This window comes from Hyperoodon ampullatus, assembly GCF_949752795.1.
Source record: "Hyperoodon ampullatus genome assembly, chromosome: 12".
Classification (NCBI taxonomy): domain Eukaryota; kingdom Metazoa; phylum Chordata; class Mammalia; order Artiodactyla; family Ziphiidae; genus Hyperoodon; species Hyperoodon ampullatus.
In genome coordinates this window covers 31,251,706-31,395,884 of record NC_136925.1, presented here as the reverse complement: position 1 = coordinate 31,395,884, position 144,179 = coordinate 31,251,706, and the positions used below count along the sequence as shown (strand labels likewise).

General features: G+C 42.8%; 2 protein-coding genes and 1 pseudogene across 3 annotated transcripts in view; 2 read left to right on the top strand and 1 right to left on the bottom strand.

Moving 5' to 3' along the window:
- COQ3 (coenzyme Q3, methyltransferase) overlaps positions 1–13,547 on the top strand; it is a gene marked incomplete at its 5' end in the record, with an annotated part of 23,197 nt that extends 9,650 nt beyond the window's left edge. Inside the window, 6 exons of the mRNA XM_079716582.1 lie at positions 143–269; positions 2,781–2,933; positions 5,744–5,843; positions 8,847–9,089; positions 11,585–11,744; positions 12,966–13,547. Of these exons, the coding sequence (XP_079572708.1) occupies positions 143–269; positions 2,781–2,933; positions 5,744–5,843; positions 8,847–9,089; positions 11,585–11,744; positions 12,966–13,186 (1,004 nt within the window). The 3' untranslated portion in view covers positions 13,187–13,547. The remainder of the gene's footprint in view (positions 1–142; positions 270–2,780; positions 2,934–5,743; positions 5,844–8,846; positions 9,090–11,584; positions 11,745–12,965) is intronic.
- A 12,384-nt stretch (positions 13,548–25,931) lies between these two features.
- On the top strand, positions 25,932–96,401 carry FAXC (failed axon connections homolog, metaxin like GST domain containing; the record flags this gene model as incomplete). The annotated part of the gene is made up of 6 exons (XM_079716462.1): positions 25,932–26,197; positions 31,465–31,600; positions 48,229–48,425; positions 57,646–57,869; positions 85,752–85,868; positions 95,594–96,401. The coding sequence occupies 6 exons, from the start codon at positions 25,932–25,934 to the stop codon at positions 95,881–95,883; spliced, it is 1,230 nt and encodes a 409-aa protein (XP_079572588.1). The 3' UTR covers positions 95,884–96,401.
- Positions 70,763–71,175, bottom strand: LOC307061276 (small ribosomal subunit protein eS12-like; annotated as a pseudogene). The gene has a single exon. The product of its transcript is annotated as a small ribosomal subunit protein eS12-like (transcript).
- Positions 96,402–144,179: the final 47,778 nt, after the last annotated feature.

The window sequence follows — 144,179 nt, the reverse complement described above, 5'->3', positions numbered from 1 at the left end:
AATCCAAAATTAAGGGGAAAAACCCTTTTGTTTATCAACTGTAATATAAGATTGCTGTATAAAATAGTTTCTTCAACTACATGCATATCAGGGATTCATACTGTGCAATGCTTTCTCTAGACATTTAATTTTCTTTTTTCAGCTTATTCAAAAAATCAGCTCAGTTGGACTCTACAAATTAAACCATCGGTTTTCAGTGAATACAGAATCATGTGTTTCAAATCCTATAGCATGACTTTTGCCTGCCTGAATAGGATGAAAAGTTACAGGTAAGTTTATTCATTACTGTGGCAAATATTCACATAATTATGTGCAATAATAGTTTAGTATTGATTGTGTTTAATAAACTTTGTCAGTATAGCTCATGTGGTTTGATTAAGGTAGCTTTTATTTATTTAAATATTCTTATTTTTCCAACAACTTTTAAATTTGGGAAACCCACAGAAAATTTGTAATATAGTATACATTTAGTGCATGCCTTTCATCCATATTTAGCGATAGCTTTTATTTTTAATGCAAGACTATATTACTCAGAGAACTACTTTTTACTTCCTCATAATATCCTTATGATAGGACACAAATAACTCAGTGCTTAAATCATAAACGATTTGGGTGTAACATAAATATAAGGTGGCTAAGTATACATTCTAGATAGTAAGATTGAATCAAAGTAATATCTTTATGTATTCATATATTAGAAACCAATTTCTAACTTTGTGAAAAATATTGCATTGGGTTAAGGTATGAGCTCTGTTTTCCAAGTGCATGCTCCACTTCTCATAGATGAACTGGCTCTTTTAAGATTGGCTGTCTGTAAAATAATTCTTAGTCAACTGAGCAACCACCTACTGTTAACTATTGTAAGTTAGTCCTTTTTAAAAAATTTTTATTTTATTTATTTTTGGCTTCGTTGGGTCTTAGTTGTGGCATGCGGGATCTTTCATTGCGGCACACAGGCTTCTCTCTGGTTGTGGCGTGCAGGTTTTTTTTTTCTCTCTAGTTGCGGCGTGCAGGCTCCAAAGCACGTGGCTCTCTAGTTGAGTTGCGTGGGCTCAGTAGTTGTGGTGAGGGGGCTTAGTTGCCCCATGGCATGTGGGATCTTAGTTCCCCGACCAGGGATTGAACCCATGTCCCCTGCGTTGGAAGGCAGATTCTTTACCACTGGACCACCAGGGAAGTCCCTGTTAGTTAGTCCTTGATTACTGAGGCTTTGCATGAAGCATGAAAAAGAGGGTAATATTCATAAAATAATATTAAAGAAGAGTGATATTTAACTCTTAAAAGGATATTAAGTAATCAATATAGAATGTACTCTATGTAGCTTAGAAAAACATAGTAAAAATTTAAATGGCATTACCTATGCTAATGTAACAACCTATTCTCTTTTACCCAAGAGCCTCTGGAGGATTTTCCTATCATGTACTTTGACATGGGACCTGGTGTAGTGTCTGTCTGATCCCCATTTAGTCCCTGTTTGATTCCATTTGATTAAAAAATATATTTACGTGAATTATATACTTTTCTGGGCCTTCTCCTTCAGATTATTTATTTGACAAATATTTCCCGAGCACCAACTGTGTTTTAGGAACTGTGCTTGTCACTAGGAATAAAATGGTAAGCAAGACAGCTTATGTTCTAATGGAGAGACATGATCAACTAATCACATAGGCTCACAAAGAAGTACAGAGTTGTATAGGAGTTAAAATAGGACAGTATTAGATGACATTCCATTTAAACTAAGGTCTAAAGGATGAGAAGAAATTAATTAGGTGTGTAGAGGAGGGAAGGGAGAATGTGAGAACAATGTTCCAGGCAGAGGGAATGACATGTCCAAAGTATCTGGGGAATGAACAAGCATGGCCAATTCAAACAACTTAAAGAAGGCCTATGTGGCTGGAGTAGGGAGGACGAGGAGAGTAGTGGGAAGTGACTTTGGAGAGGGAAGAAACTGGGGACCAAATAATTCAGAATATTGTATGCTATGCTAAGGATTTTGGTCTTTCTCCCAATGTCACTGGAAAGCCATGGAAGCATTTCAAGTGAGAAAATAGCATAATCATATTTATATTTCAGAACACTCACTCTGGGTATTGTGGGGAACAGATTAGAGGGGGATGAAGTCCTAAGCAGGCCAACTAATTAGAAGGCTAGGACAATAGTTCAGGCAAGAGATGACAGGAGCATGGATTAGTATGATCAAGCAGTAGAAATGGAGAGAAGGCTGAGGCATCTGAGTTCAAATCCTGGCTCCACCACTTAATCTCTCTGAGCCTTCCTTTTCTTGTCTGTGCACTAGAGATAATAATAGTACCTACCTTATGGAGTTGCTGAGGATTAAATAAGATGACATATGACATATAGGGATTTCTTAAACAAGCAGTACCTGGCATTTAGTAAGTATTCAGTAAATAGTTACTACTTCTACTACTACTACTACTACTACTACTACTACTACTACTACTACTACTACTACTACGTGACCCAAAAGGCCAAGTTTTATAAAGTTTCATTTTTGTTGTAACTTACTTCGAAAGCAAATTAATTTGTTTCATCTGTGACTATATATATATATATGTATATATACACACATATATACATATATATATTTATTTATAAGCAATGTGATTATAAGAAAACTTGTTTTGAAGCATCAAAAATGAGTGATACATGTATTTAGAATCTAATAAATTTCAAATTAGAATATCTTTCTACTTAATATATCCCATGTTGCATTTTTTTAAATGGCAGTTTTTGCCTGGCTCTTCCTTCTGACCTCTTAGACTCCCTTGGACAAGACTGTACAGTACTTCCCGGACCACTGTAGACAGCAGTGAGGTGAAGACCTTCCTGGCCTTGGCGCACAGGTGGTGGGACGAGCAAGGAGTATATGCACCTCTTCACTCTATGAACGACCTGAGGGTGCCGTTCATTAGGTAACATTACAGAAATTCTAGGCCTTTTAAAATACAACTCTTTTCAATAATTCATTTTCTTTCGAGTTCATTTTTCTCTCGGTTTATGCCTAGGTTCAAAATGCTGCATTTTAACTTTGCTTTAGAAATTAGGGAGATTCTCTTCAATGTCCATTGTTTGACACTATTTATTTTATTTTATTTTATTTTATTTTATTTTATTTTATTTTATTTTTTGCGGTATGCGGGCCTCTCACTGTTGTGGCCTCTCCCGTTGTGGAGCACAGGCTCCAGACGTGCAGGCCCAGCGGCCATGGCTAATGGGCCTAGCCACTCCGCGGCATGTGGGATCTTCCCGGACCGGGGCACGAACCCGTGTCCCCTGTATCAGCAGGTGGACTCTCAACCACTGCGTCACCAGGGAAGCCCTAAATATTTTTTTAAATTTGTTTTACATATTTATTTTTGGCTGCGTTGGGTCTTCATTGCTGCACACAGGATTTCTCCAGTTGTGACGAGCAGGGGCTACTCTTCATTGCAGTGCACAGGCTTCTCATTGTGGTGGCCTCTCTTGTTGCAGAGCACAGGCTCTAGGCGTGTGGGCTCAGTAGTTGTGGCTCACCGGCTCTAGAGCGCAGGCTCAGTAGTTGTGGCACACAGTTTTATTTGCTCCACGGCATGTGAGATCTTCCCGGACCAGGGCTCGAACCCATATTCCCTGCACTGGCAGGTGAATTCATAACCACTGTCCCACCAGGGAAGTCCCGAAACTATTAATTTTTTAATAGCATCACTCGAATTCTACACCGTTTCATAAATTGAAGTATTTTTGGATATTATCGAGTTAATTAAAATTAAATCCATATGAAAAGGAATTAGGGTCCTATGGCATCAAGGTCATTTTATAGCATCTTTGGCCTTTAGGCAGTTCTGATAAAGAGAATAGTACTGAGAAAGTTCAATTCAACAAATATATATATATATATTTTTTTTTTTTTTTTTTTTTTTTTTTTTGCGTTACGGGGGCCTCTCACTGTTGTGGCCTCTCCCATTGCGGAGCACAGGCTCCGGACGCGCAGGCTCAGCGGCCATGGCTCACGGGCCCAGCCGCTCCGCGGCATGTGGGATTTTCCCAGACCGGGGCACGAACCCGCGTCCCCTGCATCGGCAGGCGGACTTGCAACCACTGCGCCACCAGGGAAGCCCCCAACAAATATATTTTTGAGAACTTAACTTGTACAGAGCTTGGGGGCTAGAATTTGTAAAAGCTACTGAGATATTCATCATTCAAAACACAGTCCGTGTGCTTCAGGAACTTAGAGTTTGCCATGGGAGATAAAGGCAAGGGTTCATCAGACTCCACTTATCAAGACTCCACTTATCAATTGTTCATTCGTTCTTCTGTCCATTTATTTATTTATTTATTAAACATTTTTGAGCAGCCGACATGGGCAAGGCACTGTGATAGACACAGAATATCAGATTCAGACTGCCCTCGAGGAACTTCCTGACTGGTTTTTGCTGGTTTTATCAGTGCAGCAAAAAGGAAAATATTGGCACATTCTTATTACCACTGAATTAGTGGATCATTGAAACACTAAGGCAGAGAAAAGCAGAAATGTCATTCTGTTAGGCTAGATCAGTGGTTCTCAAGGTTAGCCCTGGACTAGCAACATCAGTATCACCTGTGATCTTGATAGAAATACAAAATTCTCAGGTCTCACACTGGACTTACTGCTTTGGGGAGTCAGCAGTCTGTGTTTTCCTTCCAGGTGATTCTGATGCACGCTCAGCTTGAGAACTACTCTGTTCCAACTAATGTGACATTACTAGTTAGACATCACACTAAAAAAGACCATCCAGGGCAGTACAAATTATGGTTAGAAGCTTAGATTTTATTCTGATCATAATTAAAACCATTGAAAGGAAGCAATGTGATCTAAACTATGATATAAAGAAGTCATTTTGGCCATTGTGTGAAGAATGGATTGGATTTCATTTGAAATGGGTCCTTTCTGTATATTATAACGTCCTGAAATTAACTACTTAACCACTATCTAGGTTTTTCTTAGAAGTCAATTAATTTGAATAGCAATAAAAGATTTCCTAAGATGTCCTTATTATATGACATTTATTTTAATATAAGTATAATTAGAATTTGTATGTAGTCCAACTTAAAAGTTTAGTTTACGATACTGTTAGCTATATATATCTGTGTGTGTATATGGGTGTGTATGTGTGTGTGCTTACATTTGTGTATGTGGTAAAATATTGCTATGATTATCTTAGAATTAAGTTTACTTGATTTGGATGCCTGTTTACATGATCATGAAAACACCACTAAGAAGATGAAAAGTGACTCAATTTAGAAGGGAATATAGGCAAATTCTGAAAATATAGATCTCCAGTCTGCTTCTGCTAAACCCTGTAAAATAACCTATTTGTTGCTGATATGAAATGGGTCTAGCAAGTACTAGCAACATAGCTAATAATACCTCAGGTGACATGATATCTCAAGTGAATAAAATTAGGTTAATCTAAAGTAGATTGTTTTTAAAGTTTTTCTTTAGATTATTACTAAAGTAATAGTTGTCATAATTATTACTAGATTATTTCAAGAACTTTACTTTAAACCTCCTGCTTCTGATTACTAAAAATATCTTATAAATTAAGCATAATGTCATTTTATGCTGAAAATAAAAGTTTTTTTACCCCCCAAATCAATAGTCTATTTCAAAAGAGAGTTTAATATTTCTTTGAAAATTATGCACTTTTAAGACTTAAGATAAAATTAATAATTTGTTTTTATATATTTTGAATTTTTTTAAAAGAGACAATCTTTTAAAAACAGTTGCTGATCACCAGCCAGGAAAACCTTTGTCTGGGATGAAGATTCTTGATGTTGGCTGTGGTGGTGGATTGTTAACGGAGGTAAGTGATTTACAACTTTCCTGCCATTTTTCTTTTTTTTTTTTAAAGGGAACTTTATTTTTATTTATTTATTTATTTATGGCTGTGTTGGGTCTTCCTTGCTGTGCGGGCTTTCTCTTGTTGCGGAGCATGGCCTCTAGGTGCGCAGGCTTCAGTAGTTGTGGCACGCAGACTCAGTAGCTGTGGCTCTCGGGCTCTAGAGCGCAGGCTCAGTCGTTGTGGCGCACGGGTTTAGTTGCTCTGCGACATGTGGGATCTTCCCGGACCTGGGCTCAAACCTGTGTCCCCTGCATTGGCAGGCAGATTCTTAACCACTGCGCCACCAGGAAAGCCCAACTTTCCTGGCATTTTTAACTGGGAAAAAAAAAAATTGAGAAAAAGTGGGCTTATGCCTCTTTTATCCTTTTAACAATATTGTTCATTTTAAAAACAGGAAGTGTATAATGTTTTTAATATTTTTATGATTATAAACTAGTACATGCTTTTTACTTTCTTAAAAATATATAAGTATTTCAGAAAATTATAGTGAGGAATTCTTTTTTTTACACAAAAATGGGGCACTGGTAAAAATAAATAAATGGGACCTAATTAAACTTAAAAGCTTTTTCACAACAAAGGAAGCCATCATCAGACAAAAAGGTAACCTACTAAATGGGAGAAAGTATTTGCAAATGATATGCTTGATAAGGGGTTAATATCCAAAATATATAAACAGCTCATACAACTCAACATCAAAAAACAAACAACCAGGTCAAAAAACAAACAACCAGGTTAAAAAACGAGCAGAAGACCTGAATAGACATTCTTCCAAAGAAGATATACAGATGGCCAATAGGCACATGAAAAGATGCTCAACATTGCTAATCATCAGAGAAAGGCATATCAAAACCACAATTAGATACCACCTCACACCAGTCAGAATGGCTATCATTAAAAAGTCTACAAATAACAAATGCTGATGACGATGTGGAGAAAACAGAACTGTAGTACACTGTTGGTGGGAATGTAAATTGGTGCAGCCACTACAGGGAACAGTATGGAGGTTCCTCAAAAAACTAAAAATAGACCATATGACTGAGCAGTTCCACTCCTGGGTATACATCTGAAGAAAACAAAAAAACTAATTCGAAAAGATACACGCACCCCAATGTTCATAGCAGCACTATTTACAAGAGCCAAGATATGGAAGCAACCTAAGTGTCCATCAACAGATGAATGGATAAAGAAGATGTGTCTCTCACACACACACACACACACACACACACACACACACACACACACACACACACACACACACACACACACACACACACACACACACACACACACACACTGGAATAATAGCCATAAAAAAGAATGAAACTTTTGCCATTTGCAACAATGTGGATGGACCTTGAGGGTATTACACTTAGCAAAATAAGTCAGACAAAGACAAATACTGTATGTTATCACTTATGTATGGGATCTTAAAAATAAAGCAAACAAATGAATATAACAAAACAGAAACAGATTCACAGATACAGAGAACAAACCAGTGGTTGCCAGTGGGGAGAAGGAAGGGGACAGGGACAAGATATGGGCAGGAGGATTAAGAGGTACAAACTACTATGCATAAAATAAATAAGCAACAAGGATATATTGTACAGCACAGGGAAATATAGCCATTATTTTATAATAACTTTAAATGGAGTATAATCTATAAAAGTATTGAATTACTATGTTGTACACCTGAAACTAATATAATATTGTAAATCAACTATACTTCAATTTAAAAAAAAAGCACTGGTCATTTGGATAGTTTTGGAAATTTTATTGTCTCCTCTCTCCCAAGATATTAGACAATTTCTGCTGGTTTAAATGCACTGATAAGCTGTCCTTTTGCACTTGCTTCCGTATCAAAACGTAACAGAATTTTGCCTGCTTTGGGGGCTCTCCCCTTCTTAGGTGCTCTAGAGTACTTCTCCCTGTGAACAATACTTGCTTTAGCTGACAGAATATTTATGCCCTACAGTTCTATTTTGTAATCTCCTATCAACACAATAACTTTTTGTTTAAATGCTGCATCATAATCTTTGCTTGAAATATATTTTAAGCAAACAGTGCAGGATACAAATGTAAGTGAAGATACAATGGTGTGTGTTACTGTCAAGGTCATAACAGCCAAGTTGACAGTGAGGTTAACAGAGGCCTTTGATACATAGCTAAGTTTCCATATGCACAGAAAATGTGTTCTTCATATGGCAGTGCGCTGGTTTCTCTTGACATCAATTATAAAATTTCAAGAAATGTAAAATATGTGAAAATACATCTCTTAGAATCAAGAATATGAGGTGTATCAAATTGTAAATTAGTACAATTTTACTGTATGTGTTCTATGATCTTCTCCGTGGATTATTACAGATTTATGTCTCTAACGTTAAGATAATTTGTTTTATACTTTTAACTTATTAACTAAAGAATTATAAAATAAATGCTATGCAGTTTTGATCAAAACAAAGGCTGTGTTTAAAAACCTGGGCAAGTCATGGGAAGTGACTGAATATAAAGGCTGAAAGAAGAATTAGCTACGAAGAATCGTTTTTAGTCAGTCACAAGAGAAACTATGGAGAAAAAAATGTGCTTTAGAGAATTTGAGTATTAGAAAATTTTGCTCTTTTTACAATGACATGTTACATTTATTGCACTTTAAATATGTTAATACTGTACTGTGTGCCTATAAATATATCTAGAGAATGTAGACAAAAATTTCCTCACTATTCTTAAGCAGTTCTTGATAAGTTTTGTTGTTGTTGTGATTATTGTTCTCAGTTTTAAGCTTTTTATTATGGAAATTATCAAACATGTACAAACTAGAGAAAATGGTATATTGAACTTTCGTGTACCCATAAATGATCTCCAACAGTTATTACCTCGTGCCTAATCTTGTCTCCTTTTTGAGAAGCTTTTTCTTGCTAACGTGTGTTCTATTTTCTTCCTGAGGGTAATGTTTTTTTATGCCATTAGCCTCTAGGGCGGCTTGGGGCTTCAGTTATTGGAATTGATCCTGTGGATGAGAACATTAAAACAGCACAGCACCATAAATCATTTGACCCAGTCCTGGATAAGAGGATAGAGTACAGAGCGTGTTCCCTGGAAAAGATTGTGGAAGAAACTGCAGAAACATTTGATGCTGTCGTAGCTTCTGAAGTTGTAGAACATGTGATTGATCTAGAAATGTTTATACAGTGCTGCTGTCAAGTGTTAAAAGTAAGACTTACAGAGTTTACTTATTTGTTTTTTCTTTTGAGTTTGTGTATGTATCCATAGCAATAAATGTTTTATAATATTTGAAACCAGAAAGACAGGATGAGGGGACCGCATCTCTACTGGAGATTACTTCTGCCTCTCAGCCTGCCCTCAATATCTGGGGTTTTACAGATCCAGTATCTTGATGTCCAGGGATCTTGAAAAATGTTGGTGCTAAACACTGCAATACAAACAATAGATTTATAGTGGTATTTTTCTTTGGTATAGTCTGGATTAATTACCTAATAGGCATTGAATGACAATTACTAAGAAATTGACTTGGATTAATACTTAAAAATAAAAAACCATTATTAGCATAAATTGGTTAGCCAGCATTTGTTAAGTTGCTCTGTATATGTGATATGTGTAACAGTTATCAGCTTATAACAGAATACTTCATACAAATGATTTCATCAGATCTTACCTACAACCAGATGAGGAATGTAAGGCAGGCATTGTGACCTCCTTTGACCCAATGAAGATCAGAATCTGAGAAGTGTCAGAGGTCACATGGTCTTCAAGTCAAAGGTCACTAGGCACTTAAGTAGGGTTTAAGGCTACATCTTTTTATCTGCTCAGCAGCATGTGGGACCTTCCTGGACCAGGGCTCGAACGTGTGTCCCCTGCATTGGCAGGCGGATTCTTAACCACTGCGCCACCAGGGAAGTCCCTACATTATTACGCTTATATAATTTGACACAGTCCTCTGAAGGTGGTTCCAAATTTTCTTTTAATAAATATTTCCAAAGTAGTAGTAGTATTATTACTATATCAACTCTGTTGTTTATGTATTCAAGAGGTAACTCCCTAAGGTCAAGAGCTAAAAGAATTAAATGCTTAGCCTTTATCTAAATAGAGCTTTTAAAAAATACTTTTTGTTTTAAAATAATTTTAGATTTATAGAAGGGTTGGAAAGATAGTACACAGTTTTCCCACTGTGAAGGGTGGTGAAGGGTGCCCTTCACCCAGTCTCCCCTACTGTTAACATTCTACATAATAAAGGTAGGAACTGGGGAGAGGCAGGTGTGGCAGAAAGTCAAAGGCGGCACTCGCTTTTCTGCGGCAGTCCTGCACTTGCATGCCCCAGAGAGTGAGCGCCTCCTTGGATTTTGTGCCCTCAGTACCTCACTTGCCCCACCATACTCCTAGCCCTGTATGTAGCCCAGTGTAGTGTCTCAGTCAGTGTGTACGGATGGAAGTTCTCACATATATTAGGGATACTGGCATCGTGGAATTTAAAACTAATTTTTGCTTTAATGGAAAGCCTATTTTTAAAAAAATGACCAATGCTCATCACTATTTCCTTAGAGTAAGATTTTATGAAACACAGATTAGATATTTATAAGTAATTTTTCCCTTAGCTCTACTGAGATATAATTGACACGTAAGTGATTTTTAATGAGATATTTTAGAATACTAGAGTTTTACAGAGAAAAGTTATAATGTGTAATGAAGTAGTGTCTGATATTTTAGTTTTAAGGGCACATCCCAATATTTCAGGGCCTTCTCATCATTTTTATTTTTGGTTTAGAGTGGTATTTGAGATATTTTCATACATATATATCTTAATATGATTATTTTGGAAGGGGTCTTTGGCATTTCATCTCCATCAGGTGCTAAGGAGAAGGTGTGGAAGAGACATTAATGTTCTTGCCATTTGTGGGAGTAGATACAGGAAACACTATAAATATAGTCACTGAAAAATGGCAGACTAAACAATCCTGTAAGTGGTTTGCCTTCACTGAAGTTCTTATCTTGATCTCTTTATATTCTTTATACTAATGAAATCAAAACAAAACAAAACACTTTCGTACCTTAATCATTAAGGCTTTTGTAAGAGAACACCTATTGGCCTTGCCAGCCTGCACAAACCATGGGGCAGTGTGCACTGTACCAAACAATTTAGGCAGGCTCGGCACCCAAAAAGAAAGCAGTGTTGACACATTAAGACATCAATGTGGACATGTAACAAGGAAGAGCAGCCGATCTCATTTCTATATTTTTATTATAAATTATTTGATATGTACAAAAGAATGTATAAATATAAACATAAATCATAGTAATGTATGATTTTAGGAGTTAGTTGTAAGCACTGTTGCATAAACTCAGTACGCGCATCTATAGTGGACTGCCCATAACAATGAACTTCCCGAGAGAAAAAAAACCTCTATTTTGGTAGATTATATTTTATTCACACTTGTGGGTTTGTGTTTTGTTTTTTTTTTTTGGCCGCGCGGTGTGGGATCTCAGTTCCCCGACCAGGGATCAAACCTGTGCCCTCTGCACTGGGAGCATGGAGTCTTAACCACTGGACCCCCAGGGAAGTCCCCATACTTGTGTATCTTAACTGCACTTAAATTGTTTGGAAGGAAGGAGGAGGGTGGGGGAAGCCAAGCCTTTATCTAACTGATACTCCTAACATTTAAAATTTTACTTCTACACATTTTTATTTTTAGCCCGGTGGTTCTTTATTCATTACTACAATCAACAAAACACAGCTGTCCTATGCCTTGGGAATTGTTTTTTCAGAGCAGATTGCAGGTATTGTACCAAAAGGTACTCATACATGGGAGAAGTTTGTTTCACCTGAAAAGCTAGAGAGCATTCTGGAATCAAGTAAGTATTAAAATTTTTTCCAATTTCCAAGGCCTAACTGAACTTTTAATGTGCCTATAATTATTAATCACATAACCTAGCACTTAATGAAATAGGCCACTATTCTTTGGATGTTGGTTTTCTCTCCTCAACTAGATCATAAATGCCTTGAAGTTAGGATTAAGTATTACATCCACATTTCCCGCACCTATGGACCAAGCAAATCATAGATGATCAATGAATACTTTTTGGCTGTTTAGTCCTCACCTGTTTAAGGATGAGGTACAAATGTCTTTTAGTTACACATCCTCAGTTTGTCCTATTGAGGCCGTGCTTGAATCAGCTTATTCTACGTATTACTTTTCCTGATTCCTTCATAGTCAGATATATTTTGAACTTCCTTGTCACTTTTTTTTTTTTTTTTTGCGATACGCGGGCCTCTCACTGTTGTGGCCTCTCCCGTTGCGGAGCACAGGCTCCAGACGCGCAGGATCAGCGGCCATGGCTCACGGGCCCAGCCGCTCCGCGGCATGTGGGATCTTCCCGGACCGGGGCACGAACCCATGTCCCCTGCATTGGCAGGCAGACTCTCAACCACTGTGCCACCAGGGAAGCCCATCACTTTTTATGTAGCGTTTTATGCTAGTTATAGCATGCCTTATAGTACGGTTATTTAGTTCTTAACCTCTTTCTGGCTTGAAGGCAAGACTCTCCTTTTTGTGCTCCCCACAATGCCTAGCTCTGCTTTACACCTCGTGAGCACTTGATTTACCTGTTGAATTCCTGTCAAGTAATAACACTTGTCAGTTCATTTATTTGGCATTTGGTATTCCTCTTAGGCTCATGTGTGTCTCATGCTTTTTGTTCATATAACGGTATATCAATAAACTTGATTTTACTTTGAATAATATTATCTGTCCAATGAAATGTGGTAATTTCTTCTCTGCAAGTAACTGTTGAAAATAGAGTAGAAAAAATATTTTAAAGATGATTGGAACAGTCAGTTGTTGGCAGGTATTTTCTAAAAACAGCTAGCATTTATTGAGTACTTACCAAATTCCAAATACCATGCTAGAGTTTATGTTCTGCTGCAGTAAAGAATGAGCTGTACATGGCTACAAAGTATTTGCGCCTATTGAGTTAAGAATCCTTTTTTAATTTGGAGAGTTGCATGAGACTCTTGGCATGTGGAAGGTAAATATTTATTAAATATGCTCTGTCTGATTTTTTTTTTTTTCTCAGACGGTCTGTCAGTTCAAACTGTGGCAGGAATGCTCTACAACCCCTTCTCAGGTTACTGGCATTGGAGTAAAAATACCAGCCTTAATTATGCAGCTCATGCCGTGAAATCCAGCATTCAGGAACACCCAGCTCCTGCCGAGTTTGCTTTAAAGGAGGAAACAGAAGAGCTCCGAAATGAAACCTCCACCAACTCAGGTGTGCATGAAGAGCTGAAGAAATGAATTGTTTCTAAGGACAGTAGTAAAATGGCTTGAAAGTCTGATGTTTACAAATACACAAAATATACCATTTGTCTTTTGAGACAGGATCATAAAGAAAAGAAAGTCAATAGAAAGGGCTAAAACCTTAGATAAAAGCTTTTGTTGTTTCATCTAATAGCTACCTTCAAGGGATTAGTCTATGTATTAAAAAAGTTTTCATGAGGTATTATGTGATCTAGGAGTTTAAGTTTCTCAGCCTTTGTTATATAAATAGGGTATACATATTTCACTTCATCTTACAGATTATATGATATTTTTCCCACGTGTATGCACATACATATATACTGTAATGTTTTAATTTAAGTAAATTTGTATCATCTAGGTTCTTCTTTATTTGGTTTTAGTTACAGGCAGTTATGCTTCTGACTGGTTTTATTTTATACCACATATTTAGGAAGATAAAATGTCTTTTTTCCTTTAAATTTTGGTTTTTGGAAAGCAAATTGATTGTTAAATATAAACTGGGTTTGGTCAAACATTAGAATCAAGGAATTCAGATTATGTTGGACATTTTTCTCTGTACAGTTCTATAAATGTTTTGTGGTGCCTTTTTTAAGTAGAAAAGATTTTTGAACTCAATTTAAGAGTTTAGTTATGGAAATTTTCTTTTTCGGCTAACATTTTGTAATTAGAGGGACTCACTTGAAATATACTTTCACGCCTCTTGAAGTATGTGATTTTTTGGCTTTTTCTGAAAGTCCAGAATGTATAAGGACTTTGATAGAGGGTGTTGACCAAATATGAGAAATATAGGTTGAACGCCTGTGACTCATATAGGAAGTCAGCTTTTACTTTCTAGCCTTTCTCACCGTTTTTTGTTTTTGTTTTTGGCTGCACCCCACTGGACCATGGGGAATTCCCTAGGCTTTCTCAATTTTAAGCTCATAAGCTTTCTGTATTTCTTTGTCAGTGCCTGTTGGATTGGGCTCACCACGCAAACAATTCCCAACCATCTTACCTTATCATTTGCTTGTTCTCAGTGGCATTCCAGGGAGGAAACTGAAATTAAAAGGGTTAAAAGAAATTTTAACTTCAGTTGCTAATGTCTAATTAGGACACTAAAAATCAGGAGTTCCCACTGGGTTTCATTTAAAAGTTTGATTCTTAGTCTGAATTCTAGTAGTTTTGTTACCAAAGCAAAGCTTCATCATTCTATCTGTTGGGGAAAAAAAAAAAAGTGTTGGTATTAGAAATTAATCTAAATGGAAAACCAGAAACCGTAAAACTCTTAGAAGAAAACATAGGTGGAATACTCTTTGACATAAATTGTAGCAATGCATTTTTTTTTTTTTTTTTGGTCTCCTAAAGCAAAGGAAACAAAAGCAAAAATAAATGAATGGAACCCAATTAAACTTAAAAACTTTTGCACAGCAAAGAAAACCAACAACAAAACAAAAAGACAACCTACCGAATGGGAAAAAGTATTTGCAAATGATATGGTTGATAAGGGATTAATATCCAAAATATATAAACAGCTCATACAACTCAACATCAAAAAACAACCAGATTAAAAGATAGACAGATGACCTGAATAGACATTTTTCCAAAGAAGATATACAGATGGCCAATAGGCACATGAAAAGATGCTCAACATTGCTAATCACCAGGGAAATGAAAATCAAAACCACAATGAGGTATCAACTCCCATCTGTCAGAATGGCTATCATCAAAAAGTCTACAAATAAGTGTTGGCAAGGATGTGGACAAAAGAGAACCCTTGTACACTGTTGGTGAGAATGTGAATTGGTGCAGCCACTACAGAAAACAGTATAGAGATTCTTCAAAAAACTAAAAATAGAACTACCATATGACCCAGCAATTCCACTCCTGAGTATTTATCCAAACAAAACAAAAACAAAAACACTAATTCAAAAAGATCTGTGCACCCCAACGTTCATAGCAGCACTATTTACAATTGCCAAGATATGGAGGCAACCTAACTGTCCACCAACAAATGAATGGATAAAGAAGATATTATTTATATATATATATTGGGTTGGGCAAAAAGTTCGTTCAGGTTTTTCCAACCGAACAGTTTTTTTTTTGCCACCCTAATACACACACACACACAAACACACACACACACACAATGGAATACTACTCAGCCACAAAAAGAATGAAATTCTGCCATTTGCAACAACATGGATATTGTTGGAGGGTCTTAGATGCTAAGTGAAATAAGACAGAAAGATAAGGTGAAGGGGCAAGATAACAAGAGATACAAACTACTATGAATAAAATAAGATACAAGGATATATTGTACAGGGACTTACCTGGTGGCACAGTGGTTAAGAATCTGCCTGCCAATGCAGGGGAGGTGGGTTCGATCCCTGGTCCAGAAAGATCCCACAGGCCATGGAACAGCTAAGCCCGTGCGCCACAACTACTGAGCCTGCGCTCTAGAGCCTGTGCACCGCAACTACGAAAGCCGGCAAACCTAGAGCCCGTGCTCCGCAGCAAGAGAAGCCATTGAAATGAGAAGCGCGCGCACAGAAACGAAGAGTAGCCCCTCCTCGCCACAACTAGAGAAAGCCTGTGCACAGCAACGAAAACCCAATGCAGCCAAAAATAAATTAAAAAGTTAAAAAAAACGATTAATCTAAGGACTGTGTAATGAAATTGATTAAAAAGCAGCCCCCAAACAAAGGGCATTTATTTTAGAAAGAACACTCTAACTTTCAATTATTAAAAATATACATTGTTAAGTGATGGAAATTCAGTATAATTCAGTAGTAGCCCCATTAGGTAGGGACTACCATCCACTCCATTTCACAGAGATGTTAAATGTATTCAGCCTCACACAAGTAGTAAGATGCAGACCCAGGCAGTCTGATTGCTGAGCTTGTGCACATCACCACTTTGATACTTGTACCTAGTATCTGTGCCATCATATGGTCATCGTGGTAGCATAACCACACACAACTGGATTATTATCACTTATTTGAATTGTCTGTATGCAAGGTAGCACCTTCAAAAGCATTTAAATCAAACAGCATCACAAAATCTAGAGTCTGGGCTATTTGCCTCAGTTCTCTTAGAGCTTCATTGCCTTTCTATGACTAAAACAATTACATGCTACTGATGACAAATTAATAAAATGCTTTAAAGACCCCAAATAAAATTATAGTCTTACTTTCTATTATAGTTACAGGTTTTACTATTGTATTAATTATAAATTGAAGAGAAGTATTGAATTCAAGTACTACACAACAAAAATATCTCAGTCAAGCAAAAAAGTAAAAAACTTTGACATTTGAAATGTCCTTTTGATGTGTGCTAGGGACACCCACGAGGGCTTCCGTGCTACTGTTGACCTGGAATACACAATATTGAGAGGCATCAAGTAAAGATTTAGAGAGACTGCTCGGTAACGAGGCATAGGAGTAAGTCATGCTTACTGGAAATATTTTTTAAACCTGGATTGGCAAGGTCCCTGCAATTCTGTAAAACATATTTGTATAATTACAGGCTTACAGACATTGATCCAAAAATCTACAAATCCTAAGAAAATGTCAATGGAGAAATAAAGATGGAAACGAAACCAAATGAAAGTGTTAGAACAGTCAACACATAATTGCTTTTATTAACTTACAATGTGACTCTATCTCCCTTAGAAGGGAGATTCTTACTTGACTATTACTAATGAGATGCAAATGATATGCAAGTCTTCTCTGTATCAAAAAAAAAAAAAAAAGCGAAAAATCCTGACACTGATGGTTTGCATGAAAATCAAGCAAAAGAATGTATTGTGAGATCAATAAACCTCTTGTATCCCAGCAAGAAAAGGATGCAGCACATATAAATGAGCCACTGTCTAGGAACTAAAAGTCACCAGTTGGAGCCAAAGGAAGAAAATATGTTCTCAAGATGATGTGGACAGAACTGAGAATGGGGGTGGAGAGTTACAAAGTAAATATGGACACCAGATGTTTCCACTCTGATAGATTTCAATCTTTGTTTCCTGTTGACAGATGGGACCCAACGGACATAAATTCACTGACATCATGTAAGATCTGCACTTGTCTTTCTGACTCTAAAACAGCCTCTGTATCTGGGGTCCTGATACAGGCTTCTGAGGTTCTGGGAGCCCCCTGAAATAGGGAACAAAATTTTGCGTGTGTGTGTATTTTTCTGCCGAGAATGTCCCCTAGCTTTCATCAGAGTCTCAAAAGTTTCATGACCCCCAAAAAAGGTTAAAGGTGACTATAGTTAAAATACTGCAGTAGGGAAATATAGTCTTTACTTGACAGAATATGTCAGGAAAAGAAAACTATGGTCACTCTGTCTTCTGCTTATATTTTGTAAAAGTGAACATGAAGGCTGTCAATAGCTGTGGAAGGTGAAAACTGGATCACGATTTAAATTGCCTCTTTTTGGTCATTCTTTTGATATTAAATTGAAGAGACATTCTGGGATTCTGTTTTTAGACTTAGTTTTGTCAGGATGGGATGGTAGAAGGCCAGTCTAGATTAATTAACAATTAGATTTATGCAACGTTTAAAGAATTTCAACTCATTAAAAAAAAAGGATTGATTTATTATTTATGTATTTATTTATTTTTTGGTCGCGCCCTTGGCAGTGAAAGCACAGAGTCCTAACCACTGGACTGCCAGGGAATTCCCAAAAGATTGATTTTAAATAGAGATAAATAGTTGGATTAACCACCTAGGTAGCAGGCTAGGTGGATGGATGGATGAGAAATATGCAACCCAATGTTATCAAGGAGCCTAAGGGAACTGCCTTGTGCGGTGGGATATCCCAGCAGCTCTCCTTCTCATCTTCATCTGCCCCCATCCTCACACACACCACCAGGTAGCACCCAGACTCACCACACAGTAACAAGGGCTTTGCGCTCTCAGGCCTCTGCTTGTTTACCTGAGCACCCACCGACCTGGCAGTTTTGCTCTCGTTTTTCCCTGAGAACCAATCAATGGATGCTGAACCTTAACTCTTCCAGAGGCAAATCTCTTCGTGCTCTTGAGATGACATCTTCCTCTGAGATCAATCAGTTCAGGCCCAGGTGACTGGCACTCCACAGACCTGCTGGGGCCAAATGTTTTTGACACTCTTGTAGCCTGATAAGGATCCCTGCAATCTCTAGTCGTTGCCCAAGATTCAGACACCCACGCTGATTCTTTTCTATGATCTCTCCCTAAGACTGTTTCTTGAATTTGTCTTCCCTGACTCAACCTCCCACTTCTCCCTTCTACATTTTCTGCTGTGACCTCTATAAGCACCAGTTCATGATTTATCAACTACCCTACTTCTCAAGTCTGCATTGAAGTTTCCTTTACTTTCTACCTTAACTGAAACCTGGCTTTCCTCTGAGGGTATGGTTTCACCTGCCGCCATTCTGAGAGGAAGTTTCCTATTGTCTATGAACCTCAGAGTTGCGAGATGGGATGTGAGCCCTTTTCACTCACTGCCATTACACTTTTTTTTTTTTCTGCTTTTTAAAAATTCTTTTACAGAAGTGGACTCCTACTACATATGAGGTTTTATAAATGTACTGTTCAAATTTATTTATTTATTTTAGGCCCCACCATGTGGCATGTGGCACCTGGTTCCCTGACCAGGGATTAAACCTGCACACCCTGCATTGGGAGTGCGGAGTCTTAACCACTGGACCATGAGGGAAATCCCACTGCCATTACTCTTTTTTTTTTTTTTTAATATTTATTCATTTATTTGGCTGTGCCAGGTCTTAGTTGCGGCATGTGGGATCTTTAGTTGCAGCATGCGAACTCTTAGTTGTGCATGTGGGGTGTAGTTCCTTGACAGGGATCAAACATGGGCCCTCTGCATTGGGAGCGAGGAGTCTTAGCCACTGGACCACTGCCATTACTGCCGTTACTCTTGAATAAAAGCTCTCATGTCTCCAAGCCTCAAGTCTAGCTCTCCTAACCGCTACTCCCCGTTTATTGCCAAACTCCACTTCTGGCCACAACCCTCAATCACAGTGTCTTTGTTCTTACCTAAGGCCTCCCAGCTTCCTGAGTAACTCCAACGTCTGTGTGGATGGTTTGTGCATTACCTCATCAGCAACAGAACCTTGTCTCTAGAGGCTTCTACCATACCTTTATGGTCAACACTTGAGGTTACCTAAGAACATCTGAAGCCATAGATTGGAACATCCCACTCAGAGGAGAAGGCCTCTTTGAAACTATGATAGAAAACCAAGAAGCCGTAGAAGAAAAAATTGAAAAATAGCAAGCTGGGGAAAATATTTGCAAACTAATTTACAGAAAAAGAATTCTCTTTCTCAATTAGGACCTCATATAAATCAATGAAAAAGACTAATAACCCAGTGAAAAAAAATGAACAGTTCATAGAAAAGTCAATACAAATGCATCTTTCAAAAAAATGTACTCAACCTCACATGTAATAAGAAACACAAATTTAAAACTACAATGAGACACGGCTTTCTCATTGACAATTAGGAAGGATCAAAATATTTAAGAATATGTGTGGTTAGGCTACGTATGAGAAAAGAGACACTTTCAAAACTATGGAGAGTGTGTATTGCTCTTTATGGAGAACAATATGGCAACATCTATCACAATTACAATGCATGGCTCTTTTGACCCAGAAATTCCACTTCTATATATATATATATATATATATATATATATCTGTGGTATTCTATGAAGAAAGAAAGAAAGGAAGGAAGGAAGGAAGAAAGAAAAAGAGAAAAAGAAAGAAAGAAAGAAAGAAAAGGAAAGAAAAAGAAAAAAAGAAGCTTGGAAGTTCTATGTTTAAGATAAAAAAGAAAGTAAGGTGCAGGACAGGCAGTTAAATGATATAATTTGTGTAAAAATAAATAGAAAATGCTTTTATAATGCATAGAATATCTCTGGGAATAAACACAGAAGCTGATGGTTGTATTTGTCTCTGGGGAGGGGTCTGGGGAACAGTTAGGAGGAGACTATCCTTTAGCGTCCCAGCAGGAAACTGAAGGCACATGCAAACCGGATATTTTGAGGACCATTTAATAAAAGGACTATTTACAAAAATGCAGAACCCCAGCGCTAGCAACAGCAGGAAGCCATTGCCAGCCCTCCGGCTGAAGGAGAAATGTGTGGACTTTGTTCCTGAAACCCACAGAGGGAGCCACGTGAAGAGAGACACAGCATGGGGCAACTCTGCAGGAAAAGATACTAAGGGATTGTCATCCCTTCCTTACTCCCCTCCGGTCCTCTGATCTCCATCACAGGCAAGCTCCACGGCGGCAGCTTGGGTACCCACAACCACTGCTATCCTTCACAAAGGTCAGCATCTGGGGCAAGGTGCAGGGTGCATCCAGACGCGACATTGGTGTGTGTGTGGGGATATCTGGGTAGAAATTGACTTTTCATTGCATTCTCCTCTGTAGCTTTTGAATTTTGTACTGTGTTTATGTATTAATATCAAAAATAATGCATGTGATCCCTTTTTAAAAAGAATGGAGAAATATTTATTCCCCTCTCTGACGATCAACCTTTGCTTCCTCCTTTCACAGCCAAATTCATTGTGGGTGTTTTCTGCACTTACTATCCCACCTTCATTTTTCAAGCCTGGCTTCTGACCCCCTGACACTTGAAAGTGCTCACCTGCCAAGGTCAGTAATGTCTACGTTGCTGGGCTAAATTTATTTTACTTGACTTGTTAGGAGCATATGATGCAATTGATCCCATCTCACACTTTCTTGAGACGCCCTCTTCCCTTGGCTTCTGCGGCCCTACACCTGTCTGGCTTCCCTCCTGGCCTCTCTTTCCTTCTCAGTTTCCTGGGTGGTCCGTCCTCTCTTCCTCTGGCCATCCTCTAACTGTGGTGTTCTCAGGGCTCTGTCCTTGGCCCCTGTCTCTTCTCACTTAGCATTCACCCTCACATTCTCATGTCTACCCTTTAATGACCCCCACCTATCTCGTTCCCAGGCCCAAAGCTCTTTTCTAAACCCACACATTCTGTTGTCATTGGGCATCTCCATTTAGGCATTCAATAGGCTGTTAGGGGTTGAACTGTGTCCCCCTAAAATCCATATGTTGAAGTCCTAATGGTCCAGTACCTAAAAAATGTGACTGTATTTGGAGGTAGTGCCTTCAAAGGTATAATTAAGGTAAAATGAGGTCATTAGGGTGGTTGTAATCTAATATGACTGATGCCCTTTATAAAGAGAAGATTAGGACATAAACGTACAGAGCAAAGACCATGTAAAGACACAGGGAGAAGATGGCCATTAACAAGCTAAGGAGAGAGGCCTTAGAAGAAATCAACCCTGACAACAGCTTGATCTCAGACATCTAGCCTCCAGAACTGTGAGGAAATATATTTCTGTTATTTAAGCCACGCAGTCTGTGGTACTTTGTTAGAGCAGCCGTAGCACACTAATGCACTGCCCAAGCTAAAAATCTTCCAAACCCTTTCATGACCCACCTTCTTAATTGCCCCTCACTTATCTGAGCCTGGTTATTATTTGAATATCTTTTCTCAGCATCAAGTCAATCTTCAGGAAATGTTTTCTGAGTGTTGTATACTGATTAATAAAATGCCCAAGTCCAGTGGATCAGAAAGTAGATAGGCAAAGTCACCTTATGGTGACAACAAGCTTTCAGCTATAACGTTGGGTATCTGGTTAGGGGAATATTAGATCTCTTCTCCACAAGTCAAGCCAAGAAAGCAGAAGCTTTACAGTAAAATTCAGGGTAACATTATCAAGTAAACTGTTTATTTTTTGAATAATACAGAGATATTTTAATAAAATAACATTAAATTTCATTATATAAAACCAGCAATAATGCTAACATCACATCCACCTCTTTTAAAAATATATTTATTTATTTATTTATTTGGTTGCTCTGGGTCTTAGTTATGGGAGGCAGGCTCCTTAGTTGTGGCTCCAGGGCTCCTTAGTTGCAGCTCGCTGGCTCCTTAGTTGCAGCACGTGGGCTCCTTAGTTGTGGCATGTATGTGGGATCTAGTTCCCTGACCAGGGATCGAACCCGGGCCCTCTGCATGGGGAGCATGGAGTCTTATCCACTGCATCACCAGTGAACCCCACATCCACTTATTACTACAAGAGCAGGATCTTAAATCTCTTAAGCTATATTTTGAAGCATGAAGTATAACATTCTTGTGAAAATGCTTTCCAGGATAAAAGAAACTTATAAAATATTTTATTCACTTGTTTATGCTCTTTGTGTTGGTTCCTGAAAAAAGGTGCCATGATGTCACTACTCCCCCAGGATACTCTGTCTTCTCCCTCTTCTCCATCTAACGCCCTACCCCCACCTCTCTTGCCCCGTGGCTTCTGCCCTCAGCTCCTAGAACTCGAGCATCAGATGAACTTCTCATAAGGCATATGCATTATTCTGTGTTCTAATTGCTTTTCTTGAGTCTTGATTCATTTTCTTTCCATTTCTGATTCTACTGCTGCCCCAACCCTTTTATCTGTGTGTCTAGCGTCCAGACTCAGCAAGAATGGTGACTTAATTGGGTTGGTTAGGAACCATCCAACATGGGATTCTGTCTCTTTGGGGCAGAGTTTTTGGGGGTTTTTTCTTTATTTTTTTGTGCTTCATTTTTTTTCTTTTTAAAACATCTTTATTGGATTATAATTGCTTTACAATGGTGTGTTAGTTTCTGCTTTATAACAAAGTGAATCAGCTATATGTATACATATATCCCCATATTTCCTCCCTCCTGCATCTCCCTCCCACCTTCCCTATCCCACCCCTCTGGGTGGACACAAAGCACCGAGCTGAACTCCCTGTGCTATGCGGCTGCTTCCCACTAACGAGCTATTTTACACTGGGTAGTGTATATATGTACATGCCACTCCGGGGCAGTTTTTTTTTTTTTTTTTTTTTTTTTGTGGTACGCGGGCCTCTCCCGTTGCGGAGCACAGGCTCCAGAAGCGCAGGCTCAGCGGCCATGGCTCATGGGCCCAGCTGCTCCGTGGCATGTGGGATCTTCCCGGACCAGGGCACGAACCCGTGTCCCCTGCATCGGCAGGCAGACCCTCAACCACTGCGCCACCAGGGAAGCCCTGGGGCAGAGTTTCTGATGCCTCTCATAAGCTAGTGTTCTAGACCACTGATAATCAAAGTGTGGTGTGGCTTCACCTGGAAGCTTGTTAGAAATGCAGAATCTCAGACCTCACCCCAGAACTCCTGAGTCAGAATTTGCACGTGAACAAGATCTCCAGTGATTCGTATACACAGTAATGTTTGAGAAACACTGATCTAATTGTCCCTTTTGATCATTGTGGCAGATTCTCAGATGATACATATATAAAGTTTGGGAAGCACTGATTTATTTGTCCCTTGTCATATCATTATGGCCAGGCTGCAGAGTGACATGACACAGACATAGCAATATCTGCGTAAAGGAATGGCCTAAATCTACCTTTCTCAAAAGGTGATAGCATAACAGGCAGGTGTTTGAGACTTTGTAGTCATTGGATTTAGACGTGGTTCAGAAGACTGAGCCACAGACCGATGGCCTAAAGAAGAAATACCATGGACAGCACTCCAGCACTGGTACCTGGGATGAGAGCCATTGTAGGTGGTGGAAAGCCCAAAGGGCTGCTGGTGTGGGACACATGGGGTTTGAATCCTGGCTCTATCATTACCTAGCTCTGGGACTTGAGCTTGTTAACTTACCTCTCTGAGCCTCAGTTTTCTTATTTGTAAAATAAGGATGCCAATAGTTAGTTAACACAGATTGTTTTGGTGAGTTACTGAAAAATGTATCATCACTAGACAGACAGGTGTTCAATAAATATTAGCCCCTTTTTTTTTCTCTCTCTCTTGTAATACCTCAATAGTAAAACAAGTTTCTTGAAAAAATAAAAATAACAAGATGCCTCTAGCCTGGAGCTAATGTCATGGTTATGACGCCAAGGCTTTCAGAATTGGCAGTGGTGGTGGGAGGGGTGGAGTAAAGATGCTCACTCTGGCTCCCCAGGTCTTCATACCATCTCACTAGGTCCTCATGGCTGGACCTAGACACTCAGGCCAATAATTAGGTACAAACGGATACTCTTTAAATACTGGCTCAACATTTAAAGAGAGCATAGGCGGGTGCCATGGGGGAAGAACAATGGAGAATCCCTGGTGCCAGTGCTCCTTGCCCCCTCTCTGCACAGAGCCTTTAGTTCGGATCCCAAACCTGTCCACTCTGCTTCCTATGCGGCCTCCTGCTCTCTCTCCCCGGAAGACAGTCTGGTGACCACCTTTGTCTCTCCAGCAGGCCTTTGGGTTCCACTCCTTGCAACCTGCCCGTGGAAGGTTCACTTCCAACCGCACGCTCTGCTTCTTGCTGAGAGGTCCCATAAACGTCTGCAGGGGTGTTTGAGACCCCTTGGTCTGGGCCCTGGCTGGCCCCTGCCCTTATCTGGTGGGGGCTGGCACCACGCCCCACATTATTAGCTGTATGACCGCCCTCACTGCCTGCTCTAAGGGGCTGGGGCGGCAGGGGAAGTCGAAGGGCGTGTCCGCCTTCACTCCAATGTCGGCTCTCTCACGCAAACGCGTGGAGGCTTCCTATATCCATCCTTTCACCTTAAGAGTGATAACCGCCCCCCACCCGCCACTTGAATTTTTTTCAATTCCTTCAAACGATTTTAAACTATCCATGCTCTTGCTAAAATTTGTGTGTACATCATACACTTGTATGAAGCACGGTCCTATTCTTTGTACGTAGGAACTTTTAAAAATGATGTTAAAGGGAAGAAAATTGATCACACACACACACACACACGATTGACAGATTTTCTGCACCGAAAAGGAAAGGAAAAACAACAACACGCCACATTCCCTGAGTTCCCTGATAATGATTTCCAAGGGGAAAGCCTAGGACTTGGGCTGCGTCTGTCGGAGGGGAAATCGCTCTAGAGTACATTTTTGTTGTTATTTATCAAACCAGACATCTCTCCGTGGGCACACTGCCGAGACTTAGGTAACTGTGTAATGTGATAAGTGTTTTTATGAGTTATGCAAAGACACAGCGCTTTCCTGACGGCCGGAGCAACGTAATTCGCGACCTTGTCCGGGCCCGGGTTCCAGGCTTGCGCGGGGCGGTGTCTCTGCCCGAGCTCCGCGCGGCCGCAGGTGAGTCCTGCGCGCGCCTCGCTCTCGCGCCTGCGGGAGGGGCTGGAGCGGAGGCAGAGGACGGGCCGGGAGTGGCGGAGGGGGACGGAGATCCGGGCCCGACTGCAGATTCCTCCGGGGGGAGCCGCATTTCCAGCCACGTCCGCAGCCCTGCCCTCGCGCGCCGAGCCGTTCCCGGCCGTGCCGCCTGGAGGCGCGGAGCCCGCCGGGGTCGCCCAGCCCTGCAGCTCCGGCCGGGGCGGAGGCCGCCGGACCGCGGAGATGCGGGGCGGGGGCAGGGCGCGGGGTAGGTGACTTTATCCCGCCTCTGTTTCCCTGCCCCAGGGAGCAATGACATCACGCGGCCTTCTCCCGGCGCCGACACAAAGAGCGGCGCGGAGAGGCCGCTGCGGGGGGAGCCGGCGGCCGCCGCTGCCGCCCCGGGCCGCTGGGCCCCGCCGGCCAGGCCCGCCGCCCGCGGCCCGCGCCCTCCCTCTTCCTCCGCCGCCGCCTCGGTCGCCGCCGCCCGCGCCGCCCGCACCGCCAGTGCGCCGCTGAGCCCGCGCCCGGCCGCGCCGGCCCCTTCCCATGCGGGCGGCGCGGGCCCTGGGAGGGGCGCCCGCAGCCAGCCGCGCAGCATGCACTGGGGGGTTGGCTTTGCCTCGTCCAGGCCGTGCGTGGTGGATCTGAGCTGGAACCAGAGCGTCTCCTTCTTCGGCTGGTGGGCCGGGTCCGAGGAGCCCTTCTCCTTTTATGGGGACATCATCGCTTTCCCTTTGCAGGATTACAGTGGGATCATGGCAGGGCTGGGCTCCGATCCCTGGTGGAAGAAAACCCTTTACTTGACCGGGGGAGCTTTGCTGGCCGCAGCTGCGTATCTGCTCCACGAACTCCTGGTCATTAGGTGAGCCGGAGAGAGGGCCCCATGCAGGGGCGCAGAGAGGGACACCTGGCCAGGGCAGGGTTGGCGCGAGGGGGGACCCGTGCCAGCCCCTCGGTCACAACGCCCAAACGCCCGAGTCCTGTCCTTCTCTTTCGCCAGAGGCAGTCCGTGGTCACCTGGCCGTGAGGGGCAGTTTGGAGTTGACAGGAGAATTAAACTGGTACTGGGAGGGAAAAACACTTGTCTCCCTATCATTCGGTGCTAAACGCAAAAATTCTCTGGGCTGTTATGGAGCATAATAGTCTGTTATGAAGATCTTAACTGCAGTGTGTTTGCAACAATAGAATTAGGTCCTGCAGAAATACTAAGTTACATTTTTATGCAATGCCCTATTTGTTTATAGATGATAATGCTGGGATATTAACCACTAACCTTATCTTTTACTTAAAGGTTAGTTCTCCACTGTCCCTTCCCCAAGTGTCAACATCATCAAAAGACTGAAATTGCAAAAGCTTCAGAGACCTCCAGGTCCCTGTTAGGGATGCACAGCGGAGTGTGCAATTTTGATGCAGCCTTAACCCGGTTATGTGCTAATCTGGTATCTAAAGCTAAGCACCAGCTTCAGGTTTAAATGCCATTGTTGTGCGAACAGGAGGAGATCCGGGGACTGAACTATCACAGGGGCCTGCATGGGAGTTGCCCCAGGCCCTAAACAGTTGCCTCTGCCGCCTGCCGCAGAATGTTTACAGGATTGACTTGGAAATACCAGAAAATGGAGGCCCTGCTGTTGGTACATCCAGCCGGACACGAGATCTTTGTTTGAGTAGAATAATGCCATAGGCTGCCAGGACCAGTGGTTTGGCTAATTGATACGCCAATTTACGGTTAAAATTTCCATGTGTTTGAGCCCTCTGTCACTGGGGGGAGGACCAGGAAAGAGCAGTTTTCAATAGCTCAGAATGTCCATCTTAGCCAATATTTTCTAAAGAGTGAGAAAATGTGTCTTACATGTCTTCTTCCCGTGGGGGAATCCTACACAATAGGTTTATAAACAAAGACAGTGATAGGTGACCTTTAACAGGCCTGCAGGGATTCCAAGAGGACACTGTAGCAGCCTAACAGGTATTTTGAATATTTTTAGTCTCTGAGAGTGGAAATCATTTAGGTCTGGGGAAATGTATTGTCTTTCATAATTGGGAAGTTTTATTTTAAGCTTATTGAATTCTCTCACTTAGCACAGTGTCTTGAATCTAGTTGAACCAAATTAAAAAAATTAAGTGATTTATTTCTCTAGATTATTGTATATATTTTCCAGTTTTAGAACTCTATTTCAAGCTAGGTTTCAAGCCATGTGGAAAACGAAAACATTTGTGCAGTGCTTGAAATGGTAACCCAGTTGTTCTGAAATTCATATTCCAGTCCAAAGCCTTTGGAGGATTCCGAACCATGTGGCTTCTCACCAGTCTTCCACTTTGAGGAGGGAGTGAGACACAGCTTCACAGGACTGAGTCTCAAACTTGCTTAAATGACCTTGCAGAAATGGGGAGGTGGGTGGGGGAGCTCAGAGTTGACCTTGGGAGCAGGCCACACCCTGGTAGGTGTGGTCTCTGTGCCCAGAAGAGCCCGCTGCCCACTTGGACACTTACTTGAAAAAGTGTTTTTAATCCTTGGTTTATTCACTTTTGTTTCTTGACAGATGTTTACACTGAGTTGGGAAACCCTGTTGTAATGCAAATAATAAACAAATGGCTGCCTGTTTTTGAGCCCTTAATAGGTGGCTCTGCTTAGAAGTGCTTTACCTATGTGATTGCATTTAACCTTCGCAACTGCCAACTGCCGTTGAATGCTTGATCTCCATTTCTTAGATGAGGAAATTTAGGCTGAGAGAGGTTAAGCAATTCACCCAAGATCCCGTAGTAAGAGTAGTAGGATCCAGATTCAAATCTGAGAATGTGTGTCTGCGGAGCCCACACTTCTACTACTTTCTCCTAAGAAGTTTCAATTCTGGAATAAGTTTTGATGGTGGAGAGGAAGAGAACTGGGGCATTGCTCAGGGAAGACAAGTCTGTGGCACAGACCTGAGTTTTTGACAACAGCTAGGGGCACAGAGGGAATAGGGGAAGAAGACCAAGGAAAATGCGGCCCTGGGATTTGGAGGTTACACGATAGAGACCTTCACTTGACGGGAAGTCTAAGTTTCAATTGTCTGTGTAGTTTAGGCAAAACACAAAACAATCTGAAATATGTGGGATGGAAAATCCATCTTGAAATGGCTACGCTGTCTGAGTTCACTGGCAATTATATTCTTCACCACGGTACTTGGATTTCCTGCTGCGTAGACTTAACCTTAATCTATGGGTACATCTCCAGAGTGGAAAGTAAAGTTGACAGGTAAGAATTATTTAGGAAGTTTAATTAATGAGTAAAATAACCAAAGTAGGTATTTTGGATTTTACTCGTATTTTTCCCATCACAGTATTTTTAAAGAAATAGAGTCCCAGCCCTTTACTTTATCCTCCCCTAGTGGAGAGAGCCTTGCAGCTCTCTTCAATTCAGTCCAGCATTTGAAAATGTGTTGTTTGTAAATTGAATGACCCAGGAATGACTTGTTACCCATAGCTTGTTTGTACTTTAGGCACATGGGCTCAGCCTGCCCTAGAAAACTTAGGGAATCAGAGCAGCCCATGAGTCATGTGATCTCTATAAACTAACAGCCCATCCGCCGTACACAGAGGCATGGTCATCTGTGATATCCTTCACCATGGGAGTAGGGGCTAGTCTTGCTGCTTGACAGGTGTTCTCTTAGACAGTCCTCACTGTAAGAGCACTTTATAAAATGTAGCTGTCCAGATTACCTGCTCCTCTGGTCCTAAACTACAGAGAGAGCTTCCTGACCTGGAGGGAGGGCTCTAGAGCCAGATTGGGTTCAAATTCACTCTGCCTTTAACCAACCATGTAACCTTGGACCTGAGAGTAAGCTTGGTTACTCAGTTTTCTCATCTGTGAAATGGAAATAATAATAGTAGCCTTCCTCACAGAGGCGATTGCATGAGTTAACACATGTGAAATGCTTAGCCAGAGTTCGACGTTATAGTGAACATTCAATAAAAGTTGGCCATCATTAATCATTACAGACTTTCATCAGAAAGTTCCAGGCTTGCATGGTCTGAGTCAAACCAGCTACTTTAATAAAATTAACTGAGGTATTGCCCATTTTTGGTGTAGTCGAAGTGCTTGGGAACTAGCGTTATTAACAACTTGATCTTAAATTGGTATTCCTTGGGCAAGTTATTTAACCTCTCTGAGCTTCAGTTTCCTTGTCTACTGTAAAATATAAGTATGATATAATATTCTAAATTTAAACTATAGCAATATCTGCTCTGTAGTGGTACTATCAGAATGAAATAATTTAATATGTATGATGTACACAAAGTCATTGGCATATGCTGGTCACATCCATTCTTATTATGACATGGCCCAAGTTAACCATCAGAATTAGATTGTTCTGGCCAGTGGAACAGGGGATTTTACATTTATCTCCTCTCTTTCAGTTCTTAAATTTTTTGCCTGGCTAATTTACGTGAAATTACCACTCTGAGTTGAATTACTTGACTGTCCAAAGTCAGTTAATTGTCAAAGCTACAGTTTGCCCTTTTTAGAAACATAGTCTAAGTGGCTTCTTAATTTTAGTATCTGACCTCCCAAACATTTCATCTAAGTGAAAACCTTTGTTTTATAGCAAGTATTGTCAGAAGTCAGCAAATATTTTTATTCTTTTGACTAGTATTTTCAAAATTAGTCATTCTTAACTCTTTAAGTGGAAAGGGCACTCTGGTGGTAAACTTCTCCAAAAAGAGTGTGTTTTACTGAACGGAGTTTCTGCAGAAAGTGGGCATCGTTGTGATGATGATATGAAGAGCTTGCCCTTGCTTGCTTGGGTAGAAGGAAGTGTGGGATTACACTAGGAACAGTGTGAAGGAACCAGAGGCTTAGGGAAGGCCAAGGGGGAAGGGTGAGGTTTATCTGACTGGGAAATAGTTGGGGAAAGTGAAAGATGGAAGTTGCAAAAGGTTCCCGAATGTGGTGTATGAGTGCCCCTGTGTGGAATGAGATTTTGTAGTTTAAGGGGATAAGACCATGTCTCTTTGAATGAGAATAAAGTCCACCACTTAATGCTTGATAGCTCACCAAATGTTTACAGATATTCTCTTATTTAGTTCTCACGATAATTGAGGCAGAATTGGTACTGTCCTCACTTTCCAAATGAGAGAGGAGGAGAGCTCTTGGGTGACGTGGCCAATAGGAAGTAGGGCTTGCACTTGACCCCAGGTATCCAGAAGTGGAATCCAGCGTTTGATCTCCTACATGGTGGCTATTGAAAAACTCTACCAGGGAAGTCCTCACCACCCAGAAAAGTAGCCAAAGGAAAAGATAGATATGTGGCTGAGACAGAAGAAAGGGAAAAGGCAGGGGTACTGGGATATATGCTGTGTGGTGAAAGTGGGGAACCTGTGAAGGTGGAGAGGAGGAGAGAGCACCAGAAGCCAGGTTCCTTGGCACCACAGGTGAAAGGTCAGGTGAGGGCATGGAGAGTTTGGAAGAGGGACCAGAATATACAGAGCCTCAGATTCCCTGCAGACTTGAGTCGTGGCAGAGCAAATCTGCACTGTTATTCCAAGGTCCTGTGGATGAATAGACTGTTTCATGGTACAGTCTCGTGGTCAAGAACATAGGCTCTGACTACATGGTTTAGTCCAAGTTCTGCCGTTTACTAGTAATGGGACTTTGGGCAAGTTTATTCTCTGTGCCTCGGTTTCCTTATCTGCAAAACATGGATAACGGTAGTACCTACCTCAAAAGGTTATTGTGAAGATTAAATAATACCCGTGAAGCCCTCAGAACAATGCCTGATGCACAGTAAGCACAGAATATCTTTTTTTATCCATCCAACTTGTCCCTGGCAGGTAGACATAGCCAGCTGGAGAAGAGGTGGACCTATACCAGAAAGTACACATCCTGCCCATAGGCCACAGGTACCAGAAAGAGGTTGACAGGTAGTTACTCTCCTGAGCCCTTGCAATTATGGAAATAGCAGAGTTTGTGAGGTTCTCTTGTGTTTTGACCAAGCTTTCCCCCTCGAAGTGCTTGTTGGTGAGGTAAGCCCCTGTGACAAACAGACCTGCTTGTCCATTGAGGAGCTACAGCCCAGCAGGGGCCTCTAAGGAACTAAGGGAACTGCATGTGTAACACGTGGATTGTTCTTTTTTTTTCTGTTTTGGTTTTGACAGGAAACAGCAAGAGATTGACTCCAAAGATGCTATTATTTTGCATCAGTTTGCAAGACCTAACAATGGTGTCCCCAGTTTATCTCCTTTCTGTTTGAAAATGGAAACTTATTTAAGGATGGCTGACTTACCCTATCAGGTACTTTTGTGCAAATATGTTTTATCCTCGTGGCAGCAATATTGGCTAGGGGGGGAAGTACTTAATCTCACAGGGTGGGAAGGGCTTGCTCTTGGTGCCAGAGGGGTGGGTATGAAAGCAGTGGTGCCCAGTCCTTAGTAGATACTTAGGAGACTTGATCCCAGTCTGTTGATTTTTACATCCAATTTAACGAGTGATCACAAGGGTCTGGACTTTCGTAGTGTTGAAGGCCATGTTATTTTTTCCTGACAGAGTATTCTTTGGTTAATAGTTTGGCCTACTGGGAACCTATAAATAAAGGTGAGCCTGATGTGGTTCTTTCCTTTAGGTTTCTATTTGTTGGAAGCATTATATTTATCTCTTATGAATCCTGGGGACAAACGTCCAGCAGGCCACCAAAGAGATATTTGTAGATTTTGTGAGAGTTTTTCCTACTGATTTGTTGTTCTGTTTGGGTGACTTTCAGGGAAGCACTTGCTCATTTCAGCCTTAGAGAGGGAACAGAGGAATGAATGCGTTTAAAATATAAATTTTTCTCTGAGTAATGCTTGAGCCGTGTCTCACAAATTTGACAGGTTGTGTTTTCATTGTCATTCAATTATATTTTTTAAAAATATTCCCTTATGTTTTTCTTTTTCGCCTAAGTTCTAGTCATAGGCATTAAAAAAAACTTTGATTTTTGTTATTGTTTTTTAATGTTATGGTCAAAGCAGGTAGTCTTTGTGATATTAATTCCTTGGAATTTACTGACATTTTAGCCTAGTGTATGGCTACTTGTTTATAAATGTTGAAAATAGAATCATATTCCCTGGGAATAGAGCTCTCGCTTTATCTACTTGTTTGAGCATGTTTAGTGTATTGTTTAGACCTGTTATATCTCTGTTTTTTTAATTTAGTTTTTTAAATTAAAAAGATTATTTTATTTTATTTATTTATTTTTGGCTGCATTGGGTCTTCGTTGCTGCACGCGGGCTTTCTCTAGTTGTGGCGAGCAGGGGCTACTCTTCGTTGCAGTGTGCGGGCTTCTTATTGCGGTGGTTTCTCTTGTTGTGGAGCACGGGCTCTAGGCATGCAGGCTCAGTAGTTGTGGCGCACAGGCTTAGTTGCTCCACAGCATGTGGGATCTTCCTGAACCAGCGCTTGAACCTGTGTCCCCTGCATTGGCAGGCGGATTCTTAACCACTGTGCCACCAGGGAAGCTCCTCTCTTTATATTTTGTCTGCCTCTTCTAGCATTTTCTGGAAGGATTGGGTTTAAATATTCAAGTGTATTTGTTGATTTCTCTCTTTTCCTGTCATTCTGTCAGTTCTTGCTTTAGGTAAGAGTATGTGTCTATTCGAGGTTATATTGTTAGGTCCATGTAATATGAAAGATCACATCTTTTACTGGTATATAGTACCCATCTCTGTCCCTTATGATTTTTTTTAACCTTGAATTCTATATTATCAGATATTCAGATCGATTCTCCAGCTTTCTTTTGGTTCATATTTGTTTGGGATATCTTTCTTCATCCTCTTTCTCTATTATTATTACTTTTTTTTGTATTTGTCTCTTGTACGCAATGTATTAGTTATAGCCAATCGGAGAGTCCTTAATTGGTGAGTTTAATCCATTTCACTTGCAATGATTATTTTATTAGGACATATTTCTAACATGTTATTTAATATTTTTCTCCTTACTATGTTTTTTATTTTTTCTCATTTCCTGCTTTCTAATAGGTAAAAATTTTTTTCTTGTCATTTAAAAACAAATTCTATTTTTGTTGTTATGGTGGTTGCTCTTAAGATCCAAATTTGTGTTTATTTATCCCCACTCACTTCTTATATGGGTCAAAATCTGTGCTTTCCTTCTAATACTACAAGTCTGTTAGTAGGTTTGCGTGAACCTTGGGTCTCTTTCTTCCCAGGGCTTATCCCAGGTGTGTTGCTGTTATCTGATATTTTGATTCTGGAATTTTGGAAATGCTTTCTCTTTTTATGGTCCTTTTTTAGGCCAGAAAACTTACTAAGTTATTTGACTAGCTTTATTTCCCATATATCTTATCCTACAGGATTTATTTATCTTTTTTATATGAGTACTTCCTTGATGAATATTTTGAATGAGCCTTTATGGGGCAAACTTTCAGTGGCTTTGCATGCCCAAGAACATCTTTATTATGCCGCACATTTGATACTTCTATGTCCAAAGTATGTTTCCTTCAGTGCTTTGAAAATATTACTCCATTGTCTTTTTGGTTTGCTGTTGCTATTGAAAAGTCTGATGTTAATCTGGATCTTTTTCTTTCTCTCTGGAGGCTTTTAGAATTCACATTGAATCTCAACATTCTTTTTTTTTTTTTTAATCTCAACATTCTCAAATGTCATCATAACTGGCTTGGTGTGGGTCTTCACGTATCTTGTTTGGTCCTTTATAAACTCTTTTCACCTGAAGTCTTTAATCTCTTTTTGATTCTAAGAACTTATCAATGTTCTTCACATGTTTCCTTTTTTTAAAAAAAATTATTTTTTATTTATTTTATTTATTTATTTTTGGTTGCATGGGATCTTTGTCGCTCCTCACGGGTTTTCTCTAGTTACAGCGAGCAGGGGCTTCTTATTGCTGTAGCTTCTCTTGTTGCGGAGCACGGGCTCTAGGCACGTGGGCTTCAGTAGTTGTGGCACGTGGGCTCAGTCGTTGTGGCTCGCGGGCTCTAGAGCGCAGGCTCAGTAGTTGTGACGCATGGGCTTAGTTGCTCCGCGGCATGTGGGATCTTCCCGGACCAGGGCTTGAACCCGTGTCCCCTGCATTGGCAGGTGGATTCTTAACCACTGCGCCACCAGGGAAGCCCTCCTTTTCTTTTTTGTTTGTTTGTTTCTCCTTCTTCTTTTCTATTCCTGATTATCTGGATCCTGGAATCTCTGCTATTATTTTCTGTGTTTCTGAATCTATCTCTTTATTCTTTTCTTCTTCCTTCTTGGAGAATTCGTCTTTCTGAGCTTCCATTGCATCCCTCTGTTCTCTTCTTGTATCCATCCTATTATTTATCTCATCCATTGTGTTTAACTTCTACATTTTTCTTCTTAATATTTTCCCTTGGTTTGTATTACAATCTCTTCCTTTATCCCTTGGAGGATATTTCTTACGCTAATTAGATTTTTCGGTCTGTCCCAATCATTCTGCCTCATGTTGTGTATATTATCTGTTGCCCTTCTCTTACAGTAACTGTACCCCTCAGGTGTCTAGTTATTTTGGTTTGAGGTCTCCTTTTACCAGGGATGTCAGCTTCCCTGCCCAGGAATTTGCACTGGGCAAAGGCTAAAGCTTAGGACACAGGTTGTGTACCTCTGAAGGAGTTTAAGAAAAGTAAGGAGGTGAGCCCCAGGCATCCCCGCACCACTGTGATTCCTCCAGTTTGCTGCTACTCCTCCAAATGGCTCCCACTGGTCAGGGGTTCACCTTTAAGCTCTTACAAAGAAGCAGCATAGGGAGGGAGTGGTCTTCTTAGCAGGAAACAGAGCAGCTGGGAGGTTGGAGGGGGAATGTTCCTCACCCAGCCAGGGTTTTGGCGCCCTGCTAATGATATTACCCCCCAAGTCCCGCCTCCCCATGGCCTGTGCTTTCTGAGCTGGTTTCTCTACAGAAGAGGGCATGGGGGTGGCAGTGATGCTCCTAAGGCAGTGCTGGGACAGTGGAATGACATGCTTAGCTTGGTAAGTGGTGCTCTGGGAATATGGCACTGAATCTGGACTTCAGTTAGGGGATCTGACAGGCATGAGGTGTTTGGGGAACAAAAAAAGGGTCTTTATGATGGGGAACTGGAATGCAAGGGGTCAGTCTGGACAGAGAAGCAGGGAGATTATTCAGGACTTTCTAAGCCAGCAATGGAGGAGAAAATAGCAAAAGACCAGACAAGGTTTGAATCATCTACACACATTGGATCGGATCTGAGAGATCCTTGTTCAGCTCGGCGTTGGCTGTCAGCACTTGAAGATGTGTGTCACTGAGGGACTCACGTTGAAGGAAGAGACCGCTCCCTGCGGTTGCCTGTCTCTGGGCCGTTGTCACTCCCCACCAGGTCGCTGCATTTAGCCAGGACAGCTTTGGGGCAATTAGGGCCCCAAACCTGAGTTTCGTGCTCTGCAGCCTCTGGTGGCTTTCTTGATCTCCTGTGCCCCCCACCCTTGATGAAGTCCTCTTGCTGTTGACAGCGGCTGCAGCAGCTGCCAGGCTGTGGTGCCCTTTCCTTTCTTGCCTTCAAGCCATCAAGCACTGATTACCCCAGGCTTGTCTCTGCCAGCAGCCTAACACCTTTGGTCATGTTTCAGAGCATGTTGCTGCACTGTTACGCAGTAACAGTGCATATACTGCTTTTAGTTAGTATAACTGGAACAACTGGATACATGCCTTGCTATGAAGCCTGGAGAGGCTTTCGAGAAGGGGACTGCTTACCCCCTTCCAAAATTAGTATTTCTTGTTAAGTATATTTTTTAGGAAAGGAGTGATATAGGAGTGTTTTTTCTTCTGTGAGGTCTCTATGGAAAATAGATGAAGGGAGTGTTCAGCGGGGTAGGTAACAGGAAAATGGTTCTATGGCTTAGAAAGGGACGCCCTGAGCCCCCGGGGAGGGGAGAGGGCGTGGGGGGGTGGCGTTGGGGTGGGGGGAGGGACGGTGCCTTGAGACCCGTGTGCCGTCAGCGAGGGTTTGTGTGCATGCAGGTGGTTCCTGGGAAGTGCTGGTGGGGCTCATCGCTTGGAGGATCAGCAGAGAGGTGTTCTGTCACAGACCCAGGGAGCTCTCCCCTCTTCCCCTTCTGTGCCCTGTACCTTTTAAAGAAAGATTAAAATGTCATCTTCCTAAGAGCACGACTTTATATTTGAAGCTTTTTTATTTTTTAACAGAAATGAGACGGGGATAAGTATTTGATGACCATTAGTAGGAACTCACAAGGGTTTTCTTAAAAAGCCTGATGTGGGGCTTCCCTGGTGGCGCAGTGGTTGAGAGTCCGCCTGCCGATGCAGGGGACACGGGTTTGTGCCCCGGTCCGGGAAGATCCCACATGCCGCGGAGCGGCTGGGCCCGCGAGCCATGGCCGCTGGGCCTGCGCGTCCGGAGCCTGTGCTCCGCAACGGGAGAGGCCACAACAGCGAGAGGCCCGCGTACCGCAAAAAAAAAAAAAAAAAGCCTGATGTGTTGGTTACAGTTATTATCTTTTAAAAATCAGAATATAAATATTGGTGGGTCAATTTTTAAAACTTTTCATTTTGTTATAATTATAGATTCATAGGAAGTTGCAAAAAGTGTACAAGGAGTCCTGCAGATATGGCTAATTTTTTTTCAAACTAAAAACGGATTTACCGTTTCTTTGTTTTTTGTGTTTTCCTGATTACATATAGATGGCATAAGGTCCTTATAAGAATTTCAAACACCACAGAAAAGTGTAAGGGGAAAATGAAAATCGCCTGACATCCTACTAGCAGGAGATTATCATCACTAATTCTTCTGACCATCTTTCCATACTTGTCTTTAGACATACATATATAAAGACATCGTTTGCCATAACTGGTTGTATAAGAAGCATGTATTTGACACAGTCACTCTTTTAATATACAAGAAAGAAAAAAGAAGGAAAATGGCTCCTTTGGAACTCTCTGCTTTGGCTCTTAGCACTAACTTCTTTTTTAAAAATTTTATTTATTTATTTATTTATTTAATTTTTGAATTTTATTTTATTTATTTTTTTATACAGCGGGTTCTTATTAGTCATCCATTTTATACACATCAGTGTATACATGTCAATCCCAATCGACCAAGTCAGCACACCACCATCCCCACCCCGCCGCGGTTCTCCCCCCTTGGTGTCCATACGTTTGTTCTCTACATCTGTGTCTCAATTTCTGCCCTGCAAACCTGTTCATCTGTACTATTTTTCTAGGTTCCACATATATGCGTTAATATACGATATTTATTTTTCTCTTTCTGACTTACTTTACTCTGTATGGCAGTCTCTAGATCCATCCACGTCTCAACAAATGACCCAGTAACGTTCCTTTTTATGGATGAGTAATATTCCATTGTATATATGTACCACATCTTCTTTATCCATTTGTCGATGGGCATTTACATTCATTCCATGACCTGGCTATTGTTAATAGTGCTGCAGTGAACATTGGGGTGCATGTGTCTTTTTGAATTATGGTTTTCTCAGGGTATATGCCCAGTAGTGGGATTGCTGGGTCATATGGTAGTTCTATTTTTGTTTTTTAAGGAACTTCCATACTGTTCTCCATAGTGGCTGTGTCAATTTACATTCCCACCAACAGTGCAAGAGAGTTCCCTTTTCTCCACACCCTCTCCAGCATTTGTTGTTTGTAGATTTTCTGATGATACCCATTCTAATTGGTGTGAGGTGATACCTCATTGTAGTTTTGATTTGCATTTCTCTAATAATTAGTGATGTTGAGCAGCTTTTCATGTGCTTCTTGGCCATCTGTATGTCTTTTTTGGAGAAATGTCTATTTAGGTCTTCTGCCCATTTTTGGATTGGGTTGTTTGTTCATTTAATATTGAGCTGCATGAGCTGTTTGTATATTTTGGAAATTAATCCTTTGTCCGTTGATTCATTTGCAAATATTTTCTCGCATTCTGAGGGTTGTCTTTTCATCTTGTTTATGGTTTCCTTTGCTGTGCAAAAGCTTTGAAGTTCCATTAGGTCCCATTTGTTTATTTTTGTTTTTATTTCCATTACTCTAGGAGGTGGATCAAAAAAGATCTTGCTGTGGTTTATGTCAAAGAGTGTTCTTCCTATGTTTTCCTCTAAGAGTTTTATAGTGTCCGGTCTTGTATTTAGGTCTCTAATCCATTTTGATTTTATTTTTGTGTATGGTGTTAGGGAGTGTTCTAATTTCATTCTTTTACATGTAGCTGTCCAGTTTTCCCAGCACCACTTACTGAAGAGACTGTCTTTTCTCCATTGTATATCCTTGCCCTCCTTTGTCATAGATTAGTTGACCATATGTGCGTGGGTTTACCTCTGGGCTTTCTATCTTGTTCCATTGATCTATGTTTTTGTTTCTTTGCCAGTACCATATCGTCTTGATTACTGTAGCTTTATAGTATAGTCTGAAGTCAGGGCGTCTGATTCCTCCAGCTCCATTTTCTTCCCTCAAGACTGCTTTGGCTTTTCAGGGACTTTTGTGTCTCCATACAAATTTTAAGATTTTTTGTTCTAGTTCCGTTAAAAAATGCCATTGGTAATTTGATAAGGATTGCACTGAATCTGTAGATTGCTTTGGGTAGTATAGTCATTTTCACAATATTGATTCTTCCAATCCAAGAACATGGTATATCTCTCCATCTGTTGGTATCATCATTAATTTCTTTCATCAGTGTCTTATAGTTTTCTGCATACAGGTCTTTTGTCTCCCTAGGTAGGTTTATTCCTAGGTATTTTATTCTTTTTGTTGCAGTGGTAAATGGGAGTGTTTCCTTAATTTCTCTTTTAGATTTTTCATCATTAGTGTAAAGGAAAGCAAGAGATTTCTGTGCATTAATTTTTTTTTTTTCTTTTTTTTTTTTTTTTTGTGGTACACGGGCCTCTCACTGTTGTGGCCTCTCCCGTTGTGGAGCACAGGCTCCGGACACGCAGGCTCAGCGGCCATGGCTCATGGGCCTAGCCGCTCCGCGGCATGTGGGATCTTCCCGGACTGGGGCACAAACCCGTGTCCCCTGCATCGGCAGGCGGACTCTCAACCACTGCGCCAACAGGGAAGCCCCTGTGCATTAATTTTGTATCCTGCAACTTTAACAGATGCATTGATTAGCTCTAGTCGTTTTCTGGTGGCATCTTTAGGATGCTCTATGTATAGTATCATGTCAAATGCAAACAATGACATTTTTACTTCTTCTTTTCCAATTTATATTCCTTTTATTTCTTTTTCTTCTCTGATTGCCGTGGCTAGGACTTCCAACACTATGTTGAATAATAGTGGCAAGAGTGGACATCCTTGTCTTGTTCCTGATCTTAGAGGAAATGCTTTCAGTTTTTCATCATTGCGAATGATGTTTGCTGTGGTTTTGTCGTATATGGCCTTTAATATGTTGAGGTAGGTTCCCTCTATGCCCACTTTCTGGAGAGTTTTATCATAAATGGGTGTTGAATTTTGTCAAAAACTTTCTGCATCTATTGAGATGATCATATGGTTTTTATTCTTCAATTTGTTAATATGCTGTATCACATTGATTGATTTGCATATATTGAAGAATCCTTGCATCCCTGGGACAAATCCCACTTGATCATGGTGTATGATGCTTTTAATGTGTTGTTGGATTCTGTTTTCTAGTATTTTGTTGAGAATTTTTGCATCTATATTCATCAGTGATATTGGTCTGTAATTTTCTTTTTTTGTAGCATCTTTGTCTGGTTTTGGTATCAGGGTGATGGTGGCCTCATAGAATGAGTTTGGGAGTGTTCCTTCCTCTGCAATTTTTTGGAAGAGTTTCAGAAGGATGGGTGTTAGCTCTTCTCTAAATGTTTGATAGAATTCCCCTGTGAAGTCATCTGGTCCTGGACTTTTGTTTGTTGGAAGATTTTTAATCATGGTTTCAATTTCATTCCTTGTGATTGGTCTGTTCATATTTTCTGTTTCTTCCTGGTTCAGTCTTGGAAGGTTATACCTTTCTAAGAATTTGTCCATTTCTTCCAGGTTGTCCATTTTATTGGCATAGAGTTGCCTGTAGTAGTCTCTTAGGATGCTTTGTATTTCTTTGGTGTCTGTTGTAACTTCTCCTTTTTCATTTCTAATTTTATTGATTTGAGTCCTCTCCCTCTTTTTCTTGATGAGTCTGGCTAATGGTTTATGAATTTTGTTTATCTTCTCAAAGAACCAGCTTTTAGTTTTATTGATCTTTGCTATTGTTTTCTTTGTTTCTATTTCATTTATTTCTGCTCTGATCGTTATGATTTCTTTCCTTCTGCTAACTTTGTGTTTTGTTTGTTCTTCTTTCTCTAGTTCGCTTAAGTGTAAGGTTAGATTATTTATTTGAGATTTTTCTTGTTTCTTGGGGTAGGCTTGTATAGCTATAAACTTCCGTCTTAGAACTGCTTCTGCTGCATCCCATAGGTTTTGGATCATGGTGTTTTCATTGTCATTTGTCTCTAGGTATTTTTTGATTTCTTCTTTGATTTCTTCAGTGATCTCTTGGTTATTTAGTAACGTATTGTTTAGCCTCCATGTGTTTATGTTTTTTTCCCTGTAATTCATTTCTAATTTCATAGCATTGTGGTCAGAAAAGATGCTTGATATGATTTCAATTTTCTTAAATTTACTGAGGCTTGATTTGTGACCGTGACCCAATATGTGATGTATCCTGGAGAATGTTCCGTGTGCACCTGAGAAGAAAGTGTAATCTGCTGTTTTTGGATGGAATGTCCCATAAATATCAATTAAATCTATCTGGTCTATTGTGTCATTTAAAGCTTCTGTTTCCTTATTTATTTTCCTTTTGGATGATCTGTCCATTGGTGTAAGTGAGGTGTTAAAGTCCCCCACTATTATTGTGTTACTGTCGATTTCCTGTTTTATAGCTGTTAGCAGTTACCTTATGTATTGTACCTATGTTGGGTGCAAATATATTTATACTTGTTATATCTTCTTCTTGGATTGATCCCTTGATCATTATGTAGTGTCCTTCCTTGTCTCTTGTAACATTCTTTATTTTAAAGTCTATTTTATCTGATCTGAGTATTGCTACTCCAGCTTTCTTTTGACTTCCATTTGCATGGAATATCTTTTCCCATCCCCTCACTTTCAGTCTGAATGTGTCCCTAGGTCTGAAGTGGGTCTCTTGTAGACAGCGTAGGTATGGGTCTTGTTTTTGTATCCATTCAGTGAGCCTGTGTCTTTTGGTTGGAGCGTTTAATCCATTAACATTTGAGGTAATTATCAATATTTATCTCCCTGTGACCATTTTCTGAATTGTTTTGGGTTTGTTTTTGTAGGTCCTTTCCTTCTCTTGTGTTTCCCACTTAAGAGAAGTTCCTTTAGCAATTGTTGTGGAGCTGGTTTGGTGGTGCTGAATTCTCTTAGCTTTTGCTTGTCTGTAAAGCTTTTGATTTCTCCATCAAATCTGAATGAGATCCTTGCCGAGTAGAGTAATCTTGGTTGTAGGTTCTTCCCTTTCATCACTTTAAGTATATCATGCCACCCCCTTCTGGCTTGTAGAGTTTCTGCTGATAAATCAGCTGTTAACCTTATGGGAGTTCCCTTGTATGTTATTTATCGTTTTTCCCTTGCTGCTTTCAATAATTTTTCTTTGTCTTTAATTTTTGCCAATTTGATTACTATGTGTCTTGGCGTGTTTCTCCTTGGGTGTATCCTGTATGGGTCTCGCTACGCTTCCTGGACTTGGGTGGCTGTTTCCTTTCCCATTTTAGGGAGGTTTTTGACTGTAATCTCTTCAAATATTTTCTTGGGTCCTTTCTCTCTCTCTTCTCCTTCTGGGACCCCTATAATGTGAATGTTGTTGAGTTTCATGTTGCCCCAGAGGTCTCTTAGGCTGTCTTCATTTCTTTTCATTCTTTTTTCTTTATTCTGTTCCGCAGCAGTGAATTCCACCATTCTATCTTCCAGTGCACTTATCTGTTCTTCTGCCTCATTTACTCTATTGATTCCTTCTAGTGTCGTTTTCATTTCAGTTATTGTATTGTTCATATTTGTTTGTCTGTTCTTTAATTCTTCTAGGTCTTTGTTAAACATTTCTTGCATCTTCTTGATCTTTGCCTCCATTGTTTTTCCGAGGTCCTGGATCATCTTCACTATCATTATTCTGAATTCTTTTTGTGGAAGGTTGCCTGTCTCCACTTCATTTAGTTTTTTTTCTGGGGTTTTATCTTGTTCCTTCATCTGCTACATAGCCCTCTGCCTTTTCATCTTGTCTGTCTTTCTGTGAATGTGCTTTTCGTTCTATAGGCTGCAGGATTGTAGTTCTTCTTGCTTCTACTGTCCGCCCTCTGGTGGATGAGGCTATCTAAGAGGCTTGTGCAAGTTTCCTAATGGGAGGGACTGGTGGTGGGTAGAGCTGACTGTTGCTCTGGTGGGCAGAGCTCAGTAAAACGTTAATCCACTTGACTGCTGATGCATGGGGCTGGGTTCCCTCCCTGTTGGTTGTTTGACCTGAGGCAACCCAACACTGGAGCCTACCTGGGCTCCTTGGTGGGGCTATTGGCAGACTCTGGGAGGGCTCATGCCAAGGAGTACTTCCCAGAACTTCTGCTGCCAGTGTTCTTGTCCCCACGGTGAGCCACAGCCACCCCGCCTCTGTAGGAGACCCTCCAACACTAGCAGGTAGGTCTGGTTCAGTCTCCTATGGGGTCACTGCACTTTCCCCTGGGTCCTGATGCTCACACTACTTTGTGTGTGCCCTCCAAGAATGGAGTCTCTGTTTCCCCCAGTCCTGTCAAAGTCCTGCAACAAATCCCACTAGCCTTCAAAGTCTGATTCTCTAGGAATTCCTCCTCCCGTTGCCAGACCCCCAGGTTGGAAAGCCTGATGTGGGGCTCAGAACCCTCACTCCAGTGTGTGGACTTCTGTGGTATAAGTGTTCTCCAGTCTGTGAGTCACCCACCCAGCGGTTATGGGATTTGATTTTGCTGTGATTGTGCCCCTTCTACCGTCTTATTGTGGCTTCTCCTTTGTCTTTGGATGTGGGGTATCTTTTTTGGTGAGTTCCAGTGTCTTCCTGTCGATGATTGTCCAGCAGTTAGTTGTGATTCTGGTGTTCTTGCAAGAGGGAGTGAGAGCACGTCCTTCTACTCCACCATCTTGGTTCCAATCTCGCAATCCTCCCTTTCTTGCGCAAGGATTAAATTAGGCTTTTACATGTTAAGATTGAAAAATCATGATTTATTTAACATTTTGAATATAGAAGCTAAAAATAGGTATTGTGAGGTTACGAGGTTAGGAAACAGAAGCTGGTCTTTCCCCTAACTTCTGATGTTCTATGTATTTGCTGTTTTTGTCTGGGCACTACCTCCACCATCTTTTTGTTTCGGAATTTTTCTAAGCTACAGACAAGTTAAAAGAATAATACAATGAACATCCATATACTCTTCACCTAGATTCGCCAATTGTCAGCATGTTGCCTTCTTTCCTTTATTTCTCTTTATATATACCTTTATGAACAATTTTTTTGATGCAACATTTGAACATAAGCTGTAAGAATCATGACAGTTCTCCCCTCAATTCCTCAGCATGCATCTCCAAAAAAGAAGGACATTCTTCTACAAAACTACTTGTAAAGGGAAGTCCTCAGAGTCTTCCTTCCTGTGTAGGGAAAACCAGTTCCTCCCTACTGTGTGTTTCTCCCCATGAGTATCGTTTACTACTCACATGAAACACTTCATTTCTAACACTTAGGGTCAGATGTGTGGAGGCTTTTCCCCGCACCAAGTGATTCACTGACACCAGCTGGACATCCTACAATTTAATTCAATTCTGACACCACCCACAGATAGTGTCAGATCCCACACGTTAAGGACTCAGTCCCAAAAGACTGCCCCCTCTCCCCGACCCCCAGATGCCAGCTGCAAGCCCAGATTGTCACCTGTGCTTCTGACCAACCGACTGTAGATCAGAGGTTCTAATGACCCCTCCTTAGGTCTGATTAATTTGCTAGAGCAGCTCACAGAACTCATGGAAACAATTACTTACATTTACCAGTTTATTAGAGGATATGATAAAAGATACAGATGAGCAGCCAGATGAAGAGTGAGGTTTGGGAGGGTCCTGATTGTAGGAGCTTCTGTCCCTGTGGAGTTGAGGGTGTCACCTTCCCAGTGTGATGGTGTTCACCAACCTGGTAGCTCTCCAAACCCGATACTTTGGGGATTTTGTGGAGGCTTCCTCATGTAGAGACGATCAGTTGATAACTCCATGTCCAAGCCCTCTCTCCTCTCTGGAGGACGGGGGAGGGGTTTGAAAGCGCTAAGCTTCTATTTGCGACTTGGTCTTTCTGGTGACCAGCTCACCCAGGCGCCTCCTCAGACTCACCTCCTTAGAACAAGCGGTGCTCCTAGTGCTCCTGTCACTTAGGAATGTGTAAGGGCTTTAGGAGCTCTGTGCTGGGAACCAGGGGCAGAGACTAATGCCTGTATTTCTTATTCACAATAGTGGTTGCGTGAATTTTTTTTTTTTTTTCGGTACGCGGGCCTCTCACTGTTGTGGCCTCTCCCGTTGCGGAGCACAGGCTCCGGATGTGCAGGCTCAGCGGCCATGGCTCATGGGCCTAGCCGCTCGGCGGCATGTGGGATCTTCCCGGACCGGGGCACGAACCCGTGTCACCTGCATCGGCAGGCGGACTCTCAACCACTGCGCCACCAGGGAAGCCTGCGTGAATTTTTTTCAACGTGTTATAATCCACAAAAGTTGCTCAAAGGATCTCAAATTTAGCCAGTGGGAGACCTTTCAAGATGGTTCCAGAGGTGCAGTGAATGTAATGGGTATAAATTTAGCTGAAAAGTTGGGGATGCTGTGCCCAGTGTAGCATGTCAGTTTCCCAAGACTCTGGGATTTTCTTTTAAGGCCTCAAGTTCTCCATTTTGAAATGGTGATGGTAATGTTAATACTTCTGATGAAGGCACTCTGTCAAACACTTGGTGTGCATTTTCTCATTTAATTCAAGCAACTGTTATTATCCCCATTATATAGATGAGCCCAGGGGGGATTAAGGGAGACCAGGGAGGTCCAAGGTCACAGAGTGACTAAATGAGGGAGCCAGATTTTTAAACCCAAAGCCTATTGCTTTCACTGCTGTGCTAATAATGTAGTGTAAGTGTAGATGCATTCAACTCACCTAGGACAGACTTGCAGGGGGAAACATCAGCTTGGAAAAGAGGTAAAGAGGATTTACCTCTTCATCTTTCTTCTTCAAATTACTTTCAGAAACTACTCTAGGTGGGCCAGTCAGACCCCAATTGCTTAGATAAAAATAGACCAGGAGTTCTTTAGTATATTTAAGGAAGTTAAGGAAAATCAAGTATTATTTAAAAATTATATATATTTATTTAAAAAATAATATAACCACATTCAGAAAAATTGAAATTCATGGAAAAAGATCACCTGGCTCTCACACATAGTTTTGACAATTACTTTGGACATTTTTATGTTTCTTTTTAAAAATATTTTTTGAATTCATCTAATTTTTAGATATACTCATAGTATCTCTAAAATGTTGTCTCCTGCTTTTTTTATCCAGTAAGCAAAAAAAAAATTTTGATAATGAAAACCTACTAGAACTTTCATTCCCGTAAGAGTTCATCACTGATTTTTATTACCCCAATTAAAAAAATGGTCTAGATAAAAATGTACCAAGTCCTCAGGGAAGGAATGGACTAGAGGGAAGGGCAGATGTATAAACAGCAATTCTGAAAGGGGAGGGGAATATACACTGCACAGTGGAAGCATGGAGGAAAGGCAGATAATGGTTGTGCCTTGAGGAAATGGTTCACCAGCAAGGTGAAATTCCAACTGAAGTTTTTAGGATGGATAGGACTTTCAGAGGACGGGCAAAAGGATTCCTGTACAAGGTACGGGAGTGTACAAAGTCAGAGAGATGGCAGGACTTTGACTTGGTTAGGGGTAGGCAGTTGGAATTCAGGAAATCAGAGGCACTGGCACAGTGAGGCTGGGCAGGTGGGTGGCAACTAGATGGTATGGGCCTAGACCGCTTTGTGAAGGGGATTAGACTAGACCCATTAAAGTCGTTGGGTAATTTTGAGCAGCAGAGGTCCTGCATCTCATTTGCACTACAGACAGTTCCCTCTGATGTCAGCGTGCAGGATAGAATCCATCTGTGAACGACTAGAGTCTAGAAGGGGATGTGGAAGGAGGATCTGGGTGGTATCAAGAGCAGTCTGAAGCAGATACTATGTTATATGGTAAATTCACATCTTTAGTGTACAAATTATAAAGATGTCAGATGTACTAGCAACTTTTAAAACTTGACATTTCTCAACATCAGGAGTAATGTCTAGGGCTGCCATGTATAGTTGTGCAGGTTGTTCACTGCACAACAGTGCCTGGCCAAGGAGTGGGGGCAAAATCTGGACCCACCTCTTGCCAAGCTGTGAATCCTGGCATGGACTGTATCCACCCAGAGGAGGCTCCATTTTCCAAATTGCACAAAAACAATATGGCTAGCAGCAGCCCGCAAAACTCCCTTTTCCAGGTTTAGGACTAGAATGAATTTCTTTAGAATAATCAATGAGATAAGAAATCAAGACACCAAGAGTCAGAGAACAGTTAAAGTCCCCATTGTTCTCTACCAAATTCATTGTGTGTGTATCAATAGTTCATTCCTTTTTATTGCTGAGTAGTATTCCATGGTAAGGTTATACCAGAATTTGTTTATTCATTTACCTCTTGATGAGCATTTGATTTTTTTCCCTGTTTTTGACAATTGCAAATAAAGCTTCTATGAACATTTGTGTACAAGTCTTTGCATGGACATATGCTTTCTTTTCTCTTGGGTAAATACCTAGGAGTGAAATGGCTGGATTGAGTGGCAGGTGTGTACTTCACGTTTTAAGAAACTGTCACATGGTTTCAAAGTGGTTGTGCCGTTTTACTTTCCCACCAGCAATATTTGAGAGTTCAGTTTCCTCCACAGGAGCCAACACTTGCTATTAGCCCACAGTATCTGAACTATCGACTTGTATGAAGTATGAGGAAGAGTTTGTAATAATCTGATTAATTTAGTCTGTGTAGGCCACCCAAAAATGGATTCAGATTTAAAACTCAACTTTGGGTTCTACACAATCCAAATTTACTGAGAAAAGGGACTGAGTAAATGCAATCATTACCACAGAATTCCCTCCATCAGCATGGTTAAGATCTTTTAATATAGTGAGAAGATGTTGCTCTGTCATTCTCAGTGTCTATGAAGTGTGCGACTCCACCTCCACCTCCCCACCCAACCCCATTCTGGGATCAGAATCCCCTCTGAGACACTGTAAGCTTCTAGTGTGGGTGTGAATCAAAGGGAGCTTGTCAAAAACACAGATTTCTGGGCACTTTTCCCTGGATTCTGATCCAGTGATCTGGGTGGGGGCCCAGGAATCTGCATTTTCACAGGCACTGGAGTTAAGTCTGTTGGACACACTTTGGTACACCTAACTTATAATTTCTGGGACCACTTGTTTGCAGTGTAGTGGTATTAAGCATTTGCAAGTGTAAGCTACTGGGTTTCAAGTGAGGTTTTTGATCAGTAGCCTGGTCAGTACAAGCCTCCTCATGGTTTATGTTTACTTTTTGCATTTTTGGGTTGTTCATATATTATAACTAGACTGACTCTTACCAGGATCAGGATCATTTCAACACCTCCCTTCCTCCCTGCTCTTTTTTTTTTTTTTTTTTTAAACAGTAAGCCAGAACCCGTGATAAAATCTATGGGAGTAAAGTACTATTTTCATGTGAGACAAATCTTTTTTTTTAAGAGTAACTACTCATTCCCTCAAGAGTTTATATGCTGAGTTCATTCACTTGAATAGTGCAGCCACTATCAAATATGCCGTTGGAATATTTGTTTCTGTTAATCATACAGTGAAGTTTAAATAAAACATTGCTTTTCTCTTTTTAAAATTTACTTTGCTTAGAACTATTTTGGTGGAAAGCTCTCTGCTCAAGGGAAAATGCCTTGGATTGAATATAATCATGAAAAAGTTTCTGGGACAGAATTCATAATTGACTTTCTGGAAGAGAAACTTGGAGTGAATTTAAACAAAAACCTTGGTCCTCATGAAAGAGCCATCTCCAGGGCAGTGACTAAGATGGTGGAGGAGCATTTCTATTGGTGAGTCCCCGCGGGCGCCTGGGTGGGTGTCCAGGGCCTGTCCCTATCACTTGGAGTAAGCTAAGTTGTTTCACTTTTCAGACACTCCCCCCACCCTCCGCCTTTTCCAAAGTGTTCTACATTCTGACTGACTTAGGGGTCAAAGTTACGACTGTTAAGTTTCTAGGTATCTAGAGCAGGGTTGACATTTTCTGTGGAGGCCCAGCTAGTGCATATTTTAGGCTTTTCGAGCCATATGTGTCTGTGGCAACTACTCAACTCTGCAGTTTTAGTGCAAAAGCAGCCTCAGATTGTACACACATGAGTAAGTGTGACTGTGTTTCAATAAAACAACAAAAGCACTGAAATTTGAATTTCATTTAATACGAAATACTATTCTTTTGATTTTTTTTCCCTCAACCATTTACAAATATGAAAACTTCTTAGCCCATGGGCTATATAGTTGGCTGACCCCTGATCTAAGTCACTGAGGTGAGGGAGATATTTCAGTAGACTGGGCTTTTTACCAGTACAAACTGCTGAATTAAAGTGATAGTACATCAGATACCCAGAGGAGGGAACAGAAGACTAAGGCAGGACAGAAGTCTCAGGTGACATAAATTAAGCAAGCTTTGGCAGAGTATCGTCAGTTTTCCTTGGATGACAAGAGCTTCTCTATGATCCAGAAGTAAAGCATACGACTATTTTCTGAGCAACTTGGCCCTGATTGGCTGACTGCTGGCCTGTACTTTGCTGATTGGCTGACTCCTATCCTGTACCTTGCCTTGATTGGCTGACTCCCAGCCCTTATTCTCTGAGTACGAAGCGTACCACACACTGTGTGGATGAGGTAGGTACCCCTGTGCTGCACCTGGCGTGCTGGCTGTGACATCGCCTGAGTTAAGCAGACTTGGTTCTTCTTGCTTTACAAGCTCATTGATATGTGGGTTTCTTCATTTTCTTTCATCCGTCTTCTGGAGTTTTAGCATCTTTCTATACACTCCAATAGATAAGAGACGTTTTCTCCCTGATTTCTGCACTTTATCTTGTTCCAAAGATTTAATAAAAAATTGCCGAGCCCACTTTTTTTGGCATTAATTGTTACTCCTGGGTTATTGCTCACCGAGTAGCTTTTACCTCTTCCACCAAGGGATTCACTCACTGTGGGGTTGATTGTAGAAGGTTTTTTGCCATCACATTCCTATTTCATCCATTCAGCTCTCTTTCTAAATGGAAAACTTGTCTCTTGGATTTTGTGACCATCTGTTGTTCTTTTTCTTTTTCCACTTTCAGTTCTTGCTCACTTTATTCCAGGGCTGACCTGAAGCACCACTTTCTTCCCCTTCTCACTGCAGAGGGTGGGAGGAAGGAGGGAACCAGACAGAGAGTGGAGTCAGGGGTGCAGATCAGCCTGGGAGTGATCACAGACTCCGTGTGCCCAGAGTGAACTCGGGTCTGTTCCTTATAATACCTGTGGAGAGCTGCTGGCCCTCCCCTCTCAAAGAGTGCAGGGGTTGCAGTGTGGACCAAAATGCATGAGTGCAGGTGTCATGCTTAGTCTCAGGGAAAAACCTTTGAGGGACACGGTCGTCTCACCTGCTTGCCAGGTTCCAGTCCCCGCTTTGCAGCGATCAGGGAAATGAAGAACCAGCACAGGCACGCAAGCCCTCGGTGTCTTCCGTTGCTGAGGCCCCCGTCAGAGTGCTACATCGTTTAATGGATGGGCCCGTTAATGTGGAGAGCTAGCACTTTGTCAGCTGCCTGAAAAGCCGAAAACCTTACATTTAAGTTGGTATTTTTCTACACTCTTTGTTTTCTGTAGTGGTTCATAAAATTTATATTCAAGTTAGAAAGACTTTGATCCAGCTAGGTTCCCAAGTACCACCCATCACTGCTTCTTGCTCTGGGTATTAGTGACATTTTATATATGTTTACTCTCCGGTAGAAGTTCATCTCCTGCTCTTCCCTTCCGTTCTCTTCCTAATGAGAGGGTCCCTGCTAACGAGATGGGGTGTGGTGGGGAGGGGTGGGAGGGAGAGTTGGGAGGTGGTACCCTGGTGGGGAAGAATCTTAATTTTACAGACTACAAACCCCCAAGTGCTTGGGAAGTTGCTTAGGTCATTTGTAGATTCTTCTCTCTCTCTCTTTTTTTTTTTTTTTTTTGCGGTACGCGGGCCTCTCACTGTTGTGGCCTCTCCCGTCGCGGAGCACAGGCTCCGGACGCGCAGGCTCAGCGGCCACGGCTCACGGGCCCAGCCGCTCCGCGGCACGCGGGATCCTCCCTGACCAGGGCACGAACTGGCGTCCCCTGCATCGGCAGGCGGACTCTCAACCACTGCGCCACCAGGGAAGCCCCTTCTCTTTTTTTAATTAAAAAAAAAAATACTTTTTTGGGGTTAGCTACTGTTTCTCATTTGTGTCTCAAGGGTTAATTTGAGGAACAGATAGTGAAGGTGGGAGGTCAGGTCTTGGCTGAGATATAAATATCCAGTGAACTTACAAAAAAAAATCCTAATTCCTCCAATTTCTTTTAGTCTCTAGTAGCGGAAGGAAAAACAAACTTTCTCTGTTTCATAAACTTTCCAAACCTTTAGCCAACTTCTTGCTTTGGGGAGATCCTGAACAGGCTTTCCTGAGAGCTCTAAATCCCAGGGGAGAAAAGACACACACACACACACACACACACACACACACACACACACACACACACACACACACACACACACACACACACACACACACACCCCTCCCAGCCCCACACTGCCCGTGCAACCCATGGTAAGAAAATGTGTACCTGCGGAAACCGGGGGCCAGCATAGGGAACTGACCACAATATGTAGGAAAATATTACAACTATGAGCTTTCCATGAGAGCTTGTTAAATTCTGACCACCAACATGCTCTAAGGTTGTGTTTGTACTTACAGAAGTGGAAGAGGTGGAATCAATTGTTTGACTCAGTTGATTCAATTATCTGGAGTTTTCAGATATGTTTATTTTGGTCTGAAACTTTAAAAATACTCCACATGTGATTTTCTGAAAAGCAAAGACATTGGAAGGCTGTCATTATATAACATCACATAATTCTGAAGCTCTGAGTTAGGTCTGTTCAAATAAGCACACTCAGCTATAAAGTGGTTTTTCCTGAACTTGAAATCCATACACATGAATTATACAGCTATTATTGAAGATGATACTTTGTTCCACTGGATGCTCAAGTTAGATCTAATGCAGGGAAGCCGGTGTACAGCGAAGTCTGATTACTGGAATGAAATTTGAGTTTTGGTAACAGAAGCTATAGCTGCTTCTGTGTGACATACTGCCCCCTTGTGGACACTACTGAGTGTCTTGAGCGCCTTCCAACCCCATAGGGACGTGTGCAGGGCACCGTCGTCAAACTATCTATAGCCATAACAGTTTTACCCATAAAAATATAGGGGTTAGAATAGAGGATTCAAATTCATTTTTAGGTTGGCCATAATTTTTAAATTTTGATTTTTGGCTTTTGGTGAATGGGAGAGATGGGATGCTTTAATGAAATGACTTACCCAAGATCTCCTTCTCTAAAAGCCAGGAGACACTCTCTCCCTGATTACAGCTCAGTTGATGTGGTCCCTTCTCCTTTCTTTTTTTTGTCCCCCTCCACCCTTACTTTTAGATGTAGTGAGGACCCCTGTTTGGAGAGGCTAATCTAATGCCTGTGAAACGTGGTGAAATTACAGAAGCAGATCATATGCTCTCGCACCCTTGAGCATTTAGAGTACAAGTGAAAGATGGTAAGGATGTTGCATGACCCAGAAAAAGGCGTTCTCATGGTTGGGAAGGCCGTATGCTAAGACTCATTCGTCAGACAGTAGTTTGCCATGGTTTGCAGTTTCTCACATGTGTACTAATAGTCATTTCTGCTATGGGCCAGGCCTCATGTTAGGTTATAATGAGGGATATCATCATTAAAACATCAGAGGTCTGCTTTTGTTTCCTGCCTTCCTCATCTGCTTTAAAAAGGTTTGAGCAGGATTTACTCTTCTGTTTGAAGATAATCAATATGGAAAAAAGAAAAAACCTCTTTGACCTCCTTTTGTAGGAGAGACCAGATACACCAGTTGCGATAACGAAAATGAGTATCAACTTCCTGAGAGAGGCTCTCAGAATGAGAAATTGTTTTCATTGCTCCACCTGGTCTAGTTTCCGAATTGGCCTTCCCCATCCTGTCCAGTTAGTAATTCATGATGCCTTGTGCAGTGGGCCTCTTCCCAGCGGAGAGTGAAGAGGCAGGTCCCGGAGGAGAACGGTGGCCGCCCCGTCCTCTTCATCCTCCATAGGCATCTCTCTCTCCATTTCCCTGTGTAAAGACTGTCAGCCCGTAGAAACACTACTTAGCAGAGGCTGGCTCAGAAGTGAAGGCTTCTCATTCAGTCCATAATTCATTCTTTCAGCAAACTTAGTGAATGGATGACTACCAGTAGCTGACACTGTGCTGGATGGGGGCCGGGAAGCAAGGTGACGAGATGCTGTCCCTGTCCTCAGATGGCTCCCAGGGGAGGGAGGCACCCAGCTTGCATAGTGGCCAGCGCCGGGGGAGCGTTTGAAGAACCGAGGCCAGGCAACCGGCACCTGCCGGAGCGATGAGGGGAAAGCTTCCTGAGGAGACGGTGCCACAGCAGAATCTAGGGCCAGCTAGGGTGGCAGGCGAAGGGGCCAGGTGGGAGGGGAAGATGAGGATGTCCAGGCAGAGGGGGCAGCAATCTGCCAAAGTTCAGAGGCAAGAAAGGGGTGTCTGGGCGGGGGGCATGTGTTATTCTGTGTGGTGGGTGCACGGGAGGCGATGCAAGTTTTGGGGTCTGGCTGTGGGAGGGATGGGAGGCTGGCGTGCCAAGCTAAGCAGCTATGGGGATTTAATGAATGACTGAGAGGCAACGAGGTGCCATTCGATTTGTGTTTTAGGAGGCTTTTTGTGGCTGCCTTGGGGGAAATGGATTCAAGGAGGGCCTTGAGGGGCTGTCAGGAGACCTGCAAGGAGGCCACTGGTCCTCAGGGTTGAGCAGTGATGCAGCCTGCACTGCAGTGTTAACTGAGGTGGAGAAAAGGGCAAAGCCACAGGGTGACGGGCTCTCAGGAGTGAGGCGTGGGGAGTGGTGAACAGGAACTCCTGGGGTTCTTTCTGGTTTGGGTGAAGAGTAGCAGAATTGGAGGGAAGGGAGAGGATGGATCCCACTTTGGAAATGTCGGTTTGAGCTCCCGAGGCTCCTTCACCTGGATCCATGGACCTCAGGGCAGAGGTCTCATGGGCAGTCCTCACTTTGAAATCATGAATGTGAAAATTAGATCACCCTATGAGTGACGTGTAAGAAGCTGGAAGGAATAAAGAGAAAAATCTTGGCAACATGGAATAGGTGAGAGGAAAAGCAGTAGAGACATAAGCTAAGGGAGAATTCTAAGAGGATGATAGTGTTGGCTGCTGCTGAGAGTTCAAGAAAGATAAAGATGGAAAGAAAATGTATTTGAACTTTGCAATAAGAAGGGATTGTTGACTTGGACAAGAGTGGTTTCGGTGGAGGAGTGGGGATGGAAGACCCACCACGTGGAGAGTTTTCAGGAAGCTTGAGTGTGGGAGGACATGGATTAGTGGTTGTTATGATATGGAAGCATGCATGAGTGATGTCTTTGACCTGTAGAAATTGACCTGACATTGTCGTTTATACACACTTTATGGGGCTTGACCCTGGAAGAGCCTGCCTGGCCTTCATTTGCTTCTCTTCCCTGATACTGGTCTGTAATTTGGGGCACAGGGGGTGAAAGAGAGGAAAGAAATAGAGAGCAGGGTGGGAAAGAGAAGGGAAGAAGGCCAGACGGTTTCTGAGGTTACTTTTAGCTGCAAAATTCTGAATCAACCCAGTGTTTCTTCTGTGCCCTGCATCCGACCTGCTAACGCAGGTGGAGAACCTTACACCATTGCATCGGGGCCGGGAGGTGCTTCTCTTCCCTGCTCGGCTGTGAGGCCCGGACAGCAGCTGCCCCTTCCCTCCCCACCTGCCCCTCTAACCCGTTCATCTTCTCAGACTCTCTTCCCAGTGCTCCGTGCTCGTCTTCTGCCTGCGCCCTCATTTCCTGCTCTCAGAGGAGACCAAGTTCATCAGGGGGGAACCTGGATCCCCTCTGCAGCCCCTCACATCTCCATCTCACAGAGAGCGGTGTCCCTACTTCTCTCCAAGCTGGCCCTTCCAGCCTGGCCGTCTAGTCTTCTCACTTACCCTTGAACTAGGTTTCTTCCAAACCACTCCTTTACCCTAGAAACTTTCTTAGGCGACCTCAAACTCCTCTCACAGCCTTGAAACTGCCTCCGCCATGCCCCTGCCCATAAATTCTTTCTCTTGAGTCTAAACCTATCTCGTGAATTCGCAACCTTCGGGACATCCTCCCTTGGAGGTTCCGTGGAACCTTCAAATGCAACAGGTTAATTCATCTGTCGTCACCTAAATCTGTCCTGCCTCGTGTATGCTGGTACTGGTTACCATCCACTCCGACCATCAGCCTGGGAGATGACTTCCTCTGTGGTTTCTCCACTTCCGGTCCTTTCCTCACCTTGCCACGCATCTGATTATGTTTCTCGTCTGCTTAAAACCTTTTGGTGGTTAAACTTTGCTTTCTGAATAAATCTTAGCACCCTTTGCATCAGACCCCTCCTGAGCCAATCCTTGCCCACCCTTCTAGCTTCAACTCTTACAAGCTCCCTCAGGCATCCCGGACCCCAGCCGCCCGTCCTGAAGTTCTTGCAGTTCATAGAGCAGCCAGGGCTCTTCATGCACATGCCTTCTGCTTCTGCTTCATGCTGGTGAACTTCTGCTCATTCTTCAAGATCAGCTGTGCTTGTGATAAAGCCCGTGCAGTTTGTCTACAAAGAATGTATTCTTTTTCACATCAACCTGTCCGTTTAGAGCCACCATATTCCTCATTTTTACACTTTACATGCTTCCTGAATGCTATCATTACCTGGTCATACTTAACTTAGGATAATTTAGTTTTATTCCCAGATCACTGACTTCCAAAATAATCAAGGATGGTCTAGGCCTTTTATTGTGAATTTAGATCTAGTACAGTTAGAATCAAAGTGCTGATTATTCTGAAGAAATTTGAAAGTTGACACCCTCATGACTGCAGGTATAAAAAGAAGAGCAAATAGAAAAGCGTTTTGTTTGCATGTTTATAAAGAATCTATTAGAATAAATGAAATCTTTTATATCAAAAGTGTTATTGACTCACTGCATATTAATTAGTCACCATTGCAATGTACTTTTTCCTCTTGTCAGTCAAAATTTCTTTCCTCCTCAATACTTTATTTTGAGATCCTTACAAAAAGAGGTACACAAATATTTCTAACAAGATTTGTAAGCATCTTTTAAAAAGCTAGTAAAGAAGAGTTGTGGTTATAATACAGAGCATGTTGAAATTGGTTGTGGGACTTTTCAGTAAAAATCAGGAAGGCTTAAAAAAATGAGAGAAATCTTTTTTTTTTCTTATTTTCATACTCAGGAAAGAGCACTGAAAAGAATAGAACTATATAAAATGATCAAAATTTCAGGGCCTTATTTTCCGCTTTTGTTTCTTTTTCTTGAGGTGGAAAGTAGCTACAGTTGGCTATCAACCCTTGCGTTCTCTCTGTAAAAAATATTTTAATTCCTCTGATGTTTTCCAAGTGACCATTACTGCTGTATCAACCGACAGTGGGAGTAGGGATGACTCCAGTACAGCTTTTATTGCTCACTGTAAGGAAAAGCTAAAACATCTTCCGCCTGTATGCCTATAGCTACGTTTTTCTTAGCCTTCAGTAGGAAAACCTTTTAATTTCTACCTACCAACACTATGAACCATAAAAACATTCCTACAATTGCCCAGGTTCAGAGAACAAACTCAGCAAAGGCCTGGGTATTGCAACCAGCATAGCACATGAGCAGTGAATAGCTGCTTAGCTGTCCACACATACCACGCAGGAGCCCCTGGACAGGTGGGTGTCTGCCATGAGCACCACCCAGATGGGAAGACTGATCCAACCAAGTTCCTTTGGTGTTCATGCTCACCCTAGGGTCCTGGAGAACAAACCGAAGCAGAGAGCTGCCTTTCTGGAGAATGAATCATTTATGTACTATTTGTAATTTATATGGTTTATAGTAAACATAGACAGCTATACCTATTCTCTGATCCTGTCAAAAAGACAAAAAGATTTCTTTTTAAAAAATCCTTTCATATCAGGAAATATAAAATGCATAGTCAAAGTGTACAAGACAAAAATGTGCAGCTTAATTAATTAACACAGAGCATAAAAAAGAATAATGACATTTGCAGTAACATGGAAGGACCTAGAGATTATCACACCAAGTGAACTAAGCCAGACAGAGAAAGACAAGTATCATATGATATCGCTTATACGTGAAATCTAAAAAAAATGATACAAATGAACTTATTTACAAAACAGAAATAGACTCACAGACATAGAAAATAAACATGATTATCAAAGGAGAGGAGGGATAAATTAGGAGTTAGGGATTAAGATACACACACTACTATATATAACATAGATAACCAACAAGGACCTACTGTATAGCACAGGGAACTAAATTCAATATCTTGTAATAACCTATAATGGAAGAGAATGTAAAAAAAGAATACATGTATATAAGTATATATATATATATTTATAAAACTGAATCACTTTGCTGTACACCTGAAACTAACACAACATTGTAAATCAACTATATTTCCATAAAAGTTAAAAAAAAAAAACCCCACAGAGCGCAGACCTTTGTAACCATTACTTTGATCAAGAAAGAAAAGCCAGCACCCCAGTCCTTGCCGCCTCCTTCCCAATGTCCCCCACCCCGCCACGTAGGTACTCACTGTCTTGTCTAAAAGCCTTTTAAAGTGGGTTTCTACTTGTTTTCTGTGGGGCTGGCTGAGAGAAAGCAGAAGCATGGCCTTGGGGGCTGGGGGATCTGCGGGCAGCTGCAGTTTGGTGGGATGGTAGCATGGCAAGCTCTCTGCGTTTGTCACTGTTTCTCCCTCGGGCCCTAAGTCCAGGCATGGACTAGAGTCTGTTGTAATATCTGCCGTGCAGACTGCTCTTTGGAAAAGCTGCAATGATTCAGTCCTCCAGAGTGTGCTAAATTCCCAACCCCTCACTGGAAATTGACTCTGTGGACCTGCTATGTATCTAACGCACAGTAGTAACTTGTTTCCACGCAATTGCAGGACCTTAGCTTATTGCCAGTGGGTGGACAATCTCAATGAGACCCGGAAGATGCTCTCTCTTAGTGGTGGCGGTCCCTTCAGTAACCTGCTGAGGTGGGTCGTGTGCCACATAACGAAAGGAATCGTGAAACGCGAGATGCACGGCCACGGCATTGGCCGCTTCTCAGAGGAAGAGATTTACATGCTGATGGAGAAGGACATGCGGTCTTTAGCAGGGCTTCTGGGTAACGTACCATGTCTTCTATTCTATATTTTCTATCCTTACTTTTTGCATGATTAGTAAAGCACTGTTAGTTTACTGACTTAAAGTTTTATTTTTGTTCGTTTCTTTGCTTCCACATGTAGGTTGCAGTCACACCATTTAACCAAGTCCCCTAATTTTCAGGAGCACATGTCTCTCTTTTTAATCACTAGAGCATGACTGTTTCTAGTGTGGCGTGGCCTCGTGTAAAGAGAACGTGGAACATGGTGTAGCATTACTAACTGGCTGTAAGTGATGCTGGCGTTTCTGAATGTGTTGTGAGCCAGGGGGGATTTTGAGCAAGGAAGCTCTTCTATTTATAAACGGGTCAGGGTAAAAGGCTGTTTATAAACACTTCTGCTCAGAAGATTCAACTGGGTACTGTCAACATCAAGCTAAGAGAGATGCTGACCCAACCCGAGTACACGTGCAACATTTGACATTTTCTCACCTCTTTCATTTCCCTTTGTAATCCGAGTCCTCCTCTTATTAGCATGTCTTAACTCTTCTGATTTTGTATATACTGCACCCAGTGGGTTTAGCTGTGTTGGGAAGCCTCTCAAAGAGAAGCACAGAGCGGCATCTGTTCGTGGGTGGGTGAGGATGCTGAGGCGAGTGACATGCCCTTGCTCACCTGGTCGGCTGGAGGTGGCTGGGCTGATGTGACTTTGTACTGGACAGAGTTTGCGTCTCAGCTCTGACAGATCACAAGCAGATCATGTGAATTCAGGAGCTTCAGTGTGTAGGATGATGGCCTCTCCTGGGAACAACTAGCGTATACGGAGCCAAGGTCATAGGACCTAGTCCTTTGGGGCTGCTGATTTTGTCTGGGGACAGTGGGTTTTCACTGACCCTCTCTCAGCACCCTCATTATCTATTCTGGAGCACAGTAGGTACTTCACCTCCTCCGGGAAGTGGGGTTTGGGATTTGTTTTGTTGAAACCTACCTGGTGCCAAGGAAGTGGGGGCTGTGCTGGGTGTAACCACCCCCCACCCCACCCCGTGCAGGGTGACCCACTCTGATAGGCTCCTTCATGCTCTTTGCTCCACTTACTGGACCTGAAGTCTTCCCCTGAACCTGGCCTGCAGGGGGAGAGCCCAACAGGGCATCCAGCTCTTGGCCCGCTTTGTCATATGGGGGGTTTGATGCCGCTGGGCTCCTGCTCTAAGTAGACACTTAGGAGCCCTGCCTGGCTTGGAGGTTGACGCTGTCTGGACCTCCTGGTGCTTTGCCTCCCTGGGCCCAAGTGGTCCTGCCTGATGTAGGTATGAATGGAATTTGCCTCGAGTTTGCCTCGTTCCTTTGGAAACTTAGTGTTGGACTCTCGGCCTCGCACAGAGCAGGTGCACAGAGGGCCATTTCCTCCTAGCAGTGGCTCTATCTGCTCCTGGCTTCCTTCCCAGCTCATGCTGTTGGGAGTCCCAGAAGGCCAGGAGTGGAGACGCTGAAGTGATAACAGCTCATCTCTGACAGCAGTGTTCGTTCCTTAACTAGAGTGGGGTGATCGTCTCCCTTCTAGAGCATTTCTGGTTGGGAGAACCTGGGGGCGGGGTGATAGCAATGATAACGATAACGCCAGTGTCTCTCTGGTATTTAAAGACTCAGAAAAATGCTTCCACCCCAGTGATGGTGAGATGGGAGACAAATGAATCACTGATAGCTAGGCTACCAGTGGCAAGTATTCACAACAGCATCCCAAGTCCAGGTGATTTTCTAGGATGAGAAACTGAGTGGGTTACTTGCAAAGCTGGATTTTCCTAGAGTTATATTCTGTATGGGGGCCCAGGGAGCAGTCTAGCTTTGAACTCTATCACAGGAGAAGCACTTTTTCTGCATTTGGGGAGGGAGAGCCTCTGGGGCTGAACATCATAGTTTTTCTTACTAAATGAGGCAGAAAGCAGCTATTTCTCCCTTCACCCAGGGTTATAGCTTACTTTTTTTTTTTTTTTTTTTTTGCAGTACGCGGGCCTCTCACTGTTGTGGCCTCTCCCGTTGCAGAGCACAGGCTCTGGACGCGCAGGCTCAGTGGCCATGGCTCACGGGCCCAGCCGCTCCACGGCATGTGGGATCTTCCCAAGCCGGGGCACGAACCCGTGTCCCCTGCATTGGCAGGCGGACTCTCAACACCTGCGCCACCAGGGAAGCCCTATAGCTTACTTTTAATGTCCGGCTGCCTAAGAGACTCAAAATGCAAAATGACTTTTTATTGAGTTATTTCAAGATTTGGGGAAATTGTCCAGGGATGTATTTGACTCATTAGGATAAATTAGTTATTGCTGTTTCAGTTCAACTGACTTCAGTGATTTGACACCTTCTATGTGCCAGGAGCTGGGAGATTGATTACAAAGATGAGTTAGAGCTTGTTCCCGCTCTCAAGTGCCTATAGTCGAGTGGGAGGGATGAACCTATAAGCCAGGAGCAGGCAAATTACAGCCCATAGCTGGTGGCCTATTGTTGTTGTTGTTTTGCTTTTTTAAATGGCCTGTGAGCTAAGAATCATTTTTACATTATTAAAATGTAAGGAAAAAATCCAACAGAGATCAAATGTGGCCTGGATAGCCTACAGTTTTTACCATCTGACCCTCCTTTGAAGAAGTGGTTACCACGCACAAGTGCACGAGTCAGGCTGCGGTAGGGCCCGTGATAGAAGTCTGTGCTCCCAGGGGCAAAAAGGCAGGAGAACCATGCAGGGCTGTAGGAGAGGTGGCAGCAGCTGTGTTGGCTCAAGAAAGTAAACAGTTGTCCCCATGCAGAAAATAAGGAATGGTCTCCCAGGCAAATCACGAGAAAAGGAGTCCTGGGTGAGGGGCATTTTGGGATCATGGTTGAAATGAAGATCAAAAGGTAGTTGGGGCCATATTATAAAGGGTAATAATTATCACGCTCAGAGATGTATACTTTATCATGCAGGAAACATGGAGGTGGGAGAGCCTGACAGCATAGTTGGGCAACATGAAAAAATGATAACTTCATGTCGGAAAGGAGGAGTCAGAATTGTTATTTACTGAAATTAAGAGATTAAGTAGCTAAAATAATGGAGAATCAACTAAAGTTATAACAGCTAATGGGAGTGTCCAGTAAATCTGCAAAGGTTGCAAGCATGCAGACATCTACAGTTTTCTTGAGTATCCCAAATAAGCAATTAGAAAATACAATTTAAAAAATCCATTCACAATAGCAATAAAATTTTAAAATATTAGAAATAGAATTTGTCAGAAATATTTAGTATCTAGAGAAATAAAAATAAACAATCCTAATGAGAGAGAGAAGGATTTTTAGAAAATGGAGGGTATACCTTGATTGATTGATGGATTGACTCATTCGAGAGTGATGACCCGAGAGCCAGAGGCAAACCCCAGCTTCCTCACTAACTAGCTCTGAGACCCTGGGCACATTTCTTAACTTCTCTAGGCCTCAGTTTCCTTATGTTTGAAATGGGGACAATCACCACGAGAAGAAAAGTAATACATGTAAAGTGCTCAGAATGGTGCCTGGCATGTTGGAAGCAATCAAACAACAAGCAAGTTAAAGTACAAGGAGGAGAGGAAATTCAGGAAGGAGAGGTTCAAGGTGCTGTGAGAGCTGATAAGAGGGTCGCCTAGTGGTCAGTGCTAGTCCCTGTTTAGTTCTGCGTGGTCCCCTGACCCCTCTTTATTTTTTTTTTTTTAAATTTATTTATTTATTTATTTATTTATGGCTGAGTTGGGTCTTTGTTGCTTCATGTGGGCTTTCTCTAGTTGTGGTGAGCGCGGGCTACTCTTCCTTGCGGTGTGCAGGCTTCTCATTGCAGTGGCTTCTCTTGATTCGGAGCACGGGCTCTAGGTGCATGGGCTTCAGTAGTTGTGGCATGTGCGCTCAGTAGTTGTGGCTCGTGGGCTCTAGAGCGCAGGCTCAGTAGCTGTGGCACACGGGCTTAGTTGCTCCGCAGCATGTGGGATCTTCCTGGACCAGGGCTCGAACCCGTGTCCCCTGCACTGGCAGGCAGATTCTTAACCACTGTGCCACCAGGGAAGCCCGACTCCTCCGTTTAAAGCAGAGATACCCTCCATGTAGTAAGTGCTTGATTGTCACCTCAGGCGAGAAGGGCACACATTGTCTGTTTCCATCCTCCGCCCCAAAGGGTAAGAGTCTGAAGAGCATGAAAGATGTAAAAATTAAAAACAAATGTTAGGTTTTGGGAAGCAGTGTGGGTGGAGGCAGGCAGCCTCGTGGCTGCACAGGAGGGAGTTCTGGAGTCAGATCCCTGGGTTCAGACCTTGGGCTCCACCACTTGCCAGCTGTGCAACATCACATGAATAACTTAAGTTTTTTTCACCTGTAAAATGGGGGTTGGAACCTAGAGAGTGTGAGGACTAAAGGTGCTAATTTATGCAATATACTTACTATGTCTGGCACATAATAAATGCCAAATAAGTATTAGCTATGACCATTATCACTTTTACAGATTTTGTATGTAATACAAGTTCACTAGGAACATTGTTTTCTGGGGGAAAAATGTTTGTGAAGAAAACCATTTTTCTGATTTTTAAATTTATTAGTTAATTATAGAAATTTGAGGGACTTCCCTGGTGGTGCAGTGGTTAAGAATCCGCCTGCCAATGCAGGGGACACAGGTTCGAGCTGTGGTCCAGGAAGATCCCACATGCCGCAGAGCAACTAAGTCTGTGCGCCGCAACTACTGAGCCTGTGCTCTAGAGCCCACGAGCCACAACTACTGAAGCCCACGTGCTACAACTACTGAAGCCTGCATGCCTAGAGCCCGTGCTCCACAAGAGAAGCCACCGCAGTGAGAAGCCCGCGCACCGCAACGAAGAGTAGCCCACGTTCACGTCAACTAGAGAAAGCCCGCGTGTAGCAACGAAGACCCAACACAGCCCTAAATAAATAAATAAATAAATAAATAAATAAATAAATTTATAACAAAAAATTTTTAAAAATAAAAATATCAGAAAAGTATTTAAAAAAATAATTTTGGTAAGGTTCAGAAAAGCATAGAGAAGGAAGATTAAGTCCTTAATCTTATAATGTACTGCTAACCACAGTTACCATTTTTGTGTGTATCTTTCCAATATTTTTATGCATAATTTTGAATCTTATATATGATTACCTGTATTATATATGTATGTATATTTGTGTACACACACATATATAATTTTCCAACCTGTCTTTTCCCTGTTTAATATATTGCACATATTTTCCTCTATTATCAAGTATTCTATACCATGCAATTCTGTGTGACTGGTATCACATTTGATGCCATAAAAGCTGACTAAGATTCGTCAGTAAAACTCTGTTTTGCACTCTGCCTCGCTCATATTTCCGTCCTATTATTAATTCTGAGTCTACAGGTGTGCACATGAAGTGGAAGGAAACTAAGACAGAATGAACATAAGAAATATGTAGCTGTATCCCTCATTAGCATAGAGATCCCCAGCTGTGGCCATTAGAGGTGAGATTAAAGTAAGAATAGAGGATGGAATCTGGTATAAAGTAACAGCACCCATTTGGCTGCTGAGGAAACCGAGGCACAGGAAGGTTGAGTGACTTGTCCACAGCTGCACCAGTCATAAGAAGTGGAGGCAGGAATCAAATCCAGGCTGTCTGACGCTAGTCCCCTGCTATTTTCTGGCCCAACAGCTACCCTGCAGTTCCTTGGGAGCTGAGACTTAAAGTGGAGTGTGTGTTATGTTATGTCAGGATGACTCCTTTAGAGCATTGTCTGAAGTTGCCAGAACTTTAACTGGCAAGTTAAAATGTAATCTCCAAGGTAATTTTACAAGCTGTTTTATGATGCTGATCTTGGAGGCTGAGAGCAGCACAAACTATGGAGTCTCATCATTGATGTCCGTTTCCTGGGCTTTGTGAGTTGAAGTCACCCCCATGCTGAGGAGGCTGGCTCCCAGCAGAGATGTGTTAAAACTCCAGGAGAGGAGAAAAGGTCTCTTTTTTAGGAGCTGTTATTGAAAGAGCCAAGTAATAAAGTGGAATTTGTAAATGAAAGTGAGAAAAACAAGCTGATTTCCAGCCAACTATACTTGATTAATATAAAGTGAAATGCACTTTTCCCTCCTGGTCTGAGTCATGAAAATGGCTTGGGGAGTCTTTAGTTTTCAGAGTCCTTGTTGCCATTGGGTTAGCACATGTCAAAGAGCCAAATCTATTGGTTATTTTAATAAACACCAATGTGTGATCTTGGCTATTTATTAAAGAGGAAAGGGATGCAAAGTAGTGATTCCTTTCAAAGGCAGCAAACAAAGTGAGTCACTTGCCACATGTGCTTCATGTCACCCTTTTCAGCATGTATAGTTACAATGTGGTATAATTTTTCAGAATGATTGCATTTTGCTATTGAACTGAAAAATAAAATCATTTAAAATTTATTTATTTGTTTATTTTTCAGGTTGTAAATAATTTCATTTTTTAAATACATAGATATTCAACTGATCACTTAGTTCTTTAGTTAAATAATATATAGAAGATTAAAACTGGCTTTGTGATTAGTAATAGAAAATCTCTAGCCCATTTTTAATCAGAAATGCCTTTGGGGTTCCATCCCTCCAGACTGAAAAACCTTGCTATGGAGCAGAAGTGGTGATGCGGTATATTAATTTTGTATCCTGCAACTTTACCGAATTCACTGGTGAACTCTAGTAGTTTTCTGGTGGCATCTTTAGGATTTTCCATGTATAGTATCATGTCATCTGCAGACAGTGACAGTTTTACTTCTTCCTTTCCAATTTGGATTTGTTTTATTTCTTTTTCTTCTCTGATTGCTATGGCTAGGACTTCCAATGCTTTGTTGAATAAAAGTGGTAAGAATGGTTATCCTTGCCTTGTTCCTGATCTTAGGGGAAATGCTTTCAGCTTTTCACTGTTGAGTATGATGTTAGCAGTGGGTTTGTCACATATGGACTTTATTATAAGAGGGCTGGTCTCAGAGAGCTGGGACTCCAGAGCAGAAAGCTGGGCTTGGTAAGAAATAGATAGGGGGTCTTGTAGCTGCAGCACAGGAGCTGCTCTCTTTGGGAAGTGTGGCCAAACATTTCTGCATTAAAATATTTATTTATTTATTTACTTTTGGCTGTGTTGGGTCTTCGTTGCTGCACGCGGGCTTTCTCTAGTTGCAGCGAGCAGGGGCTACTCTTCATTGCGGTGCACGGGCTTCTCATTGCGGTGGCTTCTCTTGTTGCGGAGCATGGGCTCTAGGCACGCGGGCCTCAGTAGTTGTGGCATGCGGGCTCAGTAGCTGTGGCTCACGGGCTCTAGAGTGCAGGCTCGGTAGTTGCGGCACACGGGCTTAGTTGCTCCACGGTATGTAGGATCTTCTGGGACCAGGGCTTGAACCCATGTCCCCTGCATTGGCAGGGATTCTTAACCACTGTGCCACCAGGGAAGTCCTTTTTCTGCAGTTTTATGCTCCATGTCTTGTGGTTCTCAAGCTTCTCCTAGTCGCAACGCAAGATTGCAATATGATGCTTTTGGAAAGCAGCTTTTGTCAGGTGGACCGGAACTAAGGGTTATAAAGGAAAGTTGAGGTGGCAGCTCCTTGTGTGTGGGCGTTGGGGGTGGGTTGAGGCTGGATCTGAATTTCTTCTCTTGTCTCTAACTCACCCTCGGGTTCAGGCTGGGGAAACAGGCTGCAGGATGGGGGTGTTGGTGGTGTTGATAGTTCAGACTGTTACAAAGGGGTCTTAAAGAAACTGTCCATTTACCTGATTGTGATGAAGCAGCACAGAGGACTGAACTCTAATGTTTGTTTGCTTTTGACTGGACTTTTATAGACCCTGCATGGTGACGCAGCACTTATGTCATGGGAAAAGCAAATGAATAATTGGCAGCTAGAGTTGGTTTGGGAGACATAATCATATGGGGGAGAATAATAAAGGTACAGTTTCAGTTATGAGGCTCAGCTGGGCACTGTTGGTGGGCAATAAATAACTGCTGGATGAATGAAGGAAAGAACGAATGAATGTCAGGACACGTTTAGCAGGCAGCCCACGTGGCAGTCCAGGATCTGTGGGTCTGAGAGTACTTTCTGAGCAAAAAATTGAAATTTGTGAATGCTCTTAAGAGGTAGGATCAGAAATAGTGCTGGGCTCTCTAGGTGGAAACTGCAATTTCCTATCAAAGAATGCTCTTTTTAGCCATGGCTAGAGACCGTAGGAGGGAGAGTATACTTGTAATAATTAGAATGCAGACTGAAAGATAATGCCTTTGACTTAGGACTGTATGAGTCTGACTGTATGGGCACACATGCATTCAGCTCTTTGAGAGGGGCTGTGAGCAAGTTGGGGACAGCCCTGGCTACTAGCACTGCCACCTGAGGGAGATCTTGTAATACTTATAATAGCAACACTTGTGAGAAGTGCCATCCTGGAGAAGTACCAGGTGCAATGAGGGCATTTTTTTCAGGGGAAACTGACATGATCAAGGCTACTTTGAGGGGATGACATTTAAGCTGGGCTCTGAAGGTAAACGGGGGTTAGGCAGGCATGTGTGTGGGGAAGAGGAATCGGACGCGGCAGGGAGGAGATGAGCATGGAACGTGGAAGGAACTCCGCCCGTGAAGGCTCTGAGTGGAAGAGCAGCTGGGAGCCTTCAAGGAATGAAAAGATGGCCAGTGTGTCTGGAAACTGTGTGAGAGTAGAGGTGTGGCGTGAGGTGGAGGTAGGCAGGGGCTAGATCATACAAGCCTTCCACGTCACGTAAAGAACGCAGGCTTTGTTCGAAGAGTAGTGAAAGCCTTAGGTGGTTGAAAGTAGGGAAGAGGCGGGACCTTATTTATGCGTAACCCGCTGGAGGGGCCGAGGGTGGATTCGGGGCCCAGTGAGCAGGCTGGTGCAGTCCAGGAAAGGTAAGATGGCGTTTGGACTACGACCATGGCCATAGAGTTGGGCATAAAATTTAGTGATTTTAAATGTGTGTGTGGGGGTGGGAGGTGGTGATGGAGAGGGCAGGGGTGAAGAATAACCAAGTTCTCAACACGAAAATTGAGTAATAAGCAAAGTAGCCATTCCCAGAGTTGGGGATCACTGGAGAGAAAGGGAGGATCACGAATTTCAGTTGTGGATATGCCGAGTTTGAGATCCTGGGAGCCAGGTGCATGAGTGGAGAGGAACTATATGAAAAAGGCAGCCTTCTGAATCAGTGGAGAAAAGATAAATCAATTCAGTAAAATGGTGTTGGGACAGCTGGCTAACCATCTGGAACAAAATAAGTACAATCCAGACTTTGTCATGTACCTGAATAGATTCCAAATGGATTAAGCACTTCAGTGTAAAAAATAAAACTGTAAAGATGCCAGGAAAAAATACGGGAAACATTTATATAACGTTAACTTGGGAATATTTTTCTAATAATGGCACCAAAGGGAGAAACTATAAAAAGAAAGGTTGAATTGGTGGATTACGTGAGAAAAAGAAAACAAAAATTGCCATAAATAAAGTTAAAATTGAAATGGTAAGTTGGAAAATGTTTGTGACATGTGACAAAGCCATATTACTGAACTTGTGAAGAACTTCTGCAAGTCAGTAAGAAAAGTGAGTGCCTGAAAGGGAAAATTGGGCAAAAGACATAAAAAGGTAATTTGCAAAAATAATACAAATAATAAACACATGAAAAGTGTTCAATTTCTTTAGTAATCAAAGCAGTGCAAGTTAAAAAATCAGGCACCACTCTGTTAATCAAACTGGCAAAGTTTTTTTTTTTTTTTTTTTTTTTTTTAATAGTGTGAAGTAGCTGCAGGGGTGTGGAAGAGGCACTAACCTCTGTTGGTAGGAATAAAAACGAGTACTTTGGGCTTCCCTGGTGGCGCAGTGGTTGAGAGTCCGCCTGCCAATGCAGGGGACACGGGTTCGTGCCCCAGTCTGGGAGGATCCCACATGCCACAGCGCAGCTGGGCCCATGAGCCATGGCCGCTGAGGCTGAGCGTCCGGAGCCTGTGCTCCGCAACGGGAGAGGCCACGACAGTGAGAGGCCCGCGTACCGCAAAAAAAAAAAAAAAGTTGTTTCCGCAAGGAAGCCTTTCTGGAACTTTCTCCCAGAGTGTGTCTGGCAAACCTGTTCCATGCTCCCAGGCCCCTGGTACTTTCTTCCCCAGAGCACTCCCTGAACCTTCTCTGCATGGTAGGCTTGACTGTCTCCTCAGCTGGACTGGGCACCAGGCCTGGTGGGTTGGTTTCTGACTCTAGGGCCCGAACAAACGCCTGGCACACGTTAGGCTTTCAGCAAGTGTTTGTTGAACAAAGGATGCAATTTTCAGTTCTGGGAGCCATCTTTTAAAAGGAATGTGGCCAAACTAGGGTGTATTCAGAGAAGGGTAGTTAAGAAGGGGGTTAGTCTCAAAAAATTTTCCTATGAGGAATTTGAATATACTGGGCATGGATAATGTGGAAAAGTGTAGATATAAGGGTCATAAACTAGCTTTTTTCAAGTGTTGAAAGTGGGTAGTGACTTAGGCGTTGTTGCAGGTGATGGGTGTGTTTGGGCAGAGGACAGAGGGGGACTGGGTGTGTATGAGGTGAAGTAACAGATTGCAGCTCAGGGTGAGACAGCACTGTAGAGCAGACCCATCTAAAGTTGGGAGGGCTTGTCTTATGATGTGGTAGGAGCTGCCGTTTTTTGGAGTCACCCCTTGAGGGTGAGGACCACCATCAGGATAGCTGAGGAGTCTTTTTACAGGCAATATGATGTTTAAGTAGAAATGGTCTCTGGGGGTCCTTTCAGTTCTGATGATTTGGTGATTTTATATTCATTCTCTAGAAAGAAGAGCAGAGACAGTTTTCCAAGTTATAAAACATATAAAATATGTTTGTCATTTACTATAGGGCAGACAGAAGGGCTGGTGTGGGTGCTGGAAGGAGGACAGGTGGGTAAAGAGCCATGGAAGGGGCCACATGAGGGGACTGTCTTGGTTAGGGTGACCCTGCGTGGGTCTGTCTTCATGGTTCTTAGCCCAGTCCTTCCTTCTTTCCGTGTCACCAACCTATTACGCAGACTGCAGGGGTTTTGTGTGTGTGGATAAATCTTAGACGCTGTTTTTAACAGCATCCTGAAGATGTTGTAGTCTTAACAGCACCCCTGAGAGATAGTTATTTCACAGAAGGGAAAGCCAAACGAGGGTCAGAGAGACGAGGGAACCAGTCTTGGGCTGTGCAGCTAATGACAACGCGTTTCTTTTGCTGCAGGACAACTTCTGTATATTTGCATTGGTGGTTTGTTAAAATCACCTGCAAGAATAGTAATAATTTGACCTGGAAACCATAAATTCTATTTTTACCTGTATTGATTGGGTCCCCGTGAGTGCTTAAGCTTTTTACAACTTCATATCGGAATCCGATACTAACTGAAGTGAACTGATCTACTCTGAAAGATCCTTACATATTACTCAATAACTCTAAATTGCTTGCAGTTGCTAATGGAGAGGACCATTAGATCAGATGCTCAGAGAGCAGCACCTCTTCTCTTCAGGCATCGCATCCATTCCAGACTTCCAGAAAGAGGGAGCAATGGAGGCCTGGGGGCCTGGCCATCTTAAAGAACCAGGGATTGGGGGGGCCAAGCCCTGCTCATCCTAAAGTGTTTGCAGGACTTCCCTGGTGGTCCAGTAGTTATGGCTCCGCGCTTCCATTGCAGGGGGCACGGGTTCCATCCCTGGTCTGGGAGCTAAGATCCCACATGCCCTGCGGTTCAGCCAAAAATAAATAAATAAATAAATAAAGTGTTTGTATCGTTATGGGGACTAGGCAGTTGTGGCTCATTTCTTTTCCAGGTTCATTGTTGCTATCTCAGTTGGTAAAAATATGTTGATTATCCATGAAAACAAAAAGAAATTACTTTTAGCAGATTAAAATGAAATGGTAATCAGTGCTGAGTTCTTGGAAATCTTTGTGGCTTATTTAGCAACACAAATTGGTTGATGTAATTCTGACAGAAGCAGTCTAGTTTTTGCTTTATCCTGGGGGTGTTCTAGCTGTTTCTTCCCTGAGCAAAGTGACTTTGTGTTTAAATTTTCAGGGTTCCAATTCCTGAATGATTAAAATAAAAGAAAAAAAAGAGGAAGACGATTCACAAGATAGTGCCATGTAGACAATAGATTCTTAAATCTTATGTAGGTATGTACGTGTTAGGGATGAGCACAGAATGAGAAGGCTCAGTGCTTTTCCTGGGTCGCCAGATATGGAAACCCTCCCCATTTGTGTCATGGGATTGGGGAACTTTCCCTTTGCACTCCTCTCTAGTTCTTGTGGCTGGACTAACACACAAGACAGATTAACAGGAGAAAAACAAATTTTCATTTGCGAACATGCAGGTCTCACAGAAATGGTACCTAAGAAGTGGCCAAGGAAGGGAGCTTTTATATTTTTTAGAAAAGAAACAATATGGGAGGAATTGACAGACAAAGAAACTTGGGTTTTGGGTGCTCAATTAGTGAAGAATCTAAACAGGGTTTGGGCTTGGGGTAGTCAATTAAAAACGTAATGAGGTTTGTTTATACAAGCTTCTCAGCCCCGAATTCCCTGTCTCCGGGTGGTAAGGGTGTCCTTCTACTTCCAGAGTCAGGGAGTGCACCTTCCACATGGGAGATTGATTTCCTGTTTTCAGGGAGACAGAGAGGAGGGCCAGAGTGTCCCTCTTGCACTGGCCATTTCTTTTCTTTTCTTTTTTTTTTTTTTTTTGCTGTACGCGGCCTCTCACTGTTGTGGCCTCTCCCATTGTGGAGCACAGGCTCCAGACGTGCAGGCTCAGCGGCCATGGCTCACGGGCCCAGCCGCTCCGCGGCATGTGGGATCTTCCCAGACTGGGGCACGAACCCGTGTCCCCTGCATCGGCAGGCGGACTCTCAACCACTGCGCCACCAGGGAAGCCCTATTTGTTCATTTCTTGCATTTGAAGGAGTCCTCAGTGACATCCTTGGCCTGACTGAGACTCTTTGCCTTAGTCCTTGGCCACCACGCAACTGCAGCAACCACTTTACCGAGCTTCCCTTTCTTGTCAGTTTTACAGAGGCCCCCTCATTCCCCTAGTTTCTTGTTGTCATCAACCTGAATTAGGTTGATTTGGTCTTCAGCACAAACAGCCTCCACCAGCTTGACCCACACAGGCTCATCACACAGAGATGGATACGAGCACACAACGATGGGCTCGGCGCTGGTCTAAGGCTTTGGCAGCTACCCGAATTCCACGTGCGAGGCCATCGGTGGATGAGGGTGGTCTTCGGTACCTCCTGTAAAGTATCGTTAATGTCCGTTACACCTTCCAGCAGCAAAGCAATGCCTTCCTCAGCCATGGCTGTGGGTTACAGGTGGAGCCGAAACTGGAATACACCCGCCAGCTTGGTGGCAGCAGGGAAAGAGAACCTTTTCTTTATTTTAGTTTTTAATTTTGGATTTTTAGAAGTAGGGAACTTTTACCTGAAAGAGAGGCTTTGAGGAGTCTCTTCCTTGCTGTAAGGCTGATGGAAATGACATTTCTTGGGTGTGTTGAAGCACAGAGGATTCAGGCTTCCTCCTCCCCCAGAGGCTTCATCCTCCATTTCAACTCTACAGATTTCCGAGCATGAGACGAGGAGGCATCAGTCTCCTGCTGTTTCAGGTGTCGCCTGATTGTTGGCTGGTGGGTGTGTGTGTGTGTGGGGGAGGTGTGGGGTGTGTGTGTGGGGGGGGGTGTGACCTTCTAACACATGCAGGCACATACTTTTCATGTATTAAGTCATTTACTACTCACAGTGATCCTGTCCGTGGGGAAATTTAGGCTCAAAGAGGTAACTTGTCTGGGAACACCTAGCTATCATGGATTTGAACTGAAGTAGTCTAGGAGAAGCCAGAAATCATTGCCGAACACTTTTTAGCCTTTGTCTTACTCATTGGCTCTTCTGACCCTTTTTCCCTGCTCTCCTTTTTAGGTTCCTTAAATGTTGATTGGTCTCAGAAGCCAAGCCCCCCACCCTCTATTCATCTCCTGAATCCAGCTGTTTTCTGTATCTTCACTTAGACTTCCCACAACCATGTGAGATTCAGCACATTCCCAAACAGAACCCCTCACCCTCCCACCAAACCAGCATCCCCTCCTGTGGCCTCTCTCTGTGAATGGCACCATCCTCCATTCAGTTATTCAAGTTGGGTGCCAAAAGTCATTCTAGATTGCTCCTTCTCTGTTGCCTTCCACCTGGCTTTCAAAGCCCTAGACTGCCTGGGCCCTGCCTTCTTTCCAATCTCATTTCTTAACCCTCACTCCTTGCCCACTCTGTGCCAGCCATCCTTGTCTTCTCTCCGCTTCACAAACACACCAAGCTTATCCTGACCCTGGGGCACTTGTCCTAGCTGTTTCCCTTGCCTGGAATTCCCAGTCTCCAGATCTGTGCATTGGTAGATCCTTCTCGACATTCATGTCTCTGGGTAAATATCAGCTCCACAGAGAGGCCTTCCCTGACCACCCAGTCTAACATAGCTGTCAGTCACCCTCTATCACATCACCTTACTTTAATTCTCTGCATTGCACTTATCACTGGCTGATGCTTTCTTATTTATTGATGGATTTGTTTATCATCTCTCCATGGGATGTAAACTCCATGAGAGCAGTGACCTTGTCTGTTCTGTTAGTCCCAGGATCCCAGCACCCAGAGCTGTGTCTTGCATATAGTCAAAATAATATTGATAAGAGCTGACATTTGTGGAGCATTTCCAGTGTGCTTAGGCAGATAGTAGTACAATATATAATACCCTCATGTGGTAATATGTACTTTCATAATAATATACATAGTGTATATTATATATTAATTATATAACATACAATAAAATACATATATTATACATATGATATATGTATACTATGTAATATAAAATACCTACTATATACAATATATATCATATGTACATATATATGTTTGTGTGTATGTATATCCTCATGGTAATATAATAACAATACCTATTCTCATATGGTTTGGTGAGAATTAAATGAGGCAGTATTAGTAACAGCTTATTATGATTATGATTGTCATTAGTATTATTATGCCTGGTTTGTAAATGAGGAAACTGCGGTACATAGTGGTTAACTACCTTCACAGGATCACGTGGCTGAGACGTGGTGGGGTCAGGCTTGGACCCAGGAGTCTGGCTGTAGAGCCAGATGCTCAGTAAGCTCACTGGGAGCTCACCGGACACCTTAACCTCTTAGCTCCTTTCTGCCCCGCAGCCGTAGGGGGAGCACCCAATGTCTGTTGCCTGGATTTTGCCACAGATTCTTAGCTGATGTCCCAACCTCCAGGTCTGCTTTTGATTTCTACTAGCGTGGTCAGTCAGAACTGTTAGGCTCCCAGTTCTCTTAGACTAAAATCCAAACTCCTGTTCTTCATAAGCTAAATTCTCTTCACATCTCTGCCCACATGTCCTACTTCTTCCCCATGTGCACCTTTATTCCTAACGCACCAAATTACCCTTGGGTCCCTGAACACACTGTGCTGTTGCAGCCTCATGCAAAACCGAGGCTGTTTCCCTTGCCTTGCTTAATTTGACAGATTCTCAAAGCTTGTTTCGACTACTTAGAAACTTCCTTAGTGTTCTCCCTAACCTCCTCCAACCTCATGGGGCTGCCTACATTGGGTGTTCTCTCCTCTCCTGTTTCACTTTGTGCACAGTTGGATCATGGAAGTACTATACTGTACTCTTCTGGGCTCCTGCTATGCTCCCCAACCTCCAGCCTTCCCTCAGCCTTTCCTGTGGACATTATCATTTTGACTGGCTTCCCTCCAATCCTGGTACCTAAGAGAACGCCTGGTAAATATTAGGCACTCAGTAACTATTTGCTGAATGAATACTAACTTCCAAAAGGAATTTGAGGCAATCCTATATAAGACAGAGCATTATAATATATTCAACATTAATACAAACATTTCAGAAACCAACTAGAAAAAAGTTATGGTCTTGGAATGAGTTTATTCCTGGAATTGGGCACAATTTAACTTTGAGTTTTTTGGCTACCAAGATAAAAAGGGAGATGTGTGGGGGCAGTTTCATCTTTATTTTCTAGGAAAAGGAAAAGGTTCTTCAATTGAGACAAGTTTTTTCGTGGTCCTGAATTCTAGGGAGAGATTCTTCCATGGAAAGGAGATTGGATTTCCTTAAGGACAGTGTTTTTGAATGTAAACATTTGTAAAAAATTTTTCTTATTAAAAGCTCAAGGTTTAATGTTGAATTGCAGCTCCAAAGGCATTTGTTTGGGGTCCTACTTTAATACAGTGCCTGTATTTTTTATTTGGATATATTTATTATAGGGGTGGAGCTTAGAGAGCCTAGAGATTTTGATAACTTACCCAACAACCATAGCCCAGGCACCTCTTATCAATAGATCCACTTTCCAATGTAAGTTATCTTTTGGGAGGGGAAGTGTGTGGGTTTAGGGCAAGCTTTGGCAAGTCCTGAATCAGCTATTTTACATTTGGGTCTTTGGTGACTACCAGGGGTTTAGCTTTTCCATGTTGTTCGTTGAAGAGATTTCTTGCATTAGACACCAGGTGGTTGGTCCACCTTTGGAGGATCTCTCATCAGAACTTAAGGGCCTGCACAACTACTGCATGCCACAACTACTGAAGCCCGCGTGCCTAGAGCCCATGCTCCGCAACAAGCGAAGCCACCGCAGTGAGAAGCCCACGCACCACAATGAAGAGTAGCACCTGCTCGCCGCAACTAGAGAAAGCCTGCATGCAGCAACGAAGACCCAACACAGCCAAAAAAAAAAAAAAAAAAAGAAAAAAAAGAAAAAAATTAATTAATTAAAAAAGGAAAAAAAAAAAACCCCAAAAAACTTAAGGGCCTGACTTGTGCTGCCTGGTTTGAAGACCATCTTGCCTTCATGAAACAGTGAGCTCCAGCAGTGTGGGGCAGGGCCACTGTAGTTCTTCACAAACTGTTAGCTCAAGCACCTATATAAGCCCTGGCTGAGCCTCAGAGTTGTACATCCTAGAGTTCTGTGCCATCAAGTGTGGGGAGGGATAATTTTGGTCTAAAAGATTTAAGGACAAAGTATTATAAAATAGTCTGCATTCACTGAAAACTATATTTACTGAGCACCTGTTGGGCGCCGGGCACTGGTGGGTACTGGGGGATACAGTCTTAGTGCCCAGGTAGAGCTCACCATCTAGTATGATTTCTGTCTTCACTGATTTTAAAATCTAGACGGAATCATAAAAGAGCCATTCTGATGAGACTGTCAGGGCAGCCATGTACCAAATAAACTCCTAGGTAGCTGAGTTGGTTCACCTGTCAGATGAGGATGATTTAGGATTGTCCATTTAAACATTGGGGGGGTGTCTGCCAAATGTTACCATTTGAGATTTAGCATAGTCGATACAGTCTCTTCCCTTGGCCCCTTGTCAGTGAACAAGATCAGGTATTTTTTTTGTTTGTTTTTTCATTACGAAAATTTTCAAACACACAGAAAAGTAGAATAGTAGCCCAATGAACAGCTTTATAACCATCACCTCTATTCAATAGTTGTGAACATTTTGTCATATTTGCCTCAGCTATTTTTTTTCTTGATGTGGATGTATTTTAAAATTAGTTACAGATATCATGACATTTAACCTCCAAACACTTTTGAAGGTAGCGCTGATATTTTCCTCATGTGGTCAGCAGCCTCCAAGGTGGCCCCCAGTGATCCCTGCCTTCAGGGATTCATCCTCTTGGGTAATCCCCTCCCATTGAGTGTAGGCTGGACTTATTGATTTGCTTCTAAGAAATAGAATATGGCAGAAGCAATGGGATGTCCCTTCCAAGATTAGGTTATAGAAAGATTGTAGCTTCTGTCTTGGGCATCCTCTCTCTCCTGTTCTTGATCTTTCACTTGCTCTGATGCAAGCCAGCATGGTTGTGAGCTGCTCTATGGAGAGGTCCACATGGCAAGGAACTCATCTCTGGCCAGGAGCCAGCAAGAACCTGAGGCCTGTTAACCATGTGAATGAGTTTGGAAACATCCTCCCCTAGTCAAGGCTTGAGATAACTGCAACCTGGCTGACATCTTTTTTTTTTTTTTTTTTTTAATATTTGGGATTTTATTTTATTTTTTTTAATTAAAAAAAATTGAAGTGGGCTTCCCTGGTGGCGCAGTGGTTGAGAGTCTGCCTGCCGATGCAGGGGACATGGGTTCGTGCCCCAGTCTGGGAAGATCCCATATGCCGCGGAGCGGCTGGGCCCGTGAGCCATGGCCGCTGAGCCTGGGCGTCCAGAGCCTGTGCTCCGCAACGGGAGAGGCCACAACAGTGAAAGGCCTGTGTGCCGCAAAAAAAAAAAAAAAAAAATTGAAGTATAGTTTATTTACAATGTTGTGTTAATTTCTGCTGTACAGCAAAGTGACTCAGTTATACACATATACAAATTCTTTTTTATATTCTTTTCCATTATAATCTATCCCAGGATATTAAATATAATTCCCTGTACTCTATAGTAGGACCTTGTTGTTCATCCATTCTATATGTAATAGTTTGCATCTACCAACCCCCAACTCCCAGTCTATCCCTCTCCCCCCACCGCCGCTTGGCAACCACAAGTCTGTTCTCTATGTGTGTGAGTCTGTTTCTGTTTCATAGATGAGTTCATTTGTGCCGTATTTTAGATTCCACATATAAGTGATATCATATGGTAGTTGTCCTTCTCTTTCTCACTTACTTCACTTAGTATGATAATCTCTAGTTGCATCCCTGGCTGACATCTTAATTGCAGCCTGTGAGAGACCCTGAGCCAGAGGCACCCAGCTAAAGCTGCCTGGATTCTTGACGCACAGAAACTGTGAGGTAATAAATATTTGGCCTTTTAAGCTGCTAAATTTTTGAGGAAATTTATTATGCAGCTATCAATAACAAACACACCTACATAGCTCCAATCCCATTAATCCTAGTAGGAGCCTCTTTGAGCAGCTGCTGAGCTGTGAAGGGTACAGCCATGTTGTCAAGAGGGAAGAGTGCTTATCCTGCTATGATGGGCGGCAGGCATCGAATTTCAGTTGCCTCAAGTTACATAGATAAAAGGTTTTACATCTTTTAGAAGTAGAGTCTTATCTTTTAGTCTCTCAGGAGACTATTATTACTACCCATTCTGATTTTAGCAGTGTTCTTTTCTTGGCTGTGAAGAAACCTGGATCCATTCCAAGATTGTAGAGCTTGGCACACAGGAGGTTTCTGTCTCTGGATTCAATGATTTTTGAGAAAGTAGTGTGCAATGGGGAGAGAGTTATGTGGGACATTCTTAACCATCTAATGGTCAGGATACATGGACAAGAATGTTCAGTAGGGTAGTAATAAGGCCTCCCACAGAGTAGGAGCTAAAGACTCAGTCCTACACTTGGAAAGAAGCATCACACAGAATTCTATAAGATATCCAGCATACTCATGCACATATCATTTGAGAAGGTATCAGATTCCCAATTTTTTTTTTTTTTTTTTGGCCATTCTCAGATCAAGGATCGAACCCAGGGCCCGGCAGTGAAAGCTCTGAGTCCTAACCACTGGACCACCAGGGAATTCCCTAGATTCCCATTTTTAAAGATGAGGTCAATAACAGTTTGATTCCATCCAAAGGGATCTATGCCTTTTGTGTGAATCTGAGTAAGGTCCATCACTCTGGGCAGGTGCTAAACAGTTCTGGTGGTTAAAGTTTGCACCAGTTTTTGGTGATTGCTCAGATGTTTGAAAATGGTTGAAGATCCTGGATTCCAGCTAAGGTGAAACCTGGGGTCCATAAAATGATGACAGATCCTCCAGAAATGTGGAGTCTGCTTGCAGGGCCCTGATGGCCAGACATAAAACCTGCCATTAGAATCTGCTACTATTCAACTTTTTTAAAAGAAGGATAAGTTCCTTATAAAAGGATTTGAATTTAAATTTCAGCATGACATTGAATTCAGTCTGATGTGTTGTTTCATTAATTAAACCGTATTTGGGGGCTACCAGATAGTCTTTATTGAATAAAGAGACAGAACAGCTGGTTCCTCTGATTACCCAAATACAGAATAGCCAGGACAGAAATGAAATTAAGGGGAAAGCCTCTCTTGGGATGTAGTTTGAGTAGGGTGCTTTATATTCTTTACCCTCAGAAGGTGTACTTGGGAAAGTGAAACAGGGGAGACCCATAGAACTTTTATACCCCTCAAATCTCACTGTTTCAGTTGAATGTCTAGTCAGACTCAAAAGCAGCAATATTTCAGCAACTTTAAGAAGAGAGATAAATAAGAAGGCCGATCATTAGTGAGTCAGTAACGCTGCGTCATCGTTAGAGACGTTAGCTATGGTTCTTGAAGACTTCCAGAAGATGCTGTTGAATGTTATTAAATTATAATAATAAGTGAGTCTGAGCAGGCATTTGCCTCCTCCTGAGAAATATTTTCCTAAACTGGATTTCCTGTGTGTGAAATTTTTCCACAACTGGTACAAATCCTTTATCCAAATTTCCTAAAATGACAGTATATGTGCATGAATGCTTTGAGTGCATGGAGTTCAGAAGGTGCTCAGAAACATTAATAGGAGGACTGAAGTACAGAAGAGCAAGTGCAATCCCATCCTTATAGTGGGGAGTGTATGTTCATCCTTGTCTCATCCATAGGGAATTTTAAGAGCTGGGACATCAACAAAGAGAAGATTGGGAAGAAGAGGCGAGATGATTGGTATTGGTGGTCATTGGGGAAGGGGTCAAGATAGTTCATACTGGGCTTCCCTGGTGGCGCAGTGGTTGAGAGTCCGCCTGCCGATGCAGGGGAAGCGGGTTCGTGCCCCGGTCTGGGAGGATCCCACATGCCGCGGAGCGGCTGGGCCCGTGAGCCATGGCCGCTGAGCCTGCGCGTCCGGAGCCTGTGCTCCGCAATGGGAGAGGCCACAACAGTGAGAGGCCCGCGTACCACAAAAAAAAAAAAAAAAAAAAAAAAAAAAAAAAGATAGTTCATACTCTCTGGAAAAAATTTTCTTGTATGTTCTTCTAGAGAATTTTGTAGAAGATTGGAGGAGTATCTAGTTGCCTTCCAGAATGAAATCTGAGGAGGGATTAAATTTAGGGGCTTCTTCTGGTATCCCCCCACCCACCTTTATTTTTTCCCAGAGTGTGAGCCAGTTGGTGCAACTAGTAAATGTCAGAAAGTTGTCAAAGTTAATGGTTTTAATTCTGATATTTACTCATAAGGACCATTAATAACCTCATATATAAGATAGCACCACCCCCCTCATAGTTGAAAGAATCACATATCCAGTGATTTTAGAGTATGCTGGGAATATGAACAAGAGCTGTTTAAAGGAAGTGGCCTGTCATATGATTTCTGACAAAGAGAGGTCTGACCAGGAGTGTAAGAGAGACTAGAACATAGATTTCCTTCAGCTTTGCCCTCTGGGAGAGTCACATGCAGGAAAAAGAGCTTCAAGGATGTGTTCTTTGAAGGTTGGCTGGTAAGATTACTGTGACCTGTGCTCCTTGGGGAAAGCACTCAAAGTCTTTGTCTCTCAGTTGTTCTTAAAGTCCCAGTTAATTAAAGGTTGAGAGAGGGACAATTAGAAATAGGAATGATATCAGCATTGACTTCACTGGAATTATCTGCTTATAAATCCCATCAGTGCTCAAGTATAGGGAACACTAAGTAGGTGAAACACGTAATTACTCTTAATTCTTAGATTAATAGAAAAATGAGTGCTTGAAAGTCTTTTGACTATTAATCTTTAATTTCTCTCTAGAACGATATTCTCCCCACAGCCAGTCTTTTCTCTTCTGCCACTTATAGCATTTGGAAATTTAGCTAAATGGCAGGAATAGAGCTGGTAGTGGCCAGTAAAAGCTGGGAGCAGAATTAGTAAGGGAATAAGTGGATATAATTCAGAGGTTCATTTCTATAGCTACTTCCAGTGCTCTGAAACAAACATTCTGCCCACTGTCCCATAGTGATATATGTGAACACAAGTCATCGGTTTTTACTTAGAAGTATGTTAGTGGAGGCTTACTTTCCTAGGGTGTTGAGCAAAATAAATATGGCCGTAAGTTCTTTGTGTGATTCCAGAGGAAAGAACTGGGATCAATGGTAGATGTACCAAGGGGACATATTTTGTCTCAATGTAAGGAACTGTCTGACCAGAGAATTGCCTGCCTTGCCCAGGAAATGAGGGAGAAGTCCCTAGAGGGGCTGCAGTTGGGGACTATCTTGTACGGAAACGGGAGAAGGGATTTCTACACTGCGTGGGAGGTTAGACTGTTCCGCCCACAGCTGTAGTACTTGTTCTATTATTGTCGATGAGTGTAAAATAATTCCTTACGTTAGAGTAGCACCTTCTAGTTTGCAAAATGCTTTCACATTATTACATTTTTCAATCCTTATAATAGTTCTCTAATCTAAGAAGAGATAGATCAAACATACTTAAGGCTATCAACACCTTGATTGATGATTTCTACTGTGATAGGTACCAAATGGACAGAAAAGCAAAGCAGAGGGTTACCTGCCCTCAAGGAGATTAAAAACGACTTGAGGAGATAGGACACACACATAAATAAGACTGTGAGATGACGTGTGAATTACCTAATGAGTGATCTAGACCAGTGGTTCTTAAAGTGTCGTCCGTCCATCAGCAGCATCAGCATTACCTGAGATCTTGTTAGAAAGGCAGATTCTTGGGTGCCACTCCATACCTACTGAATCAGAAACTCCTGGCTTGGGGATGCCTGGGGGATGAATCAGTATTTTTATTTTTTATTTTATTTTGTTTTTTTAAAGTTTTCTACATACAACAGCTTTCTTTTTTTATTTTAATTTATTTATTTTTGCTGTGTTGGGTCTTCGTTTCTGTGCGAGGGCTATCTCTAGTTGTGGCAAGTGGGGGCCACTCTTCATTGTGGTGCACGGGCCTCTCACTGTCACGGCCTCTCTTGTTGCGGAGCACAGGCTCCAGACGCGCAGGCTCAGTAGTTGTGGCTCATGGGCCTAGTTGCTCCACGGCATGTGGGATCCTCCCAGACCAGGGCTCGAACCCGTGTCCCCTGCATTGGCAGGCAGATTCTCAACCACTGCGCCACCAGGGAAGCCCCGAATCAGTATTTTTAAAAAGCCCTCTAGGTGATGATGATGCATGCTCAAGTTTAAGACCACTGATCTACTCTAGTCTAGACCAGTGCTTCTCAAACTTGAACATGCATAAGAATCATCTGGAACAGCACTATTCAAAGTGTGTCTAAGAACTGCAGGCTCTCCAGGGAATTTTTATGCCTCTAAAGTTTAAGAAACACTGACCTGGAAGCTTGTTGAAACGCAGGTTTTCTCCCAGTCTCACTCCCAGTCATTCTGATTCAGTAGATGGGGCCTGAGCATTTGTGATGCTGATGCTGGCATCAGGCTATCCTTTGAGCAGCCCTGCTCTAAGCAGTTGTCCCTCTGGGGTTTGGCAGGGGAGTGGGCAATGAGAGGTGCTAGGGGACTGGACAGTGCAGGTAGCCTTCCTGGACTGGAGGAGGGAGAACTTGACCTGAGTCATAAGGGAAGCGTTGGGTTAGACAAGTGCAGGTTATTTGAGACAGGAAGGATGGGATGAAGGATGGTGATGGGATGAGCTCCCGGCATATTTGACTGAACTAGAGCATTCACATGAGGTAGACCTTGACTTGTCCTGCCAGGGCCTAGAGAGACCCATCTGCTGGCAGCTCTCATGCATCCTCCCCAAGGAAGAGGCTGAGAGGCAGGCAGCAGGCAAACAGCCTAGACCAAGAGTGCTTCCTCATTTGCTCTGTTTTGTGGTCCCTCCCTCTGGTGGGACTTTTAAGATCCATGTTGCTCTCTATTAGTCCTCTCCTCATCCCTCAGCCCTTAGGGAGCCCCATGTACCCTGGGTCCCTCACCTCCCAGTGTTTCTGATATTTTCAGTCTTTATTTGCTCTCACCAATGGTTCATGGTCCACACACCAAATCTGGGGGCTGGCAGGGAGTTACAGGTGCTCCTTCTGTCCATCTCTACAGAAACTGGGGGGGTGGTTTACCTACTGAAAATGAGGCTTGAGTTGCCTCGTCACCCAAGCCTGCTCCTTCAGTGCCCTTCAGAAGTGCCCGTAGTATTTTGTTTTTGTTAACACCCTCCACTAAGGAAAAATGGGCTCACTTGGTGAAGCCTGGGCATGCTGCAGACTTGAGACTTTGGCTTGTCCTCTTCATCTCTAAGCAGAGTCTAATCTAAATTCAGTCTCCCCCTTAAAAATACTTCCTGCCAAGCTCAAAAGGCCAAATCTGGAACAATTTGAGCAGCAAAAAGAATAATGAGAGTACTGGATTATAGGCCATAGAATAAAATAAATACCGACAAGTACACACTTAAATAAATAATGGAATACGTCAGTAAATGGGGGATGAAGGGAACAGTAGTATTTGGATCAATACATGTAGAAGGATTGAGGGAAACAGAAAATCCTGATTAGGCAAACACCACAGTAATAATTGTTTCAGATGATATCTACTGATGGATGCTAAAATTAGTGGGCCAAAGTTTGAGGAGAAACAGGATATTTATACAGTCTCAAAGTTTCTCTCCCAAGGCTATTAATTGCAAAAGGAAAAATAGTAACATTACAGTGAAGAAACCTTATAGACACCACCTTCACCGCACGGTCAGGGTTAACATCCCCAGTGATATGGACATATGGACATTGTGGACCCCCTGATATGATGCCCTGAGAAGGGGTATTAGGGTTCTGCAGAGAAACAAGCTAATAGGAGATCTAGATATAGATATCTAGATCTATCCATGTCTATTTCTCTTCTATAATAAAGTTATATTGACTCATACAACTATGGAGGCTGACAAGTCCCAAGATCTGCAGGGTGGGTTGGCAGGGTGGAGACCTGGGAGGGCTGATGGTGTAGTTCCAGTATGAACTGGCTCAAGACCAAGGAAGAGCCAATGTTTCCATTTAAGTCTGAAGGCAAGAAAAAGCCCATGTCCCAGTGCAGAGGCAGTCAGGCAGGAGGAATTCTCTCTTACTCCAGGGAGAGTCAGCCCTATTGTCCAATAAGGCCTTCATCTGATTGGAGGAGGCCCACCCACATCAGGGAGAGCATTCTGCTTTACCCACTCTACCACTTAAATGTTAATCTCATGCAAAACACCCTCATAGAAACACCCAGAATAATGTTTGACCACAGAACTTCGCACCCGTAGTCCAGTCAGGTTGACATAAAATAACCATCACAGAAGGGTTCATAAAAATGCATGACTGCTCCAATTATTAACCACCTTAGACAAACCCAAGTTGATGAAAATTTTACAAAATAACTGACCAGTGTTCTTTAATAAAAGTGTCAAGGCTATGAAAGACAAGGCAGGCCTGAGGAGATTGGAGGAGACTAAGGCAACCTGATAACTAAATGCAGTGTGGGATCCTAGCTGGGATCCTGGAACAGAAAAGGATACTAGTTGAAAAACTAATAAAATTTGAATGAAGCTTATAGTGCAGTTAATTGTATTATATTGATGTTAATTTTTTAGTTTTGGTAAACGTACTGTGGTTACCTATGATGTTAATCTTAGCAGAAGCTGGTTGAAGGGTATACAGAAAGACCGGAGGATTTCTTAGTAACAGAGGGTTTTTTTTTTTTTTTTTGCGGTACGCGGGCCTCTCACTGTTGTGGCCTCTCCTGTTGTGGAGCACAGGCTCCGGACGCGCAGGCTCAGCGGCCATGGCTCACGGGCCCAGCCGCTCCGCGGCATGTGGGATCCTCCCAGACCAGGGCACGAACCCGTGTCCCCTGCATCGGCAGGCGGACTCTCAACTACTGCGCCACCAGGGAAGCCCCAGAGGGTATTTTTATATTCTTTAAATTTATAACTGTCTTGTGTGTATATATACATATAATTGTGTATCTACCATGAAGGCTAAATTCTATCCTTTTTTTTTTTTTTTTTGGCAAGTTCCTTTAAAAACCCTTAGACTTTTGTTCTTTTTTTCCTTCTGTATTCTGTGTTCCCTCCTGACTTAAGCATCCTTTTGTAAACGTTCACAGCTCAACCCTCTTGCTGTTCCATGGAGGGTCTTTATCTCTGAGGTGGTTCTCCTCACGGCATATTGTACAGAGCAGAGAGCATCAGGCTGGGCGTCAGGAGGCCCGGGTGCCAGCATTTTTAGTCTGGTTCTGTTATTAACTCAGTATCCTTCCAGTTTTAACATTCTGAGCCAAATGGCAAATTTGGGCTGAACACTATATGCGTTAGTTGATGTATGGATCCAAATGATTATATTTAGTATTTTTTCCGTTTTATCAAGGTCTTAAGTGCTCTATTTTTAGATTTCCCAAGTTTTTATAAACTCATGTACGTTTTTTCCTCTTGCCCCCAAAGTCTTTGGAGTCTACAACAGAATTCACCATTTACTCTGGCATTTCCCTTAGACTCTTTTCTTTTAGCCATTGAAGGAAATCAACATTTGGGGGGGCCAGGAAGCCAGTGTAGCTCTCCTTTCACTTGTTTTCTCCTCTCTGAAACTGGGTCATATGTGTAAAAGTGAGATTTGAAACAGGGCTGTCTGAACTGAAAGCTTCTATTGCCCAAAGACGGCTTTGACAGGAGGCTTCTGGTGGAAAGATGGATAGAATCTACCAGATGGAGAGAAGTGGGGGCACATATGGGTTTTGGGGGGAAGGGAAAGGGGTGGGCACAGCATGAGCAGAGACGTGGCAGTGGGAAGCATGAAGCGTGCTGGGGAGTGGAGCTGTTCTGGGTCTGCTAGGGTCAAGGAGGATGAGGGATAAAGCTGGAACAGGGGTGGGAACAGAGTGCGATGAGCCTTGGATTCCAGGTTGAGTTTGGACTGTATTTCATAGCCCGTTTCATAAACCATTGAAGGTCTTTGTGAAAGGGAGTGCCACAGTGAAAAGAGTGTCTTAGAGATTTAAGTATGGGTGGGATATGGAATGGACCGGAGAAACAGAGGGTCTCTCCTCATGAGTGCTGGTGTCTGATGAGTTAACCAGATATGGCGCTCAGTGCTTTACATGTGTTATGTCATTTAATCCTCACAGTAGCCCTAAGAAATACCCTTAATAGCATCCCCATTTTCCAGATGGGAAAACTGAAGCTTTGCGAGGTTAGTTAATGACCAGGCTTTCCGTAGGGAATCACAGTGGTGGCAGGATGGGAAGTAGGATGGATCCGTTTCCACCTGGGCTGCCTCTTTATCCTGCAACACAGTGGCCTGGAGACAACCTGGGGCAATTGTAAAAAAAATAATAAAGTAAGTGCTGAGGCTGGGTGTGCTTGGCTGGGGTTACTAGAGATGGTTTAAGCAAACTTCCAGGTGTTCTCAAGCACCTCAAACTTGAATGGCTAGAGTTGGAGACAAGGAGGTGCCTCTGGAGGTCTGGGGGTGATCAATTCTTCCTTTTTTCCATGAATCCCCTCTCTCATCCACATATCTTGGTATGTTTCCAGTTACTTCCCTGCTTTGCTGTTGTATGGGTTGATATATCACAGAATTGTTTAATTTGCTTTACTTTTGTTTCTAGTTATAAGTCAAAGGGGGTACATGCATTTGGTTTTGCAAAGCTTTTTTTTTTTTTTTGCGGTACGCGGGCCTCTCACTGTTGTGGCCTCTCCCGTTGTGGAGCACAGGCTCCGGATGCACAGGCTCAGCGGCCATGGCTCACGGGCCCAGCCGCCCCGCGGCATGTGGGAGCTTCCCGGACCGGGGCACGAACCCGTGCCCCCCGCATCAGCAGGCGGACTCCCAACCACTGCGCCACCAGGGAAGCCCTGGTTTTGCAAAGCTTTGGATGCACACTTAAACGGGCATATAATGGGTGCGTGCTGAATGCTGTTGTGACGTAGTGGATGGTGAGGGCTGGCCCAGTGACCTCTCTCTGCTCTCTCTGCTGCAGGTGACAAGAAGTACATCATGGGGCCCAAGCTTTCCACTCTAGACGCCACCGTCTTTGGACACTTGGCACAGGCAATGTGGACCTTACCTGGGACGAGACCTGAGCGGCTGATAAAAGGCAAGCCCTACGAAGCTCTTCAGGTTTGGGGAGTTGCCGGGGGGCGGAGGGTGGGAGCAGCACGATGGAGAATTCTAGGCCAATGCCCCTGAGCTTGGCTGTGCTTTATGGAGGCGCCAGGCCTTGGTGTCTGGGGCCAGGGTCGGTTTCCTGTGCTCAGGACATGTAGAGGCTTCTCACCTGCCATCTTGCTCAGACCATGTTCTTAGCAAAGCGGACACAAATCCTGCTGTGTTCTACACCAGGGCTTTTCTTCCAGCTCCTTACGTAGTGGACTTAATACTTGTCGCTGAAACAGGGCTTGCATTCCCCCTAGTGCCCTTGTTTTGTGGGTCTCCCTTACTTTCCTTTGGACTGCGGTGGCTCATCAGTTTCTGGTTTATCCAGCACTGTGGCAGCCGTGGTCAGGTGGGGCTGATGAGCTCACTGCCCATCTCACATGCTCCTTTTGAGTCTGAACTGGTCTCAGATATTTCACACGTGCGTATAGGTACATATGATTCTGCGTCATTTGAGTTCAAAGCACTCTCTTCTCCTATTCCGGCGGGGTGTCTGTAGATCATACGCTGATCTGGGAAAGTGTCAACAAATGCTTTGTAAGTCTAGTGCTATGTGAGGTGTTATTATGGATATTATTATACATGTATTTTGACCAAAGAAATGGTATCTTTATTGTGTGATCTTGATGTAAGGCCCATGAGAATTACAATTCTAAACTGGAGGGGTCGAAGTGGGATGAGTGGGACCAGAGCTAGAGGATGCACATATGTGTGAGGTAGGGATGGGGGTGGTTGCCGGGAGTAAAATTGGCAGTGGGGCAGGGAAAGTCAGCTCAACCTGGGTTGATGTCAAGGGACCAGATCTTCATGTGTGTATGTGTGTGTGTGTGTGTGTGTGTGTGTGCGTGTGCATTGGAGTGGGGTGGTGGGATATACATGGCAGCTGGGGCCTCTGGGAGAGGCTTCCTCTGCCTTGATGAATGGGAACCATTTTGAGTCATCTCTGGTTTTAAACAGTACCTAAGCAAGTGCCCGGGGCCTGGGAATGTGGGCATCAAGCTTCCATATTTCGATTTGGGGAAGGGGATTGACAAGAGTTAATCAGGCTTTTTATACCCCAGCTGAGAGACCGGAGGTGTACATGAGATCACCAGTGAATAACATATAGAGTACTCTTAATTAATGTTGGATGGATGGATGGATGGATGGAACCAAGCAAGACAGAATCATACAAGAAACTGAGGCAAGTGAGCAGTCATGTGTGGTAGTCGTGGGTGGGTGGGTGGGGAGGTTGTTGAAGTCTATAGCTGTGTGTGTGTGTGTGTGTGTGTGTGTGTGTGTACTCATGTGCATGCCCAGAGATTCAGAACAGGCTAAAGGCAGCAGGAGTAACTCTCCAGATTGGTGGGGATGGGGCTCCAGACTTGGTTGGAATGGATCAGGCATTGACTGAAGGTCTTTTAGAACAAAAGCTAGGTGGGGACAGGGATAGTGTGGACTTATATTTAATTTCCTGCGTGATCAGAATGGAGGTGTTCCTTGTCTTGTGATGAGTTGGAAGTTATCTAAATTGAATATGTTATCATATTGGTGATGTTTGTAGCACTTAAAGTAGTTTCCCTTTATTTTAATCAGATTCTCATGGTGGTCTAAAAGATAGTGATTTCTTTTCGTTCATCTAGGGGTGTGTTTTGTATTTACTCTTGTTTCCTGTTTCTTCGTACTCCCTCCTTCCCTACCACGCCACCTTTACACACCTATGAGTACACACACACTCACATCTACTCATATGCTTCTATACCCACATGCCCTGTACACACTCACTTGTACACATACATTTACACTTCTACCCAAGCACATACACACACACACACCCTATGCATACACACTCACACACACACCCTATGTGTGCACACACACACACACACACACTACAGTTGACACTCAAACAACACAGGTTTGTACTTCATGAGTCACTTATACGTGGTTATTTTTCAGTAGTAATGAATACTGTACCACACAGCCCATGTTGGTTGAATCCACGAATGTGGAGGAACCTTGGATACAGGGGACAGACTATAAGTTCTTTGCGAATTAACCCCCATGTTGTTTAAGGGTCAAGTGTATTGAGGTCTTCTGTTATTTAGTCAGAAAGATTTAGGTATCCAGTATCAGTAGCAATCTCAGATTGTACAGAATCCCTTCTCGAAGAAATGAAGCATCTTTTGTGAATTTATTTATGACTTGGACCTTTCCTCTGTTACTTCCTGGAGGGACTTGAGGCATTTAGTGTTCTTTTTAAAGAAATGATCAGTGTTTTTGGAGAATTGATTTTGAGTCCCATGTGGAGACGCACACATTTGGGGGAATCTGATGCTGTCACCTGCAGGGCACTTTGGCACGTAGATGCAGATTCTTAAAATAAGCCGGTAGCTTCCAGCTCTCCATGGGGACTGGCGGAGAACAAATCATTCAAGTCCACAGCAAGCCTCTAAAGCTCATTTCAGTCATTATTCTATGCCCCTTTCTAACCTTTTGATCGGAGCTGCTAATGCAGGCAAACTACTAATTTGATCTCAACTTCTTTCTCTGCCTTTGCTCTTTTTGTGGTGGAGACCTTCAAAGGAGAAGTAGAAACAAACAACCAAGAGTCTGGATAATTTAGAACTGGCTCACATCCAGGAGTGGAAGCGGCTTGGATCTGGCAGTTTTCTGCCTTAGCTTTGGAACAGCCAAGCCACTATTGTCCTTGCCATCTGTGTGAGTGTGTGTGTATCAATATTAGCTTTTTGGTCCTAGATATTTAAAATAATCTAGCCACACAGGCTACTCCGGGAAACATCCAGAATCATGAGAACTTTTCCTTAATTTGGGTGAGTAGGAGGACAGACTTTGAATATTCAGCAATTCTTAAAATATACATAATATGTTTGTGTATGTTATGAAATGTCATTTCCTTACTAGAGAAAATTTAGAAAAGATAAAAAAAAAATTAACTTGTGACCACATAACCCGCAGAGAATTTCTGTTAATATTGTGGTATGTTTCCCTATCTTTTATCAAGTACATGTATATATGTATGTTTAAAAATTGGGATCATTATATTGATATAGTTATAACCTGCAGTTTTTTAAAAAAATTAATTTATTTATATTTGGCTGCATTGGGTCTTCATTGCTGCACGCGGGCTTTCTCTAGATGTGGCGAGCAGGGGCTGCTCTTCGTTGCAGTGTGTGGGCTTCTCACTGCGGAGGCTTATCTTGTTGCGGAGCACGGGCTCTAGGTGTGCGGGCTTCAGTAGTTGTGGCTCATGGGCTCTAGAGCACAGGCTCAGTAGTTGTGGTGCACAGCCTTAGTTGTTTCGCGGCAGGTGGGATCCTCCCAGACTAGGGCTTGAACCCATGTCCCCTGCATTGGCAGGCAGATTCTTAACCACTGTGCCACCAGGGAAGTCCGTAACCTGCAGTTTTTAATTAACTATGTATTATGGCCATTTCCCTTGTCATTAAATATTCTTCAAAACAGTGTATTTAGTAGTTGCATTATATCCTATCCCATGGCTACATTGTAATTTATGTGATTAATCTTTTTCTGGACTTGTGGGTTGTTTCAAATAATTTTTACTAACATTCTATATTAACCACTGTGCCACCAGGGAAGTCCCGAATCTCAGTTTTATTATCAGCAAGTTTTTTTTATTAAAGTATAATTGACCTACAGTATTATATTAATTTCAGGTGTACTACATTCAATGTCTATGTCCATTTTGAAATGATCACCACAATAGGTCTAGTTACTGTCACCATACAAAGTTAATACAATATTATTGATTATATTTCCCCATGGTGTACATTAGATCCCCATGATCTATTCTCTTTATAACTGCAAGTTTGTACCTCTCAACCGCCCCCATTCATGTCCCCACCCCCCGACCTCCCCTCTCCTCTGACAACCACCAGTCTGTTCTCTGTATCTGTGAGTCTGGTTTTGTTTTGATTTTTTTGTTTGTTTTTAATTAAAAATTTTCATTTTAGTAGCAAGGATACTTTATTTTTTTAATTAATTTTTTTATTATAGTTGATATACAATGCTGTTTTTATAGTTTTTTATTATAGTTTTTTAAATTATAGTTGATTTACAATGCTGTGTTAGTTTCTGCTGTACAGCAAAGTGAGTCAGTTACACATATACTGCTTGTTTGTTTTTTAGATTCCACATATAAGTAAAATCTTATGATATTTGTCTTTCTCTGTCTGACTTATTTCACTTAGCATAATACCCTCAAGTTACATCCATGTTGTCACAAATGGCAAGGTTTCATTTTTTATGGCTGCGTAATATTCCATACTATGTATGTATGTGTGTGTGTGTCTTCTTTATCCATTCATCTATCAGTGGACACTTTGGTTGCTTCCATATCCTGGCTATTATGCTGCAGTGAACATAGGGATGCATGTATCTTTTTGAATTAGTGTTATTGTCTTCTTTAGTAAATACTCAGGAGTGGAATTACTGGACCATACAGTAATTTTATTTTTAGTTTTTTGAGTAACCTCCATACTGTTTTCCATAGTGGCTGCACCAATTTACAGTCCCACCAGCAGTGCACGAGGGTTCCCTTTTCTCCACATCCTCACCAACACTTGTTATTTCTTGTCTTTTTTAGCAACCCTCTTAATGTGGAGTCACATTTGATATTTTGATCAGAGTATTCTTATTAGAGAATTGCATGTGGATTTGGCACTCTTTAAAATAGACGTGGAGAGTTGGAGAGCCTAGAAAAGTGAAAGTAAAGCACAAAAGGGAACGGGTTCTGTCGCACAGCTGCTTGCCCTGGAGAGCCGTACCAAACCCAGAGAACCCAACACTGCTTTTCTGAATTTGTAAGGAACACAACCTTCTGTGTTTTAAGAAAAACAAACACTGTTCAGCAACTCTTTTACCATCAGTTATTTATTGTACGTGGATTATTTTTTTGGCTTATTATTTGATTGATTAAAAGGTGGAAAAAATGCTGGATATCTTTGAAAAACATACACGTATATGCCCACCCCATACTCTTACTGTTCTCCATTCAAAGTGTTTAGGAAGAGGTTGTGGGGGAATTTGGGTCTCAGGGAAGGGCTGGCTCAAATGATCTTTGCTGGTCTTTGTATCCTGAGATCTGTGAATTAGCTTCAGTGAGACTGGGGAAGGGAAGGTGTCCTCATTACCGCATTCAAGTTTGCTAAGAACTTTTTAAAAAAAATTTTATTTACTCATTTATTTTTGGCTGCGTTGGGTCTTCATTGCTGTGCGTTGGCTTTCTCTAGTTGTGGCAAGTGGGGGCTGTTCTTCATTGCGGAGCACGGGTGCTAGGTTGGTGGGCTTCAGTAGTTGTGGCACGCGGGCTCAGTAGTTGTGGCTCATGGGCTCTAGAGCGCAGGCTCAGTATTTGTGGCGCACAGGCTTAGTTGCTCCACGGCATGTGGGATCTTCCCGGACCAGGGCTCAAACCTGCGTCCCCTGAATTGGCAGGCGGATTCTTAACCGCTGCGCCACCAGGGAAGCCCTGGTGAGAACTTTTCTGAAGAGGAAATGTTCAGCACCCTTGCTGCCTGTGTGACACAGTGTTATAGGGAGCAACCAAGGACACAGCCAGCACCTACCACAGGCGTGGAGCCAGGAGGTGCTGAGTAAATACCTGGAAACCAAAAGAATGTGTGTGAGCACCAGCCCTAGGTTTTCCGGATATTGGCTGGTTAAGAACCCGGGGCTGGCAGTGGTGCTGGGAGGCATTGGAGAAATATAGGAAAATAAAAGGAGTCACTTTTTCCAAAGAGCCGTGGGGAATGTTTCCATTTGACAAACTCCAAGAGAAAAGCTCTTTATTCTGTCCGCTACCTTGGGGTAGCGGGCCATTTGGCTTTCTGATAAATATCCTCTCAAGTTGTCTGAGAATATCAGTAATCACTCATTAGTCATTTTACTAATTTATTTTATTGGATTTTTAAATTAAAAAGGTAATACGTATTGTCACAATAAGTTGAATTAAACAGGTATATTTTAAAAGATTTATTACCTTCCCTTCACCCATGTCCAGTGTCACTCCCATAGAAAACTAATACTAAGGATTTGGAGTGAACCCTTCTGTGCCTTTTTTTTTTCATATACAAATTTACATACATGTATATAGCTGTTTTGGTTTGTTTGTTTTTATTGTTTTAAAACTAAACAGTGGAATTGCATTATACACATTACTTTATAACTTGTTTTTTTCACTTAATAAAATATTATGTCTTTTTAACAGTTTCCCAATATTCTATAGAATTGATATACCAGAATTTATTCAATCAATCCCTACTGATGGACATTCAGGTGTTTCCATCTTTCTTTTCTTTCTCTTTTTTTTTATTGACATAATACTGCATTCAACATCCATGCTCATCTATCTTTACATACTGATGATTTTATTTTAGTAGAATAGAGTACTAAAAGTGGAGTCCTGAGCCAACAGATAACTGAATTTAAAATTTCAATAGATAACATCAGATTACTTTCCTAAAAAGCTTATAGCAATTTATACTTCCACTAGCCATGTAGTATAATGCCTGACCCTCCACACTGGATGGTATTAGACTTTTTTTTACCAGTCTGATAGGTGACATTATCTGATTGTTGAGTACACTTTGAAAAAAAACCTGCAGTTTTAAAAAAATTATTTCACAAAGTTTACATCTTCAGTATAGGCACTTATGTTAACACGGGCATCTCTCTCTCTCTCTCTCTCTCTCTCTCTCTCTCTCACACACACACACACACACGCACACACACACATTACACACAGCCTGTTTCTACTGCCGACTTTTTTCATTCTTTTTGGCTGGTAGCACATTGAGTGGGTCAGCTGGTGGAGAATCTAGGAACAAGCAAGGATTGGGAAAACCAGATAAACGGAGAACTCAACTGTAGATTTTCACTCTTTGTTTCACTCTTTTTATCAGGGGCAGGATATGAGGATGGGCATGTGAGCTCGCAGCCCTTGCTTATCAAAAAGCACACCCTTTCTTCACTGTGTGATAGAGGGATCTCTTCTTCACGACAGCCCATTATCTTTGAGTGGCGACACCTGTCTCCTCAAAATTCTTGAGACTCCAGAAGGAATTACAGAAAAATATTCTGTAACAGGTAGTGGGAAGCTATTAATTCCCAGGCCAGGCTGTCAGCTCATCAGGAGAGAGGCCGAGTCCAGTCATGGTGAAGGGAATGGAGTCTGGAGACTGCTTGTGTCTGAATCCTGGGTCAGCCACTATATAGCTACGTGACCTTAGGCAAGTTAATTAACCTCTCTGTTGCTTCAGTTTTCCTATTACAGATGGAGATATTAATAGTTCCTGCCTCATAGGATTGTTGCCAGGACTAGGGACGGGAGTTAATATAATTCAACAATAAATAAAGCACTTCAAGTAGTGCCTGGTACGCAGTAAGGCCTATATACATGTGTGCTATTATTAATTTTTATTATTGCAGACTGAAGGGGTTCTAATGTCACACAGTCATGAAGGGGGCAGCTCTCCTGGAAGAAAGGTAAAGAAACAGGCTGTAGAGAGAATGGCTACAAAAGAAGTAGAGACAGTCATATATTGTGTAGATCCCATGGACATTGTGACTAGATTCTTACTTTCTGGGAATGGACTTGATTGAAGCAAACAGGGTTGTCCCCAGGGCCTGCTGTGAAGTGACCACAATTCATCTTTGATAGTCCCTGCCTCCAATGGCCCCTTGCTGCTGCTTCTGCGTCTTTATCTAATTTTTGGTTACCAGCAATACCTGGTGAGGCGTTTCGTAACTGCTTCCCTGAGGGAGAAAATAAGGGAAAGTTTTGCGTGCATCTGCCCAAAAAGGAGCAATGATGTTGGCTTCTTAGCTTCCGAGCGCATACAGAAAGTCTTCGAGTTGGGGGCAATCAGAATGGACTCATATAAGTGTGAGTTGAACTATTTTGATCTGAGAAGACTGAAAATGGTGACCTGGAACCAATACAAATCCACTGGTTTACAGGATCCATGAAGCGGGGGAATTTGCCTTATTATGTTTTGTAACGGATGTATTTAAGCAGAACAGCAATCAAGTTTTGAAAAATTTTAGTGGGAAAATGCTTATAATGTTACAGTAAGTGACAGGTAATGATAATAATGACAATAAATAAATAGAAAAAAATACTGAAAGAAATCACACCAAAATGTTAATTGTGATTACCTTGGATTGGTGAGATTATAGGTGCTTTTGTTTTCTTCTTTATATGTGTGTGTGTATATATATATATATATATATATATATATATATATATATATAATGTATATTTATACCATTTCTATATACAGACTTCTAATTTTCCAAAATGAGCATATATTATTTTCTCTGATAGAAAATAAAATAGAGTAGTTACAGGCTATAACCACTAGAGCTGTTAATATAGAAACAGCCTAAATGGCTATAATAAGGGATTGGAAAAAACAAAATGAAACTATGATACATCTGTATAATGAAGTACTATGCAATTATCAAGGTGGTCATGGAGTGAAATTAAAAGGTTTACATTATATGTTGCTAAGTGAAGAAAGTAGCATAGGAAACAGAATATATAGTAAATGCTATATAGCAAATGTAGATATATGTAAATGCATATATAAATATGTAAATTTCAGGAAGAGTTTAAATGAAAATGTTATTATGGCAAATGGGATTATTGGTAATTCTTTTATTTTTTGCTTATCTGTATTTTCTAATTTCCTGCAATAAAACATGGATTACCTACACAATAAGTGAATGTTTATATAACTTTTAAAAAATAAACATCCAGAGAATATTCTTAGGGCAATAAAGTCCTATAAGAGACAGTGACAAATTATATACTTATGAGGAGTGTTGCCATCTGGTGGATCAAAAGCAAAAACTCACCCTCTTTCTACATTTTTCATTTGGAATTAGGAAATGAAAGCCATATACCGTGCCATATTTCAGATGAATGCCTGGACAATTTTAGCAACTTAACAAAAATGTTCCTTTGATTCACAGGGAAAAGAAGTAGACCAACGACCAAGCCCAGCGAACCCAATCGTGGGTGCACTGTTGAATTTTATTTAAAAAATAAAAAAATCTCTGTTTTACTAAATATGTTTACAGGCATGCTCATCTATAAAGACAATTCTGAATTACCTATTTTATGGATGGTTCAGGGCAAAATTTCCATCCTAACCTAATTTTTTTTCAACTAGTTGGCATACTGACCAGCCCATAATGACACTACAAATATTTGTGGAATGAAGGATCACTTCTGGCTGACTTAATCCAACTAACAGTTGGTGTGTTTTCATGGACTATAAATTAATTTAGATATGAACCAGTCGAAGCACTAGTTCTCTTGATATGCAAACATAAAATAATAAAATATTTCACAAAGCCAAATGATGGTAGTTTAGCTGCCATTTTGGATAAGCTACCCCCTCACTTCTCACCACCATCGGACTCACTCTGAAATTTCATTCAGCCCATTCACTGAATTTAACTTTTCCCACTCATCTTTCTCCTTCTGTGTATAAAAATCTAAACATTTTGACAGTGCCTCTGTGGAAAAACATGGTTAATGCCTACTCTACCCCATCCTTCTAAGTTTCCCAGAAAGCCAAGTGGCTGGTAGATTGCTGCCTTTGAGAACTAACCCTCGCTTTCCTCACCACCCTGCAGGTGAGCTGATCAATCTTGCCATGTACTGTGAGAGGATAAGGAGGAAATTCTGGCCTGAGTGGCACCATGATGATGACAACACCATCTATGAGTCCGAGGAGAGCTGTGAAGGCAGCAAAACGCATACGCCCCTGCTGGATTTCAGCTCTTACTCAAGGACAGAGACCTTTGAAGATGAGGGAGCAGAGAACAGTTTCTCCAGAACCCCAGACACGGATTTCACTGGACACTCGCTCTTTGATTCTGATGTGGACTTAGATGACTACACAGACCATGAACAGTGCAAGTGACATTCAGCCCTGCTGACCCTCCTCTGTTGGAGCTGCCATTCCCTGGGGTCAGTCCAGTTTCCCAGGTAGAAATCCATCCGAGCTGGGAGGAGATCTTCGTGCTTGGCACAGTTCTCACAAGCTAACTGGACTAGAGCAGCCTTATTTCTTTTTTGTACAAACAAGACACAGAACCATTCCGATGGCTCCATTTAAAACAAACCGGCAAAAAAAAAGTCAGCATGGTTCCTGAAATCCACTTTTGTTTTCATTAGAAAACTAAGATTGTGTGGTAGAGCAGGTGCAAGAGCAGGTGCAAGAGCAGGTTGTCCACAGATGGTGTGTACATCGATCCGCTGCAACCCGAGGGCTGAGGTGCAAGATGGATTCTTGAACGTCCTTCATCCAGCAGGATTCAAAGTCAGGAGAGATGTCATCAGAAGGAATGTAGGAGATAAATGTTCTGTGGTGGCTGCTTGTATTTCCTGTGTGTATATTGTATGTTGAGATATAAGTCAAATAAAATCCATAGATATTCAGTGAATACCTACTATGTGCAAAGCACTGTGCTAGGTGCTAGCCAGTATGAGTTTTATCCTAAGCCCTGCCAGTGGCTAGCTGTGTGATTCTGGGCAAGTCCCTTAATTCTTGTGTGCCTCATTTCCCTCATCTGTAAAGTGGGGGTAACAATAGTCCCCGCCTACCTACCTCACAGGGGTGTTGTGAGGATTCATGTGGTAACATACGGCGCTTTAAACCTCTCAGAAGAGGTGTGACATAAACATTTTATTCTTGATTTTTTTTTTTTTTTTTTTGAGATACACGGGCCTCTCACTGTTGCGGCCTCTCCTGTTGCGGAGCACAGGCTCCGGACGCGCAGGCTCAGCGGCCATGGCCCACGGGCCCAGCCGCTCCGCGGCATGTGGGATCTTCCCGGACCGAGGCAGGAACCCGTGTCCCCTGCACCGGCAGGCGGACTCTCAACCACTGCGCCACCAGGGAAGCCCACCTTTTATTCTTTAATGTGCTTCGTGTGTGTGGAGATTGGAGGGCAAAGGAATTCCACATCCAGGCAACAGCGGCCACAGTCACTCGCCCAAGCGGAGCCAATGGAACACACACCAAGGCACAGTTAGGACTCTGTCATCATCTTCTTTGTGATCTTGCTTGAATCGAAATCTTTTGTTCAAAGAACCTTGGAAATGTTTCTACAGATCATCAACAGCTACAAACAGTCTTCAATTCTACTGTACACTTGCAGAGAAGCCTTTCTTTCGTTGCCTGAACACACACTGGAACGTTGTCCTTTGTTGATTCTGGAGTGTTAAGTTGCCTACGTTTGGTTTACTTGGGGGGAATAAAGCTCAGGAATAGGATGGATTTAATAGTGGTGAAGGGGAAAGGATTTGACTGATTTTTGTAAGCAGAAGCTCGCCAACTTGTAATGTCCTTTTTTTTTTTTTTTTTTTGCGGTACGCGGGCCTCTCACTGTTGTGGCCTCTCCCGTTGCGGAGCACAGCCTCCGGACGCACAGGCTCAGTGGCCATGGCTCACAGGCCCAGCCGCTCCACAGCATGTGGGATCCTCCCGGACCGGGGCACGAACCCGTGTCTCCTGCATCGGCAGGTGGACTCTCAACCACTGCGCCACCAGGGAAACCCTGTAATGTCTTTTTTGAAAACAAACCTTGCAAGATGTATTGGAAAGATGAAGTAGGAAGAGGATCATTGTAACTGGTAGCAGAGAACTTTGTGCAGTGTAGACCCTATGCAGTTTTATTAACGCAACTTTTCTGGTGTTCTCAGCCATTGTCCGGTGAGGGGAAGGCAACGCTGAGGAAAATCTTAATGTTTCTTAAGGATTTTTCCTCCCCTCCCCGTCCTCTCTCTCCCTCCCCATAGAGCCCCTGAACTCTTGGGGTTACTGTGTTGACTGAGGCACTCCATCTCTGAAGACATAGTTTTGGTTGACTTAGAACATTTTCTAGTGAAATATGGGTTGAAGATCCTAGGCTGTGGATTTGGGCTTCTGACCACAACTGAGTGGGGAAGGGTTATTTCTTATGGGGTTAAAGAGGAACTTCTTAAAAGACAGCATCTTCTGGTAAGTTCACATACTTTATTTGAAAAAGTCTCTTTATTGAAAAAGACTCTCTTTGAATATGGTTTTGACGAAATAGTCCTAAAATGCTGTGGATTCACAAAGAAGTAAAGGGGGAGAGTTTTTGAGGCTATTTACCATTTAAGCAACAGGGTAGGGCATATGTAACTGGGAAGAAATGCTGAAATACCCCAAGCTAGACATTTTTATTCCACAGAAAACTCAGTTGTTAATATCTTATTAAAGCCCTTCATCTTTTGAGAGGACTGTTTGATGACTAATAAGAATGTGTTGGAGGATGTATGAATGGATAAGCCTGTTTTGTTTCCAGCATCATTTGGACTGTTCACCTCTCTTCTCTCTAGCTTAGTGTGTTGCAAGGCCAGCTGGTGGTAGTTCTGTGTGACAGGGAAGCGCCTGGCCTGAAAATGTGAATGTAGTGAACAGGTAAACTGTGGACCAATCTCCACAAGGACTGAGTTCCCCTTTCCACACCCTCAGCTGGAAAGAGTTGTGTTTGAAATTTTGTCTACAGTTTATTCTTCCTGTATAGCACCAAGTGTGCTGTATCTTCAAGCCAAGAATGATTAAGTTATGAGTATGTAGAAGTCACAGATATTGTTTATTGTGTGTTACTTGGAGGGCAAGTCCATGGAGAGCCAGCATTCAAAGTGAAGTTGTAAGACCTTCATTCATTCTCTTCAGGAGCCTCCCACAGGGGCTTGAACGGACATTGCTAGAGTCCTGGGTACTCCCTGACAGCTCATGACTGGGTATTCAGCATTTTGTACGGGTAACTTGATTAGGAACCCTAGAGTAGACCCAGGTTTTACTTTCCCAAAGTTGGTTATGGGAACAAAATGACCAAGACAAAACCCACTGGGGAGTGGGTGACTGATGCACTCTTGATTGGGAAGGCTTTAATTTTATGTGCTTCATTCTAAAGCTATCCAGGTTTGAAGTGTTCTCCAAGTTGATGAACAGGTGCTACTTGTAAGAAAAATAAGAAATTAGGGGATATTTTGGTCAACTAGCTTACTTGTTCAAGTTCTGTATTTCTTTTTTACTGGAAGGTAACTTAAGGAAATGTGATCTTTAATGGTAATAGACGCTTTTGGATGGACAGAAGACCCATGGGCTACCTGTTCTTTTTTTTACCTCTCACTGTAAAATTAAAATCTGTCCTTCTCTCCACTTCCCTTTGCCTCACCCCACCCCTGTCTCCACTCATCAGGATGAAGGAGCAGCATCACGCTTTGCCCTGCATATGCCAGAGTAGATACAAGGATGATTAAATTTACGCAGAAGTAAACTATATTGTCAGAGGTTCCCATTTCTTGTTGTAACATCATGACTTGTGAATAGTGACACTACCAAGGCCACATGCTACTCAGCTGACTGATCACAGACTTAGAGCAACTGGACTTGAATCAGAACTGCAGTCTGGTCTTCACGTGAGCCCTGCCTGTGTGCACTGAGGTATGAGGATGTGTGTTTGTGAAACAACTAGGGTTCAAGGAAAGGAAGCTTTAAGGGTTATAGCCATGGGGGTCTTGCCCAGGTTATTTGAGAGAAAGTATAGACTCTTAGAAATGGATAGCTGGGCCATGGATTCACTCTAGAAAGCCATATTTATTTGGAGGACAGGCCCGGAACGGAGGTCTTTCACCTTGCCTTTTACAGGGTTCTTCCCATTACATCAGCTTGACTTGGATTCTTTTTAGAACCCACCTCCCCAAGAGGTCACTCCATGTTCATAGAACCAGCACATCCCTAGTCTGTCTCTGACAGTGCTTGGAATTCTCCACTCTTGTCCCCTGTATCTCTTCAGCCTGGTCTAGGCCAATTCAAAGGATCTTTCTTCGGTATCTACTCTGTGCAAGGCGCTGCCGGGCTCAGTGAATGATACCCAGAGGAGATCCAAGTCACCAAGACTCTTCATTCTTGGATTATATCTTTTAAGGAATCCATGCCCATATGCTCTCTCACTGGATATTTAGTTACTCACTGGTGAGTTGATAGCCGCCTACCCTGTGCCTGGCCCTGGGGTCCACACTGGATATAGAGTGGTGAACAGGACAGACATGGCACCCTGGTTTTAGGGTATTCTCTTTTACCTAAGCTTCTGTGTTAGCCTCTTTTACGTGCTTAGCCACTTCCCTGATCCATTCCACTCATCACCACTAGATTAATATTTCTAAAAAGCTCTAATAGGGCACCGTTTTGCTCCAGGCTGAGGTATTCCTTAGGGCCTGGTGTTCTCACCTCTTTCTTCACCTTGTTTCCTGGGGCTCCTCCACGTGGTCCGTCCAGTGCATCCAAGCTGGTCCACTGGCCTAGACATGCCTCATGTGCCTGTGCCGTGCCTGCGCTCATGCCAGCCCTCTCCTGAAATGCCTGCCTCTCCTCTCCACTGGCGCAAGTCGTATGCACCTCGCAAGGCCCAGCTTGGTCAGTTCTGCAAGAAGAGATCTCAGCTCATTATAATCTCCCCTTCCTCTAGAAACACAGCTCCCATCATTTCCTTCCCTGAAGGCTGCATGGGAAAGGCATGCCCAGAAAGTGGGTCGTACACTAGAAAGTAATGGTTTTCAATTTTTTTATCTCCATCGATAATCTGCTTCAAGTCCTATGCCCTAATCCAAGAAAACTACGTATATGCAGATATATGAAATTTTACATGTAAGTTTAGGAGATTTAGAGACATCTTGGCATTATCCGTGGATTCCTTAGGGGGTTCATGGACTGCAGGTGAAGAAGCCTTCTTCGAAAGAGTCTTTAAAAGTCACTGTTGCTAGTGTTTGTTCTTGCTTGCTTTTATCACAGCCAGACAGGAGACATTGGAATGGGGTGTGCAGGCAGAAGTGATCTGTCATTATCCCCGCGGAGACTGAGTGACAGGGGAGGAGGATAAGGCCTCTCATATTAGTTGAGAAAATATCTTTGTTTTGACAAGTGCGGCATTTTGAAAGTGACAGGGTTTCGTTGTCATCGTCGTTGTCATCTCCCTTCTGACCACCCAAAACGTTGATTTCACAAAATCATTTCAGGGCCAGGGGAGCTTCCCTTCAGCCTTGAAACCCACCACTTCTGCTGGCCGGCCTGGGCTTAAGGTGGGAGAGAAGGCGCTGGATTTTTCCTTACAGGAAAGAGTTCTACACAATCAGGTTTTTCTGCATTAATTAAGCAATTAATTACTTCATAGAGCAGTTGAGTGTATTTTCAATAAAAGGACGGTGCCTTTTGTTGATAGGGAACAGCTCAGGTTCCTCCTCTTCCTCTTCTCCTTCCTCCTGCCCCTTGCCTCCCCCTTCTTCCTTTTTGTTTTCAGGGCGAAGCTCCTTTCGTATGACCCAGGATCCTTTGTTCTCCTTTTTTTGCGGTACGCGGGCCTCTCACTGCTGTGGCCTCTCCCGTTGCGGAGCACAGGCTCCGGATGCGCAGGCTCAGCGGCCATGGCTCATGGGCCCAGCCGCTCCGCGGCATGTGGGATCTTCCCGGACCGGGGCACGAACCCGTGTCCCCTGCATTGGCAGGCGGACTCTCAACCACTGCGCCACCAGGGAAGCCCTGTTCTCCTTTATATGTAGTGCTGTTTAAGATGAACACAGACTGATGAAGGTACATTCAATGACAAATACTTCTTGAGTCTAAATGCTGAACTCTGGCAACCCATTTCTAACGGGCCCGGGATCGATGGCTTGACCTTCCTTCACTTGCTTCTGGTGGTCTGGATGCAACTTGCAAAGTTCAAAAGGACCCCTTGGTGGGTGGGACCCCTCATCTGGCCGGCAAAACCCTTGCTAGTGCCAGGAGTAAATGCAAATGGATGTGAGGCTTTCCTCATTTAAATTTCTTACCAGAAATTTAGGTTTTTAGTCCCTGACTTTAAAGAATATCTTAAAGATATTTAAGATTCTTTAGTCTTTAAGGTAACTGGAACCAGCAACACATTGGCCTTGCACGTTTGAGAAGGTTACAGAGAATATGAAAAATAGCGTAAAAGGAAACAGCTCACTGTTTTGGGGCTAACAGTGTGACCTTCTCAACCATTCTGGCTCTTGCCAAAGCAGGGAACTTGCCCCCAGACCAAAGCTTCTCTGAAGCTTCTGCTGCTGGCTAGACCATTAGGATGGTCTCAATGTTCAAGAGGATTATTGCCCCTAATTGTCAAATTTGTAGACAGTAAAGGGGACCATTGCAATAATAAGACAACTTATGAATGTGGTCCAGCCAGCACCAACACTCTTGATTATTTCCTTGGGGAAACAAGTTATCTAGAGCAAAAGATTGGTACAGTACTTTTGGTGTTCTGTACACAAATTTCAGCAATTAACTTGATGGCCTTCTTGAATATTTTTCAATTGCTGTTGTCCCTAATTACAGCTTTAAATATTTTGAAACAATTCACTAACTATAGAGCAATATATATTTATGATGATATTTCATTTTATGAAAAGTAGTATTACTAAATGTGACCAATTCACCTCCTTCCCCCCATCCATTGGCAAGCATCCTTACCGCCCCCGCCCCGCCTTTTTTTCTGTTTTACTTTTAGCTCTAGAATAGAGTAACTTTTATTTATCAGTAAAATTTAAACCTTCTTTAGCATTAAAAAAAAAAAAAGTTACCCCGTGGCTTTAAAAAGAATAGGATTTAGCTCCTGAATTGTCAAGTTAATCAGCAGTGGCTAAACAGATAGCAGAGGGAATGTGATATAATTGGAGGCTAGAAAAGAGTAATGCTTTGGGTATTTACTACCTCCCTCCCTTAAAAAAATACAACAATCTATGGACTTTTCTCTTTAATAGTTGTTCAGAATTGGAAGTGTTCTCTCATATTCGCTTCTAGCCCCCAACAACAGATCACATTTGGCTTATTAAAACATCAACGATGTCCAAATGATTGTATTTTTACCTTTAACAAATTATATCTGAAATTTTTTGAAGCAATAAGACTAAAGATAATGCTCATCTTTTGGGGGGATCTCTGCTTCAGTAGGGGCAACGTGTTTGTGTTAACTTCTGTCAAAATGATTTTACCTCAAGTGATCAGTCTCACAGGATCATGCTTATTGTAAACATGTTTTTTTCCCAGCGATCTGTATCCTGCTGAGTGTCTGACAACTCCACCGTTGATGAGGGTGACGGTTCCTCCATGGTGGTGATTGAAAAGATGAGGGTCTGAGTTCTTCATCTGGTGGTATTTGAATTTCACTGAGTGGGAGGAGAGAAGGAATGATGAACAGATACTGGGGCTTCAAGCAACCACGAGGTGTGGCTGTGTTTGAGATGTGTCAGGCACAATGAAAGTTTTCTGGGTGGTGGCATCCTACTAAAGCCATCCAAGGGACTACGGGTTTAAATAAAAAACAAATGCAGTCTGTAGGGAAGGATTGTCTGTGAATATCCTGTTGATCTTTGTCCTGGTTTCTGGCTTGTTCTCCTGGTTTGCCCCGCCTGAGGCTGGGCCTGGGAACTGGAGGAGTGGTCCCAGTGTGTTCACTCCTTTGATTCTGGAACTTCCTTCTAGTCTCTCAAGAGTGTTTGTGTTTCTCTTTCCAACTTACTTCACTCTGTATGACAGACTCTAGGTCCATCCACCTCATTACAAATAGCTCAATTTCGTTTCTTTTTATGGCTGAGTAATATTCCATTGTATATATGTGCCACATCTTCTTTATCCATTCATCCGATGATGGACACTTAGGTTATGCTAACACATATATATGGAATTTAAGGAAAAAAATGTCGTGAAGAACCTAGGGGTAAAACAGGAATAAAGACACAGACCTACTAAAGAATGGACTTAAGGATATGGGGAGGGGGAAGGGTAAGCTGTGATAAAGCGAGAGAGTGGCACAGACATATATACACTACCAAACGTAAAATAGATAGCTAGTGGGAAGCAGCCGCATAGCACAGGGAGATCAGCTCGGTGCTTTGCGACCACCTAGAGGGGTGGGATAGGAAGGGTGGGAGGGAGGGAGATGCAAGAGGGAAGAGATATGGGAACATATGTATATGTATAACTGATTCACTTTGTTATAAAGCAGAAACTAACACACCATTGTAAAGCAATTTTACTCCAATAAAGATGTAAAAAAAAAAAAGAATGAAATAATGCCATTTGCAGCAATATGGATGGACCTAGAGATCATCATACTAAGTGAAGCAAGTCAAACAGAGAAAAACAAATATCATATGATATCACTTATATGTGGAATATAAAAAAATGACACATGAACTTATTTACAAAACAGAAACAGACTCACAGACTTTGAAAACAAACTTATGGTTACCAAAGAGGAAAGGTGGGGGGAGGGATAAATAAGGAGTTTGGGATTAACATATACACACTACTATATATAACATAGATAATTAACAAGGACCTACTGCATAGCACAGGGAACCCTACTCCATAATCTATAGTAACCTATATGGAAAGGAATCTGAAAAAGAATGGATATATGTATATGTATAACTGAATCACTGTGCTGTACACCTGAAACTAATACAACATTGTAAATCAACTATAATATAAAATAAAAATTAAATTTTAAAAATTTGCAAAAAAAAAGTGTGGCATATAGTTTCCATTTTATGATAGAAAATGTACAGAGTGTATTTGTATATTCGTTTTATAGAAGACCTTTAAATGTTTAGAGACACCCCGAAGGATCCCTATATAGGCAGTGGTCTCCAAACCTTTGTGCCATTGACCTCATCAGTAAAACTATCTGAGCATGCCCCACAGCTTATTTATTTATAAACACACACACACTGCTCTACTGATATGTTATATACATTAAAAGCCATAGCAACATAGAAATTTACAAAGAATAGTCTCTGCTCAATAGAGTTTAGAGTATGGGGCGAGGAAGGCTTAGGCGTAGCACCCAGAATGTGGCAGTTGGTTAAAGAATGTGTAGGTAACGTTGGTAGGAAAATGGATGTAAAATAGGCATGGACGCATGATTTTAGGTCAAGGTTATTCATTTATTCATTCAATCTTTTTTTTTGGCCATGCCGCACAGCACGCGGGATCTTAGTTCCCTGACCAGGGATGGAACCCGTGGCCCCTGCAGTGGAAGCACGGAGTCCTAACCACTGGACCTCCAGGGAATTCCCCATTCATTCATTCTTAAAACAGGCATTTTTGGTTAGGAGAAGAAAAGAGTGAATAATTAGATATGACGTTTACAAGAGCTCTTTAAAATTCTGTTTTTGGGACCACTTGATCTAGAACGTCTTGTCAATTCCTGCAAGATTTCTCAGTACACTGATTTAAGCAAAACAAGAAAAGAAAGGAGGGGAAAAATCCCCATTAATGCAGATGCTGGCTCTAATGCCTGAGAATTTCTGAATCTGAAAAGCAAGTTTTGATAATTCCTGGTAATCATCATCTCACTGATTATGTGTCTTTTTTCTTTCCTTCTTTCTTTTAATAGATCTTTATTGGAGTATAATTGCTTCACAATACTTAGCTTCTGTTGTACAACAAAGTGAATCAGCCATATGCATACGTATGTCCCCATATCCCCTCCCTCTTGCGTCTCCCTCCCACCCTCCCTATCCCACCCCTCTAGGTGGTCACAAAGCACCGAGCTGATCTCCCTGTGCTATGCGGCTGCTTCCCACTAGCTATCTATTTTACATCTGGTAGTGTATATATGTCCATGCCACTCTCTCACTTCGTCCCAGCTTCCCCTCCCCACCCCGCGTCCTTTCTTCTATTTGTTTATTACCCTGTGTCTCCAAACGTGTGGAAGATGTACAGATTTATTTTCAGATATCTGAGATAGGAAGGATCAATGTTGGTGTGATTCAAACCCACATTTCAGCTGCTTGGGGGCTGATGGGTGGACACTGCCTGGAAAATATTTACGTGCACCATCTGTTTTGCAAACACAATGAATAGCATCTTGCTGAATGAGGGCCTCGACGTGGAGGTGGCATTCCAGTGTTTATTTCTGGACCTATGAGTTACTTTAGCAGTTATTGTTAGTAGTTTATAAAGCCATATTTAAACTTGTACACTTGACTGTAAGATAGATTTGAATTGTGCACTATGTTGATTACTGTATATAAATGTGGAAATTCTGTATATTTGGTCTTAATGCTGTATGTATTTGATGTGTAAATGATAACTAATGGATATGAAATAGCTGGCTCTGAATGTCTTTATTCCAATTCACTTCTCTTTTGCAAATTTGAATGTTTAAACTTTACACCCATGGGGAAAATCTGAGATTTTTGCATCTAATATACTGTTAAGTGGTGGTCTCAGATGATTGGGAGAATATTTTAGTTGTAAGGCTCTGGTATAATTAGAACAGAGGTAATGAATTTTTTAGGCATTATGACTTTCTGAGAGAATTTTAAATGAATGTTTTTTAAGTAGAAAAACCAGTCTCTGGATTACGTTGTCTTTACTCTCCTGCCTTTGATTCATGCCCAGCGTTCCCGTCGGAGCCCTGTAAGGACTGATGTCCACTGGCAGAGAGAACAAGAGGAGGTAGAGAGACTGGAACACATGCGAACCTTTACTGTGGCGTCTGGGCCTGATGATAGACCGATTTTCCTTCTATATAAATATGTCTCAATTAGTTTTCCCAACTGTTCAGTGCAGTAATTCTGATTCCCATTTTGCAGATGAGGAAAGAGGCTTGGGGAGGTGAATTAGGACAACGTGGCTGAGATGCTCAAGTTATATATTGGGATCAGAGATTCACAGCGAGGTTTTAGAAACACAAATCTTATTACTGTTTCACACACACGTGCCTGGTGAGGAACGGCGAAGGATAGCTGAGCCTGTGGTCATTTCAGGATGGGTTAGAGACATTCAGGATGTTTGAAATCCGATCTACAAATTTGACCAACTATTATTCAAATGTTAGCTTCTTACCATTTAGAGCAAATTACATTAAAATCCCCAAATCCCCCCAATATGGGGATATCTATTAAGTAACAAATGAGAGAACCCCCTAATCCCACATTCTAGAGATAATGGTTTGGTTTTTATTCTTTTAGAACTCCTTTCTCTCTTGACCTATAAATCCTAACTATTCAGCTCTGCTTGTTAATAACACAGATGCCGCCTGGAAACGCTTTGGGGCAAATCTATTGTGTATCTACTTCTAGAACATGGGTGGGGTCTTACCCTCAAGCTTGGTGTCTGTACCTTTACGGAAGCTTTATTCTCCTTGCTTTCAGGAGGAAGCGGGTTGTTTGCCTTTCCAACGCACAGTGCTCTCAGAAGTGTTAAGAGAAATACTTTGTGAACAGTTGTGCCGGATATCGCATGAAGCCGTTTTTCACATTTTTGTCCTTTGCTTTTAGGGCAGAGACAGCATGGTCAGCCTCCTGTTCTCTCAGGGGCTACCTGTGTTTTTTGTAGATGGTGCCACTGTCAGCACCCATTAAACGCTGCCCAGCTGGGCTGGTACCCATTAACAGACTTTTAAAATCTGCCAAGGTTAAAGTAGCTTATCCTTCGGATGAAAGGGGACTTTGGAAAACAAAGAGGAAAGAGTACCAGATTCCTTCCTCACGGGAATGACTGCATTGCTGCCCCGTGTGCCTGAGAGGTACCTGGTCGGTTTCAGTGATGGTGTTCTTATTGTGAAGACATAGGGATCATCTCCGAGTGAGGGACCATCAGGACTGGAGTTTACCTCCCTGGGTGTTTGGCCTGGGCGAGCACACTTGGTAACTCGTGCTCTGCACGTATCCAGGAAAACCCTGATGAAAACAGCATCCCAGGCAGCCTTGAAAGGGAGGAGACTTGAGGAAAGGTCTGAGTGTGGGAGACAGCAGCCCCGGGCCTCTTCCCAACCCTACTGTGTCCTCGGGTTTATTGTGTGGAAGCCCGGCTGCTGCTTCTCCACCCTCACAAGGCTCCTCCAGCTTTAGCTGCTGCCTTCCAAGGAAAATAGCAGAAATTCTAAGGGCTGCTCAGGGGTGTCAACAGTCCCGATTCACCGGTGGCACAAAAATGGGAAGGGGGGTAAGTGGGGAGGAAGGACTCGGGGCCAGACTGTTTGGAAAGTCATCCCTTGGGCGGTAAGGAGGGTTTCTGAGCAGGGGGCTAATGCGAGGAAAGAATATTTAAATAAGATTCACTGATGACAGCCTGGATGCAGGGCTGGTCAGAGAAGAGGCTGCCGCAGAGCAGCTGGACCTGATCTCAGTGGCTCAGAAAGAAGTTATAGGTGGGAAGTGAGGACAGGGAGGGGAAATGTGGGTGTGGGGAGAGCAGCCACCGTGCACGAGGACACACTGAGAGCCCCGGATGTGGGGAGCCCCCGGGGGGAAGGTAACGCCGGGAGATTGGGTTCGTGATGCTGCTGCTGACAGATATGGGAAAGATGGAGGAGGGGGAGCTGATTTGAGGGAAAAGCAGCGTTTGGTTTGAGCCCCCTTGAATTTGAGGAACCAGTAGGAGATGCAGGACGGGAACTTACGAAGGGGTAAAAGTGAAAGCACAGCCCCCGAAGGGATGGCTGAAGCAAACGGGCTGGAGAGAGAATCAAAATGATTGGCACCTTGCATTTGCATAATGTATATCTTTGAGATACTGTTAGAGTCAGTAACACCCGGACCGCATCACTTACCATCTTCGTTTACAAAATGAGAATCTTACGGCTTGATCTTTAAGAGAGCTTCTGGCTCAAAGCTCCTTTTATCCTTCCCTGAGGCTGAAAACCGCTTCTCTGCCAACACGGATTCCACCTCCTGCTTTGCTGATGCTCAAGCACTAAAGAGAGGAGTTTTTTGACCAAATCAAATAGTAATAGCTCATTAATTAATATTGATAATGTTCATATCAACTCTAACAATATAATTATAATGTAATATTATATGTAATTATTATACTATATTAATATTAGCTAATTAATTAATGAGCACCATATTAATTACTGTGTACCGAGCACTGTGTTCTTAGCAGCCTACTTCTATTCACTCGTTGGCTCCACACCACAACCCTGTGGGGTTCTGTCATTCATCGTTATCCTCATCACCACACCCTCATCCTCATCATCACCATCATCACCATCTCTAGTTTACAGATGAGGAAACCAAGGCAGAGAGACGTTAAGTAACTTTCTCTAGTCTCTGCCAAGTGATCGGCAGAGCTGTGGTTTAAATGCAAAGAGTCTGAGTTTGAGTCCAGCTTTAACCTAAGTGTCCATCGACAGATGAATGGATAAAGAAGATGTCGCACATATATGCAATGGAATATTACTCAGCCATAAAAAGAAACGACATTGAGTTATTTGTAGTGAGGTGGATGCACCTAGAGTCTGTCCTACAGAGTGAAGTAAGTCAGAAAGAGAAAGACAAATACCGTATGCTAACACATATATATGGAATCTAAAAAAAAAATGCTTCTGAAGAACCTAGGGGCAGGACAGGAATAAAGATGCAGACGTAGAGAATGGACTTGAGGACACGGGGAGGGGGAAGGGGAAGCTGGGACAAAGTGAGAGAGTGGCATGGACATATATACACTACCAAATGTAAACTAGATAGCTAGTGGGAAGCAGCCGCATAGCACAGGGAGATCAGCTCGGTGCTTTGTGACCACCTAGAGGGGTGGGATAGGGAGGGAGGGAGGAAGATGCAAGAGGGAGGGGATATGGGGATATATGTATACATATAGCTGACTCACTTTGTTATACAGCAGAAACTGACACAACAATGTAAAGCAATTACACTCCAATAAAGATGTTAAGAAAAAATATCCATACTACAAAAAAAAAAAAAAGAGCCCAGCTATGGGGACTTCTCTGGTGGTCCAGTAGTTAAGACTTCGTCTTCCAATACAGGGGATGCGGGTTCGATCCCTGGTCGGGGAGCGAGGATCCCACATGCCTTGCGGCCAAAAAACCAAAACATAAAACGGGAGCAATATTGTAACAAATTCAATAAAGACCAAAAAAGAAAGTGTAAAAAAAAAAAAGAGTTCAGCTTTTATACTACCATCTACCACTAGCTCTACAGCACTGAAGAGGAAAAGGAGGCAGAGGTATGGAAAATGGGCTAAAATGGACACAAGTGTCTCTGTGGTGGCAGGGACAAGGTTTTGCTCAAGAGACACCATGCCAGTTGCTTGGAGGCAGGTGGTGTGGGCAGGTTGGGTGTCTGTGCCTCATGTCTTAGCATCAGTGAAGTCAACCCCTTCTCCTTAAAAGCAGCCTCCCCAAGTCACTGGGCAGCTTTTCTCTGTGAGCGGAGCCCAGGAAACTACTTAGACAGAGCCCCGAGGATGGAGCACTCGGGGAACCCTACTGCCAAACACCTGTGGCTGTAGCTTCCTTAAACATTTGTTTCACTTCTTTGTTGCTGTTGATGGGTATTTACTCCCCAGGCAGGGCTCTGTAGCTGGCTGTAGGATGTCTTATTTCAGGTGTTGGGTAACTTTAAGGGTTTAAGGCCTGCAGCAGCTGGAGGCCCCCAGGGGAGAGGCACACTGCAGCTCTCCCCATAGCTTGGTGCGTGTAGTAAATGATCAGTAAAGGCTGGTTACAGGAACGGACAGATTCTCAGGTAAAAGACAAATCAAACTGCAAAGAAATATCCAAAGTTTGAGGTTTGACAAGACAGGCTGTGCAAAGGCAGCCCGTAAATTACTCATAGAGCAAACTGCAGGTGACTGAAATATGGGGTAGTAATTTCTGGAAGCTCAAGTGGTTTATGCAGCCCTCAGGATCCCTTGATGGAGTTATAGCCCCATAATTCAAACAGCTCCCATTTCCTTGACACACAGATACCACGCATCTGAATCCCAAATCCTGCCCACGGTTGGCACTGTCTTCTTCTCCACCCCTGCACTCTTATGTCGCCCAATAAATTCTTTTGTTAGAGCCTCTGGTGTTAGGTACATTCACCGGCTCTTTGTCTTACATTGTTTCTATGTATTATAGGATATTTAACTTATTAATGAGACTGCATACATTAAAACTCCGTGTATAGCTTTATGTTGGGGTTTTGGAAGCTTATGCCTTTTAGCTCTCAGTTTCTGCATCCTATAGGAAGCAGAGTGAGGTTAGTGATGCATTCTTTGGATTTAGCTTGAACTCTGCACATAAAGATAGAGGGAGGAGTTCCTGGTAGGCAGGAGATAAGTCTTCTTTTACATTTTTCTCCTCCTGCTCTCTTTCTTTACGTTAGGAATTTGAATTCATAGTAATACGCCAGGGCTTCCCGCAGAAAAAAAAACCCAAAAAACATAGTAATATGCCACTGTTCTTAGCCCTATTTCCTATACTGTCTCATGAGTATGTAACTAGTACCTTAAAAGCAGACATGTCAGGTACAATTATACATTATTATTATTATTATTATTTTGCGGTACGCGGGCCTCTCACTGTTGTGGCCTCTCCCGTTGCAGAGCACAGGCTCTGGACACGCAGGCTCAGTGGCCATGGCTCACGGGCCCAGCCACTCTGCGGCACGTGGGATCTTCCCGGACCGGGGCACGAACCCGTGTCCCCAGCATCGGCAGGCGGACTCTCAACCACTGTGCCACCAGGGAAGCCCCTAAATTATTATTTGTTTTAATAACTGCCCCTGCAAAGCCACTCCACGGTGCTAGTATTTCCCCTAATGTTGGATGAAATTTTAGGCAAGTCTCATTGTTTCTCTGCTCACTCTTAGACAATTGAAAGCTGGGGATCCCTCCAGTCCCTCAAAACAGTTGCAGTTCTGTTATTAATATGTACAGTCAAGGGCAATAATACAAATTCTGAATTGCATTTAACACTGAAGCTACTCCTCTGCTTAGCCTGAGTCTCTATCAGAAGAGGGGCATGGTCCTTTTTTTTTTTTAAAAAATAGTTGTTATTTTACACAGGGTCACCTGGGAAAGTCTTTTTATTTAATTTAATTAATTTATTTATTTATTTTTGACTGCATTGGGTCTTCGTTGCTGAGCGTGGGCTTTCTCTAGTTGCGACGAGCGGGGGCTATTCTTCGTTGCAGTGCACAGACTCTAGGCATGGGGGCTTTGCGGGCTCAGTAGTTGTGGCTCGTGGGCTCTAGAGCACAGGCTCAGTAGTTGTGGCGCACGGGTTTAGTTGCTCCGCGGCATGTGGGATCTTCCTGGACCAGGGCGTGAACCCGTGTCCCCTGCATTGGCAGGCGGATTCTTAACCACTGTACCACCAGGGAAGTCCGGGCATGGTTCTTTTATTTTCTTTATTCTATCAACTTCTCCCTCTCTCCTCCTTTCCCACCCCATACATGCATTGGCCAACTGCAGCTTCTGACCCTTCTAGGGATAGACCAGAGAAAGGCAGAGGAGTTTAGAGAGTTTAGAGGTCTAACTCGGCTGCCACCAAAACGGTTGTAGATATTTGCAGGTGTTTAAAGATGACTCTCTTGTGGGCACTTTCACAGGCCCTTTGGAGACCTCCCTAGTATCAGGAAATCTTTCACCTGGATGTTCCCATGATACAGGCAAATGCCTCTCCTCTGGCTGAGCCCTTATGACTCTAGCGTTGCCCCACGGCTGGGGTTGGAATTCTAGCTCTCTTCTAGAAGGCCTCATAAGCAAAGTCTCTTTTAGATGGTGCCATCATCTCTGTTTCTCTCCGTGCTAAAATGTAGACCTCTCCACCAAAACATTGAGCTCTCCACCAAGCCCCACTCACAAAGCCTGAGGCAACTGGAAACTTCCCCTACCCACTTGCCCACCTCTGCTTATGTGTCTAAGACCCCACTGCAGAGTGGGATTAGTTAATGCCTACTGTCTTGGGGCCTCAGTGGAAGGTGAGGGTGCAGTCCTGTAAAATGTAGCAGATACATGTGAATGAGAACCAGATAATTATTTTTAGGTGAGTTTAATGGTCATGAGTCTGTGAATGTCCTCCACTGACATCCTCACCTAAATGGGCGGCATTCTGGCGTCTCTTCTCAGGCTGGTTATGGGAGGCTCTTATCACAAGGACTCAGGGAAGTTATAATGATTTGTATTTTTATTATGCCTGTGTATAAGATTAGGGTTAATCTAAGACTTGTCAAAAATAGTAGAACTCCATGCTCTTAAAGTCTGGGTGTTACATGCTGTCGTGCCCCTGGTGACAGCAGGTACAACCAGGAACAAAAACCCACATTAAGTGCTGAATTTGTTAAAAAAAAAAAAAAGTTAAAACTTTTTGACATGTTAAAATTATAAATGATGAATTATACTAATAAGATGAGTGGAAAAGATTATAAGTGCAGATGAGTTCCTAGTAAGTGAAGCCAGCATGGGCAAGAGATATCACTGATGACCGTGGGGAAGATGTGGACTCGAGCTTCTTCTGGATGAATGGGTAGGATTCAGGCAAAAAACAGTGGAATGGGTGTTCCATTGGACTGTGGGTCTTCCGAAGTAGCACTCTATTTTATGACCATTTCATTTTCACATCTAGCACAGAGCTGGGCACAAAATGTGTGACCATATATGTTTGTTCATAATGAACTGTGCATATGTTGGAAACAGAGAGCAGCAGGTTGACAGTGGAAAGGTCTTGTTGTAAGTAAGTGGCAAATGAGTCTGTAGTAGATCTGTGCAAGGCCATGGAGCATGGCGGGTCCCAAGAGGAGGACTTTGGACTTTGTGTGGGATGCAGTGAGGACTTTCTGGTGGAAGATTCATAAGATGATAAAGGAGGATTAATCCAGCAGTAGCGTGCATTAGAAGGGAAGAGCAGGACATCCTGTGTATTTGTTCCTTCCTTTCTGTTCACATTGTTGCTCTCAACTTGAGTCCTTCTTGCTTCTTGTCAGAACTTCTTGCTCAGACACCTTTGTTGGTTCTTCCCCTTCTACAGAGTAGTCTCATCTCTTTAGCCTGCTTGTCAAGGACTTCCTGTACAGCGTTCCCCCACTATCAGAAAGTATGAAATCTTACATGAGCTGAAATGTTATAAAACAAAGAAGCAATTACCTTAGAACTCATCTTGCCAATGGATGCAAAAAATAAAGTGAGATAAAGCCCAGGTACTCACAGACACAGTTCAAAGTTATAGCAGCTGGATGCTGTGATGCCAAGTGTAGTTCCCAGGGAGCAACTCGGGTAACCACTCCCCCTGCCTCTGTAACAGCTCACTGCAAAACAGTCACTGGATGCTATTTTGTCTTTTCTCCTTTTTTTTTTTTTTTTTGTAAAAGTGAAAATCCTTTTTGGATTTCTTTTGGTTAGTGGAGATAAGTAGGTCTTTCTTAAAAGTGAAGTCACACAAAGCAAACTTTCAAAAAAGGGGGGATTCCTCTATTTTGGTCCTAATGATTTCGTTTTCCTACTCTTCAATGTGAAGTCCGTCTTTTACCCAGAGAGCTGATTTACTCAAAATTGTGTCAAACTCCTGGCCACTTTCATGCCTTGGCTCATGGGATTTCCATCCTGTCTGCTTATCTGTGCCCTGAAAACCATGTATTAAGGCCATATCAAACTCCTCCTTCTCTGCAAGTCTTCCTGCTCTGAGAAATGGCCCTTTCTTCTTAATTTCTGAAGCAATCCTTGTTCATCTGTTCACTGATCACCTAGCATATGCTTACATGCTCTCCTAGTCACCTCTTGCTGTACCATGTCCCACTTTCTAGATTGTAAACTTCTAGAAATGACACCTGAGTTCTTGTGTTTTGTAAAATTTCCTCTGAGCCTTCGTGTTGTCCAAAATGGGGGCAGTGGAAATAGAGGGGAAGAGATAGAAGTATGAATGATTTCAAAGGAAGAATTCACAGAATTTTGTGATTACTGCCTTATCTAAATCCTTCTTGGGGACTTATTTTTATTTGTATGCTGTTCAAACTCTTGAGATAATAGGTTCCATATACATCCACACTCCTGTGTAAAGAAATTCTTCCTTTTATTTGTCCTAAATTGCCCTTTATACTGATGATCCTATTTAAAGCATAAGGTCTATATGCCTTTTAAAGGTTAGGGCACTGTTTAGCCAGACGCCCAAATATTTATATACTGAGACCTACAGGAGTGTTGTCTGATTAATACCTGTCTTCTTGGGAAAGCTGTGAATAATGTCAACATGAACTACATTATTCCTGCTAAAAATTCATCCATTTAGTTTAACTTGCATGTAACTGACACCTGAAAGTCAGGAGCTGTTTGCTGAGCGCATTTGCAATACTGTTGTAGCTCATTCATCACAAATGGTGATGAAATACCTTCAGCATATGAAATGGGAGCCCCAGCATAAATTGGAAATTTAGGGGCTCCTGGAAACCTTTAATATGTAATGAATGTAAAGGGAAAGTGCAATGGGTCTCAGAGAAATCCTTGTTTTGGGAAAAAAAGACGCCTTTAGTAATAAAATTGAATTGGGTATTAAGATGATGGTATTAACCACATGCTTTATGTTAATGCCAGTGGAAATTTATCAAGATAGCTGAACAATAAAGAAGGTGGAGATGGGGGTATTAAATAGAGCTGGGAAGGGCCGGGGAAGGCAGAAACTCTCCGTCTTTTTATCCTTCTCTTTCCTCTTTTTTGATTTCTTCTTTTCTCTCCTGTTACATGGTTCTGTTTATGCTTTTTCTTCCCTCTTGAAAGCTTTTACCTCCCTCGGGGTCTTTCATCAGCTTCTCCTCTTTCCTCTAACTGCAGCTTCCTTTCTCCCCTCCCACTTCTTTCGTACTCTCTGTGAATCTACCCTCCCTCCACTTCAGATGATCTGTTCCCCCTCTGTTGTAAATTATGGAGGCTTGCAACGAGAGAGACCTTGAGATCATGTCGTTTAGTTTTCTCTTCTTACAGATGAGCCTGAAAAGCCCAAGAAAAATTAACTTGCTTGCTCAAGTCACCTAGATAGTGAGTGACAGGATCTACACAAGAGGTACCACATCTTAGTATTGAAAGGGATTGGAATGTCATCTATGCCATTCTTCCATCCGATGCAGAAGCACTTTCTAAACTGTGTGGAAATATTTAGCTTGTTTGTGAATATTCCCAGCAGGACTGAGAGCCCATCCCTAGGTAGAGTGACCCTTGACTTGTCTATAAGAATCTGGTGGCTTGACTGAGGTAATAGGCCTTGGAGTTATCCAGCTTGGTATGAGTGAGGGGAGAATAAGGAGAGGTTTAGATTTAGTTTCCAGAAGCTTCATAATGGAGAGTAGGGTGTTCTGATCTCCCAATTTCATCACCCTGTGTTTCCACCATTCTCCCATTGGCTGCCTGCTTAGACATAGGCCCTGGAAGAACTCAGACAGTTCTTAGGAATAATCAGACCCAAAGCTTCATTTGATAAATGAGAAAACAGAGAGGTTTTAACCTCTCACACAGCTAGTTAGGGCAGAGCCAAGGATTTGACTCCAGGTTTCCTGTTTCCCAGTTCAATTCTTTTTCTCCAGATCACCCTGACTCTGAAGCCAGAGGAGGTGTTTTCTTTTTGAGAACTGTATTTCAAACTAGGGTGGGATCAAAGCTCACATTTATTTTAAAAATTAATTATTTCATAAAATTTCCAAAGATACAATTACTGTTATTAAAAAAGAAAATATTTTATAATCAAATATATTATGTATTAGTAAAATATATTATTAAGAATAATTAATAAGTTACAAATATTTTATAAAAAATAAACAGCTATGGAATGACTCACAAGAGGCCAATTAACTGTCTAGTTGTGGGGTGGGGTAAAGTAGATCATGGAAAGCTGCTGGGAGGAGGTGACATTTACCCTGGGTTTTGAAGGATGAGTAGTAATTCACCAGGTAGTGGGGGTGGGAAGGACAGGGGAGACATCCCAGGGAGATCAGCGTAAGTGATGAGTTAGGGGCCCATGTAGTGGGATGTTTGGAGGAGTGGCCAGAGAGGAGAGTAAGAAGGGGGTGGGACCAGGCTGTAAAGGGCCTTGTTTGCCTTGCCAAAAATTTTCAACAATATCTTATAGAAAAGTTCTGTTTAAGAGCCCCTTCTGATGGACAGGGCCATGTCAGGGGGTGTGTTTTGGGGTGTCTGTGAGCTTAGTACGACTTTAGACAGCCTGTCTGCTGGTGGGTGGGGCTGTGTTTCTGTCTTGCTCATTGTTTGGCCTGAGGCATCCGTCACTGGATCTTGCAGGCAGTTGGGTGGAGCTGGGTCTTGGTGCAGAGATGGGGACCTTGCAGAGCTCAAGCCAATTAATATTCCCTGGGGCCGGGAATTCTCTGGTGGTCCAGGGTCCTGGAATTGGCGCTCCAACCCCAGGACCCCAGGCCCGACACCCCGCTGGGGGACCAAGACCCTGCAAGCCAAAAAAAAAAAAAAAGGAAAAGAAACCACACAGTCAAATAAAACCCAAGACAAATAACAAAAACAAAAACTAACAAACAAATAAACAAATAAGAAGGCCCCTTCTGTGATCTTGGAAATGTTTGTCATTTGTATTGTCCAATGTGGTAGCCACATGTGGCTACTGAGCACTTGAAGTGTGGTTGGTACAATGGAGAGGCTTTAATTTTAATGAATTAAAATGTAAATTTAAATAGACACACGTGGCCCGTGGCTACCATATTGGACAGTGCAGCTCTACAATATGTGGGACCATAAGAGATGCTAGGTAGGTGAGATGTATGTTTAGGGATTCCTCCATTTGAGGAATCATGACTATGAAGCTGAATTTATGCGATGCTAGGACAGTCAATCAAGTAGGAAAAAAATAAATTCATTGATCAATTTCTGCACAGACCAGCCTCAGAATGAAAACAACAGTGATCTTGGGATGGAGGATGCTCATAAAACAGGCATGAATTCTCATGGGATCAGAATGAATGCTGCTTTAAAACCACAACTCCAGCAATGGTATCAGTGGCCTTTGTATTGTGATATACCAATAAGGAGATAATAGCAAAAAAAACACTGTTTTATTAAGGTTCCCCTCTTTCCTTCGATTATTAGACTATGCAGCTGCATTTCTATAAGATTTCTGAAATTTCATGTATACATTAAGAATATAATAATTTAAAAAATTCATTCCGGTTCATTTATCCATCACTAGTTAAGTTGCAAGCAATGAGTCGTCAAACAAGGGAATCTTCAATGTTTCATTAGCACAGGTAGTCTCCAGAGAGACAGCAACTGCAACACACATTCTGGATATATTCTAAGCTAGGGAGTGTATCTTTCAACGATCCTAAAAACAAAAACAATTTTCTGATCTCCTGACGGGCTAAGGTCTTGTTTGGCCCAGTGCGGGTAAGACTGGGGCTGCAGTGGGTGTATAGCACCCGCTCCCTGCCCAGGCTGCCTTCAGTGTGGATTCACCTCCCCTCCAGCTCCCTGGAGCCTGGTTTGGTTTCATAGTTGATCTAGTCCAGGATTTCATAATGGGCCTAAGCCCCTGACTTTAGTTCCCCACCCCCCATTACCCTTGCCTGGACCAAGGTTGGGCCGAGAGCCCAAATCCAGATTGTAGCACAGGAAAATTATAAACACTGTAAGTCAGACATTTTATTGTTTCTTCTCCTTCACCTTTTCCTCCAAGGCTAAAGATATACCCAGACTTCCCTTGAGTACACTGAGCCTTGGCTAGAACTAGACCGATTTCCAGACACACATGGGATGGTCGGGAGCAAGCAAAGGTACAGTTTTTCCAGGTGCTTTGCAGAGGTGAGCAGAGCTTTTGGACACCAAGTCTATGTCCCTCCTTTTTGCCTGTGTCTCATCTTGGAAACTTGGAGGGACAGGATACCAAGTCACCCACAAGAGGGCAGCAAATGATTTCCATTCTAGTTTTGTTTCCCTTCCACAGAGCTTCTATTTAGTCAAGAAATAAAAATTTGATGCTGTTGGGAGGAGCGGGACCTGGGGCTCATTTCCCTTCGCAGCTTTTGCACATTTTCCCGGGTATCCTTGTTAGTACATCTTATTGCTGGAGTGTGGCAAGTCCTGGCTGGAGGTCCCCCAGCCCAGGCACGCAGGATGGGAGGCCTGTGGGGATGGGGCCTTGTTTCCACTCAGCTTTCGAGGTCATGGTTTATCCCTGAGGAGAGGAACATCACAGCCCTGCATTTAGTAGAGCATTTACACATTACCTTGTTTCACCTTCCCTTGTTCTGAAAGATCCCTCAGATTGTGATAATTTGTGGACCAAGTTATCAGATGCTGCTCAGTTGCCAATTTCCCTACACAGGAGACTGAACTCGGTGGGGGTGTCTGGAGGGCAGAGGTCTTTGCCTTGGTGGTCATCGTCAGGAATCCGCCCTGCTGGTGATGAGGTGTGATAATTCCTGTGTTCACACCACATGAGGCGCAGACAAGCCTAGGCTGAACTGTGAGAGTGGCCCCAACCTGGCATCGTTTGATTACCTCCTTCTCTGTGCCCCTCTCTTGTGGGAGGGGTTTTCTATAGTCTCCAAATTCAAATTGAGGAATATTTATTAAGCACCTCCACTGTCAAGTCACTGGGTAGATGCTGAAATGGCCATCAAATGACACTAATAATAATTTAATTATTAACTGTGTATGCTTAGCTCATTTCATGACTACCCTAAACAACCCTAGCAGGTAGGTATTGTTCCCAGTTTGCAGATGAAGAAATTGAGGCTGGGAGAAGTGAAGCAGTTTGTCACTTAGCTGGTCAAGGGGAGGAACAGGAATTGGAACCCAGGCTTGGCCAACTCCAGAACCCTAACTGCACTGCTATATTGGTTTTCTTCCTAGAAAGACCTTTAGTCTCAAAGACCTTGTAATTTACTACAATGGGTTTTTAAACTTGAGTCTACATCAGAATCACTTAGGGAGCTTTTAAAAATCCCAATGCCAGGGTCTTATCCCAGGCCAGTTAAAGCAGAGTGTGTGTGTGTGTGTGTGTGTGTATGTGTGTGTGTGTATGTCTTGGGTGGGGGGGTATACTAGGCATCAGCCTTTAGAAAATCTCCCCCCAAGTGTCTCCCTGTGCAACCAGATTTGAGGAGCCCTAAACGGAGGGGGAGGGATGGGTGATATAAAGTCCAGGCAAAATAACGAGCAGAATATATTTGTTTTTGCTGGGATTGCCTGTCTGTGTTCCTGCAAAGATGGGTACCTGTGTCCAAAAGGAATTCCCAGTTAATAATGGTTATAATAACTAATATTGGTTTGAGTGCTTGCCCCTTGTGAGGCAGTTTTTAGATTGTCACCTATATTAACTCTTTTAATCCTCACAAAAACCTAATGTGGGAAGTCCTACATTTTCATCGAGTCTAAGAGGCCAGGGTTCCAAGATGCATCATCATCGTATGTACACTAAGAAATAAAGAAAAAACCCCACCAATTCATTGTGTCACCATAAATGATGATTTTTTTTCAGAGATGTTAAAATGTGGGAAAACATGCATCCTAAGATTAATGGAATAAAAAGAAACGAAACTGAGTTATTTGTAGTGAGGTGGATGGACGTAGAGTCTGTCATACAGAGTGAAGTAAGTCAGAAAGAGAAAAACAAATACCATATGCTAACACATATATATGGAATCTAAAAAAAAAAAAAAAAAAAGGTCATGAAGAACCTAGGGGCAAGACGGGAATAAAGACGCAGACCTACTAGAGAATGGACTTGAGGATATGGGGAGGGGAAGGGTAAGCTGGGACAAAGTGAGAGAGTGGCATGGACATATATACACTACCAAATGTAAACTAGATAGCTAGTGGGAAGCAGCCGTGTAGCACAGGGAGATCAGCTCGGTGCTTTGTGAACACCTAGAGGGGTGGGATAGGGAGGGTGGGAGGGAGACACAAAAGGGAGGAGATATGGGGATATATGTATATGTATAACTGATTCACTTTGTTATAAAGCAGAAACTAACACACCATTGTAAAGCAATTATACTCCAATAAATATGTAAAAACAAATTAATGGAATGTGGTTGTATTTCCACTTATATATGAGGAAACAGAGGCTCAGAGAACTTCAGTAAGGTGTCCAAGGTTGCTCAGCTAGGAAGCATTGTAAGCATTTACCATGTCATTAGTATTCTTCCTAGACATAATTTTTTTTTTTTTTGGCCACATGGTGGGGCATGCAGGATCCTAGTTCCCTGGCCAGGGATGGAACCCATGCCCCCCTGCAGTGGAAGCATGGAGTCCTAACCACTGGACTGCCAGGGAATTCCCTTCCTAGACGTAATTTTTAATGGCAACAGTAAGTTTCATATAAATAAACCATAATTACTTTAATTACTCCCCTCATTTTAGTTGATTGTATCTCAATGTAGGTTTTTATATGTGTCTTTTCCCAGGGCATTGCCAACCATGCATTGGGTGCTGACTATTTTACAGCTGATAGTTCAGTTAAGTCGTCCCCACTGGTGTGAGATAGATGCTGGGACAGTGCAGGCCTCCCGCAGAGCTTTCTCTTTTTCACCCGACTGGGCTGCTGATTGGCTACACATTGGCTAGTCTCATTATGCAGCATCTCTAGTCCTCTAACTTCTGATTGGTCCTCCTCTCTGGACTGAGCCAGTTAGTCGCTCTTTGAGACTGACTGATAATGATTATATGGTAAATCAGGTCTTGGGTGCATTGCTTTTCCTGCAGTTTTGGGAAGTGAGTGGATGATCGCCACCTGAGGGTTGAGATCAGGAAAAGGCGTCTGGGGCTTTCTGATTCCGGGAGATCCAACCCTCTTTACTGCAAACCCCTGTAGACATTCTTCCCGTGTGATCCGTGATGAGATGTTGGCACTTCTACGAGAAGCCTGACCCGTCTTTTGTAGAGTCTATCCTTCCCTCTAGCAGTGTGCTGCGGTTTGGAGTTAAGGCATTGATGAAAGTGACATACTTTGTAGCTTATGGGAGAAGGTGGCAAGTTACCTCAGCTGGTTGAGGGTTTGGTTGGCAACACCTGAAAGCAGGTGTCTCACTCTGAAGAAAATCAGCCGGACGCCCACTTCCCTGTCCTTTCTCCATCGCCCTCTTTTAGCCAAGTGTTACAGTGTTTGTTCCCCACACACTGGGATGCAGGTGATGTAACAACTGACCGCTCGTCGGTCATCTGGAAGTGTTGGTTATTTTCTTCCACCCAAGGTAGATTTCTGGTAGGTAGGGCTAGCTTCTTGAGATCCCAAGACTACTTTTGATTTACCAGAACTGTGTGGTATCAGTTATTTATTATTGTGTAACAAACTTCCCCATAACTTAGGGTCTTAAAACAACCACCGTTTTATTATTTCTCATTTGGTTCTGTAGGTTGACTGGGCTCTGGGCTCAGCAGAGCAGCTCCGCTTGTGTCACTTGGAGTCTCTTTCAAGGAAGCACAGTCCGATGGTGCATAGACCTCGAGTCATGAGGAGGGCTACCCTAGCTACCCTCAGTGGGAGGGCTGGGCCTCCGTCCCTCTCCATGGTCTAAGGACCTCTTCTCTCCATGGGGTCTCTCCATCAGGAGAGTCAGATTACCTGCATGGTGACTCAGGGATCTCCAAAGAGCAAAGGTGGAAGTTGCCAGGCTTAGGTCTGGAACTGGTGTGGTGCCACTTCAGTTTGTTAGGGAGTCACAGTGCCAGTCTAGATGCAAGGGGAGTGGTTCATAAATGACTTTTTAAATTTTTAATTTTTTTATTGAAGTATAGTTGATTTACAATGTTGTGGTAGTTTCAGGGGTACACCAAAGTTATATATATATGTAATTTTTTGAGATCCTTGTCCCTTAAAGGTTGTTACAAAACATTCAGTAGAGTTCCCTGTGCTATACAGTAGGTCCTTGTTGGTCATCTATTTTATACATAGTAGTGTGTGTATGTCAATCCCAAACTCCTAAGTTACCCTTCACCCTCTTTCCACCTTGGTAACCATAATAAATGACCTTTTTATGGAGGGAGTTACAAAGAATTTGAGGCCATTGTTACTCTGCCACTTATGTTCACATTTGGTGGTGATACCGGCGAAAGTAGGCTAAGAGAGGGATCGGACCCCAAGGGTTTTAGGGTGTGCAACTGCTTCCCTACTGTTGCTTTGATGAAGATGCCAGACGGGTCTTGTGCGCATTGGCAAATGTCTTATTAGGAAGAAACAGGAAAGTGTAGTGGACGGATAGGGTGCCTTGTGGTCTTTCTGCATTGGGCGTTGGCCGTCTCATCCAAGTACAGAAAGGAGAGTTGGGCACTTTTCCTACTTAAAACTGAATTCTTACCTCCAAGTTTAGCTATAATTTGTTTGTTGTCATGTTTGCTCTGTTTTGGTTGGTGAAGCTCTTCTCTCAGCTATTCGTGGCCTTGGAGAGCTCCCAGCAGAGCTGCTGCTGGGCTGAATGACGAGAGAGAGTCTAGCTCTCCCCATGTGAGATACGTGTGGACGTATCTCCTGGAGGACGGGCCAGTGTCTTCGCTCCCTTTGTGACTATAGTGCCTGGCATAGGGTAGACAAGCAATTGATTGGTTTCAGTCGAGCCACAGGTGTCATGAAGGAGACAGGGCAAACCTAGGTAAGGTCAGATAGTGAAAAGCACAAGAGACAAAATAAAAGTACTGTCTTCCTGCACTCAGCCTCATATATGGGCGGAGATGGGACAGGTTAGCAATAGGGACCTGAGGCTGAAATCAGGACAGGATCACTGAGAAAAACTTTAGGTATATTAATCAAAAGAGAGATGACTCAGGAGGGCCAAGTGGGTTGAGGAATAGAGGGACCGTAATGTAGCACAGGCTTTTCAGACTTTGACGTGCAAGGAAATCACATGGAGGTCTTGGAAAAAAGAGAAATGCTTGCTTAGTAGTTGGAATGGGGTCGGAGAGTCTGAGTTCTGAACAAGTGACCAGTTATTGCTGATGCTGCCTGTCCAGGGAAGATGAGGTGGAAAGGAGAAAAATGAGGCAAGTTTTCAGGTTGGAGAAAAGTAGGCGAAGCTCGGAGGTGATGCAAGGGCCCTGCTAAAGGAGTCCTTTCCTCTGGACGGCTCTTACCTTGGAAATTTTCTCTAGCAGGACTGTGAAAGGACATGTCCTTCCAGAAGGCAGGTGTGTGGGAGGCAATGGGGGAAACCGTGTCAGGTTTTTTTTTCTATTTATTTTGTGCCAAATAGACCTCAGATATTTTCTTAAACATTCCCCACCTCACACTCCCCTCCCTCAGGTGTGCTGGGATTCCATCTTTCCAGGTTACCTGTAAAATGGTCTCAGAGATTCCTTCTGGGGGAAATAGGGAATTTGCTAATTTTGAAACTGCTTTGAGATATGGACAGATGCCATGATAGCCCACAATACATTTGAAGATCAAAGTGATGTTTGAAAAACCTCAGATGGCCAACAAAGATGAGAAATACTTGAAAAATCTATATCTAAAGACTCTTTGCCATTTAAGGATATTATTTATTTTCATTCTTACCCAGCAAGACTTTCATTTTCCCAGTTCAATATGGTAAACATTTTAAGTAGTGTGGGGTTACTTCTAATTCTAAGAATATGCTTCTAGGGTCCCAGTAAAATCCTGTTCATCCCAGGAGCACTCAGTACTGACTGACTAAAGGGGAGATTATACCCAGGAGATCTCTGGCTTCTGCTGTAGCTGCATAGAGTTCAGTGTCTCCATTCCATCCGAGACACATGGGCCCAGGACCACCATGTCCTCCATGGTGAGAGCTGTTACGGACTGTAATGGGAAGTGAACACCTCTGCAGGTTTATGACCTCCAACCACCCCCCGTGACTATCCAGATAGACAATATCTCCTCTTATCACATCCCTTCTGTCATAACCTGGGAGATAGTGGTCAGGGTCCAAATAAATGATACCACTGGAGTTCAACTGGTGATTTTTGTATCACAGTAGCGATTTCAGGTATATACTCTCAAGCTCTGTGAGATGCAGCCTCATGTCTTTACTGTAGAGGAACTGTTGATTTTTTTTTTTTTTTTTTTTTTTTTTTTTTGCGGTACGCGGGCCTCTCACTGTCGTGGCCTCTCCCGTTGCGGAGCACAGGCTCTGGACGTGCAGGCTCAGCAGCCATGGCTTACGGGTCCAGCCGCTCCACGGCATGTGGGATCTTCCCGGACCGGGGCACGAACCTGCGTCCCCTGCATCGGCAGGCGGACTCTCAACCACTGCGCCACCAGGGAAGCCCAAAACTGTTGATTTTTAACACTAATTTTCCAGATGATTGTTTTCCTTGGTCTTGTACTGCTGCAAACCACTCCCTAGAAAGCTAATATTGTATCGTCTTCTTCTTTTAAAGTGGTCCAGTTTAGATAAGGAAACATGCTTTCAGATTCTTATCCAAAGCCTATGCAAACCACTTAGGTTTAGAATATTGGTCTGTAAATCTTACAGGGTCTGGGATATTCTTGGGCACTTACGTGGTTTCAGGTGGATCAGAAATTGATGCAGTGTGTCCTTGGAACTACAGCCTTGCTCTCTGAAGCCAGCCTGTAACTGCAAATACTGGGCAGTGTTACGAAAGGGATAGGAGAGGTACCTGGATGCTTTGAACTCTGAAAAGGACTTCTGTTTCCTTTCCATTTCAGCTTAAAGGTCAGTCCTCTCCAATGGCAAAGCTTGTCCTCTGGGGCTCACCCCGCCTTGATAAGAACAGTTTGCCTGCTTTCCAGGGGTGCCAGCTGAAGGCAGCCAGCTGGGAGTGACGCTGCCTCTGCCCTGTCTGCTGAGGTTGAGATGTGTGTGGTACTTGGGGTAGCCAGTGACAGAGACAGTAGCAATGATATGCAGCTTGCTGGTGTGCATGGCTTGTCCGGGGAGAAAACAGCGATACCTGCTACCATTTATTGTATGCTTACTGCCTGCTGGGCTCTGCATGTTCATTATATCATTAATTCCCTCAACAGCCCTGCGAGGTAGGCATTGTCATTCTCCAGCTTTCTGCCAGGATGACGCAGAAAGGCCTGTCAATACAGCTAGCTTGCAGTATCTTAGTTCCCTGACCAGGGATTGAACCCCCTGCAGTGGAAGCTTGGAGTCTTAACCACTGGACTGCCAGGGAAGTCCCCAACAGTGGTGAAAATTAATTGGGTTGGTTTCCACTTCCAGCTTTATCCATACCTTTAGTTTCTTTGTCCTGCCTCCCTAACCCTGCTTTATTCCTTAGGGAATCCAAGAAGGGCGAGAGGTGAGGAGGAGGGAGGAGAAAAAGAGGATGGTGTTAGTGGTTCAAGCTAGGACAAGCTCTCGAGGAAGTGGAAGTGAATGGAATAAAGTTGCTCTGTCTTGAGTTCCAGGCCCTGACATACATGAGAATTTTTTTCACGGGAAGGAGACATGAGTGGTCCAGCCAAATTCTTCTTTGAAAGAGCATGGAGGGCAGGGCTGGAGGAGTGGTTCCCTGGGGTAGGATCGCCTTGGCATCATTGCCAGCACCAAGGGTGCTGTGGTGTGGAAGATACAGGCATCTTCCATTAGTATATGGGGGTATTCTCCTATTCTCTAACGACAGACCAGTGACTGCCAGCTTATTCACATTCAGAATTCAGGCAGTTTTTTTCACTTTTCTCAGTGCAGGGAGCCAGACTTTAGGGAAGCACTTCCTTTCCTTTGTTACCAACACTCTGCTCCAGGGGTAAGGATGCTGCCGGATGGCGCTTCACAGAGCTGTGGGATGAGGTCCCACAGACCCTGGTTCTGGAAAGTCGAGGCTTCCTTCTGGAATCCTCCATTGCGGCTCTGGGTTTACAAGGCAGCTTGTCTCTCTTCTTTGAAACCAGGGTTATTTGCTAAGCAAAGGCAGCAGTATCACATCTCACTGACACTTCCAGCAAATGATCCTCTTAAGCAAGTGCGAGGGGCTGGAGGCAATGCTGGGGGCAAAATCTATGGAATGAAAACCAAAACAGCTGCTCAGCCTCAACGCCAGCGCACATGAGAGGACACCTTCAGAATGCTGATGTGGAGAAGGCTCCTCAGAACTGCAGGTGGAAGGATGGGAGAAGGGGCTTTCCTCCATAAGAGCAAGCTGCCTCCATCCCGGGGCACCGAGTCAGTGACCTCAGCTCTTCAGCTTTGCCTTTTTGGCTGGAGAGAGGCTCAGCCACGGAGGCCAACTTGGATGAGGGCATAAGAGGACTGGACCTGGGCTGGAAAGGGAAGTCCATCCCATCAATTTTAATAGGTGGCAGAAGTCCCTGCTGCTCGAATGTATGGTCTCTGTTTTGATTTTGGAAAAAAAAATCCTTGGCTATTTTTCACATCATCTTTGCTCAGTCTTACCATTCCTGTCATCAGTTTATTCTAAATCAAAGGAATTCCCTTTCCTGATGGAAACCTGGGACAGGGCTCTTTGCACAGAAGAGAAGTCAAGGAATATTAGTGGCTGGTAGTTCTGGTGTTACCAGGTTACTAGTGTAATGGCAGCACATAGAAGTGGGACCACATGAGGATTCAAGCTCTCAACCACAACGCTGTTGGTCTGCTTTCAGACGACTGTTGGAAAGGTCCGTGGAATTTGATGTTTGCATTTTTCTGGAGCTTCATCTCAGTTCTCCTTTCTCTTCACTGGAGTTATTAGGGTCCTCTTGGCTTCCCAGGTTGTCTGATTTCCAGCCACAGTTGTCTCTTCTCCCCAAGGCTGGGTCTTCCTGAACACACCTGTAGTCTCAGCTCTGCCCTGGGCTCAAGGACTAATCTCACTTGCAAGCAAGAGGGATTTAAGGAGTTTCAGGTTTGAGCATCAAGTGGCCTTTGGTGCTGGTACAGCTTTGACCTCACGCGCTGATTCTGATAACTGAAGTTGTGTGCCGGTCCTGAGACATCCATCTTACCCTGTGCCTTATGTCTGATAACTGAGCTTCTGTCTAGCACTCAAGACCCAATTGTTGGCATTTTCATTGGAGAGTTTAGTTTTTGTATTATTTGCCTGTTATATATTGTTTCAACAATCTTCCATTTATTTTTCTTTCTTCAGGGTGAGGATTCTCTTCATTCTCTCTCCCTGAATACCTTCTATCTGCAGATGGATATCTCTGATGCTGCCTGCCTGTCAAGGCTGCTGGGTTTCTCCTGTGTCCCTTTTATCCCCTGATTAGCTGCCTTTTTAGTTAGCATGATATCTCTTTTCGGACTCTGAATCTGAATGCCCATTCATCCATGCATTCATCCACCCATCAACTTCCTATCCACCCTTTCATTCACCCATTTACCCATCCACCCATCTACCCATCCTCCCACCCACTCATCCATCTATCCACCCATCCATCCATCCATCCAAGCGTACCTACTGTATCAGGCATCATCTTCTCTGACTATACCCTTTAGAGACGATATTGCACCTGTCAGGCTGTGTTTCCTCCCAGTGCTTATAACTAGATCTCTCTTTTAACTCCATTGAGTGGATGTAGGTGTGGGGCATTCTTCCCTGATGTAAGACCCTTCCAGCCTCTCTGTCTAGTTGTACTTTACTGAGATTTCTCATTTGCCCACATAAGCCAGAGGCTTCAATTCAGTTTTTTATTCTTTCTTTTATGATTCTGATCACCATTATGAAAATATATAGTTTCACATTTTTAATCCAATTATTATTAACTCCATACTATTCTTTGAATTTTATTAAGACTCTGGATCTGGTCAATATAAACATAATTTTATTGTTTCATATATGTTCAGATTCCTTCGAAGTTGTACAATTGGTTCATATTAATTCTACACCTACTTTGATCTTGATAAATTTTAATATTGTATTCTTCTGAGAAATTTTGTATCATTCTATCAAAATCTCTCATATTTTCAATACACTTATGGAAAACACTTATGGAAAAAACAAGGTGCAAAAGAATAAATTTCTTGCCCAACTCAGGCAACCTCAGAGAGTGACAAGCCTAGAGAGAAAGCCATTCCGTGTTCTCTCTTCAGACTCCTCAATGGGCAATTATTGCTCAGCTTTGCAAATGAATTGTTTAAAATTATTTCCTTTGAAGTGGCAGATTTGTTCTGCAAAACAGTAAAGTGGTAGAAAGAGTTAAATTAAGAAGACATAATAAAATTATGAGGTTTAAAGGAGTATAAAAAGACATTTGATAATTTGAAAATATGGTGCAGGAAAAATTTTTTTAACTTAGAAATTAGTGGCCTACACAGATGTAGACAGCAAATGTGTTGGCACCAAGGAGGGAAGTGGGGTGGTGGGATGAATTGGGAGATTGGGATTGACATATATACATTAATATGTATAAAATAGATAACTAATGAGAACCTGCTGTATAGCACAGGGAACTCCACTGCGCCGTACAGTAGAAACAAACACAGCCTTATAAAACAACTATACCTCAATTTAAAAAAAATTAGTGACATAGGTAATAAGTGAGTCCAAAAGCAAGTGCTAAATGCAAATTAATTGCTAAACTCAGCGAGTGGGTAGAATACATAAATCTCTCAGGGAGAGGAGATTGGTCCTTTTTTGAGGAAGATTGTTGGAATCTGGGTGACATACTCAGGAAGGTCAGAGGTTCCAGGACTGGGGTGGAGACATTTAAAGACAAGCAGACCCCACCGGAATCCTGGACACTTTCATTTATGCTTCCAGACAGTGTGTTCTGAACGAGCACTTGAATAGTTCCTCTGGGCAAAGTCCTTAGATGTGGTGGCTGGAAGCCAGTCCTATTATCTCCACAGTCGTCTTTCTCGCTCTTAACTTTATAACAATTCACTTGATTCCCAAATGAAATGTTTCTCACCCATCAGAATCTTTGATCTGGCATGTCAGCGTCACATCAGATTGTGTCACCTGCTCCCTTCTCTCCTTGCTATATCATCTTACTCTGTTTCTTCTGAACTGCATGTCCCTTCACATTTGGATGATTACGTTTGAAAACGCTGCCTCGACATTTTCCCCATTGTATCATGTGTCTCGTGCTCCCACTGTCTGTTGGAAATGAGAATGCACAGTGAAAAGAAACCCAAACATTTTAGTTAACAAGATAGGATGGAAACCTCCCTATGTGTACTACGCACTGGAATACGTCTGAAGAGACACCCTTGAAAAAAAGCACTCTTCTTTAAAGCATTGCATATAATTCATTTAGAGTAGTTAAAGTTTAGCAGTCCCTAAATTCTGCATAGACTCTGACTGGTCCATTCTCTTCTGCATTTTGGCAAATGAAGACCTACCTGCTGAGTTACTTGGTTCTCTGATCTTTATACAGCATAGTATATATTATTTATTATAGAATAGTATTACCGTATGTTATATTGTTACTTAAGCATGATCACAGTCATCTGGACCCTCATCAACTTTGTAATAGGTCCTACTTATTAAGCACATACTGTATGGAGTAGCGGTTTTCAAGTGTGGGTGCACCTCAGAATCACCTAGGAAGCTTTTAAAAATCCCAAGACTGGTGGGCTTCCCTGGTGGCGCAGTGGTTGAGAGCCCGCCTGCCGATGCAGGGGACACGGGTTCGTGCCCCGGTCTGGGAAGATCCCACATGCCGCGGAGCGGCTGGGCCCGTGAGCCATGGCCGCTGAGCCTGCGCGTCTGGAGCCTGTGCTCCACAGTGGGAGAGGCAACAGCAGTGAGAGGCCCGCGTACTGAAAAAAAAAAAAAAATTCCAAGGCTGGGACTTCCCTGGTGGTCCATTGGTTAACACTCTGTGTTTCCACTGCAGGGGGCGTGGGTTCAATCCCTGGTCGGGGAACTAAGATCCTGCTAACATCCTGCATGCCATGCGGCATGGCCAAAAAAAAAAAAAAAAAAGAAAAAGAAAAAATCTCAAGGCTCAGGCCACACCTCCAGGTCAACTAAATGAGAATCTTGGGCTGGGACCCAGTCATCAGTATTTTAAAAATTTCCTTGACAAGGTGTAGCCAGGTTTGAGAACCAGTGATATAAAATCTTGCTCCTCAAAGCTTGGTCTGTGTACCAGCAGCATTGGTGTCGCCTGAGAGCTTGTTGGAAACCTCATCCCAGACTTAATGAATCAGAATCTGCATTTTGTCAGGATCCCAAGAGGCTTCCTTATGCACTTTAACGCTTGGGAAGCACGGATGGACACGGAAGGGCACTCTGCTAAGCATTTTAAGGCCATTCATTCACAGACAATTTATTATGTTTCCATAATGTGCTGGACACTGGACAAGGCTTAAATTCATCGCTACCTGGCAAAGTAGTACTTGAGCATTATTTTATGAGGAAATTGAGGCTTAGCCAGGCTAAATATCTCAAAAGACACTCAGCCAGGATTTGAATCCAGGCCTCTGTTACTCTAAAACACAATTTCTGCCTGCAACACCAAGCAGCTTCTTAGTTCTTGGATATTTTCTACAGTAGATCAAATAAACAACACTCTCTAAATCTTTACGCTATTAATAACATCTTTAATCTATTTATCAAGAACAGAATTAAAGGCAATTTCACCTGGCGAAACATGTATTTCCTCGCAGGGAAACAGGAAGGTGATGAGTCGTTTGTTAGTCACTGATGCAGAAGGCAGGGGACAGGACAAAAATATTCCCCTTTGGTTATGAGGACATCCCAGGGGACACATAGAATATCCATTTTAAAGATGAAATATCCTCAATTTAGTTACATGGGGGCTCTAGTGTGCCAGACTTCGGGTAACAGGTCTGGAAGAACCAAAATTGCCTGTGGGGTAGCTTCGAGGAATTCGACATACATTCATCTCACTCCGTTGCTTGCCTCAAGGGGATCATTCTGAGGTTAGTTGTTCGAAGATTTTGTGTAAGCAGTTCACGGGGACTCTGGTAGCTAGGATGTGAGGGATATTTGATATGACTGAAAATGTGCTCAGCGATGTATATTGTATGTATGGATATTATTTCAGCTAAATAATAATAATGATGATCTGCCACTGTCATTCTCTTCCACAAGTCTAATTCTTGGCTATCTTGTGTCAGTTTTCTTCGCAAATTAGAGATGGTTTTAGTGGGACATTTCTAAGTTATATTAGATGTAATAGCATGGAATAGGTAAAATAAACCCTACCTTTTCACTTAGGTAAAATAAACGCTACTTTTTCACTTAAACCCTACCTTTTCACTTAATCACCCTATCATTAAAAACCATAAACATGCAACAGCTTTTCAAAATGACTGTCTAATATTCTAATCTATGGATACATCTTAATTTACTTCTCCATCATCATACTTTGGCTATCTCACTTTTTTCTATTTTATATGAACATGTTTCTCCACAGACTTTTCTTCACCATTTAGATCTTTTCCTTAGGATGTGTTTCCTAAGCGGAGGTAGTGAGTTAGAGAGCATAAACATTAAACTCTGAAAGGGAAGGTATTCATTTACAATGAAAAAGATAATTATCAAAAAGACCACTCATCGACACATTCTTTCCTTGTCATAGGAAAGTAGAGATATTTTAAAGGCTCATGATCCACATTGTAAAGTTCCTTTCCAGAAGCTTATACAAGTGTGCATCTGCACCAAAGAGGTGGCTTTTTTTTTTTTTTTTTTTTTTTTTTTTTTTGCTGTACGCGGGCCTCTCACTGCTGTGGCCTCTCCTGTTGCGGAGCACAGGCTCCGGACGCGCAGGCTCAGCGGCCATGGCTCACGGGCCCAGCCACTCCGCGGTACGTGGGATCTTCCCGGACTGGGGCACAAACCCGTGTCCCCTGCATCAGCAGGCGGACTCTCAACCACTGCACCACCAGGGAAGCCCAGAGGTGGCATTTGAACACCAGCTGCCCGTGCAGGGCTTGTGATGGTGATCAGCCTGGTGGAACAGTCGTCAGAATGGGAGCCGGTACAACAGGGAGCTAAGCCAAGCTCTGCCACTGGAGATGCACTGGAGACTTAAAATGAGGGGTCAGACTTTGTCTGGAGAATTAATTAAGCTTCTCCAGGAAAGTGATAGTTCTACTGAAACCCAAAGGATGAGCTGCCTAGAGGAATGATGGTAGAGACTCTTTCAGGTGGAGGGAATAGCTTATGGGAGACATAGGAAGACCTGGGGTTGAGAAGGATCGCAGTCCATATAAAGAAGTCCAAAGTGGCTGGAACAGAGGAAACAAGAGTGGTGCAGGCCGTGGCTGGACAGGTGGGTAAGGGCCAGATCATGTGGGTCTTGGAGGCCAAGGTAGAGAGTTTGGGTCTTGTTCTAAGGACAGTGGGGTATCTTAAACCTTAAAGTTTAAGCAGCAGAGGGACATGATTATATTTGCATTTAAAAAGATCACTGTAGCTGAAGTATAACTAAGAGAGATGAGCAAGGCTGGGGAGTGTGGAGTCCATCAGGAGGCTGCGGCAGTGGTCCAGGAAGGACAGGGTAGTGTCCGAACCAGGTGAGGATGGTGGAGGTAGAAGAAGGGGGAGAGGTATCAGAGACGTGCGAGACAGAATCAGTAGGATTTGGATGCAGGGGAGGAGGAGGAGGAAAGGGTGCATTCGCTAGAGGGTCCGCCTAGATGACATGCAGAGTCCTTTGTACCTCTGAGGTGATATTCCATGAGCCGGGGGCATAGGCAGGGTCAGGTGAATTTGAAATTTTGTTTTTGTTAAGAAACACACTTGGGGCTTCCCTGGTGGCACAGTGGTTAAGAATCTGCCTGCCAATGCAGGGGACACGGGTTCGAGCCCTGGTCCGGGAAGATCCCACCTGCTGCGGAGCAACTAAGCCCGTGCGCCACAACTACTGAAGCCTGCGCACCTAGAGCCCATGCTCCACAACAAGAGAAGCCACCGCAATGAGAAGCCCGTGCACCTCAACGAGAGTAGCCTCGGCTCACCGCAAGTAGAGAAAGCCCACGTGCAGCAACGAAGACCCAATGTAGCCATAAATTTAAAAAAAAAAAAAAAGGACTACAATTTCATAAGTTTTGACATATGTACATGACCATAACACCATCATCGCAATCAAGATAGCGAACATACCCATCACCCCAAAACGTCTCCTGGTGCCCCTGATGGTCCCTCCGTGCCACCCCATCCCCAGTCAAACACTGATCTCCTTTGGTTACTATAGATTAGTTTTCATTTTTTAGAGTTTCATATAAATGGAATCATATAATGTTGTACTCTTTTGGGGGGAAGTTCTGGCTTCTTTTATTCATGAAACTCTTCTATATACCTTATCTGATTATTTAAAAAATGACCCTTTATCAAGGAACGGATATTCAGAGAGGCTAAGTTCCAAGTTCTCCCAGCTGAACAGTGGCAGCGTTGGTCTCGGAGGCCATGCTTTCCCTGTTGCCACACACAGCTTGGCTGGTGCATCCCTGCCCCCGTAGCACGCGTAGTCTCTGAGGTGCTTCATCTTCATGGCATGAGTCTAGGAGGAGGGGCCTAGCCCACGTCTCATGGATTTGGAGGTTGGAATCAGGACCTGGCGAATCTGAAGATGAGCCCCTTACCTCCACGACAGTGTACCTGTGAAGAATTCCAGTGGCAGAGAAACAGGCATGGGTGGCCTGAAGTTTTGTAGGATCTTCATTTGTGAAGGACACCAGAAGCCTGGGCTGGTGGAGACAGAAGGGATTAGAAGGGTGGGACAGATTGTCTGCTCCCTTGGTTTTGAAACAGAACCCAGTGCAGACCTGGGTTCAGCAATAGGTAGGGGGAGGGCTCTGGCTGCCCACCTCTGCCTCAACCATAGCAGCTCTGTTCTACCTATTCCATACATTGTGCTTCTGGGAAAGATTTTTCTTTTTTTTTTTTCATCCATGCCATTCAGCATGCGGGATCTTCGTTCCCTGACCAGGGATCGAACCTATGCCCCCTTCAGTGGAAGCACGGAGTCTTAACCACTGGACTGCCAGGGAAGTCCCCAAGACTTTTTTTTTTTGACAGGAGACCTTCGTTCTTTAAAAAGTCTGAAAATCACTGATCTAGTTGAATATTCCATCTAGAGATGAGGAAACTGAGGTCTCGCTACAGCTGCCAGATAAATAGCAGGATGCTCAATCAAATCTGAATTTCAAATGTACAAGGAAAAAAATTTTAGTATCTCAAAAATATTGCATGGGAATACATATTAAAAATTATTCATTTTTGCTAAATTTGACGACCCTAAGCCTAGAGAGCGTAACTGCCCTGCCCAAAAGAAGGTCAGGGCTGGAGTGTAGGAGAGGCGTATGTGGCTGATGCAAATGAGTAGCCTCCTGTCCGGATGTGGACCTTGGCCAGAACATGTTGTGTAGGAGTTCAGATCTTCCCATGCTGGAGGCCTGGAAGTTGTTTTTCAGCAGAGCCACACCCCTTTCCGGGCTGGAGTGAGGGAGGTTGGTGGAGACAGAGCCCTGGATGAAGCCAGTGGCCGTGCTGGCATCCACCGTGCCTGCTTCCTCCCTTCCCAGCTGTGCCCTGGGGTCTGGGGACAGAGCAGCCCACGACCCTTGGGGTGGTGGAGAGCCATGGACGGCTCCAGCACGGGCGCCTGCGGAAGGGGGCGCGCCCTGAGAGCGCCCAGCTTTCTCTGGAGCGGGGAGAGAGGAGAGGAGTGCTGGGGGAGAGAAGGGGCCGAAAGTTAACAAGCAAAGTCACTCAAATGATCTCCTGTCTTACTCTTCCCTGACTCGGCCTCATTAACACAAGGAGGCTAATATTTGGCTCCGGAGCGAAGGCAGGACTGAAGCTCTCTCCAGTGGCTCTGTTAAATGTCATAAATTGCGAGCGCCCAGCTTGAGGAGTTTGTAAATGGCATCTGAGCCCGAGGCCATCTAGTAATATTTATACTGTGGAAGTTCAGCCTTTTCCCCCTTTAGAAAAAGTTTCCGATTTGTTTCAGAGGATGTCCATCTTAATCACTGTTTCGGGCGCTCTAATGGGCAGGCTTCTCAGTTCCCGGCTGCCAGGGGAAGGGGCGGAAGACGCCAGACTCCGCACTGCGGCTGGCTGCTCGGTGGCGCTCAGATTGCTGACCTTTATTCCGCCTGATGCCTTCTTTCTCTTTGGGGTACAGTTAGGAAACAGATGTCTAGCTGTCGTGGGCCAAGAGAATCATACTTATGTTTGGTCTATAAAATCCAAAGAATGAATTAAATGTGCCTGTTTAGCCATGTCCAAAGAGCGTGAAACTCCTCAGGTGGGTTGATGAATCTCACCAAAAATAAGAAAATAATAACATACCTAAAACTTATTACTTGCCAGACCCCCTGTTCTAAGCTATATAATATATCATATTATATTATATTAGCAGTATATATACTGTATATATTAGCTTAGATATATAAGCTATATAAATGTATGTATTTTGATATACATATAATATATATTATATATACATACATGTAGATATATTACCATGAGTTAGGCACTGTTATTATGCCCAATTTAAAGGCCGAGAAACTGAGGCTGGGGTCTTAACCGCTAATCTCTATTACACATCCAAGTAGAGGGTCATGCTATCTGCTTACACTTAGGCTGGCTTCTGAACCCCATAGTCTGGCATTCTAGGCCCCTCACAGTTTGTCCCTAACCTGTCTTTTCAGTCTTATTTTGCACAACTCATCTCTGGGTACAACTCAGATGTGGCCCTACTGTCCCTGAGGTCACCAGGCACACTCCTCCTCCTCTGAGACTCTGGGTCTACTGGGCATGTTGTGAATGTTGGCTGCCCATCTCTTCATAAAGAAAAAAGTTCCGTCCACCCTTGGATCAGGTCCTACCTTCTGCCCAGACATCCTCATGGCCACTGCATACCATCGAGATTTCTCTCTTGCTCTGAATTATTGGAGAACTGCTCCTCAGTCGGTTAAGCCTGGACAGCCTTGAAGTTGCTTTGTGCTGCTGCCCAAGTCTGATGCTGTTTCTTAATGACTCATCTCTTTTTCTTGTTCCCAAACTAGATTATAAGCTTCAGGAGGGAAGAGGCTTTGAATGAACATAATGGTCCCTTGGTCAGAGATACTGAAGGATAAGGGGCTGAGTGCTTTGTTTTACACTTGCTGACTCTTAAAAGAACCACAAAAGAGGTAAGTGGTTCTCTTCATGGGCAGTTGGGATGCTGCTGGTGTCTCTTGTAATAGGCAAGTTCTGAGATTTAATACTGAATATAAGCAGACACTTATGCATTTCTGGTCTTACCCAAATTCTATTTTCCTCAAATAATTCTATAAAGCCATAGTAAGATTTTAGAGTCGCAGAGAGTTAGGGTTCTTGCAGGAATAGAGAGTCAATGGTCACAAGCAGCAGCCGCTCTGAGCAGGGCTTTCTCTTTCTTTCTGGGATGATGTGGGTGACCACGGGAGAGTTAGCCTGGAGTATGTCAGTGTTATCCATGTCATTGTCCTGTCAGCTGCTGTGAGTTCCCGTTGATCGCCTCACTAAGTGCAGAGCGCCGACTCTGGAAAAGCTTGAGCTCTGACTGCAGACGTAAGGGTGAAATCCAGCGATGTGAGCACCCACTTTGTGCCTAGTCACCGATGGTTCAGTAGATTCAGCTCATGCTTATTTTTATAATGTGAAAGTGAGCTCTGATGGGGGATTGAAAGGAAGAAAAGATTATGCTGAAGTGTTTTTGACTTTCACAAAATTTGAGTTTTGCAGAACTTTTGCTAACTGAGCATTTGGGTGTCTTAGAGAGCATTTGTCATTTGTGCATCTGGGTGAGATAAACCAAAGGTGAACTCTTTTTTTTTTTTTTAATTAATTTATTTTATTTTTGACTCTGTTGGGTCTTTGTTGTTGCGCGCGAGCTTTCTCTAGTTGTGGCGAGCGGGGGCTACTCTTCGTTGCGGTGTGCGGGCTTCTCACCGCGGTGGCTTTTCTTGTTGCGGAGCATGGGCTCTAGGTGCGCGGGCCTCAGTAGTTGTGGCTCACGGGCTCTATAGCGCAGGCTCAGTACTTGTGGCTCACAGGCTTAGAAGGTGAGCTCTTTCTGGAAACGTGTAAGCATTTTGTGCCCGTGCCCTTTGCGAGGTCTCCAAGCTCACACCCCTGGTTCTTCTGGCCTCCAGGCTTTTCCTCAACTTTCCTTATTGCCCAGAGAGAGCTGTTTGTCCTCATGATAAGGGGAGGAGACCTGCTGGGGACAGAGAGTGATGACTGCTTTTCTTTTGTGTTCATCCTAAAGATCGATAATCTGCATATAATTTCCACATTGGACGTAAGGAGCAGTAATTATGAAATAATTAAATGTGCTAAGGGTGGCCAGGACTGTTAAAAGAGCAATTATGTAGCTAACTCCTCTGGGTTGCCTTCACTCCGAGTCAAAATGAAATAATTTGAAACATAACATCAGGTTTCAGAGTGAACATTTCAGAGTCCTCTTCTGTTACACACTGTTTACTTGTGTGTTTATCTGTTCATTTACTTAATGAACAGATACCAGTCTTAGGATGTGAAACCAGGGCAGAGACAAAAGGGAATTCAAGACTGTGCCAAGGTAGGGCCATCCCTACTGCATTTGTTCATGCTGCTAGTAGCAGCCTGCCAGTCTTTCAACATCTAGTTCAAATACCACTTTGTCTTGAAAAACTTCTGTGATTTGAATTATCTTGATCCCCTCCCTGACCATAGTACCTCCACTTCTATAGTAGAACTCTGTAAAATCTGTCTTATTTTATGGCTTTTTGATAATAAACATAATGAAAACCTTTCTAAAGTGCTTTGTAATTTATAAAGCATTTTCACATATCTTATCTCATTTTTATCCTCATAATAACCTGTTAACTATACAGAGTATTGCAAATTTATAGCTGAAGAAACTAAAGCTGACATGACTTAAAACTTTTAAACTCAAATGCCCGTAGGAGCTAAGCAAATACAAACACAAAATAATCTCTTCAGGTATGTATCAGTCAGCATAAGCTAAAATATGGGCAGTAACAAAGTGATCCCCCAATCTTGGTGGCTTTTATCAACAAAGAGTTACTTCTCAACCAGGTTTTATGTTCATCGCAGGTTGACTGTGGTCCTGCTCCATATATCTTCACTCTGGGATCCAGGCTGAGCAGCAGGGGCATTGCTGGGAGTGAGACAAGAGGTAATATGGTACAGCTGTGTGATGGCGTCTAAAGATCCTACATGGAAGTGGTACACATCTCTTCTGCTCACTAATTAAAACGTGTCCTTTTCCTCAGGCTTCTCTAGTAGATCTGTATGAACCAGACATTCATCCTGCATTGGGGTTGGCCAACTGATTAATGCTCATGGGCCAGATCTGGCCCACTACTTGTTTTTGTATGGCTTGTGAGAGAAGAATGGTGTTTAGATTTGTAAAAGGTTGAAAAAAATCAAAAGAAGAATAATATTTTGTGAGATGTGAAACTTTTACATGAAATTGAGATTGTAGTGTTTTTGTAAATAAAGTTTTACTTAGACAAAACTACTCATTTGTGTATTGTCTATGGCTGCTGTCACGCTGCAATGGCAGAGATGAGTAGTGGTGGCAGACTGTATGGCTCACAAATCCTAAACTATTTGCTGTCTGGCCCTTTACAGGAAAAGTTTGTTGCATCCTGTCCTGTATCATTGGTCAGAAATCAACTTGGCCAGGTAGGAGCTCAGACTAAGTCTCAGCTGCTTTTTTTTCTTTACAATCTCTATGGACAATGTGTTTGGAATCCAGGACCACTGCATAGCTGGTGGGTGCTGTTCAAATCACTTCCAACCTAACTAGAGCCCCTGAACTTGTGTGATGTGGTGCCTTGCTCCCATCAGTGGATGTTAGGGTCTATATGTAGAAAGTTTCTTACTTCTTACTTGGAGCACTTTCAAAATGGCATATAAATTATAACTAAGTAAATATCCTAAGTGATATTAAAAAACAAATGTTAACCTGTGGGAAATCCTGGCAACAAATATGGTAGACCAAAGGTGGTTATTTTTAATGCATAAAGAGCTCTTAAAAATAAATAGGAAAAGATAAATACCATAATATAAACAATGAATAAAAGTTAGAAATATTTAAGCAAATATCCAAACAGCATATGATAAAATGTTCAAGCTCGCTAATAAACAAAGAAATGCCAATTAAAACAGTGTGCTCTCAATTTCACCTATTAAATTGGCAAAAATGTGGAAATGCCCCCTATTGGCAAAGGTACAAGGAATAGAGCATAGTCTACAAATATGTACAATTTTTGACAGGCAACTTGTTAGTATAAACCAAAATCTTAAAAACATTCATACTCTCTGACTTTGTCTACTTCAAGGGATTTATCATAAGGAACTAATAAGTAGAGATGCACAGAAAGATTTATGCACGAGAACTTTTACTACTGATGTTATTTCTAATAGAGAAAATTAGAAACTACTTAAATATCCATTAAAATTATGTTGTAGAAGAAAAATTAATGTCATGGGAAATTGTTTGAGATATTAAGTAAAATAAACAGAATACACATAGTCTATACAAAATGTTTCCATTTTTGTAAAAAACAAAAAACTAGGTGAGACAAATGTACATACACAGAAAAAACACTGGGATATATTCACTAAAATGTTAATAGCAGTTATCTCTGAGTTACTGCATAACGATTTAAAGTTTTACCTTTGTGGTTTTCTGTACTTTTCTAATTTTCTACCATAAATATATACTTGGTAATCAGAAAAAAAATTAAGCATGTTTAGACTGAGGAAACTTATAGGATTCTCATGACTATATTGAGGACCATATAATCTTCTTCATTATTTCCTTCAACTTGGAAGAAATCATTTTGGAACCACTTTTTAGGTGAATCATGAGCTTTGTTTTCCTTGATACTAGAAAATTTGTGAGTCCTGATCACACTGGAAAAGGAACATCCTGATTCAGTCTCTCTTACCTGGGTATTAAGATGTATTAAAGAGGAAATGTTTTGTTTGGATGCTCTGAGGTATTTAGAGAATTGCTTCAGCTCAACAGACTACTTTATTAAAACAGCTATGGCTTGAGACAGTTGGAAGCCAGGGTGCTTTCTGAGATGCAGTGATCCAGCTTTGAACAGAAATGCTCTTCTAAATTGGGGTAGGACCTTGAAGCCTGTGGTTTTCATTGAGAGTCAGCATGCTTCTCCACCTCCCGAGATGAGTGGGCGCCTGCTTGCCCAGCCCAGGCACGCCTGAGCATCAGGGGGAGCAGCCTGATGGGGCCTCCCTTTGGAAAGGTTGCTGACTATTACTCAAGAAAATTGCTTTTGTTCTCCAGCTCTTGTTACTGCTAGTCTGGCCCTGGGTGTCTGCGGTAAATGAAATTCTACGTAAAGTTTGAAGAAAGTTGAATACTTTTCTTGGGTCTGAGGCTAGAAATCTAGAAAGTTCTGGGCAAAAGCCTGTTCATTTTTATTTTGGAAGTCAGCTTTTGCTCGACCTTTGCACATGGTGCCATCGCAGCGTCGATTACCTGCCATCTCTGGTGTCCTGATGTTTCCTGTCCTTTTTTGGGGATTCACACTTCCCTGGATCAGGGGCTCACAGGCAGATGGGGCAGATTGAGGGAAACTGGGGAGAGGCCAGGAATGGCTCTTGGTCTGCTTGCAGCAGCCGAGGGAGGCTTGGTTTGGCCAGAGCAGGAGAGATTCCAAGGAGCAGGGAAATAGCCCGGCAGAGTCAGCCATGCAGCCAGCAATGGGAATCCAAGACAGGGTAGCTGGGGGCCCCAGCAGAGAGGCAAATCCCAGCAGAAGGAGTTAGTCAGTGATCTGAATACCCAGTAAGCAGCCTGTCAGTGGGTAGCAGGGCACCAGACACCACAAGTGTCTTGTGCTGGACACTTAGCACAAGAGAGTGGTATGGTCCAGCATTGGCCATGTGGTACAGCTGAAGGGGCATGGACTTTGGGATCAGACAGACCTGGATTTAATCCTGGCTTCACCACTGACTCACCATTGGTAAAGACCTCAGGTGTCTTACCTTTGAGCTAATGCCAACCTAGCTCTGGGGGGTGTTGGGAGAATTAAGTAAGTTGGTATATATTGTATAATGCATTCAGAGCAGACACACAAAGGGACCTTCTTAAGTTCTATTGCCCTAGCTCAGGATTAGAACTGGGAGGGCCCCTAGGCTTGCAAGTGGAGAACCAGTTGTCCCAGGCAGGAGACCTGTTGTGCTGAGGCTGAAAGCCAGCCTGGGTCTCACACTTTTGATGGGAATTTTAGGAAAATATTCCCGCTGGATTTTTCTACTTTCTTTTCTAATGGCTTCTCTTTGGAAAGCCAAGGACTTTGATTTTATTTGATCATCATCTGAGATGATTAGAAGAAATGGGGGTGGTCTGAACAGCAACTGAAGTTGGACTTGTGGAGAGAATTTCAAGATGCAGCGAGAAATTCCTGCAAAAAAATAAAATTATGAATGTCTTGGAAAGGGACAATAAAAATGTAAAGATTATTGTTTATATGACATATTGCTTTCCAATTTCAGTGAAAGAAAATGAGTGTGGACCTATTCTTATGGTTTTAAACTGTTTGCAAATAATCTAAGAAGAGTTATTGAGGTCAATATTTTTTTTATTAGTCTGTAAAATTACTACCATTGTCACCCTTTCAGCACTGCATTAAGAAACTCCAGCTTTTCTATAGTGATGACATAATGCCCACTATGACATTCAGTGAGAATAAAATAAGGATGTTAACTCCCTGAACCTACAGGAATGTGCCACATTCACCTCTGCCTCACTGACTCATTAGCATAGTATTTCTCGCTTCCTTGCAGGCTCTCAATAAAGGGTTGAGCTGAAATGAATGAAAAATGACATTTTATTTTATAGCTTTATTGAGGTATAATTGATTTACAAGAAGCTGCATCTATGTAATGTATATAATTTGAAGAGTTTGGACATATGTATACACCTGTGATGCCTTCACCACAATCAAGGTAATACACATACTCCTCACCTTCAAAGGTTTCCCAGTAAACATCACTTTTAATTGAATGCTCCATTTATGCTCCATTCTAAGAAAACCCAAAGAACATTGAGATTACCAAACAGATACATAAGATGATGGTGGTTTGGATGTGAGGAAAGTTAAAATTCGTACTACGAATGGTTTCTTATTTTACACAGTAAAAACAACTTTAAAGAGAAGGTTCCTGTGCTGAGTTAAAAATAAATTCAGCTTTGGGAAATTCATCTTTGCATCCCATTTTGGGGACGTGTTTAGTTTCATGAACCAAGGAACATAGATATTTATTTTTCTATTAAAGCCATTTTTAAAAAAAGCTTGATTTGGACTTCCCTGGTGGTCCAGTGGTTAGGACTCCACACTTTCACTGCACAGGGCATGGTTTCGATCCCTGGCTGGGGAACTAAGATCCGGCATGCTGCATGGCCAAAAAAAAAAAAAAAGAAAGAAAAAGCTTGGGACTTCCCTGGTGGTGCAGTGGTTAAGAATCTGCCTGCCAATGCAGGGGACATGGGTTCGAGCCCTGGTCCAGGAAGATCCCACATGCCGCAGAGCAACTAAGCCCGTGCGCCACAGCTACTGAGCCTGCACTCTAGAGCCCATGAGCCGCAACTACTGAGCCCGTGTGCCACAGTTACTGAAGCCCACGCACCAAGAGCCCGTGCTCCGTAACAAGAGAAGCCACGACAATGAGAAGCCCGTGCACCGCAATGGAGAGTAGCCCCCACTCGCCACAACTAGAGAAAGCCCACGTGCATCAACAAAGACCCAACGCAGCCAAAAAAAAAATGGTTGATTTCCCTTGAGGTGTCAGAGAATATGTAGTCTCTGACCCTGATGAGAAGAGGAATTTAGGTCCATAGCAGAATTTCCCAATTCTGCTATGGACCTAAAATCTGAATTCCTAAGACTGAGATTCTAAACCCTTCTCTAATTCACCCGCTGAAGCCTCTACCCCAACTCTGTGTCCTTACACATGTGGTGGAACAACAGTACTGGGGACAGAAAGTCCCTGGACAGGAGGTGTCGGTGTGTCAGAGTCTCTTGGCCTCCCAGCACTGGTCATTCTTGGTGTGGGAATTCTCTGCAAAGAGCTGAATGACTCTGTGGGTGCTGGGCTGTGGGGAGAGATCCTAGTTCCAGAGTAGCCAAGTGGCAGAGGCAAGACCTCAGTATAATGGTGATACACTCAGAGAAGAGGATTCCCAAACTATAAGGGAGGAAGTGGGTTATTTATGGTTCGGCTGTAAGATTCAGCCTTGTTTACATTGCCCTGAAGTGTTTGTTTACCAATGCTGAGAGCCATGCCCCTGACATATTTTGAAGCATCTCCTGTGTGTCATAAAGATTATCTGTAGTTCACCAGCAAGAGCACTTCATAATCAATATTGGCAGCCACTCAAAGACACAATTTTAGCCACAAAGACAAGGTAGATTCAATCTGAGCCTGCCTCTTGGTCAAGTCAAATAGTTTGCCATTGAGATAGAGTAAGGTTCTTTATGCAGGGATGGAATTTTTTAAATGTCATCTATATTTCTAAAATTATTTCAAACTATCCACATTCCATATTGATCCTATAGCAC